Source organism: Aythya ferina (genome assembly GCF_964211825.1).
Source record: "Aythya ferina genome assembly, chromosome: 3".
In the NCBI taxonomy this organism is placed as follows: domain Eukaryota; kingdom Metazoa; phylum Chordata; class Aves; order Anseriformes; family Anatidae; genus Aythya; species Aythya ferina.
The window spans coordinates 104,379,104-104,521,070 of NC_140298.1; the positions used below are offsets into that span (position 1 = coordinate 104,379,104).

At 47.9% G+C, this 141,967-nt stretch overlaps 2 protein-coding genes and 1 long non-coding RNA gene across 15 annotated transcripts; 1 reads left to right on the top strand and 2 right to left on the bottom strand.

The window, feature by feature from the left end:
- The first annotated feature begins 26,067 nt into the window (after nucleotides 1-26,067).
- Nucleotides 26,068-84,053, top strand: HPCAL1 (hippocalcin like 1). 12 transcript variants are annotated; one of them, XM_084513897.1, is made up of 5 exons: nucleotides 26,068-26,190; nucleotides 51,290-51,336; nucleotides 80,022-80,490; nucleotides 81,645-81,750; nucleotides 82,828-84,053. In XM_084513897.1, the coding sequence occupies exons 3-5, from the start codon at nucleotides 80,113-80,115 to the stop codon at nucleotides 82,923-82,925; spliced, it is 582 nt and encodes a 193-aa protein (XP_084370023.1). In that variant the 5' UTR covers nucleotides 26,068-26,190; nucleotides 51,290-51,336; nucleotides 80,022-80,112; the 3' UTR covers nucleotides 82,926-84,053. The 12 variants fall into 12 exon arrangements, with proteins under 12 accessions (XP_084370023.1, XP_084370027.1, XP_084370029.1 ...); XM_084513901.1 differs by having other exon boundaries at nucleotides 26,124-26,190; nucleotides 80,088-80,490; XM_084513903.1 differs by lacking the exon at nucleotides 26,068-26,190 and adding an exon at nucleotides 39,903-40,111 and having other exon boundaries at nucleotides 80,091-80,490.
- LOC311434054 lies at nucleotides 65,143-80,013 on the bottom strand. Its single transcript, XR_014691239.1, has 3 exons — nucleotides 76,250-80,013; nucleotides 66,294-66,585; nucleotides 65,143-65,636 (listed from the first exon to the last, which is right to left on the bottom strand). It is a non-coding gene; the product is annotated as an uncharacterized lncRNA (long non-coding RNA).
- Nucleotides 84,054-95,406: 11,353 nt separating the features above from the next.
- ODC1 (ornithine decarboxylase 1) lies at nucleotides 95,407-103,623 on the bottom strand. Of its 2 annotated transcripts, none has more exons than XM_084513890.1 (11): nucleotides 103,441-103,623; nucleotides 101,207-101,355; nucleotides 100,927-101,100; nucleotides 100,581-100,753; nucleotides 100,162-100,296; nucleotides 99,906-99,987; nucleotides 99,519-99,602; nucleotides 98,116-98,278; nucleotides 97,917-98,029; nucleotides 97,423-97,637; nucleotides 95,407-95,887 (listed from the first exon to the last, which is right to left on the bottom strand). In XM_084513890.1, exons 2-11 carry the CDS (start codon nucleotides 101,306-101,308, stop codon nucleotides 95,746-95,748), a joined length of 1,383 nt encoding a protein of 460 aa, XP_084370016.1. In that variant the 5' UTR covers nucleotides 101,309-101,355; nucleotides 103,441-103,623; the 3' UTR covers nucleotides 95,407-95,745. The 2 variants fall into 2 exon arrangements, with proteins under 2 accessions (XP_084370016.1, XP_084370017.1); XM_084513891.1 differs by lacking the exon at nucleotides 103,441-103,623 and adding an exon at nucleotides 102,251-102,318.
- Between the last annotated feature and the right edge of the window lie 38,344 nt (nucleotides 103,624-141,967).

Here is a 141,967-nt window from a genome sequence, read left to right on the forward strand (position 1 = left end):
GCAGGGGTGGGTTTGTTGCCAGCTCCTGGGAGTAGGTCCTGTGGTGTGTGGACATTGTGGCTACAGAAGTGGACAAGTAGGATGTTTCCCAAGTCCCGATGCCGAAATCTCTTCAGACACGATTTGGAACAACTCCGTGAGGGTGCATTGCAGCAGAGAATTGCCAGCAGGTGCAGATCTGGCATGCCTGTGCCAAAATACACAGCTTCACTGTGAAACAGGCAGCTGAGAGCCATATCTGATCCTCTTGCCAGGGACAAGATCTGGAGGAGCTGGCACAGCTGGTGCAGTTCAAAAATCAACTTTTCCCTATTACAGCACAGAATTGCCTGCTCTTGGATCCTCTCTTCAGTGAGAGTCAGCACTGGGGAGAAAACCCCATGGCCTACAATTACTGTGATCAATTAAAAACTGATATCCCAAGTCCTGGGGTTCCTGGTGCACTGTAACTGAGTTCTGGACATGAAAAGTCTCCCACTGATGTGACTGACATTTTTGCTTCGTAAATCCTGAAATCCTTCACAACTGAGAAATATTACACCTCCATGTGTTGGTGTTTGTGTTATGTTGGCACCTGTAAGACCCGATTCTAGGTGATGAAGCCACAGAGATGGGTGTTGTACAATTAAAGACCAGCTGGCTGATCTTGGGAAATAATGGACTACAGTTCCTTAAACACTCAATATTTCTGCTTCCCCACAGGATACAAATGCACAAGTGCCCCTGTGACAGGAGAAGGCTTGTGCCAGCTGTCTGAACAGCGTTTGCATCCTAACCCATCACTGTTCCTTTCTCAGCAGGGTCCAGGGTGAGCTGTTCCTCTCTCCTCTTTGCCTTTCCTCACCCCGGATTCTGGTTTTCTCTCTGTGTGCAGCTGCAGGGATGGCTCAGGCCCAAATCTGTGCCAGCTCACTGAGATTTTGTATTTGCCTGAGGTTCCCAATCTTGGCAATAGTTTTCCACCTTTCAAACAATGGGTGGACCCTCAGCAGTAAATCCTAGCTGCCTGGCAATAACCTTGTTTTACTTCGTTACCTTGTTCAGTTTAGGCAAAGCAAACCTTGGTTTTGGCTTATTAACTGTTTATGAATGTTTGCACTGTGCATAGTGTGCAAAAACCTCCGCAAATTTTGCTGCTGGTTGTGTTTTTAAAATAAAATCCTTTAAAGTGTGATTGCTAAAAAGGCCGTGTTGTTTTGTGTCACTGACTGCTTGAGCAATGTTGCTTGCAATGTCTTATTTCTGCATTGGGGTAAATTGGTTGTTTCGCTGCTTTACTCAATCAAACTTCAACTAAAATGGCTTTATATTTATTTCATATGCCGCAGTATTAATGATGTACTGATAATATGGCTCATCAGGGATGAAAGCTGAATGAGGGAAAGATTCAGGTTCTACCAGACTCTTGTTCATAGCTGTGTAACACTTTGTTTTGTTTTTCCAGGGGAAGAAAAAGGTACAGCTGTCAAGGGTGAAACATTTGGGCAGAAAGGAGTTGAAGGGAAGGATGAAAGTGTAATCAAGTGAAGCCTAATGAAAAGGTGTTCCTGGAGGGTAAACAGAACAATTGCTTTAACAGTAGGTCATGAAAGTCTGGGAAGGATGGCCAACCCATCAAAACACTTTCCTGTAACAGGATGGTTGTTTCTGTATTACAGTTATTTCGTAGAATCACAGAACAGGTTGGAAGGGGCCTTAAGGATCACCTGGTTCCAACCCCGTGCCATGGGCAGGGACACCTCCCACCAGCCCAGGTTGCCCAAAGCCCCATCCAGCCTGGCCTCGAGCACCTCCAGGGATGGGGCATCCACAGCTTCTCTGGGCAGCCTGTGCCAGTGCCTCACCACCCTCTGAGTGAAGAATTTCTTCCTAACATTTAATCTAAATCTACTCTCTTCTAGTATAAAGCCATTAGTCATTGTCCTATCACTATATGCCATTTAAAAAGTCCCTCCCTAGCTTTTCTGTAGCCCCCTTTAGGTGCTGGCAGGCCTCTATAAGGTCTCCTTAGATCCTTCTCTTCTCTAGGCTGAAACCCAACTTCCTCAGCCTGGCTTCATAGGAGAGGTGCTCTAGCCCCTTGATCATCTTCATGGCCCTCCTCTGGACTCATTCTAATACATCCATGTCCTTCTTGTGCTGGAGGCCCCAGACCTGAATGCAGTCTCCAGGTGGGGTCTGACAAGAGCAGAGCAGAGGGACACAATCCCCTCCCGCACCCTGCTGGCCACACTTCTTTTGATGCAGCCCAGGATGTGGTTGGCTTACTGGGCTGCAAGGGCACGTGGCAGGCTCATGTTGAGCTTCTCATCAACCAACACCCCCAGGTCCTTCTCCTCAGGGCTGCTCTCAAATTTAAATGCTCTCATCCATTATCCAAGTAAAAATAATGTAAAAACTCATATTATTGTCAAAATGTGCTGTTACATTTTTCCTTCAATGAAGACATTGTGAAAAGTTATGAAGCAGAAAACATTGCTTTGTTGCTTCAGGAGAAGCAACTTCCTCTCCTCCTAATGGCAATTTTACACTCTAATATGCCTGTTTTTCTGTATCAGTTCCTCTTTCCTTGCAACACAGGGCAGTATACGGATTGCGTATTTCAATGAGTTTATTATCTATGGAGATAACAAGACCCAAAGTAGCTGAAAGCAAACTGCAAACTACTCAACCTCTTTATAAAAGGAAAACTCACAAAGTGAGTGAGTATGTTGCAAGAAAAGGTGGTTGTACAGTCTCAGAAAGTAGGTTAGGATACCCAAGAGACAATTTAAATGAGCTAGTAAGGAAAAGCAGATCTGGGACTATTGTAAGACACTCCTCTCTGTTAATATTGTAGGAATGAGTAAATCCAAGGGAGTAAAAAAAGTCACACCTCATATATACTGTTTCACATTGTGCTGATTTTTTAACACCCCAATGAATCATCTATAGCTAAACTCTGCGGGAGGAGATGATTCCAGGAGGAGACTAACATTTGTGATCCAGTGTAATAGCATTATGGTTAAATTTATGAGGGAAGACTGGATTTTGTTTTCCATGAGTAAATGTAGGGTAATATTTGGGGCGGGGGGAGGGGGGAGCTTTGTTTTTGTCATGCATGGTATGTATCCATGCTAAGCTGTTATTTTTGCTGTCAACAAGCAAGAAAAAACGTCTAACCTGACTGGGATGCCACTGTTTAGCAATATATACAACAGGAGTTAACGTGATTAATTGGGATGTTGACAGACAGGAGTGAGTCATGATGGCACAAGTGATACGAGGACCGTGAACAGCAGCTCTTGGGCCGGGAAAGGCCAGGAACCTGCCCTGAGCACCGTACCTGGGGCTTCTGCAGTGGTGCCTGATGCAGAAGCTCACACAGAGCAACCAGCAAGTGGTGCACTGCAAAAGGTAAGCTGCCAGTTTGGGCTCTTGCTAGTCAACGCCAAATCTTATGCCCAAGGCTGCTGATAGAAGGGGCTGCAGCTAGCTCCTGCCGTGGTTAAAGTGGCTCTGAGCACATTGGAAGGGTCTAGCTTCCTGGATGCTCTCATTTTGCCATCCCATAAAGAGTGCGCAACAGGGTCAAGCCTCAAATCTCTTCAGTCAGCAAGGTGGTAACTTTCTTTCCTAATGTAGAAGGGATTCTCCATTTTAAGCACACTAAATTACTGAGAGGCACAATATCCATTGGACTTAGCGGAGCTTTTATGCCTTTGTTCAGTTACGCTCCAGTTGTTCCTTCAGCTGAGAACTTGCCATAGGGGAAAATACCACTTATGCCCTGTCCTTATACCTTCCTAGCACCCCCAGGTGAACAATGCAGTTAAAATATATTTCCTATTACCTTCTACCTTCTTTATGACATGGGTCACTCACCTGAAAATAAAACCTTATTCTTTGGTAAAATTAGAAACCTCTGTGTGAAGTCAAAGTTATTTTGATAGCAGTTTGTAGCAATACTTTACTTAGTTCATTTGGGATTCAATTCTGCAATTTCCAAAGCCGTAACTGTGAACGCTAGTGAACCTTACACAGCAGAACTGCAATTCTAACCCCATTACAGCCTATAGTGAAACCACCAGGGGCTTGGCTGGAATCAGGATTACAACACTGGAATAGCAACAATATACAGATTTTCCCCCAGATGTTTCCAGTTTTAACTGTCTTGTAACGTCACCATGGCAAAAGAAAGGGTGTATCCATGCAAGTTTGTTTGACAATGTTTGTACAGATACGGAAAATAGTACTCCAAAATCCAAATAAAAATCTTGAGAGAAAAAAAAAAAAAAAAAAAGGATTAAAGACTAGAAGAGAAGCCCTGTTCAACAGCAATTGAAGAAAATCAGCCTAACCTTTCATCCCTCAGGATTTACAGAATCAAGTGCTGTTCATATTTCTACCTATAAGAAGAGAAACAAATGAACAAACAAGCAACCAACCAAAAAAAAAAAAAAAACCACCAAAAAAAACACAAATAAAAATGCTGGTGGAGGGTAGAGCCTGGTTTCCTGGGGATTTGTCTGCTAGTCAACAGTTGACACCAATAGCTGCCTTCCTCCTAGGGAAGAGAGGGACCTCATAACGTAGTTGGTGCTGAATGTGTGAGCTTGGGCTACTGCTTTTTCAGCCATCAAGGCATTTAAAATACACTTTCTCTCCACGCTACTCTCTCGGTTCCCTGTGCTCATGAAGTTTGAGGAACGTCTGAGTCTTGCTCTTCTTCTGCCAACTTATGGTTGGGATGAACCAAAGGCTTTGGAAGTTATTAGGAGGAGATGAGAAGAGGCAGTGTGACTCCTTTAAGCCTTGTTCCCATAGAAACATGTCTAAAAAATGTATTAATCTTCAAATGGCAGGAGCAGAGAGCTGCAGGGGATGGCTCCCTGTTCCTGAGAGCTTGGCTGTGGGCAGAGTGGGATGTGGTTGACTTTTGGTTTCTAACTTCTTGTGTTTGTTCCTGTCCTTTGTCAGAAGTTCATAGCTGGGCTACAGGGAGGAAGACTCCTTGGTTGCCTTGTTCTGGCTGCTGATCGTGGGTGAGGTGCGAAGACTTTTTGGGAAAAGGCATGTGGTAGCAGGGCACATCATGATTCTATGATTCTGTGTGCACCCATAGAAGGGATATGGGGCCTCCCAGGGGGCCAGGAAGAGAGTCAAAGTCACTGAGAAACTCCTGAGAAAAGCATGATCCTAGCTGGACTTCAGAAAAGAACGAAAGTTGGGGTTTCTCTAGGGCTCAGAAAGACTGTACAGGGCTGGCTGCAAACTAGAAGCCCTACTGAATTGACCAAAAGTCAACCCAGGAGCTGGGTTCTGCCCTGCAAGGGTAAGGATGGCAAGGAAGAGATCTGTTTCCATCCATTTCATTCTATTTCATCTGACATCGTTAAGATTCTCTACATAAAAGCTTATTTTTTTCAAGTAAAGCATAGCCTTAGAGAGATGAGGCTCTCTTGGTGTTTTCAAGTGTTCATATTAGATCCCCCTCTTAGTTTTCACCATTTCGTGGTGAACCATCTGTCACATCATCAGTGGCTTTCTACCATGTGGTTTCACTGCAGCACAGAGGTTTGCTATAGAAAAAGCTGCGTAGCAGCAGAGAACAGCTGCTCTGAGCTGAGAGGGGATGGTTTCACTGCGTCTCAGGGACAAGGATCAAGCAGGATGCCACAGCACGGGAGTGCAACTTTTGAAGCCAAGGTCCTCCCAGGTTAGTTCTCCGAGCCACACACAACACGTCCTGAAGCACCTTGACTTGTTTTGCATGCTAAGGGTGTTCAAACTCCTGACCTGCTGCATGTGCTGGGTCACCGGGCAGAGTAACAGTGTGATGGTGAGCTCTTGAGGATGTGGGTTGTCAATTCAGTGGGCAAGACCCTACTGGGCTTGCAGAAAAAGTACCTTCTGGAAAATCGGTGCAGCATCTTCCCTGAGCATGGGTCTTGGGGTTGAGGAAGAAAGAGAAGCAAAAAACAGACCAAATCCCCATAAGAAACACCCCATTTGGGGCTAAATCCATTGCTTTTGCTGAATAGCTCTTCCAAGTAGTTACTAAACCATTCTGGGACCACATCCTGCTCAGTAAAACTCCTTTTTTTGACATTTTTTTTTTTTTTTCCTCACTGTGACTGCGTTGCAGCCTGGTGATGATCCAATCTGGCAGGGTTGAAATGCCAGCCATTTCTAACCTTCTTATTGCAATGCCGCACCCAAAATGATGAAAAGGTCTTCTGTATATGTGTGTGGAGTTGTGGCTGAGGGGTGAGGAGTCAGCGTTCTGGTAAAGGCCTGATAATGCTGAGCCAATTAAAGATAATTCAGGATACTTGGATTGTGATTCAGTAACTGCAGGCTAAGAACAGCCTTTTCAGAAAATGAATACATTCTCCTCCTCAGCTGTTCGGTTTTCAGAGAGTTTTGTTTTATATTTTAGGCATCTTTCTTAAGCATTGATCTTTTTTTCCTTTCATGTCACTTGAATCTGGTAGCTGCACACTTATTTGGGTAACACAAGCTAAGGGCAATTATTTCTTCTTTACATTGAAGTACCTGTGTCATAACTTATATTCTCTTGGCCACCTTGAAATTGAGTTTGTTTGTTTGTTTGCTTGTTTTTGTAACAAACCTGAATTTGAGGATCTGGTGAAGACGAGCAATTTAAATGTGTTTGGAGGAGGACGGGGTCAAAATTTTGGCCTAAAATGTGCAGCTGCTTTTTTTAAGCTTATTTCCCTTTGTTATGTCTTCTGAAAGACTGGAATGGAAATCTTCAGGCTTTCAGAACGGCATTTTATATGCACAATGCTTTTTTAAACGTCAACAGTTGTTTGTGGGTGTAGCTCGCAGTTTTTGGAAAACTAGCTCCCTGTCTTCCATCAGAAAATGTCTTTATTATTACATATGTTGAATTCAGTAAAGTGCACCTTCCATGATAACGTAGGCCGATGTGAGATCTTCCCTAGACTATACCCAATCACCTTTCTACACAAGGCTTGGTTGTTTCACTTTTGACACATGTGCTTTCTCCCCTTCTCTCCTGTGCTTCCAAAATTACGTATACACACATGTAGACGTTTTACAGAGTTCACAATTCTTTTTTTCTTTTCTCTCCATATTAATACTTTGGGTTCACCATAATGCTCTTCACCAAATGAATGCTCTTAGTTACCTGAACAAGTTGCTTTGCAACTGGACATCCTTTCTAAATAAATCAATTTAGGAAAGCTTTGCCTACACTGACTTTCTGAATAGTGTCAGTTCCTAACCAGCCCTTCAGGAATCAGTGGTTTGCCTCTCTCTTGCTCTGGTTGGTTTTTATTTCTACCCATCAGAAATAAGCAGGTTCTGTGGGTGCCCAGAGCCGTGGCATTGCTGTTGCTTGCACTCCAAAAGCAGGTCAAAGGCAGTCGTTGAAGGGGACAGGGTCAGAGGCAAAACCAGGCACGAGGTCACCTTTGGTGCAGAAACCCTGGGACTCCTGCTGTTGCCCAGCATTTCTGTAGAGGCTGAATTTTATACTGCAGAAAGTTTGGACCTCAAGGTCCCCCTAACTGTACCAGTAGACCTGCCACTTTATTAGAAAATCCCTTTATGTAACCCTCCTCTGCTTTGGACTTGTACCCAATTTAATAAACACTCAATAGAAAGGAGGGGCTTGGACTGTATAAGACTTCCTTGCCATTTACATGCACTCATTGGAATTACCTCTGAATGATAACTCAGTAAAGTGCAAACCTGGATGAACGACAATTCCTGCATTTACGAGGACCACCTCATGCTGACAATCTGTTGTCCGTGCTAAAACAGGGCAGGAACAAGATGTTCTCTGCTCCACAAAACAAATGTTTTGGAGAAACCACATGGCCTCCACTTTTTGGAGAACTAAGCCAAAGGTCAGTAAGTGAAATTTTGGGCTATAGGAAACCAGCACTGTAAATTTGAAAATGCTGCTGAAATGATTTCTCTAGAAAATAGAAAATACTTAAAATATTGATTTTAAAATCCAGGACAGTGGAAAGAAGCTCTGGATACTTCTGTATCCATAAAACAAAACAAAACAAAACAAATCAAAAACAAAAACAAACAAACAAACAATGAAGAATAAATCCCTGAAATCCCTGCTCTTCACAAACAGCTGTCTCAATTTTAAAGGAAAATGACAATTCTCTAACATTTTAACAATGGAAAGATTCAAGGTACCATTGCAGAAGCTTTAAACTCTCTTAACCCCCAAATTTTGCTTCTGTGAAGATGAGAACAGGATGTAAAAGGTATAAATACTTTTTGTTGTTTTTAGAAGAAATTGTAGCTTGCTGTAGTGGGGAGTTTTCTTGTTCCTTTCCATTTCCATTTCATTTTCTCCCTTCATAACAAATGAAGCATTTCTAGAGGTACAGAATAAGCCTAGAAAATGAAGGCTGATTTAATTAGCTCCTGTATTTGTTAGATTGTAGGTGCTTGACCAGCATATCTCAGGGTCTGCTTACCTCACTGCAATTGTTCCGTTTCTCACTTTCTTATACGAAGTGGAATGAGGAGAAAGCATTTTCTTCCATTGCTGCCACAGTGAATAATTTTTGAGGGAAAGAGCAATAAAAGCTTCAAAGAAATAGATGGCAGAAATATCTTAGTTCTGCAAATGTATACAACATTGTGTTATTCTTATTCCTGAAACAAATTCAGGCACTAAATTTGTGAGGTCCAGGGATGGTGTTCCCTGACTTCGAGCAGTAAAAATTTGAAAGCATCATAAATTATCTGATGGGAATGAGGGAAGAAAAGCATCTTAGAGGTGGGTTAGCGAGGAAATAGCAGAAAGCTATAGAAAGCTGGGGCCTGAGGGGGGAAGATAGGCTTGCAATTAGGCAGCATGTTGAGACTCCAATCTCAAATCAGTGCTCGGCTCTGTCACAGTCTTTTTTTAAGCTTGGAAAAATTAATTGGTTTCCATCCCTCAATTTCCAGTCCATAAAATGTCCCCAGAATATTTGGCAGGAACTCAGGCACTATTGTTACAGGCTCTCTATAAAAACCGAGGTATTTGAGGTTTAGGCTGAGTTTTTGACAATGCAGGAATCTTACCCAATCCATGTTTCTTACAGTACTGTTACTTCAAAAGGTGCCAGAAAACAGCCTCATCTTTTCCTGTATACTTCAGGAATTTAATTTGGATGCCCCTTTGCCAAAGAGAACTAACAAAGGCCAGAATTTACAGTTCTAATTCTAGTTCATCCCTACTACAAAGTCAAGATTTTCTGGTTTTGTTTTCTTTTTTCATTTTTTTCTTTATTTTGTTTTTAATGGAAATTCTTCCCAAGATAAGTCGGTGATGAAGGGAGTCGGATGCAATGCACAGCGTGGAGGATGCGATAGCGGCTGCTCTCAGCCCAGGCAGAAACGCTCACTTCCCCCAGTAGCTGGTTGCTGCAGAGCGATTAATAAACCCCGAGAGCAACTGGCTGGGCTGAGGGAGAGCAGGATGCGGTGGTAACACAACCATGTCACATCAAAAAAAAAAAAAAATCATAAAAATAAAATAAATAAAAACCCAGCAGCTTTCTTGTTTTCCTCCAGGCACAATCCCACGGCAGTTTGTGCTTGGGGTGTCTGTCTTTCTTCTGCGTGTAATTTGGATTAAGAGAGATGCTGCAAAACATAATTTGTACAGTTTGCAATGGATTGGGATGCAAAGAGAGGGGAAAAAATGCAAAGACCAAACTGATGGACTGCTGAAATGATGTGGTTTAGTTCTGTCCATGATATAGGAGATTAGCATGTTATAGATTTTACTTCAAATATGCATGATAAAAATTTATCATTGAGCATTCACTGAGCAATAAACTCCCCCACACCCCAGATAACCCAGGATTTGAGCTTTTCCATCCTTTCTCTGGAGTTCTTCGTGTGAGTCATCTGTTAGGAACAGGTATCTGAATCCCAGATAATTAATCTCTTGTGATTATGGTGGTCTCATTGCATCCTCATCTGTCTCTCATGTGAAAAAATCATTGCTTATTAAAGGAGCCAACAGAAGAGATGAGGCTGGGGGCAATGGGACCAAGAACCAGAGGAGTGAATTAAAGTTTTGTGTATATATAAAAACCACATACATATGTGTATATACGGAGATACACTGTTAGTTATCAAGCAATCGCAGTGCCTTTGAATACAGAAAAAGCCTAGATTAGACTTTGGCATCGTGTTAGTGATCAGCCACAGCAGAGCTAGGAGGGATGCAAGGGAGGCTATGTGAGCAGGGTTCAGATTGCAATGACTAACAAGGATTTCAGTTTCTTTCAAAAAAAAAAAAAAAAGAGAGTTAGGCTGTTATGAAAAAGCACGGTCTGCCGTGCACTTTTTTTTTTTTTTTTTTTTCTGCACTTTTCCCTAATGAGTTTGCTGTTATTCTGAGATGTCAGGCACAGGCACTGAACTTTCCTTTTTCCTTCCTTTTTTTTCTATTTTCAGTGGCTTTTTGCCTTTTGTACCTGAAGTTCTCTTTTTTAATCATAGGTAAAGCTTTTTTGGCCTGTGGTGTGAGCAGCTGGCAGGGAGCTATGGGGTAAGAGGAATACGTGTCCCAGTGATGGGTCAAGGCCAAGCACTAAAGGCATGTCCCGGCTGCTCATGATTCCAGAGCTGGGCGTGATGAGAGCCAGCCATCACTTCTGCTCAGCGCTCCTCAGAGTGGCAACAAGTTACAAAAGCCAGAAAGTCACGTCCTCCTCCTCTCCCTAAAGTCACAACGAAAGCAGAGCGAATGTAGAGGTGCTTTGAAGAAGCAGGAGCCATGGATTGCAGGTGATGCTATCAAGTGAAGACAGCTGGCTTGGGTGTAACGTGGAGCCTGCGTAACCGCTGACGTTTTGGAGTACTGTCAGGCTCTGTCATCCCCTATCACCTGGAAAACCTCCTCGTGCAATTTGGCTGTAGCTTGTGCCAAGCACTTCATAATCATTACCAAAATTATGATCTGTTGGCTTCGGTTTCCTCATGTAATGAAATGCAAGGAAAATACTGGGGAGGAAACTCTTGTACAGCACAGTGGGGTCACCCGTGGTTGTGCTATCAGTCAGCTGCAGATCTGGGACCAGTCCTTGGGTCTAGAAGGTCCAACCAAGGCAGCTCAGTCCCTTCCCTAGCTTGAAATGGCTGCTTTCAACCCGTTTCCATCTGGAAAAAAAATGCTGTTTGTATCCTGGTGTGCTTCTTGGGATGGTGGCAGCCTTGCAGGGCTGAGGACAATGACCCGTGACTGCAAAGTTTGGGTGTGTCATTTACTACCAGTTAAGTATTTTCTTGTTAAGGGGTTTGCTGTGTGATCCATGCATTTCTGACTGAATATAGCCCGGGACACAGAGTATAAGCATTTCTACCCACAAACATCTTCAGTCTCTGCTTAGAAATGGGAACTATTTAAAAACAGGCTGTGAATACAGATTCAGTGATGTTGTTGTAATTACTGTACTAGACGAGATGGCTCATTTTAGGATGGGGAAAGTAGTAGTTACTAATAGAGCATCTCGCAAAAGAGATTTTAATTAAGTCAAGAGGCAAAATACAACAACAGTCTGCTTATAGTAGGCATGCTGTATCAAAGATCCCCAGACTGAGGGGAGGATTAAGCTGGTTTTGGTTCCCCCATCAGCCTAATTCTTGATTTAAGCACTTGCCAAAATAACACCTGCATCATAAAATAGGTGAATTCCCATACAACAATCTGTGGAAAGTTTTTGGCCTTTTTTTTTTTTTTTTAAATTGAGATGAAAATTGCATTTGGAGTGAACGGGTTAATTCCATGTGCATTTGTATAATGAGAGATAGATCCTTAAAATAATGGAAGTGACCCAGATTCTACCTCAGTTCTCCCTAATATAATTAAGTGCTGGGCACTTTTATTCATATATAGAGTGCTATCCATCTACACAGTGCTGTTCATATCTGTTGTTCCTAGCAGCAGTTTCAGTGGCTTTTCCCCTGTCCCTTTGAGTCCCTCAGTGGTGGCCCTGTGAGGCTGCTCCCCAGTAAAACCCTCCGATGACCTTCCCCAAGCTCCCCAGCCCCTGTGCCTCCCTGGGGCTGGCCCTGCTCCCTACCCCAGCTTGTCCATGTTTGCAGACTTCTCCTGCAAGGAGCGAAGGGGTGACCTTCAAAGTCATCCCAGGGTGACCCTTCGACCTATTCTCCATCCCTGCAAGGCACCAGCCCATTTTTTCAGGCTGGGCTTCAGCTCTGGGATGCAGCATGTCAAATACTTTTCATGACCTTCTTCTCCGAGTAAACAGCAGCTTCCCTGTGCAGGCAATGCAGCTCTTCTCAGGCTCACTGAAATCACGTATCAAACCAAAATTGGCAGGGACACTAATAACGAAATGGCAAAGCAGAGGGTGGGTAGTAATAGCTGAAATGTAATGGGTCTGAAGATATGCATTCAAAGGATTCTTTTTGTTCTTTTGAATAATGCAAACATATTGGCTTTTGGATTAGAGAAGTGCTCAAATAGATTAACTTGCAGTCCAATTAGTCGTCATGTATATTAATTTAAACTAGCATTTCTGAGTATATCGATTTCAGTCTCTAACTCCCTTGAGCATTTTTCACTTTAGGAAAAGGATGTTTTTTATTGCTGGCTGTTGTTCTGCTGTAAAACCAAGCTGTGAGCATTTTTTTACAGTTTGGGGGGAAGGGTTAGTGGCTGTGTATGCACAACAAGGGGATTCCCCAGAAGCATGGGAACTTTCAGGTTTATGCTTTGCAGTGAGTAAGGGCCCAATACCAGCTGCTGAGATTTCCTTGTTCGTGATGTAGAAGAGACACGATCACTTCAAAAGCTGTGGTTAATGGTAATGGTTTTATGGCATTTTGGCCCTACTGTGTGCTCTCCTCACTGCGTTTCATCCACTGACTGTCTCTGCTACTGGAAACCATCACAGTTCTGTTTGCACATCCATGCAAGGTGCAACCAATCTGTGCCCAATTTGGAAAGCCAGAGTGTGCTGGCTTGATCACTAGTGCTGCCTTTGGAGCTGATGGTCCATCTGGGCTTGTTCATGGACATCCCCTCTGCTTCCATGCCATGATCAAAGCCCCTGGTTTATCCTGCATCAGGTGGGAACATCAGGGGCTAATGCTTAAACTTATACCATGGGCTCTGAAGGAAAGGGTGGGCTTTTCTGGTCACATAAACATCAGGTACCTCTGTGGGCCTGTGCTGCTGAGTACGTAAGACCTCAGACTGAAATCAAAGAGGCATCAGTTCATCTGCCATAGATTTTCATTTCCAGCTCAGGTAGGTCCATGCCAGTAAGTATAATTTTAGGAGCTTGACTCCACTTGGAATGTTATTTACTTCTGTTTTACTTCAGTGTGACTTAAGCCCTTGGATTTAGATCTCTGTTTCTGGAATGTGGGTCCTTTGTCCCTTATTTGCTGTGCCTGGTAAGTCTGCTCCCCAAAGAGGTAACTCTGTGTACGTTAAATACGTAGTGTAATGGGACAAGGTTATGAGCTGTCATAAAACTATTAATTTTCAGTAAAACTGGGGCACAGAAGTAGTAAACAAGAGTTGAGGATCCCCATCTGCTTATACAGCTTCATTGGGATTTTAAAGTGGGGAGCAGAGCAAGAATAGGGTGGCGTAGACTAGAGTGTAACTCCTGATAATTTTGTTTATAATGGTCCTTTTGAATGAAAGATATTTTGTGAATGTTATTTGTAATCACTCGATACTTCAGAGCTACCCTGCTATTCCTGACTGTCATTAATGGGAAGAAAGCAGACCTTTTGGAATTTAAATGAGATGCAGAGAGCATCATTCAGTGGGCTGACTCCACTTTTGTTGGCAATCTATCAAATACGCTGCCAGTGGGAGTCCGATTCTGCAAGATGAAGAAGAGTCAAATCCCCTGGCCCTGCTGCAGCCCATGCTGGTTTTCAGCCAGGTTTGGAGACCAGTTACTAAACATCCATTCTCAGCCACAGCTGGTGGTGGGGCTGATCGTGGCTGCTTGAAATTCTCTGCAAGGTGAGAATGTTTCACTGGTGACAGGAGAACCACTGAAGGCTCCTGGACCAGTGTCTGCAACATCATCAGCATTTTAATCAAAAAGATCCTCGGAAAAACATTGCTTCTACCTGTAACATTTTTGTAGCCTTGCAGCCTGCATGTTTATTTTTTTCTTATACATTTTTTTTTTCTTTCTTTTTTTAAACCCCTCAGGCTTCTTACCAGTTTTTAATAATGACCCAGATGCCATCTGTTTTCACTCATAATATGCGCATGACATTCTTGGGGTCAAGTAACCCTGTTTGGTTTGCTGGTTTCTTCCATCCTCTTTAGCTTTCACCTAATTAGGAAATTGCAGGGTATTGGCTTGTTTTTGGGTCAGAAAGCAGTTTCCCAGGGCCAGAGTTATCTGTCCATGTGTTCAGGTCTACTGCCTGGGCACGTCCCACAGGTAGGGATGTTCTGTAGGGTCATCCAGACACAGCTGCTAGAGCTGTTATGGTTCTGCCATTTAATGCCAAGGCTGCTCAGAACCACTCCATCCTGGGCTGCCCGAGAGATCCCTCCTCATTTTGACTGCTCTACATCTTTCAGAGGCATCCCTCAGCTGCTTGGCTTCAGTTCTGGTACTGGGCACACCAGCAGCATCAGCCTCCTGCCCTCCTCGGGAGCCCACAGGCTCCAGCTTTGTACTTCAGTGCTGTCCCAGGGCCCTCTGCCTTCCTGCTCGTGCTTTCATTGTGAGCATAATTCCTATCCCCAGCTGAGGGTTTCAACACAGAAAAGGAAAAGAACAGGATAGAGGCTAGTTCCTGGAGCTAAGAGTTCATTCTTCTACCACCTTTGAAGATAAAGCAATGAGAGGACCAGGAGGGATGGATGAGGAAGCCCAGGGGCCTGCAGACCTACCAAAGTGAAAGTGAAGGAAATGGCTTACAGATGAGTCAGCTGAAGGTACCTTCCCCCCACCCAAGTGCCAGGGGAACAACAGACTGCTGGAAAGCACCTGGAAGGGCTGCAGGAGGCAGGTAGCAGCAGATACATTCTGTTCTTAAAAACTCTCATGTACTTTCTTTTATGGTCAGGTAAAAGCCAATGCACCCACGGGGAAAAAAAATAGGCATCAGAAATAGTGTCCCCAAGTTTTTGAGTGCTGTGTCTGACCAGGAAGGGCTGAACCTACTATGAGGTTAATAGATAGCAGTGTAAGGGGAACAGTAAGGGTTCACTTCAAAACGAAATGAAGTTTTTTCTTGGGCATTACTGCACCCATTCTGGACAAGGTTTTGCTGTGTGTTCAGTGACCGCCTGGATGACAGGAGCAAGGCGGTCTGAGCTTGTTAATTTGCAGACAAGACACAAGCAGTATTAGCTGAAAGTACTTCAGGGGAAAAGGTGAGAGTTCAGAATAACCTTAAAGAAAAGAAAAAATAAAACACACACAACAACATACTAAATCCATAGGAGGTGAGTCAAGGACAGCAAGGATGGGGGAAGTTGAGGACCCTGAGTGTGGGTGGCAGCCTTGCATCAGGGGAGGGCTGGCAGAGGCACAGGCTGAGGGAGACCCCTGGCATGAGGCTGCTGGGGGAGGTGGAAAAGAAAGGAGGAATCAGTTCTTGGTGGATGGGATGAGGAGCTTAAATTTGTAGGAAAAAAATAGAGGTTACACTTTAGAAAGAAACTCCCAAACCACCAGGAAAGCAAGGTTGTGGCAAGGCAGGAGGAGGAAATGTTTTCATTTCTTATGTCTCCATTCTGTCAACCACCAAATTATTAACAGCTGAACTATTTCCGATGGTGGACAGTCTTGTTCATCCGAATTGGTTTCAGGCGAGCGTCTCTTGTTTTTCAGAACAAAGGGCAGAGATCAGTGCTGTCTGTCTCCATGACAGCAAAACACTTATTTTGTGGGGAGGGGAACAGTCGGGGAGATCTAATTCAGGAACCTTTTGGCTCTTGGAGCCTTGTGGATAAACACTGTTTGTGCTCCTGGCAGATGTCCTTAGCACTGCCCTTAAAGAAAACGAGATGCATGTTGGGCTGTGAGTGAGTGCAGGGGTGGTGCAGGGCAATGCACTGGGCAATGCAGTCCCAAAAAGGGCTGGAGGAGAGGTGACTGCCTCTCCTTGCAAAATGCTTGAGAGCTAATGAAAACAAGGGCTAAATAGGAACCTGGTGCTGCTGTTAGTGTTATAAATGCTCCTGGTGTGCATTGAAAGGAGTGTGGCCAGCAGGTCAAGGGAGGCGATCCTCCCCCTCTACTCTGCCCTGGCCAGGCCTCACCTGGAGTACTGTGTCCAGTTCTGGGAACCCTGGTACAAAAAGGACAGGGATCTCCTGCAAAGAGTCCAGCGGAGGGCCACAAAGATGATACGGGGCCTGAAGCATCTTCCCTGTGAGGAAAGACTGAGAGACCTGGGTCTGTTCAGCCTGGAGAAAAGAAGACTGAGAGGGGTTCTCCTCAATGTGTATAAATACCAGAGGTGTGGGAGACAGAGGGACTTGGCCAACCTCTTCTCAGTGGTTTGTGGGGACAGGACAAGGGGCAATGGCCACAAAATGGAGCCCAGGCAGTTCCGCACCAACATGCGGAAGAACTTCTTCACGGTGAGGGTGACGGAGCACTGGGACAGGCTGCCCAGGGAGGCTGTAGGGTCTCCTTCTCTGGAGATATTCAAGGCCCATCTGGATGCCTGCCTGGGCAGCCTGCTCTAGGGAACCTGCTTTGGCATGGGGTTTGGACCCGATGGTCTCTAGAGGTCCCTTCCAACACCTACAATTCTGTCATTCTGTGTGATTCTGCAATAAATGAGATGTTAAGCCAGAAAAATTGAGAGACCTAGTCATTCCTTGTCCCTTACCCTCTACTTGCCATCCTGAGCTTGCTCTGCTCATCATGGCCCTCCCTCACACCCAGCCACATCCTGTAACAAGTGTCTGCTGGGGGTGCGTCATTCCCAAGGGGCTCTTCAGGTACAGTGAATGCCTGGCGAGATGAAAGGCAGTGTTGTGTTGCTGTTGTTGTATATTCTTTCGAAGTTTCTGTGAAACTGGAGATTTAAATAAGGTATGTGGGTGTATTTCCAGTCGAGCTGTAGAGGTGCCATCTGAATGCTAAGTGTCAGGGTTGAAGTCTGGGCCTCAGAACTGCTGAAATGTGTTTTGTGAGATGGAGTCAGCCAGTGGTCAAGCACACTTGAATCTTTTATGACTTATTTGATAAATGAGTCTTCCATTGCTATTCTCGTAATCAGGCTAATAGATTGAGTTTTTGGATTGCTTTCCAATATCAGTTGGCAATTCCAAATGTCCAAGCTCAGGTTGTGTTACTCACAACACCAGAATTAAATATCTCAAACAAAAATGTAAATCTTGCTTGCTTCTCCATGAGAAACATTTCCTATTTAATTTCTGAGATGTTACCAGTATCTATGTGATTGTTTGGGTGCATATCCCTGCCTTTATGATGATACAGCCTTTCCCAGAAACACAGTGATTTGAGGAGCTGTAGAAGAGCGAGGGAACAGCGAGCATGGGGCAACACGTTCCCACCTTCCTTGCGCTGTAACCTGTGGCAAGGAGCTCCAGAGATGTTTCATAGTCAGATATTTTCTGCGTGCTCACCTTTTCATCCAGTACAACAGCTGGAGAGCATTAAACTTGCTAGGAACCAGCTTCAACAATCACCTCTTTTTCTTTCCCCATCCCACTTAGTCTTTGTGGCTCCCTGCTTCATTGTCCTCCTCTGCATCTCTCCCAGCTCCAATCTAGGCTGCTGGAGATGGAGGACACTTGACCTGTGTGCCAGGAGACATTTCCTGCATGGCTCCAGTCCTGCCCAGACAATTCTTTTTGTGTTCCTTTCTTCTCTCCTTAATTTTATGTTTCTATTTGTAACAGCTGTTGTGTCGATTGTTTCTCAAAAACTCCCATCTATTAAACATATGGAAAATGATCATTTAAAATTCATTGTTTTGTAGGATTTGGATTTTTTTCCACGTGTGTCATTTCAAATTTATCCATAAATTAACTACCAACTTGCTGCTCAGGTGCTGCTGTGAGGTCCTCCCCAAACTCCTCTGTTGTCTTCCAGTTTTTCTGTTCTAAATAACTCCATATCATCAGCAACATTTTTCACACCATTAATCAAACTCCTTACAGCTCATTACATTTATTATATTTTCAGGATTTTTTTTTCCTCAGTGGTAATGGTTTGTTCAGAAACCACTATAACAGAAGTAAAGCAAGAACGGTTCTTCTCATGTTTATTTATTCACAGTGAATTTAATTTTTCATTATAGAAAATCATGTTGCTTTAAAAACAGAAGATATTTAAAGCAGATGTTGTTCAGAAACAACCTTAAAATTAAACTACAATAATGAAACTGATGATCTGTTTTAAGACATGAAATGATGACAAGTGTATTGAGACCATAATATCTGAAAAATTAAGTAGACATAAATAAAACATAATATTTAAAAATGACATTGCATATTTCCAAAGTTTGAAAAAGAAAGAGCATTAAGCTCATAAGAGTCATCACACAAACATCTAAAACAAGTTTTTTGTCACAATAATAAGACAGTTTTACAGCTATTTCGTCTCAGCAGGATTTCAGTGGAGTTTTTGTTTCAGCACGTTCATCTAGTTTCACTCAATGACGAGTTAATTGAAAGCTGAAAATCTGTTTGGAAATAGGAGAAGCAAAGTGTGATTTTCTGCACTAACACAGAAGTAAAAGTGAGATATTAGGAGACTACCTCGACTGGCTTTAATGTCTTAAACAATCTTGTGGCCAGGCCAGTTTGTGGAATTGTAGAAAGGCTTCTATTCAGTCCAATGGTTTCTATTCAGCTCAATTCTCTCACCTTAGAAACATACGTATGTTAATAGGTGAGTCACTTTTTAACAGCAATTGCTATTTAAGATTTAAATCTTTTCATATTTAAATAATATACAAATCACTTTTTACATGTTGCTTTGTGCTTTGTAGCTATTTTTAGCCAAATACTGCTTGACCCAATTTACCGAGAAAAAAAAAGTCATAAGTGAATAGAAAATCTTTAATTTACGCTTTATGATAGGAAATTATGAACTATAGAAAAAAACGGACAATCTGGATGTCCAAATGCAGTCTATCCTCCAATCCTCAGAAAGTACCATGTGTATCTACACCTTTTATTAAGTTGCAAAATGTTGTATCATCATGGGTGAGAGATAATAGTATTATTATTATTTTTTTAAGTTTAAGTAAAATATGCAAAGTATGATTGAAATTTATTTGTTTCTATCTGCAGTTGGCAGAACTAGTTGAAATTGTGAAAACTGCAAGTGGTCAGTCAGCTCTTTAGGAGAATTTTTGCTGTATGCGTACTTCAGTCTTGGCCAGGTCAGTTTGATCAGAGTCTTGGCCAGGGCAAATTTGTGTAGTCCAGTGGCTTCAAAGGAGCAGCCATGGCCTTGGTCTTGTTTATGCACACACATGTCTTTTAACTCTGATATAAAGGAAATGTAGTAACTGATCCTGTTGATAATGGCCTCCCTCCTTCACCTGCCCCCTCCGAGGCATGAATTAGCTGCCTTCCTTCTTCTCTGATGAGCTAAACAGGGTGGCCCTCTCAAAGGACGATTCAATTAACATGCAAATATCAGATTGTGCAGAGAATAGCTGACACCTCTGTCTAGCCCTTGGTGAACTTGATTCACAAAGCATTGTAAGCAAAATAATTGCTTCTTTTCGGAGACAGTAATAGCTGAGCACATTACGCTCCGTGTTCAGGAAGAAATTATCACTGCGCTATCAGACAAAAAATCAGAAATTAATAAGAAACACACAATTTTATGTCAAGGAAATACAAAACAAGGTCATGTAATTTCTGCACATAATTGTAATAATGTAAGGCCTAATTCTGCAGGACCATGAAATTCACTCACTGAAAAGGAGTCCTGATCATGAGGGTAATTCAGGAGTGGGCTCCTCTTAAAATAACAGTGGTGAATAACACTCCTCACTAGGTTTAAGCTGGGGTAACAAACCACTGCAGTAAGCATTTAGATAACACACACACATTAGATTCAATCTTAAAATGCACATGTGGATAATGACATTTAAAAGTTTTTGGGAGCCAGCTGACTGGCTTTTATCATGTGTAGCTTTTTAAAGCTAACTGCAAAAGTCATCCTGATCGGGGGAAGAGCATCTCAGATGCTGATTTGAGGCAGAGTTTTAGAGTAGGCACTCTCACTCCAAATCAGTGGTCTGCTACAATCAGGCAGATTTCTTTTGACTGCAGTATTTTTGTGGATGGACAAGATCAAGGAGACAGAGCTAGTCTAAAAGCAGACCAAAAAAATGTAGCAAATAAATAAATAAATAAATAAATGAATTGCTTTTTTGCAAAGAAGAAATGTTGGAAAGGGAGGATGTCAGATGCTAAAATACATACTAAACTTGTCTGAACCAAGTGCCTGCAATAGGGTTATTAGTGCCAAAACAAATCTTATATTGGTAGCACGGCACTATAAGCTAGTGCTGTGCTCCTGGGGCAGTATAAACAGACTGCTAACAAAATTGGTCCTTCAAAACATGAGGAGAGGAGGAGAAAAAGCAGTGCTCCATTCCCAGGATCCACTTACTGCCGTGCTCTTCCCTGTCCTCCACTCATTGCTGGTGTCCAGGGCGAGCAGCCCCAACCTTTGCCAGCTAAATCTGCAGCTTCTCACACCATGGGACCCCAGGTGAGGGCATCTGGGTGCTACCATAGGGTAAACAACAACACACAGGTTCGTTACATCAGCTACGGGAGAAAGAGATGTCAATATGATTATGTGACGTTGACCATTACAGTCCTGAATTTCAGAAATGAACATCTTCATAGGCACGCCACTCTGTACCTGGGATTATTGGCAGAATTTTAATTTATATGTTAAGTACAATGCATTCAGAGTGATAGTGTGATATTGCAGCAATCTTCTTATCTTTCCTTATCAACATCAGAAACAAAGAATACATTATGCCGGCATCTTCATTATTTATAAGATGTTTTCCTTATTCATCACAATAATTTAATTTCTTCTCCCCTTCCATGTGCATATGCAACATATCAGCAGGGTTTCACTATTTTCTCTCTTATTGTCCAAGATTAAATTTCTTAGAATTCTATTTTCTCTACCAAATAAGACTGACCATGCAGTCTGATATTGCTTCTTTTCTGAGAGTATTAGATTTCTCAACAGATAAAATATGGATGCTATTAGATGGCATTGACTTTTTTAAAGCTGTAAGTAGTAACTGATACAATCAGTAACACAGACCATTTTAAGCAACCTTTCATCTTGTTCTGATATTCCTAATAATTCTTTAGCTCAGTCTGATACGGAAATTAATTTTACATAATGGGCAAAGACATATTTATGGAGTCTTGAAAGAGCATAGCTTCTTCTGAGTTATTGAGGAGAGTTGCTCTATTTTCTTTTTGAAGTTTGTGTCATTCTTTCTGGTAAATGACTAATGATGCTATTTGGCTCCATGTGTTAACATTTTGTGCAGTGGAAGATCTGGACAATATGAAGAATAGTTATTACAGTCACTCTGTGCAAGGTTTCTATCTCCGTGAAGGTCTGGAAGAGGAAATAGCCAGTCCTCCACTGAGCCTGTGACAGTAACTGTAGAAAGGGCGTGTGGCTGGGGATGAGGATGGTGGGATGAAGAAGTCTTGCCTGGCAGCTGGCTTGTCTAGATAGGTTCAGAGTCCACTTGATCATGTCCATTTGGGGTTGATCTGGACCTTGATATCTGCAAGGAGAAAGGTTCACGTGAAGATGTAAAACACCCCCAAACCAGAGGTACCATTTTTTCCTCTCTTACCATAGGGAGAGCAGATCCCCAAGGCCAGATTAACTAGTGCCAGAGGCTCCTCCAAAAAGGATCCGCAGATGCTCCCCTTGTTTAGTGGTGAATATCTATGTCTGCATGTGGGAAAGAGGAGGTGTGGAGGTAGAAGAATGGCTGGTGGGAAAGCTGTGCTGGTAATAGAGATGTAGAGCTGTTGCTTCGTAATGCTGTTACACTCAAAGGGCAAAGCTTGGGGCTCTGCTGTGTTGAGTGCTAGGTAAACACATAATTGCCAGGAGCAAATGAGAGCAAATGTCAGCTTTGTTTTGAGGTGAGAACCCCTTTCTAATTAAGGGTAAACTAAAACCTTTGACAGGCCCAAATTGCTTGGAAATGTCACGTACTGAAGCCTGGTTCAGGGTAACATAGAGACCTACTTTTAGGGTAATTGAGAAAGGGATTCATGAGTTATAATGTACAGTCATGAAAGGTCTTCTTTCATCTTGTAACTCAATCTTGCATTTTTTTTGTCTTTTAGAAGTTTGAACTGAGAATTTAGGAGGCACTCAAAACGTTCACTGGTAACAAAACTTGACATTTTTCTAGCACTTAATATAGATAAAGCTTGTATAGTCTTTAATTTTATGTTACCAAATATGTAAACTATTAGAGATAACCTGTATTTCATCAAGGTTTGTATTTTCTCTGTGCCTCCAGATTCTTAAAGGAGAAGGGCATTTAAAGTACCGCAGCCGTGTAGACTTGGAGTTACTCAATAATTTCCATTCTCAAGTTTGGCTTTCAGCTGCTTGTGCCTTGTCAAAGGAGATTGGATCCAAGTGGATTACGTATTACATTGCCTGTTCTCAGAGCTGGTTGATTTGCAAGCTTCAGCAAATCTGATCTAGCAAATTTGGAAAAAGTCTGACACAAACAAGTTTAATTTCCTTAAGTCAGAATTCTTGGAGCTCTTGCGCCCAGACTGCAGTGCCTCATTTTTGAGCAGGATTTGAAGTTCAGGAGGAGGATTTGATTCAAGACTGGATCAGTTAGCAGTTTTCCCTCTCACCTAAGTCTGGCAAAGATACAAACCTCTGAAAAACACGCTGCTTCATGTACCCTTTAGATGTCTGGTGGAGTGGGTAAGTTCTTGGATGACTTCGTCTCCAAACCCAAAGCTCCAGCCCAGCTTAATCTTGGGAGTTCTTCCTCTGTGACTGAGCAGTGAAGCCAAGAGCAAAGAAATTCTATGCTTGCAGCAGAAGCATATGGATGCATGAGGAAGAGCTGTGAAGAGCAGACAAAGACGAGGCAGACTAGTGAGTGGGGAACAGATGTAAAGATAGACAGGGGTGGTCTGGCTGGTAGGAACAGGGGCAGAGAAAAAGCATAGGAAAGACCTGGGACTTGGGCCACGAGAAGGTGGTGGGCAGGCAGGTGGGTCTGTAACCATTGGGACATAATTCCAAGATCCATTTCAGGGGGAATGGGTTTCTTTAGCATCCTCCTGAACAAATGGACTGGAAATAACAAGCAAAGCATGGATATCTTTCCGCATGGAAGGTAAGAGTCTGCCGTCACTGCTCCACCAGGTTAATTTGAAGGGATCCACAAATCAAAAGAGTCCACTTTGTGTAACTACTAATGAAATGCACCTGCGGTACCCCACAAACACACATGATGACAGGCCAGCACCTCAGAGGGAAGCAGAAAAGCTTTGAGACATTTCAGAGGAAAGCCTCCTTGGCCACTGCTGGTGGACAAGGCCACCTCGGAGGAACGTGGCTGCGGCATTAGGCAGACAAGTCTCCAGTGACAGTGTTTAAGCAACACTATCAAATTGCTGGCAGGCTTGTTTAAGAGCACTCTAATATCTTATATAATAGCAGCCGAGGACTGAATGGCTTTGCCAAGCTTCACCATCACAACTGGGACAGACTGGCAGAGCACATCACACCGCAGCATGCATGATACTTCACGAGAGAAAGGTGTGGGAGGGAAGAGATACTGAGCTCAATAACTTCTGCATCAACACCAGATGCAGAAAACGGTGAGCTTCAAAGACTTCTGCTTCAAAGACCAGCCTGAAGGGTTCACCATCACAAGGTGAACCCTTCCACTTACTTGCTAAGTTAAGGTCTTATGTTTCCAATGTGAGGTTAGTGGTCTTGGGAGGTCTTGCCTTACAGAGAGCCCAAGGGTGCACCCTTATGGGGCGTGGGGTTGTGAGAGCACCCGGCAGCCTGGGCAGAGCCCCTGAGGAGCAGCACGAGGGGCTCTGGCTCTCAGAGCTGTCTGAGTGCTGCCGTGACACCAATACCCATGGGGGACCTGCCTCTGTGCCCAGAGTTCAGCCACCGTGATGGGCTGCCATGCCAATGGTCCCACAGCTGTCACATTTGTAGAGCTGCTGGAAAATAGTAACAGACTGGCAAGAGTAAACTCAAATAATTGAATTCACTCATTTGGAAAATTTTTCTGAAGCCTTTTTTGACTTCTGCACACTTTTAACATATGCATATACTGTAAGTGCTAGGAGAAACTCTCTATGCAGGTCATGAAACAGACCTTTGGACAGCCTCTCGGGGAAATGTGGGGATATTTAAAACAAGACTGAAAAACTACTTCTCTGGGGCATTGCTTTTCAGGCAGAGAGATGGCTTAAATGGCTATTTTGACCAGCATATCAACATGATAAAATGTTTCAGAGTCTTACTTTTAAAGCAAAGTAGACTTAAAAACTCTCAAATATTGAATTTAGTAGAAGAATATCATTTAACAATATAATGTAAGTAATATATTAGCATACATTTCATTTTGAGGGCTGCTTCATCCACACTTTGAGTCCAAAATGAGGGACAGGTCTGTGGTCCAGTCACCTGCAGCCTTGATTCACCAAAGGGAAGAGTTGGCCCCTACCCTGATCCATGGACCTGAATAGTGCTTGGGTTCCTCTACATCAAACAGAGCTCATCAGGCATCGCATGCATCACAGCAGGCTTTTTCTTGCTTTGCAAAAGTCCACATAATAGAAGTTAGCCTTGAGACACTTGCAGCAGAGAAAGGATGTGCTTAGAACACATGGGGATCTTCAGCTGCATGTGTAAAATCTCCTGGAAACACATTTTTAATGGGACAGCCTTTTCAGTCAGTGCTAATGATTTACCTTGGAAATATGACTCTATAACTCTACTCAAGTTCTTTGTGTATGTAACAAAAGACAAATTACGAGCTTCAGAGTGAGTCAGTGCCGGCTGGTGGTGTCTGAGAGGGTCTGCAAACCCGTTCCAGTGGTGGCTGCACCACATTTCTATGAAGGCTGGTTCGATTGCTGATGCTGCCAACATCATATACTCCCATCACAGCAACACTCTGTATCCACAATTAAAAACAAAAGCAGGAGCTTGGAGCTGAATTTGGTTTTCCTCTTCTTTTAGGCTCATTATTTTTTTATCTCATTTAATTCTCAGGTCACCACTCAGGAGCTCCCGTGGGATGTTTTGTCTCCCCCTCCTCCTGGGAGGATGGTTATACCAGGAGTTTCCAGCTGTGCTCAAATGCTGTGCAAATATGAACTTTAAAAAAAAAAATCCATCTTTTTAAAAGGTGAGAGCCAGGCATCTGTGCAAAGAGCTGCAGGACGTGATGGATGAAGTTGGGAAGCTTGCTGCAAACACAAATGCTTCTGCAACTCGATCTATTTGTTTTGCGCTTAATTGTGGCTTAGCTTTGAGTGAAGCTGAATGCCAGCACTGCCAGTCTAGCACAGAAACATGCAAAACGTGGCAATCTGGCTGTGAAATTCACATTGCTCGAGGCAACCTGCATTTGTAGTCGGAGGGAAAGGCATCCCATCTCGCTGCCCCTGCGACACGCGCAGCCAGCTGTTGGGGTGATGTATATGCTGCTGTCTGCTGTGAGTGCTGGGGATACTTCCCATGTAGCAAATTCCATCAGTGTGACAGATCTCCTCTGCCAACACATCGAAATGGAAAGCCTGCTGCAATCCTAATAGAAATATCCTGGGAGACTCGCAGCTCTGTTGAATTAAGGAAGGAAGAATAGATCAAATGTTTTTTTCTAAGCCCGGTTAACTCCCCCAGAACAGGACACAGCTGTGAATCCCTTGAAGGCAGCACACATTCCCTGCCAAGTTAGAAGGCAATTATTCTTCATAAATCTGTCTTTTTAAATTCAAGTGGATCGATTGCCTCGTCTATCCTTTCCCTGTGCCAGCACCGGGAAAGGCTGTTTGGGCACCACCTCCGACAAAGCACCCCGCTTATCAGAGAGCCACACCACGGAGGCAATGACAGCCCCGTCAGCCCCGTGTATCCCTTTATAACCATGGATATTAAGGTACGTTCGGGTTTTAAATGTTTTGACCAAGAGATTTCCATGCTGTTTTTAAACATTATCTGGGCTCTGGTTATCTGACCTCCGTGAAAATAAATAGGATGCTCCTACTAATTTATTTTCTAGCTAATAGGCAGAAAAGTGTTGTAAGGAGACAGGACAGTCTCCTTGCACATGCTGTCATGGTTGCATCAGCACAGGGCTCCCGGAGTTGTGCTAACTTGGCTCGGTTACAAGACACTCATCATCTAATAGCCCTGTTTTGCCACGTCACCCTGGCTCTGGGTGTCAAAATGGTTTCTGCCCTGCCACTGCTGGGCATTCAGCAGGCAGAGAGAAGGAAAAATGGCCTGGTGCAGATGCGAGCAAAGCCTGCATTAAAACACAGGGAAGGCTTGATGGGCTGGGTGGTGTTCAGGGCTTTAAGGAGCTCGCTGTGATTTGAGTAAGATGCTGGTCTTCATGTTTTCCCCCTTTTATTCAAGTAGGGATGATGTCTTGCAGTCTTTGTAAGATGTCTTTTAGGGCTGTGCTGATGACACCCACTACTGCAGTGGTGTGTCTTCTCTGGCTGCCACTCAGTGGATTTACTAAGGCCCTGAGAAATCAATAAACACTATGAGAATGGGAAAGGAATTAGCATAAATTGTCCTCTCCCACGCTGCAGAGGGACAGCAATGAAAGAAAGGATGTTCATTTATCTTTTTTTTTTTTTTTTTCCTATGACCACATCAGTATATGTACCCTATTTGCATTCCACTGTAATGAACCAAGGCAGGTAAATGAGCTGTTTGTCCTTATCGAGCAGCCTGGAGCTCAGCAGCAGAGATGAGCCAGGGATGTGGTGTGGGATAGACTCAGCAGCAAGCCCTGGGCTGGCTGCTTGGGGGCACTGGGTAGGACTGGGGCATCCTGGGGATAAATGCCAGCTGTTGCACATTTTTCCGAGGGAAACTGTGTTTTTTAGGCATTAAGAAATATGGGAAATTCTGCTGTTGCTGGGAAACTCCTGTTTTACCTCTGTTTGCATTGTAGAAGGGTCCTCTGGGGTCTTAGAGCCACCCCAATCCCAGCACAACTGACCTCAAAGCTAGGTGAGGTCGCCCAGGGTCAGTGCCAGTAAGGTTTGAAACTCCAGGATGGAGATACTGCAGCTTCTCTTGGCAACATTTTCTAGTGCTTGACCCTTGTGATGGAGATATTTCCCTAGTTTCTATTCAGAATTTCCTTTGCTGCATCTGTGACCTCTGTCCCTCATCCCCTTCTTGCACACCTGTGTGAAAAGAAAACCCAGATGAAGAAACCGAGATGCACAACAACAAAGCCGAACTGAAATACTACTCTGATTTTGACCTGTCCGTAATTTTTTGCTGATATTTTATGTGTGTTGCCTTCTCAGCTCCCGAGGAGACTGGAGCACAGCGTGCTGGGGACTTGGTGTGGGTTTTGCTCCCCCTGGGTGTCCCCTGGCAGGAGTTGTCTTCGTTTTCTCCCAGCATCTCCACTGCGGGGCTGGCTGACTGAGCTGCGTTTTAAACCCTGAATGTGGGAAACTCTAGCTGTGAACCCTCTGATAAATCATAGAAAAAACAAAGCTGGAAAGATTCGCAGGGGCTCATTTAATCTTTTCTCCAGCCTCGAGGCAGGTTGTGCCGCTTTATCATCTCTAACCACCACTTGTCTGACCTGTTGGTAGCGAGATGGAAATTTCAGTCCCCCTCCAGCCACCCAGTCTGGCTGTTTGCTGCCCTTACCTGTCAATATTTTTTTCCCACACACCACAGGCATCCCGCTCTGCTTAAGACAACCCATTACACAGCTGGAGGATGATGTTTCCCTCCAGGTTTTGCATCCTGAGGCTGCCAGCCCCTGCTCCAACCCTGCAGCCAGGCTCAGTGCAAGTGCCACTCCACGAGCTCCAGTTTAACCCTCTGGCTGGTGTGGAAGGGTAATTTCACGTTTGATAGGCTCTTGCTCCTCCTTTATCTGCCCTGAAACATCTGGCATTTCCACAGCAACAGTGACACTGTTGATTCATGCTCCGTGTGCGATCCATAGCCGCCCTCTCAGACCTTTTTTTTTTTTTTGGCAGAGCTGCTGCAGCTGAACCTGGTCTGTGTTTGCACAGCTGCTCGTCCCTGTCTGCCTCGCACGCATCCTCACGGAGCTTCTCCCTTCTCTCCAGGCCTTTTCCCCAACTTGGAGGTCTTGCTTTTGGTTGTCATTGAGCCCTCCCTTGTGCTCCCACTTGCTTTGTGCCGCCTGTCACGTAGTAAGGATAGGCTCCATCTCCATCATCTGTACCCATCTGTACCCTGACCCCATGCTCTTCTTTTTGACCCTAATGGGGCAGAGCAGGATGGGTGTCTGGCTGGCACCCCAATCCTTGCTTCTTCCTTGCTTCCTCCCTTCAGTTGCTGCGTGTCGTGACAAACAGCAGCCGTGCTTGGAAGTGATGGAGACAATAGCTGCTCACACCACGTGCCTTCACTTCAGCACTTTTTCAGTTCAAGGAGTGACATGATCTTACAGGAGAGCCCTTTACCTTGAAAGATGCCTGTGCTTTTAATAAACAAAATGTATAGGAAGTTATTGCTCACCACTATGGAAACAGCACTTGCTGAGCACTTGCTGTGACTGAGCCCAATAATACGGGGATGAATAATGCTGTAACAGAGAGGTCATGGAAATGTGAGCTAACACAGGACGGGAAGGTTAATGAACACCGACCATCATAAGACTGTTGTGGGATCTTTAATTAACACAGGTGATTCCCATTTGCCTCAACAGCTTCTCACCTTGTCAATCCATGCAACCTAAAATCAACCTGCAGATCAGCCAGGCAGGAAGGTAATGGTCTTTTTATGGATGTAACTCATAAAATCCCAGAACCATACGGCAGCCCAAGTTGGGAGGGACCTGGAAAGGTCATCGGGTCTAAGCTTTCATGGGAAAACGGAGCCTGGGTGAGATTGCCTCGCACCCATCTTAAAAACCTCCAGTGATTGGGATTTAACCATGTCCCTGGGGAGGTTGTTCTGGTGAGTGAGTGCTCTCACTGTCAAAAATTTCTTTCTTCTATCAAGATGAAACCTCTCCTGATGCAGGTTGTACCCGTTGTCCCTTCTCCCCTTGAGAAGAGAGAGCCTCCATCCTTTTTGTAGCTGCCCTGTAAGCACTGGAATATGTGATGAGGTCTCCCTTGAGCCTTCTCTTCTCCTGGGTGAAAATATCCAATTCCTTCAATTTTTATTCATGGTTCTCCAGCCCTCTGGTCATCTTCATGGCCCTCTTTGGACCTCTCTGATCTATCCATGCCCTTTTGAATTACGGGGACCAGAACTGGGCGCAGCACTCCAGGTGCAGCCTGACAAGTGCAGCAGGATGATCACATCTCCGTCTCTGCCAGAAGTGCCCAGTTACCTGTGTTTGTTGTGCAGCACGAGCTATGTACTCAGGAACTGCTTTGGAGAGCATGAACTGGCACATCAAGTCCTTCCTCAACGTGCTGGATTTATTACACGAGGCTACTAACACACCAGTGCTCCCCTGTAATGGGTTTTCTGCACCATCTGGGTGCTCTTTGGGGTCAGGCAGGGCCCTCTGCCACTCTGCACGTTCCTTTGACCGAGAGGTAAAGGACCCAGCACCTCGAATTGGACACCACAAAGCAATGACTTGCTCAAAAACTGGAAATCTGGAAGAAAAGCCGTGCATTTGCTTGCTGGTGACTCAGTGCTCAGTGTTTTCAAACTTCCCAGGCGAAATACGGACCAGAGACATAACTGCTATGAAAAGTGAAGGTCTGCTTTCTCCAGCAGCATGTGAGTCCCAGCACCTGCAGTCCAGACAGCCCTGAAGTGACAAGGTCTGCAAACAAACTGAGATTTTATAGGGCCGGTTGTAACACGGTAGGTGTGGTAATACGGGCTGGGGTGCTTAAAGCAGTGTCATAACAAAATATTTTGGAAAATATCGCTCCACATTTACACCCGGGGCATGAATGCTAACCTGAAATAATTTCCCTTGTTTCAATGTTTTCTATATTAAGAAGTATTTTAGATTTCTACTCGCTTTGTCTACCCAAGCACAGGGGCTGCTTCGGCTCCCCAGGCTGAGTCTGTCTCGGAGGAGCTCTGCAGAAGGCTCTGCAGTGCTGCTGAGCATGAATTTGACCCACTGCGCTCAGCTGTCCTACTAATACATCTGTCTTGGGTCCAAGTGTTCTCCCGATTTGTGCTATAATTATCCTAAAACTAGATTTTTCTAAATTCCATTCCCCTGTAGCTTTTTATAGCCCTGGGAGTTAATTATTCAGAGCCATGGAAGTTCTCGGCGCGCTTTGCCCAGGCATTTTTGGACACATGAGGCTGGGACGAGGGAATGGCTTTGGCCAAACGTCCAACCCACTGCATTTGGTGTTTTCTCCTCTGACGGCGTCTCCTTAGATCTTTGGGAGGCACTGATGGTCTCTGAGCCTGCTGTGGGCTGTATTCACATGCTCTAACATCCCAGGGATGGGAATAAAGCAGGGCAGGGATGCAGAGGGGAGGCTGCAGGAGCTGGGGAGAAGTCAGCGGTGCCATTTGGGTGGCTGGGGGCTCTGAGCAGCACCCCGCTGCCCTCGCAGAGGCAATCCAGCAGCGGCAAATGAGGCTGAGCCTCTCCTGCCTCCCACATCCTCGCTCGGGTAAGTGCAGGGAGTGTGTACTTTAATTAGCGATGATACATGAGGGAGACAGGAGATGAAGCAACGTTCAAATTAAGTATCTGCAGAGCTGGTGAGAAGGCAAATATGAGCTCCCAGACTTGAGGGATTATTATTTTTTTCTTTCAGTCCCTTCTTCTGCAGCGATGGTTTGGGTTTTAATTCAAAAAGCAAAGGAGCTGTTGCAGGGGGAGGGCGATGGATGCCCACACGTCCCCGCTGTCAGCAAGTTGCAAGGCAATCCCGGTAGGTTTGGGGTCTTTCCTCGGGGGTGGAGACTTCAACAGAGCCCCAGTCCTCTCCCCCATGCCTTGGTGAACCTTCCAATCAACGGGTTAACCTTCCATTACAAACCTGTTGTTTAATGTCCTGTGCTCCCAAATGACAGAATTTCAATTTGCTGTTGTAAATAAATAATACTTAAATATTGGGTAAAGGGTGCTGCACGCTGCAATATGGCTATGGTGTGTTTTAGATGGGTAAATACCAACCATTCACAGCCCCTTTTGCTATGATTTCACTTTAATAATGACTTCGGTGTTTCACTATGAGTCAGGCAACAACAGAGGAATCGCTGAAGAAATTTCCCTGAAAACCTCTCTGAAAAACCAGTTATGAGTCAGAGGAAGCAGCAGCATGTCACTGGTTCAGGCCCTGCCTGTTTGGCTCCGTGCAATTTCAGAAACCAGATCCCCCACCTCAGTCCAGTGTTTTGCTCGGGTTTGTCCCCTCCCAGCCGGCGCGGCTTGGTTACTCTTTACCTTCGACCGAAAACCGAGCCTTGCACGCCGTTAGGGGCTGGCAGTTCCCGACAGGAGCCCAGAGCAAAGCGGCGTTTGTTTGTGTTGCTGGTGAGAGGTCACAGCTGCAAGGGCAGATGCGGGCTGAGGCCAAACCGAGTTAATTAGGCAGCGCTGCGATGCCACTGCTCGATGCAAAAGGTGTCCCTGTCCAGCGCTTCTTAGGATCTCATCTGGTAAAAAGGGTTTTATTTCTTAATCTGCCAGCATGAAGGAGCAGAAAAGATGTCTCCAGAAGTCTACCAGAGCTAACGTGGTTCGGATACCCCGGCGTGGGACCAGCAACCAGACTTTTCCAACCTGCCTGGATATCACTGAATATGAACAGGGCGCCTGCTAATTGTGATCCTACGAAAAATGGAGCAGCATCTGCATGGGCAGGTGGCGAGGGCACGGACCCTACGTTGCTCCCCATCACAGCCAACCCCAGAGGCTTCCCCAGGGCCCACAGGGATGTTTCTCAAGCTGAGGCCAGCGAGTGAAATGTGGCTGAAACATGCTTGAAATGAAGCGTGTCTTTCACTGCTTTAAATCAAGGCTCGAGACTGCAGAATTGGGACGTCCATGCAATAGCATGGGGGAACTGATGATTATCTAAATGTGCAGTCAATACCCCCCCCCTCATTTAATTATTAGTGTGCTTTTGTCAAATGCCCAACAATGTGATTACCCTATTAAAGTATTTTCTCCAGGCATAAACCTCCTTTTTAAGAAAAATTACTTTCTTCTTATTTAAAAAGTTGTTAATTAATACTTTTATTGTCCTCCCCTGTGATTTGCTTTCTCTTAATTACCAACAGGAGCAATACAAGAGCACTCCATTGCCTATGCCAAAATTAACCTGGCTTCCTCTACATTGCTCTGAATGATCCACATGGTTTTGCCTTTGAATACGGAGACCCTGACCCCATGAGAAATGATGCCAGGACCCTCTGATTTCAGGGTGGGTTTGTGCAGCTGGCAGGAAGGTTTCCAAATCCAGCAGCTCGCTGTGAGCGCTGGTCGAGGGCTGCAGCCCCAGCATCCTGACGCCGCCGTGCTGGCTCTGGACAGCATCCCGGAGCACGCAGCGTGGCACAGCACTAAAATAGCATCTTGTTGGCTCAAACATCCCAGAAAGCGCTGCCGGGTTTCCTTCTTCTCTCCTTGTTCAGCCACAGGAAAAAACGCGGTCTCAGGAAAACTGAAAAGTTGCAGCGGGGAAACATCGGTTTTGTTATATTATTATTTATTGCCCTGATTGAACCAAAGCTCTTTGTTCTGTTTTGCTTTTTAAAGCTTTTGTAATGCCAGGCTAAAACATTGATTTTCATTTAGACACACCGGTAGTTTTCATGCTTAATTTCTGGTTTTGTTCATTTCCCTTTTGTGGTTCAGAATAGAAACGAGTAAGATATTTTCTGCAGTGTGGAAACACTCGACTTTGCTTAATCCATCCCACCTCTCTCAGCAAAGTTTCTGATGTTTTGGACCACAAACACTGAGTTGATTCTGTTACATCTCGTGGGTTACATCTCATGGACATGTAGGATTTGGTGCTCTGTTCTGATATGGGAACACTTGTGCATGGGCCAGTGCTCTGGACAGCTGCAGCTGGAAATAAGCACATGCAGGTGATGGAGGAGAGGAAATTATGATTTTTTTTTCAGTAGTTATAGTTAAAACACCACCACCCCCATACACACACACCCACCTCCCACCTCCCCATGCTTTGTTTGCTGGCACATCCCACTGTGGCCAAGCACTGCAGCACAAAACTACAGTGAAGCACCATGGAGAGAAACGAGGCTTTTTAATTTTCCCTATTTAGCAGGGCTTTTCCCTTTCGGTGCAAGAAGATTTAATATTAAAATCTTATCTAAAACATCTAACTTTAGTGTCTAGCATAGCAACTGCAGCCTTGGAGGCAAAATCAAGTCCCTTTTAGATTCCCGTGTAATAAACTGGTAGACAACAGTAAATGAAATGAAAATGTGCTGGTTTTAATTCATAAATTTTTCACCTCTGCCAGTCCTATTTTTTTTTCTGTATTTCCTCGCTCAGTCATTCTATTATTTGAGAGTAAAGCCAGGCAGCCAAATTTCCTTCATGTCGTTTAATCATTGTTCTCTCTGACTTTGAAAAGGACACCAAGTGTTCCTATATATGTAAATGTACCCGATGTTTTCGCCGTTCATATGCTAAGTCACACGTAGGCACTGTGGTATCCCTGGGGCAACCTTAATACAAAGGTAGGTAGCAAAGTGCATTTTTGTCTTTGTCCAGCTGTGCAGGCTCACATCTGCTGTTCCCAGCCTTGCTGCCAATCATCACAGCTCTCACTATTCATTTTTCCTCAGAGGGGAAGAAAGCACCCAAGAAAATCTCCTGCTAAGAGAAAGAAGAGCAATCACGCAACGATGGAGTATTGCCACTATTTTTGTTACCTCTTTCTATTTTTTTTAAAACATCTATCTGATGTTACTGGCACAGCAGGCATAGCAAGCAGGTTGCAGAGGAAAAAGCATGCGAAAATGGCATTAAATATTGTGTTGTAACGACGTTCTCTGAATTTCCGCTAGCTCCACGTTACATTATTCAAACCAGACACAAGCTCTCTAGGGTACGGGCAGATTCCACCTTCCCAGCTCTCCCCACCCTCCAAGGTCATTTAAAACAGGGCAGGAAAACACAGTAGAAGACAGTGCAGGGAACAAGCCTGCTTCAGCAGGCAAACACGCCATAAAAACCTACTCGCTCTTTTCCACCCCCGGTTTCTGGGATCCGAAGGACTGGTGAACCCCCTTCTATTTGCTTTGGTAGTACATCAAATACAGGCTCAGGAGCGATGCTCCTGCCCGTGCTGCGGGTGAGAGCAAGGTGTGCAGCTGGCATTTCCCAAGCACATTTGTTTGCACGAGGAGTCCTAGCTGGCAGTGCAAAGGAGGGTTAGGCTGATGCAGGCACGGATTTGAGCCCCAGCAGCTGGTAGCAAAAATCGTGAGGCCTTATAGAAAGGCGTCAAGGCTTTCAGTACTGGAAGACTTGACTTAGCACAGAAAATAAGGCAGCACAGGGGGGAGGACCAGGCTCTCCCAGGGTGAATGTGGCCCCAGTTCAGAGCCCAAAGGCTTGCTTTTGCTCTCAGTGTCTGCAGCAGAGGCAAATCCAGGCTCTGGGATCTCCAATCTGGCCTGAAAGCAGCTGGAACAATCGGCTGTCTTCAAGGAGGGAGCCTTGGATCCCCACAACCATCACAAGTGTTAGGAGATCAAGAGGGAAGGAACAGTGTGAGCTTTTAATCCTTGCCAGCAGTTTCCTCTGGTGCTTTTTTGGTAGAGGTAACAGGAACTGGAATCCCCGGCAGCACACAGTGCTCCAGGTCAGGCTGATGAACTGCTGAAAAAAGGTAAATATTGCTCTAACGTCTCCCCAGAGTCAATCACACCAAGCCCCAGGAAGGCAGGTAATAATTCAAGATTAGCAATAGGCCTCGTACTGCCACTAAAGCTCACGTTATAATGGCAGATATTTAAGGAATAGCTGTGTGCCACACATCTCAACTACTTTTGTTTCCATCTAATCCCTTGGTGATTAAGCCCCAGCCAGCAGAAGGAATTTCACGTGGTATTTTCAGATTCAGCAGAGCTGGAGTGATCCAGATGAATCTAATTTAATCCCTCTTTGTTCCTCTTTGCCGACTGTGGAAACGAAATGAGAAGCAGAAAGAAAATCAGACGAGAGGTGGGATGCCAAAGCAGCTGTGGCAATGCAGTTGGTGAAGGGCCACACCAGATCAGCAAAGGATCATTAGATAGGCTTAATGGGCATAGGACATTAAAAGAAGAACCTCACATAATCCAGATTCATGCAATGGGCCCCATCTTGCAAACAAACCAACTTCTGGCCATTAAGTTCTTGCATTAAGGGGTGCTCCTCATCCCACGGGCAGTTTGGGAGCATCCCACAGCTTTGGAAGGGTCTCCTGCTTTCCGAGTTGTTCTCCAGGAGATTGCTCTAAGTCAGGGATTGCTCCTTCCAGCCTCCTCGCTGGCAGGGCAGTGTGAGAAGCAGAAAAGTCCTTGACTCAGTGTAAGCACTGCTCTGCAACAACTAAAACAAGTAGGAGACATTTCTTTTCAGAAAGAGCTGTCAGGTATTGGAACGGGTTGCCCAGGGAGGTGGTGGTGTCACTGTCCCTGAAGATGTTCAAGGAAAGGTTGGACGTGGTGCTTAGGGATATGGTTTAGTGGGTGACACTGATAGCAGGGTGATGGTTGGACCAGATGATCTTGGAGGTCTTTTCCAACCTTGATGATTCTTTGTTACACTGATGAGAGGCTAGAGCCTGAGCTGGAACACGTCATGTGGAATGTGTGGAACAAGGTAGATGAGGCTGCGATTTGCTAGGCTGCATTTTTGCCACCTGACCTTAGCCATAAAAGTGGCCTAGAAGAAAGCTGGAGAGGGACTCTATCGGGGAGTGTAGCAGTGGAACCAGGAATAATGGCTTTGTACAAATGGAGGGGAAATTTAGTTCAGATGTGACGTGAGGAAGAAATTGTTCACTTGGAGCACAAAGCGCACGTGGGAATTAGGGCTGAAGATGCACCTTGCTTCTGTTCTTTTCCATAAAGGATAGAATAAAATTACCTAAAAACCCATGTTAAAAATAAACCCAGGGCACAGGATGGGAGGTGCAGGGCAGTCCCCATGCTCGAGGGACAGCCTTTCTCTCTGGCAAGCCAAACAGCCTGGGACAGCCAGCCCCATAAAAGGGTCCCTCAGCCCTCCCAACCCTCCTCCTTGTCCACATGAGGGCATCTCCCAGACCACTCCCAACACAGCTGCTGTTGGCCACACATGGGCCGCTCCATCACAGAGCCTTTTTGAGGTCACAGTGGCCACCACTGCCCCAGGCCCTATAAAACAGGGCCCCTGCGGCTGGCCCACCACTCGCTGAGCATCTCGGCCCTCTGACTGCCAGCTCGTGTGGCAGGAAGGAGACCAGGAGAGCAAGGCGAGCGGCAGGCCTCTTGGTGTGTGAGGACAGCCATGCAGTGCGGTGAAGAACCAAGAAGGAATGAACCTGAGCAGAAGTCCCCCTGTACTCGGCTCTGGTGAGGCCGCACCTCGAGTACTGTGTTCAGTTTTGGGCCCCTCGCTACAAGAAGGATATCGAGGTGCTCAAGAGAGTCCAGAGAAGGGCGACAAAGCTGGTGAGGGGTCTGGAGAACAAGTCCTATGAGGAGCGGCTGAGGGAGCTGGGCTTGTTCAGCCTGGAGAAGAGGAGGCTCAGGGGCGACCTTATCGCTCTCGACCTTAAAGGAGGCTGTAGCGAGGTGGGGGTTGGTCTGTTCTCCCACGTGCCTGGTGACAGGACGAGGGGTAATGGGCTTAAGTTGCACCAGGGGAGGTTTAGGTTGGATGTTAAGAAGAACTGAGAGGGTTGTGAGGCATTGGAATGGGCTGCCCAGGGAAGTGGTGGAGTCACCATCCCTGGAGGTCTTTAAAAGACGTTTAGATGTAGAGTTTACTGATATGGTTTAGTGAAGAACTTGTTAGTGTTAGGTCAGAGGTTGGATTCGGTGATCTTGGAGGTCTCTTCCAACCTAGGTGATTCCGTGATTCTGTGAAAATCACCTGAAATCTTGGTGGCAGTGATTTGACTGGCATCTTGTTTCAGGTCACAACTGGCAGGGTGCACTTCTTGAAAGCAGAAGCTGGGTGTAATGTCTTGTTTGGTTCTTGTTGCGTGGAATAGCTGAATCCAAAATTATTTAAAATATTTCTGTGACTAATGACAGGATAGGATGCTGAATGCTGGACAGCTTGAAGAGATGAGTTTTGTATTGGGCTGAGCAGCCTGGGTATTTCTCGAAGTAATTACCCACTGACTATAAAATGTCCCCAATTCTCCCAGCACAGGCACGAGGCCCTGAGAGCTGTAAATCCCTCAAGCAGGTACTTGCTTGGTTGCCACCGAGGGCTGGGCAGAGGCTGCTGCTGTCACCTGTGTCACCCATGGGCTGGCGGGGAAATCGAGAGGGTCGCTCACCCCAAATCATCTCCCGCCAGGAGAAGAGGGCTTCGAGCACGTGAGGTTGGCAGCAGCAGTGCTTGTGTACAGTTTTCCACTCTGCCTTCCCATTCTGGTTTAACCATGCACATTCTTCAGTTTCCGAGCTTGTTTTTTTGCCTTGGGCTGACTTTTATTGCTCTTATTTATTTATTTATTTTAATCTGGCAAAACGGTTGAACTATTCTTAAAGGGGGTGGAGAAAACAGTCATTGTTTAGTAACATTTTCAGCTTTGCATCAATAATTTCAATGTATCCCAGCTTTGCAGTACGTGTGAAAGGTGTTTTCATTTTTTCCTGTCCTTAAAAAAGTATCTGCTGGATTTCGTGCAGAGATAAGCTTTGAAAACCTGCTGGTTTGGTGGTGGTGGGCTTTTTCTCTTTGTTCCCCCACTTGCCTCACAAGGATTGTTGCTAAAATCTCTAAATATCTTTTTTTTTTTTTTTTCTTTTCCTGGTGTGGCCTTGATTTCAGCTCTGTTTGGTTCTTATCTTGCGACTGCACCGAACGTGCTCACTTAGTCTCCCGTACAGGGAGGCAGAGTGAGAGCTACTGATAAGGCACACTGGCAACTGCGTTACATTCTCCATACATTTCTGACTTGAAAATGCGCTGGGCAGGAGCTGGGGAGAAAATAAAAAAATCCAAAAAGGAGGATTCATTCCTTTGTCTGCTCGGCAGGCCTTATTTCTGAGCAGTCACCTCTCTTGGGAAACAGATTAGCATCAGTCCCTAAATCCTCTCCATTTTGCCATGGGGTCTGCTGAGAGCTCAGCACCTTCCTCTGGCCGGGTGGCAGAGTCCCCATTCACTGCCTCTGCTGGCACCTGTACTGAATTCACCTGCAGGGCCACCAGCCTTTTGTGGGCACGGCTGGGACACTGGGGACACTTTGAGGGGTATGGGTGCTTGGCAGCATCGCCTGCTTGGTGGTGAGGTGTGTGGTGTGGGGCTGCAGCCCTCGCCTTCCTCCGCTCCAGAAAATTTGGTGGTGGGGAGTGTAGGGCCTAGTGAGAGATGGTGCCATGGCGGGGTGGCTGTTTGTTTGTTTGGGGGTTGAAAATAGGGGATGGGATGGGAAGGGAAGGGAAGGAAAAAGGGAAAGGGAAGAGGAAGGGGAAGGGAAGGGAAGGGAAGGGAAGGGAAGGGAAGGGAAGGGAAGGGAAGGGAAGGGAAGGGAAGGGAAGGGAAGGGAAGGGAAGGGAAGGGAAGGGAAGGGAAGGGAAGGGAAGGGAAGGGAAGGGAAGGGAAGGGAAGGGAAGGGAAGGGAAGGGAAGGGAAGGGAAGGGAAGGGAAGGGAAGGGAAGGGAAGGGAAGGGAAGGGAAGGGAAGGGAAGGGAAGGGAAGGGAAGGGAAGGGAAGGGAAGGGAAGGGAAGGGAAGGGAAGGGAAGGGAAGGGAAGGGAAGGAAAGGGAAGGAAAGGGAAGGAAAGGAAAGGAAAGGAAAGGAAAGGAAAGGAAAGGAAAGGAAAGGAAAGGAAAGGAAAGGAAAGGAAAGGAAAGGAAAGGAAAGGAAAGGAAAGGAAAGGAAAGGGGAGGAAAGGGGAGGAAAGGAAAGGGGAGGAAAGGAAAGGGGAGGAAAGGAAAGGGGAGGAAAGGAAAGGGGAGGAAAGGAAAGGGGAGGAAAGGAAAGGGGAGGAAAGGAAAGGGGAGGAAAGGGGAGGAAAGGGAGGGGAAAAGGTGAAAAGAGAAAAGAAAGGAAAAGAAAGAAAAAGAAAAAGAAAAAGAAAAAGAAAAAGAAAAAGAAAAAGAAAAAGAAAAAGAAAAAGAAAAAGAAAAAGAAAAAGAAAAAGAAAAAGGGAGGGGAAAAGAAAAAGGGAGAGGAAAAGAAAAAGGGAGAGGAAAAGGAAGGGGAAAAAAGGAAAGAAAACGAAAGAAAAAAAAAAAAGGAAAAAAAAAAAAAAAAAACCGAAAGAAGAAGGACAGAAGAGGTACAGAAAAGGGAAAAAAAATGATGAAGGCGAGAAGCAGCACGGAGCAAGAAGGGGTCGAGCCCCCCAAACTTTCTCCCGGCCGTGCCCCCCGCACCCCCCGCGCTTCCTGCCCGGGGCTGGGGCTGGGGGGGGGGGCGGGCGGCGGCCAGGCCCAGCCCCAAATGGCGGCGGCCGCGGGCGGGCGGCCCCGAGGGGCCCCTCGCGCCCCGCCCCGGCGCTGAGGAGCCGCTGCCCCGGCGGGGAAGCGGAGCCCCGCGGCTGGCTCCCCGCGGCCCCTCGGCGGCTCCTTCCTCCCCGTCCCTCCTCCTCCTCCTCCTCCTCCTCCTCCTCCTCCTCCGCCGTCCCTCCCCGCCGAGCGCCTCCCGCTCATTTCCTCTTTCGCCCGGGAGGAGCCGGCCGGCAGCCGCCGAGGGGGACCCCCGGGTAAGGCAGTGGGGTGGGTTTGGGTTTTTTTTATTTTATTTTTTTGGGGTGGGGGTGGATTTGGGGTTTGGGTCCCGCTTTGCTCTCGCCCCTTTGGAGCCAGCTCTCCGAAAGCCGCCCTTCCTATGTGCCTCCTCCTTGGGCGGCCCCTCCGGAAAATAAAAGCTCGGCAGCCCTTGGGAAGAGGCTGCGGTGCTCCCTGCCTGCTCCCCTGGGTGCTGGAGGGAGGCTGGGGGCACCCCGGGGCCCCCCCTTGCCCTGGACGGGCTCTGCACCCCAAGGATTTGCGAGCGACTTGGCGCCCGGAGAACTTTCTGTAGGGTTTTTGGGGGAAAAGGAGGCGAAACGCAGCACCCCAAAGTGAAAGGGCTGCTGGGGGGAGCAGCTGGCTGCTCCGTGTCTCCTGCTGGCAGCTGGATAATCTGCTCCTTTACGGCAAAATCCTTTTTTTTTTTATGATTATTTTTCTGCAGCAATACGTAGAGGTGAGCGCTGGAGCCGAGCGCGATGCCATAGTCCCATTCACAAATGCAAGCGCGGTAGGGACGTGGAGTGCTCTCTGCGGGGAAAACGGAGGAGGAAGCGGTTGTTCCTTCCCCAAAATATTCTGCAGTTTTCCCACTCGGAGCCGTTTGCTGGGTTCCTGAGCTCCTCTCGCCTTGGGGACGTGTTGGTTGCCCCGAAAGCCCTGCGCTGGGTGGGGAGCCCAGCACGGTGCTGTGCATCCCGCAGTGGGGTCGGGGATGGCATCGCACCTCGCTCCTCCTCGGGACCCCATCAGAGGATTGGGTCCGACAGCAGCTGCCTGCCTTTCATCCCCCCCTGTGCTGTGAGGCTCGGAAAAAAGGGAGGTGATCCGTCCACTGCTCCGCTGAGGTTAGATGGAGAGAGAGCGGCCAGCCCGCTGCCTCTTTGCACCACCTGTTTTCTTCTCCTCTTTGTTTTTGCCCTAAATGCAACGTTGGGCTCTGCGTAGAACTGTAGGAAACCTGGGGGGGGTGTGCCACGACAGGACGGGTGTCGCAATGCTGGCAGCAGCCCTGCTCTGGTGTCAGCTGTGCCAGCCAAAAAAGTGCTTTTTGTTGGCACGGCGTGGTCTGCTCGGGGAGGCGATGGAGGCAGCGCTGGGAAGAGTTCGCCCAGCTGCAGCGGGGGGATGCTCCTAACTTGTCAGCCTAGAGGAACATCTCTGCTCGGGCTGGCAGGGCAGGCAGCTGCTGCTGCCCAAATTCAGGGGCAAAAAGGGAAAAAAAAAAAAAAAGCATGCGATCTGTGCTTAGAAATGGTTGCGATGAGAAGTGTTCACGCTGCATGATCATGATTTATCGTGTTTCCCAAGCGAGACAATACTCTTTTCAGTGCTGATTGCCCTGCCTCGAGTGAGACGGGAATGCTGGTAGACCAAGTGGGCGATCTGATTTAAAATCCTATATGATAGGCTGCTTCTCTTGCCTGTAGTGACACGAGGCTGTAAGGAATGAGGTTGTGCTGTCTGTGCGTGCGAGATGCTCTGATACTCACGGGAGGAGGATCGCTCACACCTGGGCTTCCCTTCAGACATGACTCTTAGGTCAGAACCAGTAACAAATGCAATGTGTTTTCCAGTGAATTTAAGAAAAACAGACTTTTTTTTTTTTTTTCTTAATATGCTTTTTTTTCTCTTGTTCCTACTATGCTTCCTGTAGCGTTTGTGTGTGGGACCCGTTTCTTTGTTCATTGCCCGTGTTAGAAAATACTTGCGGTGCCCAACTTGAGTATCTTTGTGGGGCTTAACTCAACCCAAAGTTAATTTCTGTTGGCAAGAGGTGATTTATCGCAGCTCATGTTGACTGTGTTGGGTGGGATCCTACGCCATGCGTTTCTTGCGAAATTGTTGGGTTTTAGCTTTAATGAGCAGAAAATGTTTTAAATCAATGTCTGAAATTTCCGTCGTTCCAATAACCCTCTGCCAACCCTGAGAGTACAACGAATGCAAACAATTATCTTCACCTTATCAGCTTTTTGGTGAATAAAAGCCTTTATGGGTCGGTTGTGTTGTGCTAACTTCCTAATTAACTCATTGATTTCTGCATTTCTTGACTTTCCCAGATAAATATCTGCCCGTTGTCACGCTCCAGTGGCAAAGCCACCCTGAATCTTTAAACAATGGGGCCAAACACTCCACCAAGGAGCTCCTGCTTCTTTTAGCAGTGAGGAGGCTAAATTCTTCAGCTGAATCTCCCAGAAACATTAGCTTTCTGGAAGTTCAGTGTCAGTGACTTGGAGACCTGTAGGATCCACCGCGCGATGAATTATGCATTCCCTTGCCTTGTCCGCGCTGGAATTAGAAGGCAGGAGCCGAGAGGCCGGATCCAGCTTGTAATCTGAGAAATATTGCACTTCTCCTGGACTGCATGGCATGAAATAAGCTGTTATCAGTAAGAAATGGTGCTCGTAACTAGCGTGGTGGGTTTGTAGGTATGCGGGATAACCGCGGTGGAAGAGATGGCAAATGGTGCTTTGGGGCTATTCAATCCACACGCCTGGCAGGGGTGTTTCTTTTTAAAGTCAAAAAAAAAAAAAAAGAAGCAAGGAATTCAATCAATGCAGTCAGTGCACCATCTTTTGAGAGCTTTGATTTTTTGGGGGGTGATTTCTACAACCACAGTTTTAGGAGGCCCTCTTTTCTGCCCAGTCTTTCCACCGGAGATGAGGCTGGCCGAATGGGAAGCGGCGCAGCCAGATCAATGGACTCCTGCCTGTATTTTGGTTGCTGTAGCCTTAACCTCTTGAGAAAGGTGTTTGAGGCTGATGGCAACGATTCAAAACTCTGTCCGGGTTGGAGAACACTGGTTTTGGTGACAGGGACATCTGGAGACTTAGAGGGTGGGAGGCTGAGTATCAGCAGCGTGGTTTGCACCTTCAGAGATGTGTGCTGGAAATGAGGCGTAGCGAGATCCTGGCGGCTGTGCCAGGAGCCACGGCCGAACACGGGCAGCTGCTTTTGCAATTTGAGGGTGTTTTTGTTTCAGACAACGTGTTTATCTGACCTGTGTGCTAGTCGGAGTGGCAAAGGTGTTTGTTTTTGAGTCCCCAGCCATGCCAGCAGCGGGAACATAATTCCACAAGTGGAAGTGCAGGAAACATTTCGTCGTGAACGCCGGGGGAGAGGGAGCGAGTCCGTGTGCGCCCTTGTGCAAACGCCAAACCCTCGTGGTCTGCAGGAATTAGGAGCGGTGCTGCTGACTGTGATGGATGGTGTAGCTCGGGCATGGGCTGAGGAAATACGTCTCGCCGATGCTTGGAAGTCAGCACGTGGCTCCTGCAGAGGCATTTGAGCCTAGGCGGGGGTGGCAGAGGTGGGAGGAGGGTGAGGAAAAAAAAGCTGGGGGCCAGGAGCGGGCGGCACAGGGGTGCTGCAAGCCGTGCCTCTCATTCACCTCTGCTCCACGCAGCCCGGCGTGTCTGCGCAGAATGGATGCTTCTCATTGCTCCGAGGTAGCAGGCTTTTTTTTTTTTCCCTATTTTTTTTTTTCCTAAAGGGCATTGTGAGCAGGATTCTCTCTTCTTGGCAGCGCTCCCGTTGTGCGAAGGGAGAGAGCTTGCTGCTGCTGCTGGTGGCGCTGCGGCTAGCTGCCGTCGGAGCGCTTCTCGCTGGCAGGGCATCCTTTGCTTTTTCCCTTTATCCAGGCTTTTTTTTTTTAATCAGCAGGTAAATGGCATTTCTCGAAAGGTCTCATTTTGTGTGTCGCAGAAGAAAGCGTATCCTGGGGGAGCGAAGCAAACTCCGGCTTGGAGGCCGGGGAGCAGTTTGGGGCTGATTGCAGGAGCTGCGTGTGTGCGAGAGGGGAGTGGGAGTCAGCGGGGAGGACGCTGTGCACGCACAGCCAGCTGCACGGAGCTCAGTTATTAAATGCGAGCTCGAAGAAGCTCACAAGAAGGCAAGCAGGGAGTCAGCACGCTTCACGGTGCTTTGGAAAGGGCCTGCAAGCAACATCTGCTAAATATATTAGAAGACACTGGAAAAGGCTTTATCCCAGTTTGAGCGTCTTCTGAAATGGTTTGTGCCACCGCCTGGTTTGAGTTTCCTCTCCCTGGCACCTGCCCTTGTAATGCTCTTGTGGAGAGGTGGCTGCGGTTGCTGCACGGAGGAGAGGGATGAAGAAAGTGGAATCAGCATAAAAGGCTCTCTCTTGGTGATTAGCCGCTGCTTTGATTTCTGCTGGGCTGAGTTTTGTCGCTCTCGAGCTAATAGATGTCAGGTTTGCTTCTGAGGGATGCTGAGGAGCTTTCTGGAAAGCCAGTGATCCTCCGTGTAGGAGTTTATCTTTAAAAAAGCACTCAGACAAAATAAAAAAAGGGGTTGGAAATGGTGACTTCAGGCCTTTGGTGGCCCTGGGGAGCTGGGCACAGGCAAGGGCTTTGGTGGCCCATGGGGAAGAAAGGCCACGCTCCTCGGCACCAGGCTGGGGCACTCCGTGGTTGTCAGGAGGTGGCTCAGAGGGGTTTTACTTACTTATTTTGAAATGGAAATTGGGTTTCATTCCAGCTGTTTCCAGTTTCAAGAGTTTCCAAGAGGAGGAGCAGAGGAGACTTTGCAGGAGGACACTGCCCATCGCCAAAGGCTGCTGTTGGGCCCTCAAGAATTGATGGGGTGGGGACTCTCCTGACAAAAGGGTAGGGAGGCACGTTTCTGGCAAAAGTGCTCCCTGTTACCTGCTCAAGGGGTTCATGAAACATTACAAAAAGTTCTGTTCTTGTTCTCCTGCAGCTTGAGCTGTATGCATGTAGGCTGGGCTATTTGCTAGGGCTGCTCAGGGGGTTTTGAGTAGAGCGTGGGCTGGTGTAACAGCTGTGAGATGGAAATACAAAGCATCAGCTGAGGTGGTCTCCAGTTGCACCAGGGGGTGTTTAGTTTGGATATCAGGAAGAATTTCTTCATGGAGAGGGTGGTGAAGCCTTGGAACGGGCTGCGTGAGGAAGTGGTGGAGTCCCCATGCCTGGAGGTATTCAAGAGACGTGTGGATGTGGCACCATGGGACAGTGATGGGACTCAGTAGGGCAGGTTGCTGGTTGGACTTGATGAAATTAAAGGTCTTTTCTAACACGGATAGTTCTGTGACTCTATGATGCAGGATGTGAAGGGCTGAGGCACCCATCTGCCACCACTTCGTGCTATTTATCCCACACCAGCTGCCTGGAGCCCCAGTGCCCTTTGTGGAGGAGCTGCTGCCGTAGCTGCTGGAGAAGGAGCAAGTCCTCCCATCGCCCTGTGCCCTGCCAGTGCTCTCCTCCACTGTCACTTCCAGTGCTGTCACCTGCGTGTCCCCGTGGCTCCTGGGAAGGTGTCACCCCGCTGGGTGAGCCCCATCTCCACGTCCCCAAACAAGGCACCTGGAGGTGGGACAAACTGTGCCGAGGTGTGCCGTGGGGCGAGGGCAGCAGGCAAGCAGGGAAACCCTTTGTCCTCATCCTCCCGCTGGTATTTTACAGGCTGTAAGGTGATGATGGAGGCGTACAGGGAGTTTTGTTCTTAATGCTGCTTTGCATCCTCTCTGGAGGGTTAGCAAGCCACCAGTGCATCTGCTTTTTGCTTTGCTTTCAAGGCGGTTTTCCCTTGTAATTATAAAGGCAAGAATGAGTAATTTTTAAAACGAACACATGATCTGTCCAGGAGCACTAGCTTGTGATGAACTCAATTTAAACTCAGCGGCGTATCCCACAACTGGAGAGCAGGGAATCTGCATTTTTATGTAGCATAAAACAGCCCGAGGATGCAGAGGCCATTAGGGTTATATGCAGCATCACACCTGTACCATAACGGCATCGATCACTCTAATTTGTTTTTTTGAATAAATTCATGCTTCGTTCAGTCCTTGGAAACTTCGTTACTCTTTCAACCACTGCTGGGTTGCATCTCCTCACACAATATCTTAGCTGATGCAAATTTGCCATCTCCTTTAATAAAACTCAGTTGACACCATGCCCCATGCGTCTGCTAAAATCAGATTTGCTCAGCAGCTACCTCCCTTCCCGTGGCCTCCCCTATGTGCTCCGTTCCTCCCGAGCCTGTGTAGTGTAACTCGCATGTAATGTTTAGTTTAGAGCATCCTGTGAAGAAGGGAAATGCAAATGAAAAGCAAGACTGGAAGGGGAAGACAGAGATAAACTTCCTGGGCAATGAATGCGCGGTGACATAATTCTGTTAACTGCATGGGGAAAAAGTTGAGAAGAGGAAATAGGGTCAATAATTGGGTAATTGGCACTGTTCTGTCCCCAGCTGCCCGTATCCTTTGTAGTTATCGGCTGGGGTCTTGTGTCCAAGCACGACCAGGCAGTACGTGGCATCTGTCAGTGGTGTTTTTTTGGGGGAAAAAAAAACATAAAGGAAAGAAACTCTGCAGTTCAGAAAGAGAAAAATATTTAATTGCAAACAATTCATCTTGTTCTGACACTTCAAATTAGATTTAATAAAGTTTCATGTGTTCAGTCGCAGTGGAGTATTAGCATTTCCTTACCTGCCTTCCCTCCTTTTACGTCCACGCAGCTTCTCTGGGAATTGAGTGCAGATTGTGAACTCACCCAGCTTACTTTGGGGATCCAGTACAGGGTAACATCAACGTACCCAGCCTGGCTGCCAGTCTCAGCACTGCTGCTGCCCTGAAAAAGCCTTCCTTGCCTCTGAATTTGGAAAGCTTCTGTATGCCCCTGGGCTTTTTCGGGACGTGTTTAATGAGCTGAGTAGTTTTTCTGGCGTGAAACCGGGCTGAGGGCTGCAAATACCGATTGCTCGATGACTTGGAGAGGTGGCTGTGTAGCATCCTCGCTCTGTGGAGTGCGTGCAGTCATCCTTGGTGGCCAGCGTTGTGAGTGTTGCCTTGGCAGGACGTAAGCGAGCCAAATACGATGTGTAACATTAAATGCAGTCTTCACCTTCTGGTTAAAGTGAGCAAAACTCCTCCGAGACAGGGGAATCACAGCCACCTGCAGTGAGATGAGTGCAGTCTGGTTGTCAGCAGGGCAGGTTTTCCCTTTGCACGGGCTTTCTGTTCTCCTGGGTTCCCCCGTCGTCCTCCCGAGCCTGGCACAGACACGTGTTTGTGTTGCGATAGCATCGGCCCGAGATAAGGTAGCGCACGCTTCAGGCTGTTCCTCACTCCGTGCTTGAACCACTCCAGTGCAGCTGTGTTCAATAAATAAACCTTGGGGATGCTCAGAGCATGGCTTTTTGGAGGTGGGACAGCAGTAACTCACTCCGGACCTCATTTTCTACCAATTTAGGTGCAAGCTTTTTGTGCCCGCGCTGTGAAGAGTGCTCCAGCACAGCAGGCGTGCAGTGGAGCGTGGTGGGGTGGCTCGGGCTGTTAAAACTTCACACTAAAAGTGAAGGAGATGGATGGGGTTGCCTCACAGGACTTCTGTGGCTGCTGTGCTCCCAGCTGCAGCGTTTTGCAGTGGGGTTGGAGCACGAGCTGCAGGCAAGGTCTTCCAGACAGAGAGGTGGGTCTCGGCCTCACCTGGAGAGCTGGCATCTAAGCAGGCAGGTGGATTCTGCCCCGCTCTCAGGGCTTGTTGGCTTGCCCAATGTGCATGAAATTCCACCTCCAACTTAACCACACGCTCCTGCAGCGTGCCAGGGGATGCTGCTGGGTCTCCATACATCAGTTATCCCATTGCAAGGCTCGTGTGGGCCCATTGCAAGCACACGGTGGTGGTGGGAGAGGTGCCAGCAGCAGCATCCAAAGCAGAGCAAGGAGGGACAGCACTCCAGGCTGCTGCAACACGACGGAAATTCCTCTGAGCAGCGCCAGCCCTCTGGGGACATGCAGACTGAGGTATATCCGTGCCACAGTCAGGGCAGGATATTGAGGAGAACTCTTGAATTAGCTTCCAAATGAGCCTAAAGCTGTAGCCGTAGCAGCCTGGAGCTTGCTACAGCCTGCAAAACCTGCCCAGGAGCCAAGGAGAGCCAGCCTGCAGCAGGCCAGCTGTGAGTACTACGAGCAGTGTGGGTGATCCCCGGGATTGAGGTGGGTTGGAAATGAGCCTGGGGAGTGAAAATCCTCCGACAGACAGGGGGAAGCGACAGGCTCCTCTTTATTTGATCTACAGGCGTCAAAGAAAACAAAGCAACCTGGAGGAGAGAGCCCTCCGAGAGTTTCCTCACGCTGTAAAAAGAGGAAAAAAAACACAACGCGTTTTAATAAAACAGCAGATTCTGGTTGAAAAAAGAAATCGTAAGTCCGGGAGCACAGCACGGTGCTGGGGGTTATTTCCATGCCTGCTTGCAGGCAGGTGACACCGCTCACAAACGCAGCAACGTTGCTGTCAGTGTTGATTTTGATTAATGCAGTTACGAAAGCTGAACTTTGGAGGTGTGGGCGGGCATCGCCAGCGATCGGCACTGAGGTTAAGCAAGAACAGCATCGGGCAGGGGGAAATGAAGGGGAATTCGAACCCAGCAGGGTGAGAGGGTGGCGGGGTGAGAGGAGGAGAAGGACCCGCAACACTTGAGGCTTCTCCCTTGTGTGGAAAGAAACCTGCTCCGGATATAATGCCTGAGAAGTGAAGGAATGGAAAAAGGTTACATTCAGCTTGGAAAACGAGGCCAAAAGGAAAAAAAAAAGATGTGTACAGCCATGTTGGTGCAGGCTGAGGCAGGTCCAAGCACGCTGCAGGGCTGGATGGGGCTTTGGGCAACCTGGGCTGGTGGGAGGTGTCCCTGCCCATGGCAGGGGTTGGAGTTAGGTGGCCTTTAAGGCCCCTTCCAACCCAAACCGCTCTGATTCTGCGTCTCCTCCTCCTTAAGCTTTCTCCTGACAGCTCTGAAAATAGTAGATGGATGCACTCGCCTCTTCCTGCCCAGCCTCCAAAAGTTACTGACATCTCTTCCTTTAATTCTGCTTCGTAATTGAATTTCTGCCATAAGTTGCTTCTGCTAATTCAATTATACCTTACTTTTAATTGGCAGTGGGTTTAAAGACTTGTTGTGCTGTTAACACAGAGATTAACGTGTGGTGGGCACTTAGCCTCTACTCCACCCGGCAGGAACAAAGGTTTGGGGTGATTATATGCAGACTATTTTTTATTATTATTTTTCCCCAAAGTCTTTAGGACTGCAAAAATGTAGGTAAGGACTGGGGAATGGTATTTTTTTTGAACATATAAATGCAGACAAATAATCTTGGTGCACTATTCCATGAGGCCTGTTGTGGGTTTCATAGGGTCAGCAGCTTGTGGTGATTTTAACATCAATTCCTGTAAAAAATGAGGATAATAGGTTTTCTTCCTGAGACGCTGAAGCTAAAACTCTTGGTTTAAATGCTCTGTGAGTGCCTGCTGGCCATCTCAAGAGCAATGGACACTTTTGTGAAGTCCTGCTCTTCCTTCCTGTGAGCAGAAGACTGATGGAGTTAGCATCTGCACGGAAAGGAGGAAGATACGGACATAAAATAGGAAAAGAACCATTTAAGGAGCACTCTCATAAGGTTTATTATTATATTTTTTTTTCCTTCCAGCTTTTCTGGCCCTTAGGGAAGGATTTTTATAATAGGATCCTCCAGCTGCTGCGAGGACGTGTGGGAGGGTTGGGATCTTCAGCAGAAGCTGGGCAACCAGCACCAGCAGTGGTAGGGCCCAAGGGCGCGTCCAAAAGGTGGCTGGTGGCCCCCGGTCCTGCAGGATGCTCCGACCTCGTGGCCGTGCCAGTTGTCTCTTTCTCATGGTTTGTGGAAGCAGCCTGATTTCAGCTGGCTTCGGTGCATTTCAGTTTCTTCGTGGTGACTATTTCTGAAGACCTGAAAAGAATTTGTGAGGTTCCCATAAGTACGAGACAGCAAAAACACAGAGCTACAATGTCTAAAAAGGCAGAGATGGAATTACAGTACAGCCCGATTTTTATTACAGGATTTTCCTGGAAGTTAATAAATTATTTCCTACCTAAGCATCTTCTGGGTGCTTCTGAGTAACAGTCAGCATGGATTAGTCTGGAACAAATCATGTCAGACATGCTAATTGCCTTCTCCAGCAGGGTAACCGCTCGTGTGGAGAGCAGGAGAGCAGATGATGTGATGTGCTTTGATCCTAGCTGGGTTTTTGCCACTGCTCTGATATTCTCAGGAGGAAGCTACGGGAGGGAAATTTTGGTGAACCTTTTGCCTTGTGGTTGGTGCAAAGAAGTGCCCCATGGCTGTAGTGGTACCACAAAAGGAAGGAATTCCTACTTGTAGGGATGGCACATTGTTGAAGAAGGAGGCTTGGTTGATTTTTCGGGTCTCTGTGGCTGGGGTTTTGCGTTGGGAAGACCGAATGTGTTGCTTAGGGGTGGAGGGAGCAGCCAGAAGTAGGGTCCCAAGCCCAGTGGGGTTTTTTGGCAGAAGTTGTGGGGCTGCTGGGTCAGACAAGGGTCTCACAGGAAACACCAGAGGTGGTGGGGCTGGAGGCATCAGGCCGGAGGAGTAGTGGGGGAAATCGTGGATGTCTCTATGGGATTTGAAGCGGTTTTTGGTTGCCTGATCCACAGACTTGGGGAGATTACAAATCGCAGGAGGGGGTGAGCTCACTCGTAGTGCTCTTCTCTGTGACTTGCTAAGTGCTGATGAACCGCAGCATTCGTAGCTGGCAGATGCTGAAGGGACGCAAATGATACTACTCTGCTTTTGGGAGAAGCATACTCAACTGATAGAGAATTGATTCCTGCCCTTTTAGAGCAGTGCTTAATGGCTCTGGAAATCCTGAACCGGGCCTCCTTGTGTTTCAGTTCTTTTTCTCCTGTTCTCACATCTTGGCACGATAGTATTTTGAGGTACAAGCCAAGCAAACCTTTCCACTGCGGCATTTTGATATCATCTGGAGGTGATTCTTGCCTATTTTGAAGGAGGAGTTTTACAAAAAAGTGTTAGGCAGGCAGGATGGTTTTGGCAGATTTTTGAATGCCAGAAGAATTTGCTGTCCAAATTTGAGTGAAATCTATGCATTTTTGAGGACGAATATTAAAATGCAAATGCAGGTGGTAAAGTTGCAGTTGCTGCTCGGTTTAGAGCAAGAATTGAACCAGAACTTTTGCATGTAGACAAATTCTGATTTATTTTTCAGCAGGGAAAATTGGTCTGTAGAGAATAGGGTAAGAGATGGGAAGGCTGTAATTTAGAAGAAAACTAATGTAATGTATAACGTTTGCTTTGTGTTTTCTCCTTTCAGGCACTTGAGCCCTGTGGACTTTCCCTGAAGAGGTTCCAAGATAGGTGGTGAGTACTTTCCAGACCCTGCTTCTTTCAAGGCACGCATTGAATGGGAATGACAGAAAATATGAAGTGTTGTCCTGTGCTGGGCAGCTGGTGCAGGGGTTTGCATTATCTGAGCCTGTGCTGCCCGTTAGAGCTGGCAGGCTGATCCCCGAGTGTGTGGGGTCGCCATACACATGTGAAGCTTCACCTTTGTGCCAGAATGGACTTCCTGAGAGTTGATTAGTCAAATGCTTAAAAAAAATATAAAATGTAGTTGACTTCAGGAGGGAAAACCCGTAGTAATGACGCTGTATTTTGTACTGAAAGCCCACACGGCCCAGTGGGGCAGTGTTTTCCATCCGAGAGAACAACCTGCTTAGGTTTTTTTTCTCCTTTTGTTCTGACCATCTGTGTTAATCCAGAGGAATGTGGTTCCCAGAGGTTCAGCTGAGCTGCGTAACTCGGGCTCGGCCCTGCTGCGTGTGGCGGGTTCTGCGCTGGCCTGTACCCAAGGCTTGCGTTTGTGTGCACTTCATTACTTTCTTATTTGTAAGGAAATGAAACATTCAATCAGGCAGGGGCTGCAGGAGCATAGGATTGCTCAGAAACACTGGTGTTGTGGCACTGCAGCCAGCGACCCGCCTTGATCAGCTCGGGCTCTGCGCCTCACAGGGCCAGCCTCTTCTGGGCGCTGCCCGCCAGGCCGCAGCACCCTTCACAGGCTGTTGTTGCTTCTGGAGAAATACACACTCTGTTTCCTCTTTCGATCCTAGATTTCTTTCCAATGAGATTAACAAAATTATATCATTAGACATTAATTGCTCAGGAAGTTTATTCTTTAGTTGCATTTCCCTGGTGCGCAGGATACAAGCTATTAGAGCTCTTGTGCCTTCAGACTGACTAATGAACCACAGCTGAGTGCCCAAAGCCTTTAATGGACTCCTCCATCTTTTAAATAAATCTATTTCCCATGGATAAGGTGCCTTTCAGAACAGATGATCCCAGGTTAATTTGAAGTGTCCATAGAGCTTATGGCTGAAATGTGGCAGGGGAGGGTGCTGGGGAGTGGTACACTGTCCTGAGTGTGTGTCCAACCTAAGTATGTCTTCATTTTGGCCAGAAAATGCTTACTTTAGTTAAATTCTCCCTCCAGTGTATTCGCTATCAATTATATCTTTCGTCAACGAACATATTCCTTACCTAATAAATGGTGTTATCCACGTTTTCTATATAATGAGAGCTCCGTTAACCCCCAGACAGTCCTACTAAGGCGTGTATCCATACAGCAGGAGTCTGTGAGGGCCAAGTTGTGAATCCCATGCGCCTTTTGCAAATGTTCATGTGAGTAATAGCTCATGAACCTCTCCTCTTCCCCCACCGCTGCAGCTGCCGTGAATCTTTATTAGAAACCTGCACGCTATTTGTACTAATAATTGCTATATTGGGACCTGAATCATCAGCTGATCTTTCTGAGATGTTGAGAGATGAATCAAACTCTCTTCCTGAGGGCAGAGGGGAGCATGGGGCTGGTGGCTGTAACCCTGTGCGTTTAAAGGCCAGGTAATTTCCAGCTGTCGGTTTAAATTGCACTTGCAATTGGATTTTCTTTTGTTGTCGTTCCAGGTAGCACTTAAATAGGTTGTAAGTAAAAAAAAAAAAAAAACTTGCTAATACTCTGAAACAGACTTACCAGAGTGAATGGTTTTTCTCCTGTGTAGTCCCTTTGGCAGTGCTCTCAAAGGCATGAAGGCCCCAAGGTCTTGTGGTGAAACGTGGAGTTGTGCAAACAGGGCGTGGAGGTGTCGGGTGTTCGTGCATCGTGGTTTTGCTGCTTTGGTGGTCTTTGTCCTTGCCTTTTCAAGTTCAGGGAGGTCCTCATCTTCAGCTGGGTGCTTGAATCTGGTGGCCTCATCCAGGATGGGGACAACACATGCTTCGGTGCTCTCCTGATGGAGCAAGCTACTTAGCTGTAGTGCTGCCTGTAAGCAGATAAGCAGCTCCGGGCACAGGCACGCTGGTGGAGACCTCATGTGATGGGACATTGTGCCCGAATTGGGGCCACCGTGGGCAGGACGGCAGAATTGGCACCCTCATGGCCCTGGTGGCTGTGGCGGGAGGCTGAAGGTGTGGTGATGCAGTGAGAGCAGCTCTGGTCCTGGGTGGGAGTGTGGTGGTGCCACTGGGTGGCCTCTGTGTGGGTGTCTCCTTCCATGGACAGGGCATGGACTTGGTGGCTAAAGCCACATGCTTTTCTATGGGGTGGCTGCAAAAGGGGAGCAGGGATGTGTGTGGGATGGGGTGAGGAGCAGACAAAGCTGCCTGTTGCTTGCACGGGCACGGGGCCAAATCGAGGTTCCTTGCTCTTGTCCAACATCAGCACATACTGCTGGGACGTCAGGACTTGGATCCTAGAGTAGGGAATGGAAAGCTGTTGCAGCCAAAGATCTGTGCTGTGGAGCTGGCTTTGAGAAATATTGTATTTTAAACTGGAAACTTGAGCTGAAGCCTGTGCAAGGTTTGTTTCCGAGGGAAGGTGGCTCCCATCAAGCGGGATGTCGCATGGAGCATTGAGGGCCTGTGATTACCTGTGGCTGGTCATGGAAATCAGTGAGTACTCTCGTGGTTGGTGCCTGGGTGGTTTTGGGAATACTCCTGCACATACAGGAGAGCAGGACCATGGGTACCTCCCCACGTCCTGGCTGGGCTGACACTTCTCCTGTTGGCATGTGAGATCTCCCTCACCGGGACCTCCTCCATCACCAGGACCTCCTCCATCACCTGGATGTCCGCATGCTGGAGCACCAGGGCAGGTGAGGAGGAAATCATGGCTGTTTTCCACTTCTTCTGGGCATCCTCTGTGTTACAGCCTTGAAAAGCTCCCCAGTCTGAGGACTCAAATCCCATTGGGGAAAGGGAGATCTTTCAGTGGTGTTACCTTGTTTTTTTACCTTTCCCCACAGTCTGATAAAACCCTCTGGGGGAGGCTGCAAGGTGTCTATTGTACACACCAATATGCTGCAGCAGGGGAAGGAAAAAAAAAGTGCAATGAACTGGAAAACCTGCCTTAAAAAAGCACAAATGGGGAGCACAATAGCAAGTGAAGTGCCTTGTCTGCGTCGCTTATGTAACAAAGCAATTGAGAAGAATTTATTATGGTTTAAAACATGTCACTAATCAAAGCTTACATTTCTCTCCTTTTCCCGTAACCAGCTTTAAAAACTGGTATTTGAGGCTTTTTTGTCTTATACATTTTTATTACAGAGTGGTTTTATGGGCATTTTCACTGCTGAGGCATTTCAGCGCTGTGTTGCCTGTTTGCATACCATATATGCTGTTTGCTCATTCAGGGATATTAAAAAAAAAACACAACACAAAACAACAGAATGAATGTGCAGCACTGCTGTTCGTCTGCCTTCGCTTTTATGAATGAATCTGCTGTCTGCGTGCACGCAGGCTTCCTGGCTGCCCGGTCTGCGAGAAGTGCTGAAAAGGAAACTTTTGAGGCAATTCTTTGCAGCGATGGGGGAAATGGAAAAGCAGGCCTGCTTTTAAGAACGTGAGTCACCAGCTGGGATTTCAGAACGGGAAGATAGCGGGGTGCAGGGCTTGGGTTATCCTATAATAGCGCTGCTTTCCCCGCCGTGTGCTGCGCCTCCTACGACCACCACCTGCCTTCTGCACTTGGTAGAAGTGGTGCTGTGCAGCCAGGGAGAGCGAGCGTCTCCTGATGCAAGTATCTCGTGTTGATTCACTACTATACAAATGTTCATCCTCTAACAGCGCGGGATTACGAAGCATTATCATCCTCAGATTGACTCAGGTGGTGCTATTTTTATTTAATCTGCATTAAGGTATCATTGCGAATCTTTGGTCTTGCAGCAGGGGGGTAATACGATTTACTATTTTTATAAAAAATCAACATGGCCGGACAAATCCTGCCCGTACCAAGAGCTGCAAAGATTAGGCATGAGCTCAGCATATCTTGCTTTTTATTATTATGGTTATTTCTTCCTTTATGGTGCGTCGTTACATTTTTAATTTTCCTGTGGCCTCCACCAAGCTGAATAAAACACGAGGCTCTCCTGGCTCATGGCCCTTGCTGGGAAAGGCATCGATTGCCAGGATGCCAGGCTGGAGAAGACCTTCAGGGTCATCACTTCTGACCATCAGCCTGACCTCCTGAGCCCCATCACTAAACCTTGTCCCTTCGTGCCACGTTCTCCAAGCGTTTCTGTCTCCTGCAAGCCTTCACCTGGGTTTGAGAAGAGCGAAGCTGGAAGGTGGGGAGAAGTTTCTTAGCACTCATTGAAAGGTTTTTTTGAAGCCAAGGCTGAAAACCCCGTCCTATATTGAGAGGTTTTGATCTATCTGATGTATTTATCTCTTCAAAACGAACAACGCCCGCCCTGTTCCTTACACCCCTTTCACCTTTAATATATATTTCAGCTGTATTTAAGGCTTTCAGTAGCAAAGTGAACCAGTTAGCTGGCTAACCACACTCAGACCCACGGGGCTCAGCGTTTTGCTGCAGCCTCATTGCTGCATTCCCGCTGCAGCCAGGGGCTTGGCCTCCGTCGCTTTACAAAATGCATGCTCTGGGCTTTTTTTTCTCCCTCTCTAAAAACAAAACTGATGGCTGTGGGGTCGGGACATCTCTGCTGCCCTGCATGATGCCCTGGGGAAGCTCCAGCTCCAGTCGGGTGCCACGCTGCAGTCCGTATGACTTTGCACGAGCGAAGTGGGATGGTGTTTCCTCCTCCCTCTAATTGTCTCTGAGCAATCAAAATACTGACCTATTTTTGCAAGTTTCCTGGCCGTGGGTATTTCAGCTGGAGGATTGCCGTGCCCTTTCCAAGGTGGGGCTCCAGGCAGGGTGCGAGTGCCAGGGAAAACAACGGCCCCTTGGCGGGATGTGTTGTGGTCTGGGATGAAGCATCGGGGCAGAGAGCTGGAAGGGGACTGGCCTGTGGGTCCCGGATGGTGCCTCCAATCCTGCAAAAGGGCTGGGACATTCTCATTTCACACACACACACACACACACACACAAAAAAAATAATTTGGTCATTCTTGAATTCGCAGGGGGAGGAATATGACTTGGCATTTTCTTGTGAAAGGCCAGAAGATTCATTTAGGGAAAAAAATAATCATTTTTTTTTGTCATTTGTCGGGGAAATTTCACATTAGGGATTTGCCATCATCAGGTTATTTCATGCCATGTCAGTATTGAGGCACGTGTTAAGTGGTGTGCATCACGGTTCATTGTTTGTTATGTACCAGTACTGCCCATGCACCACAACAGGTAATTAGCTAGTCCTGATCACTGATACTTGAATCACTAAGGCAGTTTGTTCTGAAGCCTCCTTCAAGGTTAAAATCCCTTCTCTCTGTATTACAGTGAAGTATTTTAACTCCCTATCAAGGAGCACAATAGATACAGGAATACAGGAGTATGAAAATGGAAACTTCAGAATTCAAAGCCTTGAGCAGAAGACGCTAGGAGACCTTCACCGAGTGTTTCCTAAGGATGTTGAATCCGAGGAACAGAGCTTTTTCCTTTTTGTTCTGCGTGGGTTTGGGTTTGGGTTGGTTTTGTTTGAAGTTTGGCCAGCTGTGTTTGACAGCCTCTGCTCCTCGCTCCGCCAGCCAGGTAAGAGGATTGAGCGCTCCCCGTGCTCCACTCCAGAGGCAGCGGGAGATGAATTCACCTGCAGAATGACAGCTACACAAAGGATCGAGGGATGACAGCGTGTACAGGAGACGTTTTGAGGCAGGCACTAAACGCTGAATTTCGCAGAGTACCTCCAAAATGACTGCAGATTGTCCTCTTGAGTCAGCGGGCTTTTAAAGATCACAGGCAGGCTCTCTAAGGGGAAGGGTTTGATTTTCCAGGCTGGCTGGCTCTTCGCTTCTTTCCAGGCAGCTCCAAACCCTGTGGTTGCATTCCCCTCCAGCCAAATGCTTTCTCTGCACCCTGACCGAACAGGACAGAGGGCTTGGTCGTGTTCTCCATCCTTCCCAAACTCCCTCCCTAGCGAGGGAGCCGTTCTGTTTCTGGCTAAACAAAGGTAAATTTTGCTTTTATTTCTCACTGCCTCTCCAGCACCCTTCTCCCTGCAGCCTCCCGTGCTCTGCGAGGTGCTCGGGGTGGGGATGGCTCTGCCTGGAGCCCCGGCCCCCCATGGTGTGGTGGGAGCAGGGGGGCATCCTCCTCCGTGGCAGGATCCCGGGTTTGTTACGCCTAAATGCAAGTGAAAACCTGCAAGAAGCGGTTTAATAATGGGGATGTCAGCAGGCTCCTGAGTACAATGATGCCGCTAGATGCTTTCATAAATCCACAGTTTAGGGACAGCAGTTATGATGCATGGCAGTGGGAGCATGTGAAACTGCAGTCATTAAACAAAAATGGGCTTTTAAACTAATGGCAGCTGCCTAAACAGTTTTGCAGTGAAACCAATTCCCCTCGGCTACCATTCTTCAAATTATACAGGTCCTGTTGACTTTCAGAACCAGGGAAATATTTTGTTTTGGCGCTGTAGCAGTGCTTTTACATTCATCCCAAAGGTCAGGCCGCCGAGCTTTCGCTAGGTTTTAAGCTGGAGGTGTTAGGAGATGATGGATGTCGATATTTCTAGGTAGTTCATTCATCATCCTTCCCCCACGTGAAGCCACCTGCAGAACCAAATATTCCCACGTGTTCTTGGCTGGGTTTTCAAGCCCGTGTGGGGGCAATTTTCTCCATCCGAACTCGGCTGCGTTTAGGATGCACGGATTGCCTCCTCCCTGGTGCCGGACAGGACCTGCTGGGTGGCGCTCCCCATACTCTGAAGCATTTTGGCTAATTCCTTCAGGAGGCATCTCAGGAGCATTTGGTGGTTGCAGGAGGCCAACCCCTTATCAGCCATCTGCTTTCACCACCTTCTCCTACCCAGGCTTGGTCCCTTCCTGAAAATAACGTGTCTTGGCTCTGTCTCCCCGTCCCTTTGTTCTTCAGTTTGATCAAAAATCATCTTTTATATATATATCTATATTCTATTACAAGGAGTAGAGGAGAAGACACAATAATACGGGCTGTGAAGGGATGACAACAGCAGAAGTTGGTTGTTTTGTGTCAGCTCTCTTCATATCCTGCACAGCTCAAGCCCAGCTGTCTCCATGTAAGCCTTGGGTTGGCCATGCTTCTTGAGCAACTCCAGATATTTTTACTTTGAAAGACATAAATACATGTATTTATTTATATATTTATATATATCTTTAAGCAAACCATTTGATTAGAAACACATGTGAGTGAGACCAGCTGTGTTCCATGTGGAAGCTCTCCGTGCTGGGAGATGACCTTTTGGAGTGGGACATCGTAACAGCCCCTAGTTTTTCCAGGAGCCCTGCAGGACCAAGCAGAGGTCGAGAAGGACGAGCAGGAAGCATGCTGGAGGTCCTCTGGAGGACACTGGGTGCAGCTTCCAGCCCCTGATGGGTTTGTTCCCAGATGTCACCTGCAGTCCCAGCTCCCCGTGGGTTTTGGCTGGGTGACATACTGCTTCTTCCCACCACCTCGTCTTTTTTGGCTTCTGTAGCCTGCCCTAGCCAAAAAGGTGTCTTCTGGGGGGGTAGCTCCTCGTGGAAGAGGAGAGCCAGCTGCTGTGGCTTGGGCGATCCTTTCCACGTCCCATGAAATAAGTTCAAGGCAGGAGAGGAAGAAGAAAGGTTAAATTAACCGTAGCATGAGCATTTGAGCAGCTGGCTGACCTTTACAGCACCGAGCTCCGTTCCGTTTTAGCAATCTGCAGGCTGCTTAAAGTTTGACAGGCTCTTTGCAGCCGACAGAGTGCGATACGATTTATTAGCCCACCGCCAGGCTTTGTCGCCTCATTTCCCTGCTGGTTGAACTTTGTGGGGAATGAGCAAAAGGGAGAAGTGGCTTTTTTTTTTTTTTTTTTTTGGTGTGCATTGCAGGAGCATCGATGGCACCAAAGCCCTGGGTGCTGCGGGAGGAGGGATGCTCCCGCTCGGATGCTCCTGAGAGCTCAGCCCCGGCCCAGGCGAGGGGCAGGGAATGGTTAATTGTGGCCAGGGAGGAGACGGCTGATCATCCTGCCCCAAATCACTTAACCGTCTTAAGGGTCTACCCTTGTCTGCCTGAGCCAGCCAACTAATCTTGCAGCGAGCTGCACAAGCGGGCCCTCAGTGCCCGGAGAGAAGTGCCACAAAGCGGCGTCTTCTCCGTCCCACCGCTCCCCAAAAAGCTGCAAATCAGCGGTCAGAGCAGATTATTTCAGGCTGTGGGAGGTTTTCTGTGCTCTGGGGAGGGGTTTAGGTCAGGGCCGCATGTCTGCTGAAAAATAGAAATGAATAGAAAACCAGAAATGGTTTGTAAGGCGTGCGTAGCACCAGCCCATCAAAAAGCAAAAGGGAAAAAAGGATCCCCCAAGTGGTTAAGCTTTCAGCACCCTTGGCACGGCACAGTTGTGTTGAAGAGAGCCTAAAGGAAGGGTAAGATGTGCAGGGGGCAGTTTGAGCACTGTGCAAAGCTGTTCAAATCACAGGGGGAGAAGGAAGCATCCCTCCTTTGCAAGGTTTTTCCAGAGCTGCTAAACTTTAGGCTGCCCTGGGTACAGCCAGCTGAGTAACCATGTGCAAAGCTGAAGTGTTTTGCACGTAGTTACTGCCATGCAGCCAGAATTGGCTACCACAGCCTCGCCGTGGGTGTTTGTGGAAGAAGGTGGAGTGCAGGGACCGCAGTTATAAAGGGAAACACAATTACACAAGCAAAAGGGCAAGCAGTTGTTTGTAATCCATAAAAATTGATGCTCGCTGCCCTCAGGTTTGCCTTTCTTGCCTTAAGGTTTCCTCATTAGAAGCCGTTCCTGTGAATTCCATCCCGTGGAGAGATCCGAAGTGGCTGGGCTGGAGCTGTTGTCTGGGTAATCAATAAACTTTCAGCTGCGTGACATTTTTTTTCCTTGAAGTTGGTTCTTCCTGCAGCAGAGATAACAAGGCTAAAACAGATGTAAAACGAAGAGCCAGATTCGACTGGAGTCACCGTGCGCTCTCCTAATTTTGCAATATTCCAAAACAATTACATTTATGTTAAGCGGGCAGTGAATGATTAATCTGCTAGCAGGCAGCCAGTGCAGTAGTGCCTTGGAAATAATTTTTGAGCCTCTTCCCTGCTGCTCTTTCCCTGCAAGAATGGTTTAAAGATAAGATGCTGACAACGACATAAATTGTGATTTGTAGCCTGGTGCTCTTCCAGTCTACTCCGCTTTTTGTGGTGTTATGGTTCTGTGTTGCCCTGGAAAGCACATAATGAAAGGGGTTTAAAGTATGCCCTGAGCCAGAAGAACGTTCAATCCTGTGTTTCATTTTAGACGTATGCTTAAATGATCGCGGGGTTGGCTGGATTTATTCATGCCGTGCTTCATCTGAGTCAAAAAAAAAAAGATGCTCTGAGAGCTTTTGTTGATCTGAGGTCACAAGTGCCCTTCGTTGTTAGCTGGTGGCATCATGCAGAGCATGTGAAAATACTCACTGATCGTCGTTTTAGGGCCTGGAATCGCCCTCATAAGGGGAATACCTGCTTATGGCCTGCTTTTCCTTTCTGAAGTGTGCCTGCGTGGTGCAGGGGGAGAACTTCCCAGCGCGTAGTTAAGAGCGGTCCGATCCGCAGCCGAATTTAGGAAGATGACTAAACGCACTAAAATGCAACGATCTGTGAGAGAAAAGGCAAGGCAGGACCGAAAGGCTGCAGAGGAGGCTTTGGGCTGGTTTGGGAAGCTGGAAACTTGGCCATTTCTCACATTTTTGCAGCTGCAAGTCACCGCGCTACGTACGGCGTTGCCTCGGGACGCCTGGCACGGAAAAACCAGCCGCGCCGGGGACGTGCGTGTGGGATGGTTCTGCTTTGAATCCTCGTCTCGTTCGGGGAGATGTCCCCTGAGGATTTCTGCAGGTTGGAGGCCAAGCCGTGGCTCGGTCCTTCGGGCAGCAGTGATGTTGGGCTGTGCGCCCGGTTGGAGGTGGCGGGGCTGGGCATGACACACGGAGTTACTCATCGCTTTTACCCTTTCCTTAAGTTATTCTGGTTGCAATTGTTCCAGCAACACCCGTCTCTGTTTTATTTTTTTCCTGGTAAGCTGGACAATCATAGGGTTGCCGTGCTGACTTGTGGGGTGGGAATTTTGCTGCTCAGGCTTTAACTCTCCCTGGGCTGCAGACACGGAGCCAGCGACTGCGTGCGTGGCTCTGCGTCTCCTTGCTGGGAATATCTTCTCTGGCCCTAAAAGCAGCCCCGTGCTCTGATGGTGACACGTGTGCTGGAGAGAGAGGCGGTTTAAAAACCATTTCATCCTTCACTTTTTGTGTTAATCCCGAGAAGAAAGAGCTCTCAGGTAAACGAATCACCTTTTTTCTTAATTTCATGCGGAGAAGAGCCCTGACAGTGCTTATAAATGATGCATTTTGCTGCTGCTGGGGACGCAGCAGCTCGGGGATGAACAGCTGTGTGACATTAGGGCTGTTGCAGCCTTGCCATATTTGCTGCCAAAGTTTGGTAAGTAACCACAAGCCTGACTGCCCCCACCCAGCAACAGCCGGGATTGTTGTGGTCCTGCTTGCAAGCCCGTCCCAAAAGGGATGGGATTATCGCTGGTCCTAAATAAACACCCTGCCCTGCTCCAGCCCTCCCGCTGTGGAGCCCCCGTGCGCTGCCAGCAGGCTCGACTGGGGGTGCGGAGCGATGGAGCCACAGGTGGCAATCAGCCTCAGTTCATCTTATAAATAAGATGCTTTTCTCCACGCCCCGTGAGGCTTTTTCACCACCCTTCACCTCCCTCCCTGATCAGAAACTGCCCCACTTTCAGTGTAACTTACAGGCAATTCTAATAAGTTTGGTTTTTTTTTTTTGGTCAGCACTGTGTTGTGTTTTTTTTTTTTTCCAGCCCAAACTCCTCTCCCTTCTTCTGCTTCCATTTTAAGAGGCACCGGCCTCGTTCTGCTGCACTGCCACTTTCCTTACTTGCTCTCTTTTATTTTTTTCATGTGTGTCGCTGAGGAACATTTTGGACTTTGCTCTTTATTTTTATTTGGGTGATCTAATTCAGCTCGACTTTGGCCATTTCTCTTTACCCCTTTGCTTCCTGACCTCCGCGACGCAGCTGCCTCTGCTGAGCAGCCCTTTCATTCCACTCCTTGTAGGCACTCTGCTGAGTCCCACTAGCCCTTTTTGGGTGATTTTTTTTTTCCAGCCAGTCAGATTGGGAATCAGTCCCAGCCAGTCACCCCCACTTTGCTTGGGGCTGGAAGTACCAGCTGTTTTCTTTTTTTTTGAACATCTTTGCCAAAAAGAGACACTCCGCTTCCTACAAGTTTGTCCTTGAGCCCTTCCTGCCCAGTTGACTTCCATACCGAGTTCCTTTGATTCCTCAAAGCTTATGGAAAACTGAAAATGCCAACTTCTGTGGTACATTTCAGAGTATTCTTCTGCTTAAACCATCACTCCGTGCTTGTGATCATCTCCAGGGTTTCTTTCTGTGAGCACTCACAGTGTCTTAAGTTCGCATCACCCTTTTCTGCTTCAGCAGCTGGAGGATTAAATCCACTCCCTGCTGCTTGCAAGAATATCCACGGCCAGTTCTTACTCTTAGGTTCTCTGGTTTAATATTTTGGGCAGTTCCAGTCCCAATAAGAGGACCCCTGCCAGCATCTTTGCCCCTCTGTGAACCTTCAGCTCTGTGGTGCTGCCCCGAAGCTGCCACCCCGCACCGGTGCCCCCCCTGCTCCCCTCTCCAGGCTTTCTTCTCCTTCCACCATCTCCTCCTGCCTCCTGGCTTCTCCATTTCTGGCTCTTCCGCTGTGTTGCCCTGGCTCCCAGGATCCATGTGTTAACACTTGCTCTCCTTTCTTACTCATCATCTGCGAATTTCTGGCCGATTATCCGCCACCCTGTCTGCCTGTCGCTGCCCATGTTAATACGTCCTTTGTTCTCCGACGTTCAGATGACACTGTGTGCCTTTTTTTGTCTGTCCACATTTACCAATCCTCCTGATTATTAAAACCAGATGTGGAAATTAACTGATTTTCCTGATTATCCTCTCTCTGGAGGCTTTTTTTTTTTCCCCTTCAGTTTAAAACTCTCAGCTGTGCCTGCTGTGATCACAGACGGCCGTATCTCCTCCGCTGCAAGACGTCCTTTTTTCCATGAATGCCTTCTGGGCATTACGAACATCCTAAAACTTCCTTTGCAGTATCAGTTCTTGAACCATATGGATGACATTAGCTTATAATGGCTCTTCCTTCCTTTGGCACGGGCGAGAGAAGGCCCCTGGGGATGCTGCTCGGAGGCCAAGCCCGGTCTCCCCGGGCATCCCCTGCAGCCTGGAGGGAGGTGGGCACCTCTGGGGAGCTTCTCAACTGGGTTCCTGCTCCAGATTGCCCTCCTGGTCTGCTCCTCCCCGCTGGCACAGAGGGTGTCCTCATTTTTAAGCCCATGGCTGAGCTCTCCATCTGCACGCTGAGGGCAGGAGCACTTCATATTCTGCCAGAGGGCCAAAAGTGATCCTCTAGGAGAAGGAGGAGATTGAATACTCCAATAACAAGGACCAGATAAAGTGGTGAAAATAAACAGAGAGCTGAGAACGGTGCCGTGGAGGAGCCAGGGGCACGAGATGGAAAAGGAGATGGAGGAGCAGGGTACAAGGGAAGAAAGTCAGCCCCAGCACGTGAGCTCTGCAATCCAGAGCAGCTGAAGGACTTCCTTGGTGCAAACCCATCCTGCAGCTTGTCGCCGAGCAGGAAGAGTGGGGCCAGATTGCTGTGTCTACAGAGAGCGCTTGTTTTATTTCCCATTAAGAGGGTAGACACAAAATCAGATTTCCACTCCGCGTTGTCTCGTATTTTTAGCCTGTGATTGGATTGCAAATGCACGCTGGATATTTACGTTTCTGGAAGCGGGCTCTGGTGCTGTTTTCTTAACCAGGATCCAAGTTAATTTGCTGAGCTTCCAGATGGAAGCCATTTGTTCCTCTATTACAAATTCGCAGGAATGCTTAATTTAATCTAGATTTTCTGGCCGAGTACTTTGCCTAATCTAACGTTCAAGCATTTTCCTTACCTCCCAATCTGCTTTGTTTTCCCCTCCCCCTGCGCTGAATTGCCACTTGTGCATAAATAAATAAATAATAATAAAGAATAAATAATAAAGAATAAAGGAAAGGGGTTTTGCAGAAGGAGCCACCTGTCTGTCATCCATCCGGACTGGAGCTCTTGGGGAGCAGATTGCCCGTCCATCTCCTCCAGAAAGTTTCCTGAGAAGAGGACCAGGCACGAGGTGTAGCTGTGGGAGCCCGTTAGCACTGTTTCACTTGCTTTATTGAGGCTTCTTGAATGTTGCCAGGCTCTTTGTTTTAAGCTGTTCAGCGATCACCTTATTCTGGCCTAGTGCATGTGCTGAATAAAGATGTCCAGCTGCTGCTGCGGGTAGGTAAGGAGATTTTCAGGGGGAGGCTCATAATTTTCCTTGGCAACACTCAGCCTCCAGTGAATTGAGTGACTTGTGATTTTATTATAGTCATTTCTTTAATGAAATTTTAAACTACATGTCTCTTTGACAATCACTTCTGCCTGGGGTTTCTAAATATCCATGCAAACACTGGATACACGATTTGAGTGCCGTGCAGTGCATGCTGAAGCAGCAGGGCAGACAGGTGAGGTTAGCTCATGAGCCGGCCCCTTTCTTCACTAATGCATTTTCCATAACTGTTGAGGCTGTGGTAGGAAAAAATGATGCGTCACGTCTTTGCTGCTTCAGTTTCAGAATGAATGTACCCAACCGGCTTGAGGTCAGCTTTATTATTGCTTCTTCTGTGTTACAAATTCCCAGTGCTCCCCGTAGCCAAACCTCATCCCAGAAAAGCACGGAGGAGCTGCATGGAGGGGCAGCATCCCTAAGCCTGGGAGGCACAGCACGCTCGGAGCAACAGGCTTGCTGGAGAGCTCGTCCTGAGCCAGTGGCACATGTCTGGATGGATATTTGCGATTGACAGCGTGATGAGGTACCAGAAAACATCTTCGTGGTCTGCCTGTGTCCAGTATTGCTGCGGTCCTGTGCAGGAAGGCACGCAGCTCAGCGTCGGGCCCAGGGATGGTGGGTACATCTTGTAGGTGCTCCAAGGGTCAAGGCAAGACCTGGGCATGGTTCTCAGCACCCCCAGCAGCTGTGAAACACCTCAGGCTCAAAGGCGGTGTGCTAGGCGTGATACGGAGTAAAAGATGATTTGTTTGGTTACCGGTACTCAGGTTAGCAGGTGGGAACCCAAACGGGAGGATTTCTGTATCGGGAGTACAAGGAATGTAAGAGAGGTTTGAATTCTTATCTTACACAGTTGTTTGGACAACATAATGACTCATTAGGGGGAGAATTGGTTTTGTTTGCTTAACAGGCAGCGAGATGACATAATCAACTAGAGCAGGGAAGCAATCTAGTATTTTAAGTTACTTGAAATGATATAAAGGGTTCTATAATGCATATTTTTTTGTTTTCCTTCTTGTTCTGCCATTATAGAAAAGGGTAACTAGAAAGCAGAAACAAACAGGATTTGTGTTAGAAATGGACCAATCTGTCACTTACCCATGAGGTAAGCTTCTTACTTTGAAAGTTTTCTCCACCTGCAAGGTCCCAAAGACCCTTTCAGGAGTTTCTCACAGCATTCTCCTGCTTTAATGTGAATGGGACACTAAAAATGTGCGATTGTGCCCACGTGCATGAGTTGCGAAGATGCTGCTGCAGTGCTCCACAAGGCTGCTCTGCACAGGCAGAACTGGTTCAGGCTACCCAGCAAATCCTATTAAGGCAGTAGTGTCAATGCAGCGTATAAAACTTTGGTTCAGAGGGGTGTATTTATAGCTGCATTAAGAGTATTGTGTACACAGGGCTTTTCTTTCACTCCTAATCTGGGACCTTGGCAGAAATCTGCCATCCCCTTTACCTGTGCAGCAGTTCAGGTGTCAGACCTCCAGGAACACTGGTGTTTTAGCTGGAAGTCCTGGTCATCCTTTAAAGCCACCCGAGGGCCATCATGGAGCAGGGACTCATGATTTTCTACCTGCCTGTTTGTCCAGCATCTCCTCCTCTCCTGGCTCACTTACTCACTGGGCTCAGCAGTTTGGCTCTTGGAGTGTGCAGTGTCCACAGCCACCACAAGTGCTCCAGAGAGAAGATGAAAAGATGGGGTATATGGAAGTGATCTCATTAAACTTCTTAAGTGATGAATGGTCTTTCTGAAACACAGAACACAGAACAGCCCATGTTGGAAGGGACCTTGAAAGATCATCAGGTCCAACCTTTCGTGAGAAAAGGGAACCTGGATGAAATTATCGAGCACCTTGTCCAATTGCATCCTGAGGACCTCTGGTGATAGGGCTTCTACCACATCCCTAGGAAGGTTGTTTAGGAGTAAGGTGTATGATTGTGTGTGTAGGATCTGGAGTTCAAAGGGACGAAATGTAGCAGAGCTGCAAAGACCTCCTTTGCAAGCATCTTCACACTGTTTTTAGTTCAGGCTTTGGCACTGTGTGAGTGAGCTAATGGTATGTCAAAGAACTGTCACTAATGCTGTTTTAAAATATCACACTGTTGCTGGAGCACAGAGAGCAGTGACCAGCAAGAATATGGACAGACATCTTGTGCTCAAATTGGGGTCCCCCCAGCACCACCAGCCCCCAGGATGCTACCGCAAAGTGCAAACAAATGCGTTAATAAAGCGTGAGAGCTTTCTGCACACTTACTGCATTACCCTGAGCTACTTGATTACAGGGATTGTTTATTTTATGGCTTTTTTTTTATATTCTTATTGGGAGCCATTTGTCAGTCTGCACAGAAGTCTGATTAGCTTAGAATTGCTAGCTCTCTGGTATATGTTGACCTATAAAGTGAAGGATGCAGCAATAAACACAGTCCATTAGGCTGCTGCTGGAGAAGGCTGTAGGCTTTGTTGGAAGTGGGAAAGGACAGGGCTTGATGCTTGAATGCCAGAGCACTTGAACGCATGGGCATTCAAGGGGCAGGGAGCACGGGGGCACAGCATGAGGCTTCCCCTTTGGCCAGCAAATATGCCACCCATTGCCCTAAATCAAATAACATTATTTTTTTGAGGCAAGGTGATATATAACTTCTTGACTGACCTTGGTACGGGATGCCTTGTTGCATTTCCAGGGGGTGTTGAATGGGCTGTGTGCAGAAGCTGATAAAATACTGGCAAGGTGACTAAGTGACACCTTCAGCCTTGTTGTGATATTTGTGTGAAATGTCTTCAGTACAGCAAAAGCCCAGGGCCATTCTAGACACTATCCTCTTTTTTTTTTTTTTCTTAATTACAATAAAATAACACTTTTAAATTAATAAATCAAAATAAATATTAAATGAATAAAATAAAATAAAATGCTGGGTATCACCATGTATTTGTTGGACTGGGCTGCGAAAAGATACTCGTGAGTCAGCTCTGCTGCTTCAAATGCACAGAAATATTTGCCAGCTTTAACAGAAGATTCTCTATGATTCCTGAACTATTAAAGTTATATACATGTAAATGGCTTCAGTGAGTCTACGTTTTGTCCTAGTGTGGGGGACCATTGAATGGCTGGAGTGGCCCAACTGTCTTAGATTCCACCCTTTTAAATAGGAATATAAATTCATACACTTATATTACTAAGTAAAGGCATCCATTAACTTTATATTCATTGATATTCATAATTCAACAAGTTACTATTAAGGTTCTGGAAGCAATGCCTATGTGTCTGGCAGCCTCTTGGTATACCTGAAGGTGCCCTGTCCTTCCCAGAGCACTGGTACAGTGACAGCTACTGAACTTCTCTTGTCTTGGAGGTAAAATAACCAACACAATAGTGAGATATTAAAACCAAGGCAGACATCTTCTTGCAATTTTAAGTGACTCAGTTTTATGTTTCAAGTTCATTGTCATCCAAATGCTGTCTGACAAGTGCTGTCCAAGCAGCACATGCCCACCAAGCAGAGGTTGTGTTGCTGGTGCTGCACGTCAGGGTAAACTGTAGAGGAACCAGTACAGCATTTGTTAATCATTGGTCTTAGAAACAGTGCCTTGATTTACTGGGGCTTTCAGAGCTATGAAACAGTCATTCCTCTTTTATAATGTCCCTGTCTAAGCGGCCTGCTTCTGGCATGGGGCTTCTCTTTGAGGTGAAGCTGAAGCTGTCTGTAAAATGGGTGATTTTGCGGTTACAGCCTGGTAGTGTAGCCACGTCAGTCCATGGGCACAAATTGAGTAAGTATATTTTTCCTTGAGGGTTTTGCTCTCTTTAATGCGGACATCTTGCTGATGTAGGTAGCAGCTGAGCTCCCTGGGTTTGTTCAGCCCAGAGCAGGGCAGGCTGAGGGGAGGCCTCATGGCGGCTTGCAGCTCCCTCAGAGGGGAGCGGAGGGGCAGGCGCTGAGCTCTGCTCTCTGGGGACAGCGACAGGACCTGAGGGGATGGCATGGAGCTGGGACAGGGGAGGGTCAGGATGGTGTTAGGGAAAGGTTCTGCACTGAAAGGGTGGTTGGGCACTGGGACAGGCTCCCCAGGGCAGTGGGCACAGCACTGAGACCGGCAGTGTTCAAGAAGTGTTTGTACAACGCTCTCAGACACATGGTCTGATCGTGGGGTGGTCCTGTGAGGAGCCAAGAGTTGGATTCAGTGATCCTTGTGGGTCCCTTCCAACTCAGCATATTGCAGCAGCCAGCAGCAAAGTCCTCAATCACCTCAGGAATCTTCATCCTGCACCTCGGAAATAAACGTTTGGGGTTCCTCCTTGGGCCTTGCTTTGTGTCTTGTCCTAGGTGGGAGCCAGGAGGTAGGTTTCCACAGCACCACAGCATGCAGTATTCTCTACATTTCCTCACGGAAGACTTATCTTGGTCTTTAGAGGCTCCTCTTTTGCCTGGGTGGCAATGGGGCTTCTAAAGGTGCTGATGTAGGTATATGGGATCTTACGGTTCCTTCCAAATTCTGACTAGTGTAAGAAAGGAAAATGTGAAACCCGTCGCTGGGCGGAGTGAGAACGAACAAGTGGCTTTGTACATTAGAAAAAAAAAAAAAAAAAAAAGAAGAAGAAGCTAAAAATAGGCTCCCCACAAGCCTGCACTTCCTGGTGAGCGCAGGGCTGTGGCGGCTGGGGCAGCCGGAGCCATGGGCCGCCTGCGTCCGCCTCGAGAAGCCCCCTCCTGACCCGGGGACACCGAGGGGACAGGCGAGGGGCCAGCAGAGCAGGTCAGTAACACAGCAACGGCGCTGTGATCGGAAATCCACCGAAATGAACCCAAAATCAAAGAGCCGGCAGCCTGCGGTGCTACCGTGGCCTTGTGGCAGGGGATCCCATGCAGCTGGGTGTGCTGACCCCAAGAGCTCGGAGGCTTTGAAACCGCTGCCGGAGGGAAGTGAGAGGTGATGCAGTGGGGAATGCCAGGAGCTTCGCTTTCAGTTGTGACACCGCACCGGCCCCTAACGTGTTGCTTCATTTATTTATCTATTTCTTCATTTTTTTTTAAGGAAATAATATCACAGTGGACACACGCGCTTGAAAACGTTTGTAATAATCGAGTGCTTACGAATAGGCTGATGAATGCAATAGGAAGTTGCATCGTTTTGGCTGCCCCGTACGCGCAGGATCGAAACTTCCCTTGCTTAGTCAGTGCCTGTGGTCACTGAGATGTTACAGAGAAATGCAGGCAGCACAGGGCTCTGTCCAAGCTGCCAGCAGGGACTCTTTCTTTCTTATCCGTGGGAGATAAATGAATTTTACTCTGCGCATTGCTCTGCCTTGCTTCCCTCAAATCCAGAAGCCAATGATTTGGAAAGATTGCTCGGAACCCCCTTCTAAGTTTTATCAACGATTTCTCAGCATAACTCGGTTCCTGCTGGCATATATATCAGCTGTATATTTACATTGTGTGTTTCTACTTCACAGCTCGCCAGCTTCTGTCGTGTTTTCCCCCAAAAAAGCCTGAGAAGTGGCTGCGTGTGCTGCCGGGCCCTGTGCTTCGCAGGGGTGCATCCACCAGCACTGGGTGCCAGCGTGCTGGGGGGAGATGCTCCCTCGGTGGCTTGGGGGGGGACATTTGGGACAGACCCCAGAGAGGGGGAATGCTCTTAGGTCCATCCAGTGGTTTTAACTCGTGCTGAACCTCTGTGACTAATTGCAATCCAATTTGGCATGCAAAGCCAGCGCCGCAGTCACACTTACAGGATGGCAGGGGGATAAGGTCATTTTTCCATTTGGCTTCTCTGGAGGCTTCTCATCTGTCTGGTTGGGCCAGTTTCGTTGGTGTTTTTTTGATATTTTGGGGTGTGTTGTGTGTTTTTGTTATTAAAGGAAAGTCTACGCAATCGCTTCGCACCTCTTTCATGCACTGTAATTAGATGTGGAGCAGGCTATTGAGCAGTTGTGGCTGAAACTGAAAAAGAAAAATGTTAACTGCTGGTACATGAAGAAATCTTTTTTATGCTCTGATGATGACTGCCCATTTGTGTTTTAGCATCTGTTCTGTCCACGAATGTAGAAGGAACTGAGCTGGCTCAGCAGAAGCTGAAACCCAGCCTAATCCCGTGCTATAATAAGAGCTTAATGGCATCATTGTCCGTCCGTGGGCACTTCGGCAGCAAACTAAGAAAACAAAAATACATCAGCACAAAAAAAACAGAGCGCAGGGAAAGCGTCGATGGCCGTTTTGGGGCCTGCTCCGGCGGGATGGCTGCTTCCTGCCAAAGCTCTTTATCAGCTTTCAGCCGGCCGGCCCGCAGCGTCCTCCTGTCCTTTCACCCCGCGCCTCCCCGCTTACATAACTGACTTAGGCATTACCTCCCCTGCTCTCCTTGCTGTGTCTTTAGCACCTCGGCATCACTCGGGCCCTGCGTTTCTTCGGGTAACAACTTTCCCTGCAGTTCTGCTCCTTAGGTGAGGCTGGGAGCGGGTAGAAGCAGAGATAGTAGCTCTAAATTGTTGCACGTTGAATTTTTCAATCTATTTAATTGCCTAAACCCAGTGGAATTATTTACCAAAAATAGATGGAGAGTAACATTTCTAATTAAAAAAGTCCCCGTAGCTTTTGAACTCTTGAAACTTTCTCCAGCCAGAAACTGAAAGTGGAATGGATTTATTTTTATTTTTTTTACATTATTATCAGACCGAGAGAAATGCAGTGATTAGCAGAGCATAAACAGAAGGATGTGAAGTTGGCCTCAAGTGCACTAATGATCCGAGCAGCCAATTTGGTTCGCGGGAGAGTTGTGACTGAGCCTGAAGATCGACACTTAGGGTTTCAATTTGTCAAATAAAAATAAAGCAGGGAAGGTGATTTTCTAGAAATCAGGCGTCGGCCTCGCCATGCCTGCGTACAGCCTGCTGCGGTCCTTGAAGCACGGGAGGTCACCAGCTTCTCCTCGTGGGTTGCTGTGCTGTGCTTCAGCTCGTTCCTGGGAGGCCCGGTGCCAAAAATCTGCATTTGCTTGTTGCCAAAGGCTGTGATGTTTCTTAGCTGCTCTTTGTGGTGCACTCGAACAACTTCTGGCGCTGCTGCGTGATGAAGGTAAGCAGAATTCCTGTGTCCACAGGGGGAAAAGCGTTCGTCAAGTTACAGACATAAGGCATCTAGTGTGTTCAGTCTGGACAGACTGGGTGGTGTTTTATGGGCTGGGAGGCGATTTTCTGCAACCTTTTGAGGCAGAGCAAGCAGGCACGGTGTTGTTTAGCCTTACCACATGCTGCTCTTTCTCAGGCACCTCCTCTTTGTCCCTGGCTCCTCTCCTGGTACACCCGGGCTGGATTTGGAGGGGACCTGCAGCTTGCTGAGGGCTGCTGATGGCACCAGGCATCGAGCACCTCCCTGGGGTGCTCCCCAGCTGTCCTTGGCACCTCTTCTGGTGCTCGCTGCTCTAGCAAAGGGCCGTTTTCATGTCCCAAGCAAACTGCCTGATGGCCTCTCCGCTCATTACAGCTGTTCCTCCGGTAGGTCAGGCCCGAATCTCCCACTTAAGAAATAAAAAAAAACACAACCACAACAACAGCTGGATTATGTATAAAATAGAAATACGTGGGTGTGAGGAGCTGCACTTGCTGAGGATGTTTTCCAGTCCACAGATCCAAGCGAACAGCAAACAGAGAGCGATTGTGGTCTCCCGGAGTGAAAGCTGTGGTTAGATTTGTTTGTTTGTTTTCCTACAAGCCCGGGTGTTGGCTTTTTTTTTTTTTAATTTATTTTAAACAAATGCACCACTATTGCCTGCCCTCGCGGTGGCAAGTGGGGTCCTCCCTGGTCGCGGGACACTTGGAGCTGGAGAAGGGACTGGAAACTCCTTGTGCAACTCGTGCTGCACGTGGAGATGTTCCAGCAGCCAGCCGGGACGTTATTTCTTACGCTCTTTTTCCACTGAGCTCCCCATCTCTTCCCTTAGACCTTATCAGAGGATCAGTGTAGCTGCACTGTCTGCTGCCACGGAGTTGCCATCAAAACAAAAGGTTGGGATGTTTTGAGAGAGGTGGGTGACCCTGGGTCAGGGGATGCACAGAATTTGGGGGCAGTCTGTGCCATCTTGGTGGCCGGGGACACGTAGAGAGGAAAATACCATCCTGGGAAGGGGTGAGGAGCCTTCCACAAGCAGTGGGTGCCTTTGGGCTGGGTGTTAGGAGGTGATTTGGAGCTGTTAGAGGGATCAGACCCCGTGAAAGCCTGACTGGGGTGACTGTGTGTTAGCCCTTGGCGCTCAGGCCATGAATTTGGTGTTGCCCCGGGCTGTTCCTTGCTGCGCTTTGCCCAATTTCAGCACTACAAAGCTGCCTCCTCAGCCAAGTGCTCACACTAATACGAATTACCGGAGATAACCCGAGAGTTTTACAACTTCTGCACTTCTACAGAGCGCACTTTGCCGTCCCGTGAACCCAGATCCGGGCAGGTAACTGCTGTGACAAATAGCTCGGCTCCTTCTCTCCCTTGTAAAAGCAGGGAGGAACAGATAAGCCATCTCCCCCGGTTTTGGCACGAGCGCAGCTTCGATGGCTATCTCGGCAGGTTGAAACCACAGCCGTCTGTTCCACGCCGGTGGGTAATTGCTCTGTGCAAAGCCATTCACGAACTCATTTTTTCCTCCGGGAAGCTGCCGGCTGTTTGCTCAGTCCCGTTTCGGAGCAGCCTCGTTCTTTCCTTCCCAGGGAGCCAGGCAGGGCTGCGTGCGCAGCTCTGCTCCTTCTGACCCGCCTCTAGCTTTGTTTTTGTTTCTTGAATAGATTTTGGACTGGATTTTTCCCACATTGCTCCTCAATCTGTCTAGCCCGATGTTTTCCAAACCGTTGGTTTCCTTCCTCTTTCTCCCTCGTTTTCCATTATTACATCTTCCAGCCCACTCAAGGCACCAGCGAAGTTGATTTTAACAACTTGGGCACAGCTCAAGCCCTCCCCTATTGGGCTAACAGGCAGCAAGTGTGCTTTGGGACACTAAATGTGCTGGAAACCAGCAAACCAGGCTCCCTTCCTATAAGCTGATGCTCTGGATGGAGAATAGGGCATGCGAGCAGTGCTACAACCAAGCACATGCACTGAGAGCCCCGTGCCAGGGCTCCATCACCCACCCAGCTCCCAGATATTCAGAGGAAACCTCCTCTAGCTCCAGGTCAGCTCCGATACCCGGTGCCATAACATGCAGAGAAAAGACCTGGCTGGTCTGCAAATCCACGTTTCTGCGCTCTGTGATCCCGTTGTGCCCCCAAAAAGCAAATATTCCATGGATATTCATCAGGGAAGGGGTGGGTTTTTGCTCAGCACCAGTCCCTGTGTCTGCTGTGCCCCAGGCTGATGGATCCACGGGTGGTGAGGAGCTCCGAGAGGGACAGGTGGAGCAGGGGAATGCCTCCATGCCTTCGGATAAACGGGGCTGAGGAACAGTGTGATGCTGGGATGGCATCGCTGAGGGTAACTATAGGGCTTTTTCCAGCTTCTGCCCCAATTCCCTGGTTATCCTTGTCCTACAGAGGATGTTCTTGGGGCTCTGGACCTTTGGGTTGCCAGCCTGCCACCCGATGGGACTTTCTTTCGATGAGAGCCCTTCAGCAGCGCCCTGGAGGAGGGCTATTTAAAGCTCTCGCCCTCTCTGCGGGCTGCAGGACGGAGGAAGCGCTTCCTCCACGCAGATCTCTCTCCCAACCCCGCAGACGCTTTTGTCTGCTTCCGTGCAGTCCCCACCCTGCCTGGAGCCGCTCCAGAGCCCCGCGCGCCGGGGCAGCGCCCTATTGTTCGCCCCGGCCGTCCTGAGAGCTGTCTCCTTCCCTTTGTGGGAGCTCTGAATGTTTGAGGGGGGACAGGGAGGTCTCCGGATACACTCTGCAAGCCCTGATCTGTCTTCTCGGGGTCAAGAAGCTGAAAAATAGAAAATATTGACCACGAGGGAATGAGTACCCAAAATGCTCTCAAATTATTGCCTGTTCTTACACATCTCCAAATATTTCTATCAAACTGCAGCTGATTTTCCTGGCCCCAGAGGTTGGATATTCACTGGCCTTGCCTTTTTAGTGTGCATCCTACAAGCAAAGAGCTCTTCGCAGGCTTCAAGGCTGAGGGAAGGAGCCTCGCTCGCGTGTGCTGAAAGGAGATGTCTGCAGAGGCTGGGAGAGCGCACGGCTTCAGAAACTTCCAGTCAGTACCCGACCCTGCACCAGCTTTCCCCTCCTTTCAACCACCGCCACGTCCTTTAAACACTTTTTTCCTGTTTCTCCGAAGAGGAAAAAATAGATGAGAAACGATCGCGTTGATGTTGCGCAAACGGGGCGCTCGCGGAAGGGCCTGGTTGGCACGGCTCCTCACCCAGGAGAAAAGTTGCTGCAGATTTCCAGGGAAACACAAATGTCGCCCTTGGGAAAAGGGGGATTCCCAAAAAATGCCATCCCGCTGGCTAGGGTGGGCCTTGGGTTGTGGAAGGTAGTGGAGAAGTGGGTAAAAGGTTGGGTTTGGCGGGGTGAGAAGCGGAGCTGACATCAGGCACAGCCCAGGGGCTCGGCAGAGGCCAGAATAATAAAGGGAGGATCCCAAACCAGCAGGGGGCAGGCCCAGAAGAGCTTGGCCGTCCAGGGCCTGATGCAGTAAAACCTAACCACACACGTTAATTATCTATGGTACAACAAAGATAGTGCTATCTGAAAGGGAGATCTTAGAGGGTAACTCCTTTATGAGCCCCATTGAACTCTGCACAGAAATGCCAGAGAAGAGAGGGGATTTTCACCTGGGTGTTCTTTGTCCCCCTAAAAATGTCAGAAGGGGCCTGGACAAGGGGGTCTCCAGCCGATCCCTCTGGTTTGGAGCTCTCCCTGTCCTGCAGGCTGCCAGGATTTGTTCACCGTGGAGTGTATCCTTGCAAGCAAGTTAACCAGCGGCTTTTGTCCTCTATTCAAATGGGGATTAAAAACAAAACCCAAAAAAACCACCCCGCTAGCACCAAAAAATGGCAATGGAGAGCAAGTTTGTTTAGAAAGCCAGATGGATAAAAGAAACGGCTGCGGTGTTATTAGATCAGAGGTTTGGGGAAGCAAACACTAAGTAGTCGAAATTGTCAGCAATAACCGTGTTACTTGGTCAATGAAAACCTCAGTGACAAGCAGGATTTCTCTCTTTTTTTTTTTTCCCCCCAGTGGTTCGGTGTTTTTAATTAGGCATCTAAACAAATGTCAGCTGAATTGTTGTTCGAGGTAGCCGGTTGGCGTGCCTCCAAAACCACAGTTTTCATCGTCATCTTAGTAAGCAAAACTCTGATGTCAGATAAAGGAAGGATTAAAAAAATAATAATAATAAAAATAAGAGTTTCTTTCCAGTCTTTGAAAGAAGACAACCCCGATCAGCTACCCCAAGACCCCCCCGGGCTCCTCAGAGCCCCCTGTCTCAGCACGGTACCTGCGGCCAGGGAGAGGAAGGATGTCAGATCTCACTTTTATTTCCATTTAAGCATCATTAGCAGCGATGATGATCTCTGAGGGCTGATTATCGCCTGTCACCATCTCTTTTGCAAGTGTCACTGTCCCCAACCTCTTCATCTCCTCTCCGATGTGACGGGCTTTGCTCAGGTGCTCAGACACTTGGCGCGGCCACGTTTCAGCTCATTCAGGTGGTGCAGAAGGAGGAATTTGATCCTTGGTGGCCAGCACCGGAGCAGGATGTGCTTTAGCTTAATTAATTAAACAAACATCTCGCATGAAATGTCTAAAACCCAGTGACCAGCCTGCCCAACCATGCCAAGTCCATGGTTGGGATTTTATCTCTCCATCAGCCCTGCCCTCTGCAGGTTTTTGCCACTTTTCCTCCCTCCCTGACCTTTGGGAACATTGGGAACATTGCAATTGCAACATTGCCCTGGTTTCCTGGTTCGGGGCAGGCACCTCTCCTACAAGCCTGCTCCCCCAGAGGTTTCTTTCAGCTATCACAACTGTTCCCTGCCTTACCGTGACCTGGGTTTTTCCCCGTGCAGCCCAACCTGCTCAGAAGAAGCAGACCTTGTACGCTCAGGCGCTGTGCTGACACGTTTTCCTCGCCGTGTAATCCTGTGCAAACAAACTGTTCGTTTTTTTTTTAAGCCTTGCCAACTTCGCACAGCACCTAAAGACAGAAGGAGGCTGCCTGCTTCGCCCTTGGTGTCAGTAAAAAGAAAAAAAAAAAGAAGGGCAAAGGGAGGAGATGAGGAAAATCCACTCACGGTTTTCTTTTCCCGTCTCAAGTAACAAGCTGTGTCCCTGCCCGAACTGCTCCCACCCAAATTAACCTAATTTCCTCATTTGCTCGAAATATTTCTGGGCTTTTCTTCTTGCGTTGGGGAATAGTTGCCCTTTACAGTAATAAGCTCTCCTTTCTGAGCTGGAAAACGTTACAGAGAGCTCCCCGAGGAGCTGCCAGATTCGCTGGTCCTAGCGCAGGTCTCCCTTCCTGCCCAGAGCCCGTTTTTAATTCATTTTGCAGCAATTTGGGGTTTTTGCTGGCGTACCCTCGGTGGGGTGCTGGGACTGTTTATTAACACCAAGTCCATTCCCGAGGAGGTTTGGACCAGGCAGGGCATCTCTGGGGAGTTGTTCCTCCTCTTGCAGCCGTCACTGATGCTCTGAGAGCATCCCCTCAGGAGCACTGCTCACAGGGGGGTGCCTTCAGCAGGTTTGCAGTGAAAAATCTGGGTTGCTTTCTGCTTTTTTTGGGTGGTGTGTGCCAGGAACATCACTTCTGGCCGTAACTGGTGGTAGGTATAGGGCTTGTGGCAAAGAGGCAGCACCGAGCTCTCTGGCTTGGCCTCGGTGACCTGCTCATTGCTGGGATTTTGCTGTGAGCCCAGAAAGAAGAAGATATTCATGCTCAGGTAGGACTCAGGGGCATTTCTCTACTTCTTTTTGCTCCTCTGGGCAATCCAGCCAGCACAACAGCGCTGGAAGCCCCGAACACCTCCTGCTCCTGGCAGGAACAAGAACCCAGCACCACGCCGACACGCAGCCCTCATCACGGCGCTGAGCTGAACGTCCCGAGCCCGCTGCCTGCCGTTTCCATCAGCAGCCCTCCTCCGAGTGGTCTCGCGGCTAAAGCAGCCGCCGAGCCTCTGGGAAGTGATTTGATGAAAGCATTTCACAGCAATCGAGTGAAATGCCAGCTGGGGGCCAGCGGCTGTCATCATTAATGGGCTGTTTCGCTTTGTAGCAGCTACCTGAAGCTCGATCCACGTCGAAGGTGGTTTTTTTAGGCGTGCTTTAATAAATTAACGTTAACGCTGGTTGTTTAATTATTCCTAGCAAATTGCTGGCAGCAATGGCGGGGTTGGAGTTGGGTTGAGCGCATTATCGAGCCTTTCAGAAAACTCGTATGCAAAAAAAAAAAGGTGTTTAGGTCGTTGCACATCACTTTTCTGATATAACGTTACCCAAAAGAGGAGGGAGGGTGGAAATAAAGCGTCAGTTGTTGAATGCAAAGACTGCTGGGGTATAAAGCTTTCGAGGCTGATATTAAATAAGCATCCATCCAAATATCGGGATGCATCTTCCTGTGATTAAGAGTATTGAATCCTGATAAATGAGGTTAACTTCTTGCCTCTCTTTTTAAGGGAATGGAATAATAAAAGTATTTTAGGAAAAAGGGGAACGGCCCCGGGCATTCCTGCAGGGGATGCTGGCAGAGACCAGGAGCCGCAGCTTCCCCGCACGCAGAGGTATGGGACCTGCAGAAAACTGCCCTGAAAGGAGCAGAAATCAAGCTTGGGAGCTGAAATAGCTGCAGCTTTCTAGAAAGCAGCAGCACTGATGATAACAGAGGTTTCTGCGACGCCCGACGCGTTGCACTAATGAGCAGCTGGCTGGTTTTTGTCTCCGAGCATCAAGCCACGGGGCAGGACAGGGATTTTCCCCATTGCCGAGGCAACAGAGAGCACAAGTGGGATGCAGATAAAATGAGGTTAAACGCAGCTGGTGACAAGCCCTCCGCTGCACTGCGACTTATTTTGTGCTGACCTTTAACATTTTTTTAGGTTCTTACGCATGCCTGGGATGTTTTGCTCTTTGGGAAGCGCTCAGCCCCGTTATGTTTTTCCCTGGTGCTGGTTTCTGCGTGTTTTGCTGCTCCAGTGGGGCTCTCCCAGGCTGCGGTCCCGTCGTGCTGGGCGTTTTGGGATCAGGGTGGGAGATGCTCCTCAACCTCTCTGTGGATCTGTGGAGAGGCGGCAGCACTGCTCAGCCTGGGAGGCCACAAAAAGGGCCTCCCAGGCCTTATCCTTCCAGGCCTTATGCTGGAAGGGATAAGATCCAAAAATCCATCGGGATATCCATTTTATTTCCTCTCCTAAGTCCCCCCTGACTGTCTTTTGCTGTGTCGAAGGCTCTTGCTTGTCGCTAGGCCTGTGCAGGCCACCCGCACGTCACAGGCACTGTCACAGCAGGGGACAATCCTCCCCGCTCCTAAAAACCCTAATAAAAGTGTGATGTTCTTCTTTTGCCCGTGCTGTGGACTACTGAACTTACCGAACAAACTTACAGAGGTGCAGCAGCCCCAGTAAAGGTGGAAGGAGCTGCTGTGCCAACCCAGTCTCACTGGGGTCCTGTGACACTGCTTCAGGGAGGAACGGGGAGGGAGGAGATGGTCCCAGATCGCATTAACTGAGGGGGTTAAATAAAATAGGGTGCTTTCCTAGTGGGACAGGCAAATCCAGCATCTGGAAAGAGTCCAGCGGAGGGCCACAGAGATGATACGGGGCCTGGAGCATCTTCCCTGTGAGGAGAGGCAGAGAGACCTGGGGCTGTTCAGCCTGGAGAAGAGAAGACTGAGAGGGGATCTCCTCAATGTGTATAAATACCTGAGGTGTGGGAGACAGAGGGATTTGGCCAACCTCTTCTCAGTGGTTTGTGGGGACAGGACAAGGGGCAATGGCCACAAAATGGAGCCCAGGCAGTTCCGCACCAACATGCGGAAAAACTTCTTCACGGTGAGGGTGACGGAGCACTGGGACAGGCTGCCCAGGGAGGCTGTGGGGTCTCCTTCTCTGGAGATATTCAAGGCCCGTCTGGATGCCTGCCTGGGCAGCCTGCTCTAGGGAACTGCTTTGGCAGGGGGGTTGGGCCCAATGATGCCTGGCGGTCCCTTCCACCCTCCAATCCTGTCCTTCTGTGCTCTCATGCTCCTTCTGCCCTTGTCCCCTTGCCCCGTACAGGCTGTGCAGCAGGCAGGCAGGCTCGCGCGGGGCTGGAGCTGACACGGGTGCTCTCTCGCTTGGCAGCAGCTGAGCCGGGCTCCGGGCGAGGATGGGGAAGCAGAACAGCAAGCTGCGCCCCGAGGTGCTGCAGGACCTGCGGGAGAACACCGAGTTCACGGACCACGAGCTGCAGGAGTGGTACAAGGGCTTCCTAAAAGATTGCCCGACGGGCCATTTGACTGTGGAGGAGTTCAAAAAAATCTACGCCAACTTCTTCCCCTACGGCGACGCCTCCAAGTTCGCCGAGCACGTGTTCCGCACCTTCGACACCAACGGCGACGGGACCATCGACTTCAGGGAATTCATCATCGCCCTGAGCGTCACCTCGCGGGGCAAGCTGGAGCAGAAGCTCAAGTGGGCCTTCAGCATGTACGACCTGGACGGCAACGGGTACATCAGCCGCGGGGAGATGCTGGAAATCGTGCAGGTGAGGAGGCTCCGTCTCCGATCTGATGGGCTTAGCTCGAGACCTTTGGGGCTGGCGGTGTTTGGTGTGTGGGGATGGGTCCCTGCCGTGTCCCCAAGGGGCACTTTGGGGCCACGGTGGGACCTAGGAGGTGCAAATGGTCCTGGGAGACAAGCGAGGCTCCTTGTGGCCACCCTGAGGCCTAACTCTTGTGGCTCTCCCTGAGGAGTCCTTGGTGGGGTTTTGGTGGGGCCATAAAGACCTAAATGCAGATTCTGCTCACCTGGTTAACCTCAAAATCGATACTACAGGCTCTGAAACATCAAATCGGAGTCAACGTGAGCTCAAAATTGAGGACTGTATCATGCCCTCATCCCCTGAAGGCTGGGAGCATGGCCCTACGGCTGGCTCTGGGGCTGGTGGCATCCATCCTGGCAGCGGGATGCTCTCCATCCTGATACACAGGAGTACCTCTGAACACCAGGGGCCACTTCTGTGCAGGTGGCCGAGCACTGGAGCAGGTTCCCAGAGACGTGTTGGGGTCTCCCTCCTCGGGAGATACTCAGAAGCTTCGTGGGCATGGAATCATAGAATCGTCTAGGTTGGAAAAGATCTTCAGGGTCATCAGATCCAACCACCAACCTGACCTGCCGAGTCCCAACACTAAAGCATGGTCCTGGGCAACCTGCTGCAGGTGTCCCTGCTTGGGCAGAGGTAGGACCAGATGCCTCCAGAGGTCCCTTCCCACCACAGCCACCATCACCCTGTGGTCCAGCCCCTAGCTGAGGTGGGTCCAAACCAGCTTGGAGTCCCCAGTGCATTCCAGGAGGATAAAAGAGGTCTTATCTCCAAGAGCAGAGCTGTGCACTGGTGCTTTGCTCCCGTATTTTGGCTCAGACCCACTTGCACGTTAGCCCGAACCCTGACTTTCTCTTAAACTGACCCGGCAGCGTGGGTGCTTCTTTGAAGTGCGACTGAACACAGGAAAGAAAAATAAAAAACCCCGCAGTCAGAAATTCGTATTTGTTTTGGTTTATAAAGTCCCGCAGCTGCCTGCTGGGTCAGCTGCCCTTTTTTTATTGCTGCAAGCTTAAATTATTTTTCTCAGTCCTGATGCTTTGTAGTTCGGGTCATGTTTTTCCTATGTCCTTTTTTTTTCTTTTTTTAATACTCAGGCAATCTACAAAATGGTTTCATCGGTAATGAAAATGCCAGAAGACGAATCCACTCCAGAGAAGCGGACAGACAAGATCTTCAGACAGATGGACACAAACAATGACGGTACGGCCTCAGCCTCGTCCTGCTCGAGGGGGGAGATGCTCAGCGGGGCGAGGATGTGGTTCTCGTGCTGACACAGAGACCTGTAGCGATACGGCTTTATATCTAGAAAGGCTGTGTCTGATTTTAGAGCATTTCATGACAAAATGTACAGCGAAAGCTGCTCTATGCATCCTCCATCTGCTGCACCTTGTCGCTGAGATAAAGGCAGCTTGTTCCTGGTAAAATATCGCCCCGTGAGCCACGCGCTGCCAAACAACAAAATCTGCAGGGGGGAAAGGTAACGGAGAGAGGCTGGTGCAGGCTCCCACGTTAGCAATGCTCGCTCCCTGCCGGGGAGCCAGGGATGGATCTGCTGCACCTCTCGGTGGCTTGAAATGTTCCTTCTGCCCCACTCGGCCGTGGGACACGGCTAAAAGCTTCTTTGTGTGCTGCTTTTCAGCACTGCAAGGAAAGGGAAATGCTAATAAGCTGCCTGATCGTTAGGAGCGCTCTTTTTCAGACTACAAAAAGTGAAGAAAACAATTTTTTTGGAGACATTAGCCAGAAACTAGGATTGAACCTTGAACTCTTGGAGCAGGAGGGAGGCAGCGAGGGGCTTGGAGGGGCAGCAGAGGCTGCCACTGCTCACACCGAGCGGTGAAAGCAGAGAGATTTGGCACAGTTAGGTTGAACACAGCACAGCACTGGGAGCATTGCGTGCAAAGCGCACACACAGGCAGGTACCACACCTCCTGTTCTTGTTTTGTGCCATTTGTACGGCCCAGTTCTGGGACAGAAAGCTGCTGATACTACAACAGTTGTATTTTTTATTTCATTTTTAATTCGGCGCTGTCTTTTTAAATGAGAAATGACAGGTTTTTACGCTAGATTGTTTTGCAGAAGAAAAATGCATCCAGGCTTAAGGGCTTGAGCAGGATTTGGCTGCCGTGCATTGCACTAAATTCCCCGAGATGCATTTGCAATAGATTAAATATACGTGCATTGCTTCTGTGCAGGGTTTTTTTTAATCTACAGTGAGTGGCAGCAACGAATGACTTTTTTTTTCCTCTCTTCTGTTTTGCCTGTCCTCCTTTGAAGGTAAACTGTCCCTGGAGGAGTTCATCAAAGGTGCCAAGAGCGATCCCTCCATCGTGCGGTTGTTACAGTGCGACCCCAGCAGCGCGAGTCAATTCTGATACAAAGCGGACAGTTTGCAACCAGAATCTCGGCTTGTCCTTCAAGCTTTGCTCGCAAATGGATGCCTTCTCAATCATTCCTCAACAGTTAGCGGATAAGATACCATTGCCAGATTGTGTGTGTCTGAGTGAAAACAGCCCTCGCGCCCCTCACTAACACCAGTGCAGCTCTCCTTCGGCAGCTCCATTTCTGCTTTCCCGTAATGTTTTGGTTCACTCTGCACGTGTTAAGGGTAAATTGAAGGTATGTTTACATGCAGATCCAAAGGGTTCCGATCTCCCGTCAGATACCACTTCGCTTAGCCTGCTGGAAGGAAGATGGTTGTTCCCCTCGTCCCAGGAAGACGCTAGGTAGGACTTTGACCCGACGTAGCAGATGGCAGGTAATTTATTTTGCTTCGGAAATGACTATGTTGAAAAAAAAAAAAAGAAAAAAGAAAAAAAAAAAAAAGGTGGACTGAACGGAGTAGAAAGTTTAAAAAAAAAAAAAAAAGGAAAAAAAAAATAAAACAACAAAAACGCAGCTTTCCTGGGCATGGTTCCAATTTTCTTTTTGAGGAAAATTGCTTGCACTTATCTAATGGTCTTTACTTTCTTTTAATATATATATAAATTATATATATATGGTGAAGTAAAATTTTAAATATTTAGGTCATCTATTTAAGGCATACAATAGACTTCAAGCTTTGTTTCTTCTAGTTGTCTGTGATTTATTCCGCTCTTGGAGATGATTGTTTTCTCGTGGTATTTATGCATTAGCCCGCCGCCGTTCTAGAAGAGATGCATGACTCGCAGTTCGTGGATATCTCACTCTGTTTAATTACTGAATGCCAATCTTCGTTCGTTCTCGCTGTCGGTTGTTCCGGCCTTGCTGTCCTAGCGGCAGCCCCGAAAGGAGCAATCCTCGTTTTGTATTTCTCAGTGGAGTCCTACTTTATGGTGGTCGCTGCGTGAAATGGCTTCTGAGTGACATGAGGTGACGTGACTCGCACCGCTCTTCCCGACCTCGCTGCACCTCCTCCTCCCTCTCGCTGTCGATACGTTACTAGTCTCGTGCATTCCAGTGTTATTTAATATCTGCCTAATGCCAAGAAATATCAATTGAAATAAAAGACTACTTTTCTTGTCCATAGCTGTCTTCTTTTCACCCCCACAGCAAATCTGTGTCGTCACCTATTTGGTGGAAGGTGGCTCCCCGTCCCTGCCCTGTCCGGGACACGTTTTGGCTGCTTTGACTTTCACTATTAAATAAATACAAAAGTTGTGTTTGTACTAAATCCAAATAGAAATGCACCGTTAGGTCAGTACAGCACAAAATACAGCCTCATGTCAGTGCTGAGGAGCGCCTTCATCACTTTGTTTCCGCAGAAATTCCGAGCTGAGCCGTGAAACCAACCTGCCTTCCACCTGCAACGCCCTGCGGATGGACGCAGCCCTGAAACCGAAGCTATTTGGGAATCTGCAAGCCAAGGAAAAATTAAAAAAAAGGTATTGGGGGAAAAAAAAAACAACACAAGAAGTCTGGTGGTTGCTTGCAGCCCGTTGGCAGCCTCGCTGCTCATGCAGGGAAGTGCTAAAGCACTGAATTCACCACAGATGAGCTTCCACGAGAGGCTCTTCTCGCAGGGGACGGGTGGCTGGGGGATGGAGGTCCCGAGGGGACCCCAGGGTGCTGCGGCAGAGGTGCAGCGGCCACCCCGGGCTCAGCCATGCGGAACTGTCCCTGTGCCTGCTGCGGGACCGTGCCCCCGAGGGGACCGCAGCATTTGAATCGCGGCAGGTCTGCGGGATCCTAAAATGAGTCAGGCGTGTTTTTGTTCGGGTGCTGCACCATGTCCCCTTGTTCTGGGTAGCGAGGATGTTAAAATTTGTCTCGATGTAGCATTCAGAAATGCATCAAGTCTTTTTTCTCGTCGTTTGTCTGAGTCTGGGAGGTCCTTTTTTCAGGTTTTTCTGACATCTGTCCTGGTTTCCGCCTCTGTCTTTGGTGAATAGCAAGATTGAGTAACTGACAAAACCCAAACTGTTCTCATTCAAAAAAAAAAAATAATCTTACAAAAAGCCCGTTTTATGTGTTTGGGGGGAAACAAACGAAAGCTGACTTCTAGTGGTGAGAAAAAAAAATCCTATTTCTTTGGCTTTGCAATTTTTGTATTAAAATGTGCTGAGATGTCCAGGAGGGAAGGCTTGTTGACGGCCACCACGTGCAGATGGGACCGTGCCCTACAGCTGGGTCCATCTGCCTGCACATCTCTCCACAGCATACATGGTGATGCTCCCCAACATCTCCCCCAGCCCAACTCCTTCTGCCTCTCACAGAACCACAGGATCACAGCAGGGCTGAGGTCGGAAGGGACATCTGGAGGTGTCTGATCAGCCAAAGCAGGTTCTGGTCCCATGTTTCTTTTTTTATTAGGTTGTTTCTTGCTTTTTCCACCGCATTCCCAGCCTTTAACCAGACCTGCTCCAGATGCTGGAGCTGGGCACCCACGGCTGCTAGCTGACTTCGAACATCTCGGCTCTGCTGGGACGAGCCCCTCCGAGGCCGTGAGTTTAACTTAGCAAAAGTGGAATTTGGCTCAAAATAAATAAATAAAACCCCATCAACAGGTCCATTTTTACCTCACTTTAATAAGCTGCGTAATTATTCTCTCACCATGGAGATACCCAGCACTGCCTCCGAAAGCTCTGGCTAATTACCACATCAATTCAGGCTCGTCTGTAGGAATCACAGGCCCCAGGCCCCGTTAGGCTAATCCTAAATCATGCCATCGCCTCCCGAATGAAGTTAGCACCCACAGAGGCTCTCCTGGAGGTCCCAGCCTGGGGGTCCCTGGGTTCCTGCCAAGTGTGGGGACAAGGCAGGAGCCACCAGCCCCAAGGAGGAGGCGAGGAGCTGTCCCAGAGGCTGGAAAGGGTAAGTCCACAGCCAGCATGGGGTGTTTGGACAGACGGACAGCAGTCGGGCTCATCCTGATGGAGAAGTGGTTTATCCTAAATGAAGTCTTTGTTGGTTGGGATGTAGCTGGAGGGAGCAGTCTCTTCTCTGAAGATGAGAAGTGAATACCTCCGGGCATGGGGACTCCACCACTTCCCTGCACAGCCCCTTTTAATGCTTCACCACCCTCTCCATGAATAAATTCATCCTGATGTCCGAGCTAAACCTCCCCTGCTCTTTTCTTTCAAAGTGCAAACATGTCACCTCGGCAGGACCCCGTGCTGGGAACTTCTCCCCGCAGGATGCCTTCCTCCCACCTGGCCCCGCTCAGCCACGAGCCAGGTTGCTGCCAAACCTTTAGGTTTCCTTCCTTCTCTTTATTCCTTTTTTTTCACTACTTCCCTGGACCCGTTTTGGGGTAAATCACCGATTCCACATCCAAGTGGCTGTGGCTGGCAGCAGGCACAGCGCTGGCAGCTCGCTCCTTGGGGAAAGGTGAGCGCAATGCAGCTGCATTAATCTGCCATTAATAACCAGGAACAAAACACAAACACTGCACACTCTTTCCTTGGAGAAAATAAAATAAACTCGGATAATTCAGATGTTAGTGTTGCGCAGCCATGGGTATTCCTGTGCTGCTTGCTGCCCTTCTGAATTATTGATATTTGCCAGCAAGCAGGGCTGGTGCCTGCTGGGGGACCTGGGGAAGGAGATTTCAGAGCCATCCCTCCCTGAGGTTCGGGTGATACCAGCTGGCCAGCAGTCACACTGCCATGAGCCCAGTGTCCCCCCACAACCTGAGCAGGTCACCCACTCCCCTGCCGAAATCCCAGTATCACTTGGGGCCGGGGCATCACAGGCTGCACCACTGAAAGCTGCAGGAGTGATGGAAAAAAAAGTGAAAAAGAAAAGCAGAAAGAAAAGCAGAAAAAGTGTGGTTTTGTAATTGATTTCATCGGAGTGAGGTGCCTTCCCGTGATACCTGTAAGGGAGCTGCTGCCCACTCTGTGCCTCTGCACGGCCCCTCCTGCGCCCACCGCCTGGTACCCAGGTGATGCTCTCCAGGCAGCACAGGCTGGGGCAGCCTCAGTTGCCATGGCAACACCCAAAAAGGACCAAAGGGTATTCTTTCTTCTCCACTCTCTTGCAGAAAAACCTTACTTTCCGTTTTGGATGACTTTGTAGCCCCCCGCCTCCAGCAGGGACCAAATCCTGCTGCAGTGCACGTGAGGAGCCACCTCAGGAAGTCAGCGTAGAAGTGAGAAGCCAAGTTGCAAAAACTCATTATTTCTTTAACCAGGCGTCCAGGTGGAAACAACGATTTCCCCCAACTGTGGATGTCAGAGCAGCGGTGCCAACCTGAAATGCCACAGGAAAGGTTTTACAGCAGCCCGTTAAAAGGAACTGCAGCAAATTGCTGGGATCAGGTGGTATCCACCTGAGTGCACTACAAGTGCAGGAAGATAAGTGTAACCTCTCATTTTTATCAGCTTTTGGCAAATACGATACCAGATTATTACATATATTTTTTAAAATTACTCCAGGGACAGTCACAGAAACTCCAGAGCATTAAGCTTGATGTCTGAACCAGAAAAAGCTGGTGGAAACTGCAGCCAAGTGCAGACATTGCAGATCGTGGGATAAATTTGATTTATTAGGGAAGAGACAAAATGGGCTTTTACAAATGAAGGTCTTGCCTCATTAATCTGTTAGCGGTCTTTACAGTAAGGCATCGTTAAATGATCTGGAAAGGGATGGAGAGAGGCAGTGGGATAAAGTTTTCCAGCGATACAGAATTGTCTGGGATAAAACCAGAGCTGGTGGAAAGCTTGGTGCTTCTCGGTGCTGCTGACTGGACAGTGAAAATATAACTTATATTGCCTAGTATTGACTAGAAAAAAAAAAAAAAAAAAAAAAAAAGTAGTCAGAAACAAAGGAAAGTCCTAACTGTTCAGAAACAATAAAGAAGGCCAAATAAGCGTGATGTTGGGATCACTTTGGGTAGATCTGAAAGTATCAGCTAAATTCTCAGTCACAGAACCACAGGCCATCCAGCCTGGCCTTGAACACCTCCAGGGATGATGGGGGCATCCACAGCTTCTCTGGGCAGCCTGTGCCAGTGCCTCACCACCCTCTGAGTGAAGAATTTCTTCCTAGTACCGAATCTAAACCTACCCTCTTGTAGTTTAAAGCCAATAGTCCTTGTCCTATCACTACACCCCATGACAAAGAGTCAATCCCCAGCTTTCCTGTAGGCCCCCTACAATCTATACCATGCTTTGGGCTTTTGGGGTGCCTTTGGGTTTGGGATGTTACTCAATTGTGAACCAAACATCACACAGGGCTGCAGTGGCCTCCAAAACCTCCTTCAGCTGCTGGGGCAGAGCCAGGGCTGCTGGACCTGCCCCCATGGCAGTGTCCTGGGCCCGGAGCCTCCAGGCCTCGGCAGCTGGTACCATGGCCATGTCGTGTCAGACCCATGCCAAAGAGCTTCCCATCTGCTTCACGCTGGCAGGGGACATTTTGGTCAGCCCATCTGCCCCTTCAGATGGCACCAGTTGGGGAATTTGTGCACCTTTGGCCTGAGGGCGCCAGACACCCGCTGGTGGTGTGTGAGGGCTCCTTTCTCTTCAGCCCACACCGCCTTGGCTGCTCCACCTCTCCCACAGATAAACACGCCGCCATTTCTCAGCACAAAACATCTCCCTAGGCACTAGCAATGTACCACTTTAAACTCTAGGTCAGAAATAGCAGGGTCAAGGAAGATTTTTATCCCTTCCCGCTTCCTGCTGGCACTTGCTGCTCAGGCACAGGAGCCCCAGCGTCAGGAGGCTCATGGAGGGGTTTGGGGAGTGTAGGGGGTGGCAAAGGGTACTTCTGTGCCCCTGGGCATTTTTGGGGATGGTGCTGGAGAGCCAGGTTGGTGGAGATGTGCTCAGCCTTGCTGCAGGCCTTCTGGCATCACCCCCTCAGACAGCAATGGGGAAGCGCCCAGCCTCTCCCAGGCCACTTTTTGGGTACCAGCTCTCCTGGTGCTCCCTGCCTTCCTCCTCCCTCCCCACCACCACCAAAGCTGGAGAGGTAAGGACCAGAGGAGATCAGTGCTGATAGCACCAAACTCCCTCCCTGTGCTGGGGCTGCCCGGGATTTGGTGAGCAGGGAGGCGAGGCAGGCGGTCCCATGAGCTGCTGCTGCCACCTAGCCCTCGCACCCACACCTGCTGCTGCTTTTCCTCTTCATATTGCCAGTTTTCTGCAACTTTCCTCTTCCCAGCCACCGAAAGAAAATAATTAAGGTCTAATTTTTTTTCTCTTCACCTCCTTTTCTGAGGATGCTGCCTTGCTTGCTGCAGTACTTAGGGCCAGGACGTGGTCATCTTAAATGCTCATTAAGAGAAGCTCCCATGGATGCTACCTTGCAGGAGAAGAGGGATGAGGTAGTGACGTGCCTGGATCCAGCTCTCCATTACAAGCTAAACTTGTGAGCTTGAGTTTCCCTAGCTTAGCTCCTCAAAGGGGGTGTCCTGAAGATGCTGCTCATGGGCTGCTTCCTAAATCTTCAAGTGCCTCTGGGCATCCCCCTTCCAGTTCTGTTTCATGGTGAACGTACCAGGGTGCTCAGCCAGCAAACCAGAGCAGGAGAATTCACTTCTTCCCCCATTCCCCATGGCCATGGGCTCAGATCTAGCCAGAATTTTGGGGCTGTGCTTGCTGAGCTGCATCCCTCCACCCAGCACCTCACTCTCACGAGCATCCTAAACCTGAGGCTCAGGTTGGGTCTCTGCTTTTGAAGCCTTTTGCTCCCTGAAGCATCTGTAGCCACTGTCTGGCCCAGGAGGGAGTGGGAATGGTGCTCCCACATCTCACGAGTGGCACATTCAGCTGGGGACAGGGGAGAGCCCCATGGAAAGTGCTTCAGGGGGGCTCATCTCCACCTTGTGAGGGTCGAGGCTCCTGGGTGAGGAACTGTCTTGAGCCTTGTGTCCTCGTGGTGGAGACTTCTGCCACCCAGCCTAACCACCATGGTCCCAGCTTGTGTCTTCTGCCTCTTGGTTAAATCAGCTGTTTCCCCAAAGCTGCATTAAGGAAGATGGCATGAGTCAGTACTTACCCCAGCAAAAAACCCTGACAGCAGAGAGCCTAAATTAAGCCCAGGAGCAATAGAGGCAAATTAAAACATCGCTGAAATAACTACTGGGAGAGCCAAGCCTTGGGCTGGACTCCAAGCAGAAAGCTGGAAAATGAGGGGATATTTGAGGTAACAGCCTTAAACAAATAAAAGTCACCACTTCTGAAGTGTCCCGATAGTAAAAGTCCCCAAACCCTCTGTTTCCCATTTCTGTTAAAAGATGGGGAATTTTTGCGTGGGTTTTTGCTTTTTAGTCATGACTTTAGCTTAATGACTCCTTTGTGTGCACTTTTCCCTTGCACTTTCTCATTTGTGTTTGTTCCCTCTAATGCTTCTTGCTCGTGGTGCAGTCTTGCATTGGGAGTGTGGGAGTCGGCTGAAAGCTTTCCACATTCCCCTGCCTCTATCAGACAAACTTTCTGATGCCTTTGGAGCCGAGCTCCATCTTGCGGGCTTTTGCTTGGTAAATTCCTCAGCCCGGCCTTATCTCGGGGCGGATCTCCCAAATCTCAGGGAGAGATTCCTCTCCTTTGCTCTCTATTGGGCATCATTGCCCCGCGGGGGCACAAAACACCCGTGGCACAGGCACACGGGCCCCAGCCAGCCTGGGAGGCTGAGTGAGGAATTTCCCTCCCCAGAATCAGCAGGTCTCGGTGGCAACTTGGGTTTTTCTTCTGCTTTTCACTTTGGTCGGATGCTCGAATGGTTTAATGTGGGTTTCAGCTGGAAGGAAGAGTCATTGCTGAGAAATAGTTACTGGGATGGGACAGCGAAGTGCTTATGAACTATAATTAACAGTGAGGAAGAGGAGTTTCTAAGCAGGAATTTTTTTATTTAACCACATCATATATGTCTTTTTTTTTTTCCTTCTTGTCCTCAGAAAAGGCAGCAGCACCTCCACTACCTTATTGAAAACTGCATCCACACTATTGTGGCAAACCATTTACCCCATTTGCTGCAAGAGTGCCAGCATAGGGCCAATACCTTGTTGCCACCACAAAGCTGCTCCCCAGACTCCGAGCTTGGGAGCCAAAGAGACGGGTGATGCTGAAGCCCACCAAGTGCCCATATCCAGCTCTGTTCCTGAAGCTGGCCACCGTGTGGTAATAAAATGATACCCTTGAGTGTGAATTGAATGCTATAACCATGAAGGGAAGCATTTTTTTTAATTTTATTTTCTTGTGGAATACTGTGGGAACAGCTCCCTGAAATGAGGGAAAGGAAGAGGAGGGTTGGCTTCAGCACAGAGGACCACAAAGTCAGCTGAAAACCAGTAGCAAAACTTGCCCAAATATAAGTGCCAGCCCCAAATGTGCTCTCTGTTCTTAGTCTGTTTCCAGTATAGCCAAATGCTGTGTTTTAAATAGCTAAGGATGAATTTATACTGAAGGCATTTGTGATGTGGGTACTTCTGGGTTGGCCTCAGCAGGCGGCTCAGCGCCACCCAGCTTCTTGCTCATTCTCTCCAGGTGCCATGGGGAGAGAATCGGAGAGGTTAAAGTGGGAGAACTCATGGGTTGAGACACAGACAGCTTACTGGGGCAAGCAGAAGCTGCCTGTGCAAGCCAACAAACCAGGGAACCCGTTCGCTGCTTCCCCTCGGCAGGCAGGTGTCAGCCACTGCCTGGCCAGCGGGGCTCAGTGTGTGGAAAGGTTTCGGGGGAAGACAAAACCCCAGTTCTGTTGCTGAGCATCACACCCCGTGGTGTGGGACACCCCTTTGGCCAGCCTGGGCCACCTGTCCTGGCCATGTGCCCCCCCAGGTACTCGCTGGCAGGGCAGTGAGGAGCAGAACAGCCCCAGGCAGTGTGAGCACTGCTCTGCCACAGCTCAGCCACCCGTGTGCGGCATCATTCTTACCCTAAACCCAAAGCACAGCACCACGCAAGCCTCTATGGAGAAAATCAACTCTGTCCCAGCCAAAACCATGATGGTACTGAAACCACAGCAGAGCCAACAGGACACCAATTGCCTTCAATACCAGGTGAGGAGGCATGGCCAAAGCAGGGACACTTCTGTTAAGCAAATCACTCTTTCTTCTTCTGGCACCAGCCAGTGCTTATTTCAAGAGAAAATTAATAATTATTACCATTGCAATTACTGATGTCCTTTTCCTTTTTGACAGTCAAATAACGTATTAACCTAAGATCTTCACACAATACTTTTGAGTAATGATTTTATTTTATTGGGGATGGGGGAGAGGGTGGGCTTTGATCTGGTAGGGAAAATCTTTCCCTTTCAGTCTCACTGCAAATTGATGCTGTGTTTAGCCATGAAAGACCAGTTTAAATGGTAACATTCACTGGTGGGGAGGTCTGTGAGGTGAGCTGTGCCCCAGCTTTGTTCCTGGAGCCTGCAGGAGCTGTGCCCAGAGCAGCTCTGCAGGCCTAGGGTGACTTGCACTCACCCACTGCTTGTCCGTAAGGCCAGGGTTTTGATGTGCAGCCCACAAATGAGCAGCTTAATTGTGAGTTAAGTGCTTGTGCAATAGCATGAGGGAAGTCTGCTCAACAGCACACTACCTGCTTGTCTCTTACAGCCTGCTCCCTGTCTGCTCCCTCAGCTTCACCCTTGCTGACATGCTCCCACCGTTGCTTTTCCAGCTGCCAGGATGGAGGATGCGGTTTTAGAGGATCAGTGTTTGTCAACTATTTTTCTTTTTTTTTTATATGAAACCACTTTTGCACCGAAGGATGGTGGCTGACTCCAGTACAGGCCAGGCAGAGCCACAGGTGGGTTTATGGAAGGAGTCTCAGATTTGTTTCAGACCTCAGGCAGCTTCACCGCTCAGTGAGGAACGGGGAGCTGAGAAGCCACAGCCTGATCTCAGGGCGATGGGTTTGTATTTCATTGAGGTATTGCCCCCTTCTTTCAAAGAGTGACCCCAAATGTTACTACTGATGTTAATGAGAGCAGTGACCACCAGAAACGTTAGGAGCAGGAAAGCTGCGTTGACCAGAGCAAAGGCTCTGATGGCCCAGGACTTGGGGAAAGGAAAGAAAAATAAACCACAGCAGTTGGCTGCTGATTTGGTTACAGCTTTGCTGTACTACACAGTGCTTCAGTTTGCTGTAATAAACATATTCCCAGTGTGGATGGTACACAGGTAATCCCCACAGTCAGGACAGTCTGATTTAGCATGCAACAGATTGCTGTCACTTCAGGTATTCTGTCCATAAAATGTCCATAAAAAAAAGTGGAAATGGAGCACTAAGATCCTATGGAAGTCGGGCTATGGCTGCTGTGAGATCAGGTTTATACAGTCAACACCTGACGTTCTAGAACATCTGCTCAACACAATCCAAATTAAGATGACAAAGTTGTGTCCTGCTTAAAACCACACCACTGTTACTGTGAAGATTTATTATTCCTACAAGTACTAGCAATAATCTAGTAAAACCCATTGATTTTTACATACAAGATGCACAAGAAAACCAACATTCTTCTTAAGCACTCGATATTCTTCTCCTTACTCGCGTCTTACAGAGCTGCAGCTGAAGCTACAATGTACCTGTTGTAGAAGGTGGCGAGCTGAGGCCAGCTACATATCTCTTCTAGGGAACATCACCGAGCTCATCAAAATGCTTAGCGTGTTGCCACTGTTCCGGCCTCCAGCAGAGAGAAGCAGATGGAATTTTGAGACAAAAGACATTGAAACAGCTAAAACAACTAATCAAGTTAAGTGCAGATCAAGAAACTAATTGGCAGCCTGACAAATTCCTCTCAGGCAGCTTACTAATTAGCTTCCACACCCTATTGTGTTCAAACTACCTGCTGGGAACAGTCTCCACTGGCTGAGAGTGGAGGAAGCCAGATTGTGCTGGCTGCCCATCGGGGCAGGAGAATCGGTGCTGGCACTGGCTGATGGTGCAGATGTTATCACCTAGGGTCTCACAACAGCCCTACAGCTGGCTCTTCCGTCCCCATTCCCACAGGCAGGCTTACCAACAGTTCCCTCAGACACCTGCAGACCTTCCAGGAGTACTTTTACTATGTATGTGCTGTTTTTTCTCCCCAGTTCAAGCACACTTAGCTCTTACAGAGCAAGATTTAGATGTGAAATTGTTACAGTACCGACTTTTGGTTACCATTCATTACTTCTGCTTTCACACTAAGAATCATCAAGTTTCCGTGAATCTGTAGAAGCCAAAATGAAAACCCCTGGTTTGGTTGCAGGGAGTTTCGTTGGCATCAGACACAGGCTGTATGCATCTCCTGTACGTACATACTGCAGTTTGCAGAAGGGTATGTCAGTAGCCAAACAGCTGGCTCCTGTATGTGTGAGAATTCAGGCAAGTGCTATTCCAGTCACAAGTTTGAAGCTAGGAGTGAAGCAACTTCAAAAAACAAAGCATGACTTCAGCTCAGCTGCTTCCAGAGAAGCAGGAATGAGTAACTTGCTCCTGTTTACCCAGCTCATTCAGTGAGAGGAGAGCTGAGGCTCTGCTGAAAGCACAGGAGGAAGATTGAACATTAGCTTTCACAGCTTTGTATTTCTTATCTTGCTAGATCCCCTGTTTATCAGCAATGCAACCCCTCAGCTGACCTTTTAAATTTAAGTTAAAGTGTTAAGGATTTACATACTGATTTGGTTAAGGTTTTCCTTTACACTACAGGAAGCATTTGCTAAGGTATGCCAGCAGCCCAGGGCTTTATGGCCAACAGAACAGACTGGGGACCTGCAGAGCATATGCTGAAAATACTTTTACTATTTTAGCCAAAAAAAGTGGCAGTAAACTAGCATCAAGTTAGGTATAAATCAGAATACTCTATTCCAGTAAGCAGATATACCCTCTAATGGCTCTTACGGGTTACTACTTATCACATCTAACTCTAGGAACTGAAGCTTATATATTTCCATTAATAATAAATTAAGTACCTTTAATTGTATTGCTATTAAATAACTTCTAATTCTATTGCATGCACAAAGGATGTAGTCTCACCCCTTAACTATTTCATACTGAAACCCTGAACAAGCGTCAAACACAAGTAAGATTGTACTGTAGTCAGCCACACAGTGGGAAGAGAGGCTGAAACTGTGTATTTTGATCCTTCCATATGTAACAAGCAATTTGTCAATGGCAACCACGGAGCCTGTGCTGTATTCTCTCATTGCTTACTAGATATGATCTAGTCATTATGCCTGGCCAAAGCAGTTTATACCAATTGCAGAGCAATATGAATAAAACCTGCACGTTTTACTTGCTATACATACTGTTAACCCCATGCTCAATAGCTAAAGACAGGTGTGATCCCATGGGAACTTACACAGTATTATGCTGTTAGCCAAGCTTCTGAGGTCACATATAGGAAAAGAAACAAGTTCACTTCCCTACCCATCATGTTTTTTCTCTTCACTTACATGGCAAGAGCCACCTAAGAGAAATTTGCTGCAGATTAACCAATCATGGCCAGTTATTTCAATATACTTTATTTTAAAACAGGTAGGTCACAAAACACTAAGCTTAGCCCATTCTGCCATACACAAGCTACAAATACTTGTTTGACAGTTGAGGGTCAGTCTTTAGTAGCATACATGAAAAGTGAATAAAAATCCATATAAAACAATATTCAAATAGTTTCCATAGGAACACAGATAAATGTGACCCATCTCCTAGTCATTTTTGTTGCATTTATGCCAAACCTAAACTTTAAAAAAAAAAAAAAACACTTAAAAATTCTAGCAAGAATTAAGTTAATGGTCCCCCAAATGCCCTAAATTGACTAAACTTGCAGTTAGTTACTAAATATTATCTATACATTAATACTAGCTGAAGCACAAGTCGCTGGATATTCGATCCCGCTTTCCCAGGCACAAGAGAGTGGCAGACTAGCAACATCCTGCTCCTCCACTTCAGCTAGGAACCCTTGCTCCTTGATCTGCTGCATTAGTTGCCTGGAAAGAAAAAACAGAAGTCAAAAGGCTATTTCACTACAACATGTAATAAAACATTTTGGTTACTAACAACTACAGAACTTTGACTTTGTAATCTTACAGTACGTGCAAGGTGAAGCTGTGTTCACCATCCAGCTGCCCATGTGGTACACGCTCTGACCTTTTACTTCAACCCATGCAAACAGCTTGTCCTTTACACCTTCCAGTTAAAAGCCACGAACTTTGCTGTACACATATACATAAATGCATAGCAAAAAGCTTTTGTCTGTGCTAAAGAGGTCTGCAGCATAAATCTCACTAATACACTCCCTACAATTAAGGGGCAGTTTATACTAGTGGTCTTATTTGGCAAAAAATAAAACCTAAGAGGTCATATATGAGGGTAGAAATATGAGGGTAGAAAGAAGGCCACAGCCGTGGACAACAGTTATGTTGGCTTATTCAAGTTCAATATGCCCCAAGCACAAATATTACATCTTAACAGACACACAGTGCTACAGTGAACAAGCCAATTAATCTTCTGCAGAGCCAGCTGTAGTTCAGCCAGACAAGTATGGGCTCTTACAGGAAGCCTAAAGCTTTGTGTGGCTTAGGGAATGCTCCAGTTGACTGAAGGTATCATTAAAGCGGAAAAAAAAAAAAGACAATACAACTCTTGCTTATACAGAAGGCAAGGCTAACAGAAGAACGGAGGAAACTTCCTCTTACTTTTATCATCAGAACTCCTCCAGATTGAAGTTCTTTCAAAAAATCTGGGAAGAAGTTAATCATGCTTTTGGGTAATACTGCTGCCCAAATGCTTTCCATCACTTTAACAAGCAAACTTCAGTACAGAGGTAAGGACTTCCTCTTATGAAAAGACACTTTTATAGAAGACTCAATCCATTAACTTGTCTCACACCGAAGAGTATCCAGGTTGCTTTCAGCTACTCCCTATAAAAGTGCAATTTCACAGTGTGCTGGTACTCCAGAGGTAATCCTGCTTTCCTCACTTACCTGAGCAGTAACTTCCTGTTGAAATTTAACACACTGCATTGGGCAGTGAGCCAGAGCCCAACCTAAGTCAACAAACAGCTCTCAAACAGAACACACTGTGAGGCTACACAGATAAGAACTGGTTTTATATTCCTGTTCCTTACAGTCAGGATTTAGCAAGCTGTCAGTTTAGAAGACAGCGTAATAGCAGAGTGGTGACTGACTGCTGGGCAGAAAAACTGGCTACAGAATCTGTAATCACTGGGTTATACCAAACAAAGTGAAACTAGAAACCCAAGTTAATGAAAAAACTCCAAGCACTGTCCCTTTAAAAGGGCATCTAGACAAAAGTACATCAGAGAAAAAACAACTGGTAGCACTGATTGCTCTGCTAATGTAGCAAAAGCCTTCCAAGGCATAGCCCTCCACACCAAAATCAAGTTTTTCAAGGACTCCAGCACCACAGCTTTGTTAAGGAACTGCCAACTGACTCAAACTGTGGTTTCTGTACCAAAAGCACTTGATGGATCAAGTTATTCCCACACATTTCAGTTACTAACCATGCTGGCCTTGACATCACATAATGTATTGTTGGCCTCTGGAATCCATTGAAAGTAGAAGCTGCTGCAACAGTGTAGGCACCCATGTTTTCAAACAGGATCCAGTCACCAACTTGCAGCTCTGGCATGTTGAAGCGCTCAACAATACGATCGAGGCCGTCGCACGTTGGTCCCCATATGCTGCAGGAATAGCAGCTGTCATCTGGTTTAGGCCGCTAAAGGAAAGAGGATAATTAGTTTGACAGCCAAAACAGAGCTTCCAGAAGTAATATCGTAACTGATACATGCACAGCACTCCATTTCTCCTCTAAGAGGAGGAAGAGCTGATTGCAGTTCCTTCTACACCCTTGGCTCCAAATTACTTCCACTGCATGCTTCAGAAGTTTACTGCCAAATTCTGTCTGCGTGAAGGGAGCAGTGAACAGAAGCACCTCCAGCGAAGAGGATTTCCGACAGCCAAGCTACAAGCATGAGATACTTCTGGATTACCGTACCTTTTGCAGAACTGGCTTAACATGTGCGTGGTCATACAAGATGCAGTTGAACGACCCATAGACTCCGTCGTTCACATAGTACATAAGCGTTTTGTCGTTCACATCGTCTTCATCTGGAAGAAGCAGAGCCACCCGTAAGAGTGCTTGAAAAGACACATACAGTTGGACTGGAAGTAAGATTAAGTCTAAGTTTACATACCATCAGAACCTGTTTGCTCCTTTAATACAATTTTTTTGGCAATGATGTTGACTGCCAGTGTGAATGCTGATGCAACATAGTATCTTCCTGGCTCTGCAATAATCTTTATTCCGGAATCCAAAGGGAAGTATTTATCCAGTGCTGGGTTGATTACACTTGTGATCTAGGGAGTAACCAGTTGCACATATTACTGTTTCAGCAGCTACTCAGATACTGTTTTAAGTCTGGGATGAAGTCATTCTTTCTTGCTCAGGATAATATGCTAGTCAAACATGGATTAAAATACGCAAGTAGCTAACTATATTGATTGCCTTTGCTTTATTCCATTTTCAAAGTTTAAGAAAACAAAAGCATACACTTGCAGCTTAAAAAACCACACACACACTGTTTGGCTGCTTAAGTTTAAGTGAAGTCATCCCTTCTAGACTCATTAAACCAGCATCGGTGACCCGCAAGTAACTGCCCTTCAACTTTAACTTCCAGTCCACTTCTGGTTCTGCTAATCACACAACATCCACAGTTTACCACGTCCTCAAGAAGTCATCTCACGGGATTTTAAGACTATAGAAATCTTTGTCATCACCTTTGAAATCACATTGCCTTCATGAGCACTGTTACTGCCAAGATCTGAAGTTACCAGTGAAGTTACCAGTCTCCAACTGCTGCACAACTGCATTACACCATGGAGCCCAGTGACAACAGCACTTGCTCTTGTTGCTTTCCATAAGCCAACACTACACTAGAAGGCAACTTGCATTAAGAGGTGTAACAAGTGAGGTGACATTAGCCCACGTTATTAGCAGAAAATTCACTTTGTGGAATTTATTTGCTCTCTCCTGGTGTAAGTCATTTAACATCACTTCAGACTGGCAGGTGTTCTGACAATGCTGCTTTAAGTTAGTCCTGTTAATATCCAGCTACCTTGCCTCTCCTAACACCAGAAGTATTTGTGTGAAAGCAAACTACACAATTATAACCAGGATTTGGACGTGCTTTTTGATCAAAACAGATCAGACACTGACCTGTTGGCTGCAACAATGCTCATGCCACTCAGAACCATATGGGTTCAGGACTACCTTCCTAGATGGAAGTTTAACCGATCTAGAATGTCTGAAGATGATCTTCACTGGCATAAACTTCTTTCAGCTGACTGTCAAGTCCACAATTAAAGCTTGCTTTACAGGTTTGATGCCTCTGCTTGTTCATGTAGTCATTCAGCAATACCTTATGAGCCAATCTAACGTTCAGTTGTCAGATACATTCCCCTCTCTTCTAAAACTCTATTTCTGACCACACAAATTCTACTGCCATGAAAAAATGTAACAGAAGAACAGTATTTTGTTTAATGCAGAATGATATTCAATAAGATCCCACAACCCAAGAAGTTCTTAGCAAAGCTGTACCTCTTCAAACTTAAGCTTGACATCTTCAGAGCCAGGGAAGCCACCACCGATGTCAAGAAGATACATGTTGAAGCCAAGTTCAGCCTAAAATGAAATTAAGCAGAACAGTGTTAAGAAAAGTTTAGTTTTTCAGCTTCAAATCAATGTGAAGTCATTCTATTAAGATATAGCAACAGAACTAGCTCACTGGGTTCGAGTAACAGCCATTTGAGCTGATTTTACTGCACCTGTAGGTGAGTTTTTGCAGAACTGTCAGTCAGCCAAGACCTCAAGAACTCCAGCATGAAATTAGTTACTTAACAGGCTTTTAACCCTGTAATCAGTTTTACAATTGATTCAGTTCTGCCAAAACAGTCGTAGTTCCAGATGAAGTAGAATCAAACTTACTCCCATATCGAACACGCAGCGGGCATCAGAAATGGCTTGAACGAATGTCTCTGGGTCTGTACATCCACTGCCAACATGGAAACTACAATGAGAAAAATATTAGTTGCTGTTTTATAAGTTAGTCAATAAGTTTATAGAAAACTCAAATCACAACATGCAAAGGCATCTTTATTGTCAGGTAGATTAAAGAAATCTTAAAGGGATCACTTAAAGGAGTCTTATTGAATATGCCTGCATTTTGCAGTTATCAACGCACCTAACACCAACAATGGCAAGGTCCAGTTCCCTTGCACGCTCCAGAAGCAGCCTGCTTGTCTTCAGTGTAGCTCCAAATTTGACACTCAGACGACAAACGGCTTTGGAGTCATCAGTTGTGATGCGCAAGACTAATCTAGGAACAGGAAAAAAACAAATGCTTAAGTTCTAGTATACAATACATCATTATCAGGCACTTTCAACTTTAGAATAAGGCTGAGCTTAAGCATGCAAGCTTTCCTGTCTGTCTCCTCCTAGTGTCAGAAAGTTCTACAGACTTATAGACTTCAGTGGCTGAAATTAGACCTATTTTCTCATAATTTTGCATTACTTTTTAACTAAAGAAGAAGTTGCTGGTAACAGCCTAATTAGCCTAAGAATTCAATCAAGAATTATAAAACAACTACAGAATAAACTTACTTGGCTTTTGGATGGGCCCTTGCAACTTTCATTAGCTCTACTTCACTATCAAACGTCATCATCTGTACACCGCTGCTAGCAGCATGCTTGATCTGAGATATTTGTTTGCAGGGATTTGCATATATTATTCGCTCTGGAGAGACACCAATGCTCTGTACCAGCTGGATTTCCGTCTGAAGAAAGAACAGATTACACTCATAAAAGATTCTCTTTACTTCTAGATGAATAAGCAAATTAATCAATAAAACTAAAGTGAGGGTGCTTGGTTATGCTTTACTGGATACAAACCCACCCCGAGGCTGAACAGACACCACTACCACAGATCAGAACACGGTCCAGATCTTACCTTACTGGCACAATCAAATCCTGCACCAAGAGCAGCAAGAGTCTTCACTACAGCTTTGCTGTCATTACATTTGACAGCATAGAATGGGGTTACTCGAGGAAGGGCTTTGTGCCACCGTATGTGCTTCTTTATAATATCCCCGAGGTCAGCAACGTAGAAGGCATCTTTATCATCCTAGAGCAAATACACAAAGTTACAACCGATGGGTAACAGGATAAGCTTGGAGGTCAGCATTTGAGGAGAGCACCGTGAAATGCAGTCATTTTGCTATCATACTTACAGAAGATGACACTTCATTTATTTTTTGGTCAAGGATATCCTTGGCAGTAAAGCCTTCATCAAGGAAGGCGAATTCAAATTCTTCATTGCTGAAGTTATTCATGATTTCTGAGTTTTTGGGTTTATGCAGAAGGACTTGGGTACAAATTGCTGATACAGAAAGAAAAAAAAAACACAACACAAAAATAAGGCATTAATTCATTGAAATCATTCATTCAAGATTTCAAATCCACGGTTGCTATATGATCACTACTTATAATTGTCAATTACCTGATCACTGATTTCTATAGAGATCACTAACAGCATTAAACAGATGACATCAGATTTAATCAGAACCAAAGAGACACTCCACGAAACAGCCTTCTCAGATTGAAGACGAGTTATCTTCTATTCATAGACTGTATGATGTTCTGAACCCTATTAAAAATATCAAATGCTACTGAATATTTTTAGTCCGTCCCTGGAAGCTTCCAGCGTATTTTCCTTGACCTCCACACTGGAGTTTCTGCTCATGTTGTGGCTAGTGCCTGTGTCAACATACTCAGCACTTTTCTAATATCTCTTAAGCACTACAGTAGCTCACCAGTTTCTGGGGAAAGGGTTTACTACTTATTAGAGACAGAATTAGAGCATGTTACTGAACTGAGCAGTAACAAGTCTCACTAGGTCAATGCAAACTAAGCATCTGGACTCTCACTGCAGTTCTGACTGCACCTAGCAGAGCCTTGAAGTTGCTCTGTCAGTGCTTGGAGCTCCCCTGTTCTTCTATCCACAACCTCCACGCTACATTAAAAGAAAACTTCAGCTGTCAGGAGTGGCAGATACACCCGAGAACAGTGGTTCCTAATTGTGGTGCACAGGCATACATACATAAAGCCTGGACAGCAATTCCAAGTAACACTTTTTAACAAGATTTTACAGCAGGCTGTAGTAAATCCATATGGTTAACAAACCAAGCAGCAAGCCACCCCCCGAAACCCAGAACTAAAAAGCAAAAAGCACATTCTTCTGCCACCCAAAGCCTATCAAGTCCCCGGCAAGTTACCTCGGTCACTTTTCCCGAGCACTCCAAATATAGCACGGCATCCTGCTTCAACTGTTAGCTCAAGCAGAGTGTGTGCTGCTTTGTAAAGAGCTCAGCAGTGCAAGGCTGCCAGTGACTCATGGGGAAGATATGGTTTCATGTAACTGTGTCCAGCCCTCTGCCTCCTCTCAGCACTTTTTCTACATAATCTAGCCGTACAGATTAGGATTGAGGATTATGTCAGCTGTAAAGTATTCAGTAATCTTGAGTTACATCACTGCTTGCCCTCTTGTGAAAAAGGGCACTTATTACACATGCAAGATAACCTAAGTTACATTTGATAGATTTTTTTGATTAACAAGGTTCAAAGTCCACTAGAATCATTCATTTCATTCAGTGTGCACACTAAAACCCATTATACTTCAACCACGTAATGACTTGGGCAAGAGATTATAAAACTTCATCCCAGCCTTCAGAAACATATGGCACCTGAACTGCCACTGCCAAGGGTTACTTGTCAAGGACATTTCCAATTTTTTTTTTTTTTTAATATAATTTCTCACTTACCACGCAAACTAGATCTGAGATTCAAACTCGACTAAGCTCTAACGAAATGAAACCTAGCAATCCTCATCCTCCCCCCCGCATGCGGCGTTAATTCTCCCAGAAGCTGGATTAAAGTCAGCCCTTAAGGCTCTTCCCAAGCGGCTTTCAGAAGCCAGCAAGTTAAAGGCTTCTGGGGAAGCTGCTCGGGCACTTGTTCCTACAGACAGCCTGCACCTCGTCGCGGGGCGCCTTCAGCGCGATGCTGCAGCTCCGCGCCACGCAGCCCGGGGTTTTTAATCAATTAAACTCTTAATGAGGGCGTTCACAGCCCCCTCCCCGCGTGGGGCAGCACACGAGCCACGTTTCCCTTCACAGCCCGGCGCGGGCTGTGCCGCACAGCGGGCTGCAGGCTCCCGCACGGCCCCACCTCCCCGTTATTTCCCATTTACACCGTAATTACACCCAGCCGCTGCGCTCAAGGATCTCCTTGGCGCTTAATCCTCCACAGATCCCTCTCAGAGCCCCCCCTGAGGAGAAGCGCCCCGCTCCCTCCAGAACCTTCCCGTCCCCCCCGCGCGGCCTCTCCGTCCCCTCCCCGTTCCCCACAGCCCCTGCCCGCGCCCCGACCCATCCCCGGGGGCCCTGCGGCAGCCACGCGGCCTCACCTCAGGCAGGCCTGCGGCCGGGGCCCGGCTCCCCGGCGGCGCGGGGCGGCGCGGAGCGGCGGGAGGCGGAGGTGCGGCGGCGGCGCGGCCGCGTCTGACAAAGCGGTGCCGGCGGCGCGGCGCCCCTATTTATAGGCCGGCGGCGTTGCCATGGCAACGCACCAGCTCAAACCAGCCCCGAGCGGCTGCGGCCGGGCCGGGGCCGCGAGCGGCCGCTATTGTGACGTCGGCGGCGCGGAGCACGCGCCGGGGAGGGACACGCCCCTACACCGCTCTCAAACCGCACCCGCGGAGGGACACGCCCCGTGGAGGAACACACCGCTCCTCAGGCCACGCCCATTGGCTCAGGCCCCGCCCACCAACCCTAAGCCCCGCCCCCCGCGCTGAAGCCCGCCCGCCCCTCCCCTGAGGTGCGCTGAGCGGGTCGGGGCTCTGCCCTCACAGGGGGCCCCGGTGTGTGTGTCTCTTTGACTGTTTCCCCGATTTTTTCCTTCTTTTCTCGCAGTTTCTAAATAAAAGATGGCGTTTCGGTGCGCCAACAGCTGTACGTTGTCCCTGCCGTTGCACAAGCAGCCCTACACCACCCCTGTTCATACACAGTTCCTGCTACACATTGCCCCTGCCGTGCAAAAACAGTCCCAAGAGTACACAATTTGTACCCAAAACACATCCCGGACATCTTTCACCACATGTTTTCCAAGCACGCAGCTTCTTTGTGCTGCAAACACGGTATTACATGCTTTTAGCAGCAAACCGAAATAGCCCCTCGCCACAGCAAGGTTACAGAGCGTACAGCTCCTCGCAGCGGGCGGCCAAAAACCTCGTGAAGTTACCGTAAACCCTCACCACACGGCTCAGTTTCCTAACTCTGTTTCCTAATTTGCCTTCGCTGGGGGAAGCAACCCCCGTGTACCCAAAAGGAGCCGTCCACAGGCATGCGCCATGAGACAAAGCGCCCTGCTCTGACCCCACAGCTGGGGCGGCTCCAGTCCTTCACGTTTTGGGATCTGAGACCAAAAAGAAACCGAAAAAAAAGCCAGTGCTCTCAGGCACATCCCTAAATAGACCTGATACTGCGAGCTGTCGGCCTCTGCGTGAGCTCAGCCCTCATAGCTGAGGCAGGCTGTAAGGTTTTTATTCACTATATCTAATACAAGAGCTCTATATCCCTTCTATAGGCAACACGTAATGGTCAAACAGGCTTAGATAGAGTCATCTCGCCTTGCTGGCATTGAAGACAATGTCAAAATTCCCCAGGAGCTAGCTTGAAAAACAGAGGTCAGCCTGCACCATGGGGTCAGGGAGGGAAAAGCCCCCGTGTGCATCCCCCGGCCCCGCAGGGTGCTGTGTGTGCACATGGTGCCCACTGATGTTTGCTCACAAAGGCTTGGCTTCTGGTTAATGTGTCTGAACACAGAGCTCTCAGCACGTGTTTTGTGCTTTGTGGTACAGGTGAGGATGACTGGGAGTCACAGAATCACAGAATCACAGAATCACAGAATTTTCTAGGTTGGAAGAGACCTCAAGGTCATCGAGTCCAACCTCCAACCTAACGCTAACAGCCCTCCACTAAACCATATCCCTAAGCTCTACATCTAAACGTCTTTTGAAGACTTCCAAGGATGGTGACTCCACCACTTCCCTGGGCAGCCTGTTCCAGTGCCTCACAACCCTTTCAGTGAAGAAGTTCTTCCTAACATCTAGCCTAAAACTCCCCTGGCTCAACTTAAACCCATTCCCCCTCGTCCTGTCACCAGGCACGTGGGAGAACAGGCCAACCCCCACCTCGCTACAGCCTCCCTTGAGGTACCTATAGAGAGCGATAAGGTCGCCCCTGAGCCTCCTCTTCTCCAGGCTGAACAAGCCCAGCTCCCTCAGCCGCTCCTCGTAGGACTTGTTCTCCAGACGTAGGACTTGTTCTCCACCGAGTCATCCTCGGTGTCCCTGTTTTCACCACGGCCTTCTCCTCTGCTGGCTTTTGCTGTCTTCAGGTAGACAAGTGACAGGAATGCAAAGGACATCTTGTTCCTTACCATAATGCAAAACAAAAAAGCTTATCAGAAGTCTTCCCTGGGTTTATGACATTAGACTTGAGTGATCATCTCCACCAGGAGGAATCGATAGCGTGGAGGCTAGATGTGAATAGCCTGGATGATGCATCAAATCTGTATCAAACCCTTTGGAAGAAACGAGACACGAGGGTAAAATTTGGAAGATTGTAAAGTCTGGATGTGTTAAACATGAGAAATGTTCACTCTTGTCTGTGCTAATGCTAGGTGTATACATGTAGCCAAAGGCTTTCACAGACTAAGTGAGATCTTCCAAAGGTTTCCATATCAGGGGAAGGGAGTAGTGCAGCATTTGGAGCAGACATTTCACTTCTGGAAAGGATTTCATGCAACAGAAGTACTGTGAGACTACAGATCAAATGTTAAATGAATGTTAAGAGAAAGCGTGTTGGCTCCTTACTTTTCATTCATCTTCTGGGAGATGGAAGTGTTGCAGTTTCACCTACGCAATACCCACAGAGCCACTGCACATCTGGTCCGGTGTCATCAGCTGCAAACGGCCGTGAAGCAACACGTCACAGCTGGAAGCCCCACGTTTTGGATTATGATTGCACTTGAACTCAGGATTAGTTTAACCTAGGGAAGAGCAATTTCAGAGGTGGATAGCTTAGGGGTAGGTACAAAGATGGTGCAAAATGTTTCTGGGCATTGCCAGGCAGTATAGAGAGGAGCAATGGCTATAGGTTGTGACATTGGAAGATCAGGTTGGACATCAGGAGAAACTTCTCCTGGAGGGTAGCGCAGTCCTGAGGCAGGTACTGAGAGGGGTGGGATGTCCATACCCGGAGATTAAACCAAGTATGGTTTGATCCATTAAAGGTGCGAGTAGAGAAGTGCCTGTGTGTCGGGGCCAGGGCCAGGAGGGCACGGAGGGATGGAAGGTGCCTGTTGCAGAGCCCAGCAGCCCTTCTCCTGGCTCTCCTTCAGACAGACGTGGTGAGCAGGACAGACGGATGCCCTCACAGCCTGGGGACAGGCAGCGTGGTTCTCTGAGCCTGTGCTAGGGGGAAGGAAGAGCAGAGAGCTCTGTTTGGGAGGGGGGTGCACCCATCTGTCCTCGGGCAACTTGTGGAATAAGTGCCTGAGAGCCTGTGTTTCTCATTCTCCTGCAAAAGCACCCAGCAGAAGGACCAAGAGAGCAAATCTGGTGCATCACGAAGCATGTTTGGTGGTGCCAATGAAGTCCTATGTCCACTGCAGATGGCAACAGGTTGTGGCTGAGCTGGACGTAGCCTCCACCTCCTCTCCCAGGTTGAAGGAACCTGACAAACTCAGCTTTTGGAGAGTCAGACCTCGGATCTGAACTTGGTGATCTGCTCAGTCCTTTCATTAGCGAGATGGACGTAACTATTGGCAGCAGCTTCAGGGCGTGAGAATAGGAATTTGTCTCAATGTGGTGCCCGGAGGCACGCAGAGGGCTTTTTGTTTGGCAAACACCCTCGGTCCTGCAGTTGTCCCATGCACAGGACCTGCCTGAAGTCAAAAGGAGCTCTGTGCATGAAGCGTTGGAGCACAAGGAAGGATCAGGCCCTCAGAGGTATATTTTCATCATAATGTTTGAAGATTTACGTGTATAACTACGCAACTCAGGGTGAGACTGTGCCTCTAAGGCAAAACACATGAGCTCATATAAAGAATTTATCATTATAATAACAATTTGCATTTCTATAGAACCTTTGATCTTAGGATCTCAAAGTGCTTAACAAACACAAATTAATTAATCCTCACAACTCTCCTGCGAGGTAGACATGTATTATAGAGAGACGCTAGCAGCTAGCTTTCCATTATAAGTCTCATTTTAACTACCTCCTAACTTTGCCAAAACTAAACCAATACACACAAAAATTTCACAAGCACGATCTTGTCCGTGGGTAGGATCTTTTTAGAAATTCTGGGGCAAATGGGATAAGATAGTTTAAGATAAGTAGGTTAAATGGGGAGACCAGGAATATATCCCTGAATGAACTAATGCACATGCTCCAGTAGTCCAGAGGGGAAGGAAATGCAGAATTGGGGGTAGACACTTGCTTCTCCGTAACTTGCCAGCACGGAGATTCCAAGGTGGTAAGTGGTTATTCATCATCCGTGACACCAGTTATTAAATCAGGGAGCCAGAGGAGATCAGGAGGTGACCTGCTTTTCCAAACAGAAGGGTCCTTCTCCAGGAGCTGCGTTTAGCCCTGGCTCCGAAGAGGAAATCGCTGAGAGCCACATCTTGCCTCCTCCACGCAGCCCCTTCTTAAAAGGGGGCCGCCTTGGGAAGAGGCCAGCGTCTCGGGTGGAAGATCACCTTCAAGGAGAGGCTGCCAGAGAAAACCAGAGCCTGGCAGCGCTCCCGCGTCAGGGATGGAGAGCAAGAACGAATTCTTCCGCAAGAAAAATCCCTGTCAAAAAAAAAAAATAATAGAAAAGAAAACCAGCCCAGGAAAAACCACCTCTGACTCCTCAGAGCTACCCAGACCTGGGGCCCGGGTGTGGAGGAGCCAGCAGGTTTTTTTTTTTTTCCCTCTTCCCATCCTCCTGCCATAGGTGGGCAGGGTGTAGGTGGGCAGCGGGGCAGAGGCTTGTCCGCTGGCCGCACGGCAGGGCTAGGAGTCTGTTCCTGCAGGTCTATGCCAAGAGCAAATTGCTGCCACTCCCAGGAGGAAGGAGGAGGACAAGGGATTATGACTCAGGTGTCTTTAGGGTGGTACAGCCTCCAGGGACTCTTAGCGAGCTGGTGGAGCCCGTGCCCTGGGCTCAGCCCCGACCGGCGCACAACCCCCGCAGCAGAAATGGGGTGCACGGCACAGGCTGCGTGGGTCAGCCTTGCTCTGCTTGTCATCAGCGAGCTTTTGGGCAGCCTCTGGACTCCAGGAGATGACTCAGAGCCTGGACGAGGGTTGTTGTGATGACAAGCGGGGCAGCAGGCAGCTGTCTGTCAGCGATGCAGCACCAACCTTCGTCCCCCCATGCGCCGCTGCCTGGCTAGGCAGCACTGGGTTTGGGTCACTCGCTTAAAACCACGCTTAAAAAAATATAAATAAATAAGTAAAGCAAAGCCTGAAAATGACTCACGGAGGTTTTGTAATATATCCGTTTGTGAGCTGGTCATCGGAGAGGTTTTCAAGGGTGGTTGGGATGTGCAGCAGACAGCGCATGCTGTGTGGGCAGTGCTGTGTGCCATGGGTGCAGAGTCATCTGGGGGATCCAGCGGGAACCGACTGGTGAAGGGAAGGGATTTCATCCCCAGCAGAGGGCCAGGGGATCCTGCTCCCAGCACATATCCTTTGGATATAGGCAGTGGAGGTGATGGGCAGCCACCCCCCTGCCCCTTTGTCACCTCCCCGAGTGCTGCAATCAGCGTTGTTGCAGTGCTGTTATCACGGGAGAGCAGAAGACCAAAGTATTTTTCAGGCTCCTGAGGAATGACGACCTTGATTCCTCTGCTCTTGCCCATGTCAAATTGTACCTTACTCCAGCTGGTTACAGCAGGATGAGAAGATAATCAGGGAGAGCATCGCTAGTGGGTCTTTCTGAACTTCAAACATGTGCTTCAGCAGATGCTTGACATTTCACATGCATGGGTTCTTTCATACAAAAGTAGACCAAAAAAAAAAAAAAATCCACAATAAAAATCAAACACAAGGATTTTTCTCTACTAACACTCGTGGTCAGTGTAGGGATACTCTGCAGATGCTGCTTACATCTGGAAGGGACCTGCACCTACCACACTGGTCTTCCCTGCAGACTGTTCTCCAGGCGAGTGCTTTGAACACAGCCTCAACTTCAGGATGAAACAGCAGGAGAAATGCTTCGAGCTTTGGTCCGTGAGGACCAACCTACTGAAGCAAGCAGCAGAAGAGGATTACTCAGTGTAAGAAGCTTTGCTTGTGCTGTTAAACCACACCAGCAGTTATCTGCTTGCTGTTATTTCCCCAAGTCCTTCCATGTGTGACAGCGACACACCTCAGGTTGATTTCTGTGGCATGACAAAGCCTGGGATTTACCTTTGGCTACTCCTTCAGCCCCTGAGCCTGGTGGCTGCAGGGCACAGCTACCTTCTCTGGAGATATTCATGGCCCATCTGGACGCCTGCCTGGGCAGCCTGCTCTGGGGAACCTGCTTTGGCAGGGGGGTTGGACCCGATGGTCTCCTGAGTTTCAGGAGCAGGCATTATAGGACCGTAGGGTAACTCAGATTGGGAGTGATCTCAGGAGCTCACCCAGACCAAAATCCTGCTCCAGCCAGGGTCAGCTATGGGGTCAGACCCTTCTGCTGGGTGCTTCGGCTTCCCTGTCCCCAAGCTGGGAGATGAATGCCCTAATCACAAGGCCGGAGAAAGGCTTTCTCAGTCTTCCTTTCCCTGCTCTCGTGCCTGGTGGCACAGTGTGGTGGCCACACACCAGCAGGGAGCTCAGCCCCACCACGCTGCAGAAGTTCACGGGTTGAGATAAGGACAGGGAGATCACTCACCAATTACCATCATAAGCAAAATGTGCGGGAGATTAATATGATGTCCCACAGGGCATTTCAGTGGGTCGGAAGCCATTCACAGTGCATTAATGCAAAGCGGAGCCAGCGTCCTCTCTGCAGGTGGGTAGCGAGACTCCTTGCTCTGTTTCACACATGCCTACATTGACAGTTGTATTTACATTAAAGTTAGTATAATTGTATCTAGAATTAGGTGAATAACTTCATTATTTTCTCTACTTTAAGCATCAAATTCCTTAAACACCTCCTACTTGGCAGTCGCGGTATTTAGAAGATATTTGTGAAAACGTTTCCTAGGAGAACTGCCGTGTAAAGCACCTGCAGGAGGGAACGTCATACCAGAAGCACCTGGGGAAGGCCATCACTTCGGGTCAGCCCAAGCAGTGAATGAATCACTGCCAACAATGCTGCCACCGTGAAAGAGAAAGGGAGATTAGGGAATCACGGTGGTGATGGCATCATTTTTATGAGGACCTGGAAGACCAGGTTCCCCAGCAGAGGTAAAACATAGGGTTTGTGTATTTGGGAAAGCAGGGCTGTAGAGTGCACTCCATACACTCCTGTTTCTATGATTTACCTCTTATACCATCATGTACTGGCTGGCAAAAATCGTGGTGCCACAACCCAAGCATGAAGTCCTGTCTGTGCACGGAGCCACACGAGGCTGGCTCTGCTGGTAATGCTAGAAACACGGTGCCATCGCCCTGGGGGGACACCCCTGTGGGAGCCACAGGGAGCATGTGTCCCTTCCACAAAGCCATCCAGATCTCCTGGCAAATAACTGCGTCACTCTCTGTCTTCACCGATGCTAGAAGGATGCCTGAAGCTAGAGGTAACAGCTCGGCCTTTGTCTTTTTTCTTCTTTTTTTTTTTTTCACAGTCATAAAATAAGGATAATGATGCTGATTTTTTTTAAAGAGCTTCTGACATCCACAGATGCAAAAAAAATAAACTTGTAAGAGGCAATTATTACTGTTATATACCTTTGGTTAAAGAGGGCGATGACGTTTCTACGACGTTTTGCAATCCACATGAAATGCGGCCGTAATAAAAATAATGACAAGCACGATCAGCGGAGAATGCTTGGTTGTGGTATTTGGCAAAGCGACAGCTTGGCCTGCATCTTTTCCTCTGTATTTCCTACAGGAAAAAATAATAAATAATAATAATAATAATAAATCAGCAGATGCCTCTTGCTAGTAAAAGCAAAGCTCTACCAAATTCAATATATACAGAACTTTTGCAGGCTGTAGAGAAAATGCACGGGTTGAGTTATCTGCTCTCCAGTTCCCTGTGGAAGCAGGAGAGCAGAGTCACAACATTTTGGTCCGTGGCCACTCACAGATTGGTTCTTCCATTTTTTTGGTCCTTTTCAAACAGTTTTTTATTAGCTATCTTCATGCCTTCCTTTCTGAAAGCAAGTTTAGCTGGGCTGGATTAGGTTATACAGAGAGCCTTGGCATAACCAAATCTACTCCACTGATGAGGCTCAGTGTTGTGCGTCGCCACCAATTTTGTGGTTGAAGGGAAGGCGTGACAAAATGCAGATGCTACAGGGAAGGATGTAATCCTCCATGACCATTTGGCAGAAACTTGTTCTTGGGAAATAGGAGACCGAGGCAGACCACGGGATGAACTAAATGTGAGGCTTAAAATACATATAACGGGCTCGCTGCTACTTGGCGATCAGTTATCTCGCTGCCAGAAAGTAGCAGAGAGGGTTTTGAGGTTAAATTTTGCAAGAAAAGCTCTCATGAAAATCCGTGCCTTCAAATCCCAAACCAACACTTTGATTTATGCCCTGGCCTCATTGTGGAATCCTAGCCTAAACCTAACCTAGGTTCGAATTTATATGCAGGGGCCCATCTCCAGCCACAGGGAGGCTTTGAAAGAGGCGGCAGAGATTTTGGGATGAAACTTTCTGAAGGTTTGCCAGACAGACACTTCACCACCAGACTTTCTGAGGATGTCACACTGTCACCCTCTCCACTCCCTGAACTGGAGACAAGTGGAAATGCAGCACGGAGGAGCACGGAGGAAGGAATTTCTCCTCTGCAGGTGCTTCTGCCTGCGGCACAGCACCTCCGGCTGCGCTGGGGAACTCGGCCCTTCTCCAGGACCTTTCTTTGAGCAGAAACAGGTAAGTGGATGAAGCAACTCCCAGTGGAAGTATGGTGGAAGTATGAGCCTGGAGAGGTTGCTGGTGCCAGTAGAGGTGAAGGCTCGTGTTGCTGGCCATGTTCAGCTTGGTGTCCACCAGGAGCCCCGTGTCCATCCCTTCAGACTGGGTGCCCCAGCACGTCCTGGTGCCTGGCGTTGTTCCTCCCCAGGTGCAGGACTTTGCAATTCTCCTTGCTGAACCTCACAAGATCTTTGTTCCCCCCCTCTCCAGCCCATCGAGGTCCCCCGGGACGGTGGCACGGCCCTCTGGTGACTCAGCCATGTCTCCCGGTTTCGTGTCATCTGCAAATTTACTGAGGGAAGTGCCATGCTAGGAGGATTGTGAGCTGGGGGTGGCTGTGAAAAAAGAAAGGCATGATCCAGAGATGACTCAGGCTAGGTATTTCCTGAGTAAGCTTTAAAATCACAAAACCTTGCAGAATAACACCGAACTGCACTCATTCTCTCATTTTCCCTCAAACTCAATTATCCTCTGCCAATGTGCAGGCAAAATATATATACCACAGTTATGTTAAAATGTGTTAAAATCACCTGTGGTCTGCCATCCTGACTGCTCCTGCTTCATTTTCTCTAACTATTTCTCCTTCTCTTATCTCTTGCTTTACAATGTTTTTTTCAAGAAACCTTTCTCCTCTGTTTCTGTCTCCATAGTCAGATGAGCTCATGGTTGATGACTACATCTCCTGGACCCTACAATCGGAGTAGTGAGTGCTCAGAGCTAACAAGGATAACAGCATCAGGGGAGAAATGAGGAGCTTCACACCCAGCCTGAGCAGCAGGGGCACCAGGTAGCAGCAAGGGGATTTATCCAAACCAGGGTTTGTCCACATCGCGTGGTTATACACCAGGAGGCAGGGGGAATCTTTAACGACCCTGGGTCCCAGATCTCAGGTCTTTGCTATATCTGGAGGTTTCCCTCCAAGGGTTTCAGTGCTGGAGGGCTGTGGAGCGCTGTTTACGGTGCCCTCCATCTTCCTGCCTCTCCCAGTGGCAGAGGAGCTCCAACACCACCACTTCCCACAGACAGAAGGAACAAAGCGATGTGCTCAGCTGGAGCCGATGTGTGATGATGGGCTACTGATTGGCCTTTGCCATTAACTTACTGGCCTAATTCAGATGGGTTCAGAGATGTCCAGGGTCATAAGCAGAAGTGAAGATGCTGCTTTCCAGAAAGGAATAAAATTAACTGCACAGCGCCTCAAAATAAATAAATAAATAAATAAATAAATAAATGAATGAATGAATGAATGAATGAATGAATGAATAAATAATAAAAGTCCCTTCTGTTGTCTACATTTGCTTCAAAGAAAGTTGATTTGAAACAAGAAGAGACAGAAAATTTCTACCATAGGCAATGAGCATGGTCAGAAACCCATCAGTGCCAGTACCTACGTGACTGCAGACCTCCCTGCATGGGACTGGAGGGATAACTGTGTCCCCTGATGCCGATCTATTGCCCCATTTACCAGCCATGCAGGCACAATCATTGAGAGCTTCACCGTGAATATTAAGACCTAGACTTCATTCAAAGAGGAGTTTCTTCAGTCCTTAATTTGGACAGCCACCTATGAAGCCATAGTCTTGGTGCAGAAGAGCACTCGGCACATGTTGACGTTGACCTCGAGCTCAAGCCCTGTAAGCTGCATTGCTTCTGCAGGCTTCCACATGCTGGTCTGAACTGGGGCCTTTGGATCTGAGCACTGGAGACTGCTACCTTCATGACCATCACCTTGAGTTTTGAAGCCTTCAGTCCCCTGCAGGAAAGGACCAAATCCACCGGAGCTGATCATACAGGGGAGCCACATGCAGGTGGGGTTCCCAAAGTGGATGTCTGGAAACATCAACACCGCCTTCTTTCCACCTCTTCCCTGTTGCCACCCAAGACCTTTCCTTTGCGTCAGACGTAGAATTCCCCTCGGTCTTGCAGCAGAGGTGCAGGGGAGGTCTCTGCACGCCCCATCGCACGTCTGGGAAGCTGCTGGAGCACGACTGCACACACAGGTTGGGGACGTAGCCGGCAACCCCTGTGGTGCAGGGACCTCATCATCGGGGAGTTCTGTTCCCGACTCGCACATCAGCAGGATTGGGGCCCTTGCAGTGCAGGGGAGATTAGGATCAGGTTCTGTGTGGTATCGCTTGGAGGCCCATGCCCTGCTCCCACCGCACGGCTGAGAGCGATGCACTCACCAGGAGGAAATGATTGCCTTGGAATGAGCTCATGCGGCAGCGCTCGTGTTCTGCGCGTGTCAGCACTTCTGTGGACGCTCACGTTTGCAGATGTATGAATTACCCCTTGGCAGGCGTAGGTCTCACCCTCCTCTATGTACGCATGGATTTAAGGCGAGTGTAAAGGCGTATTTATTGTAGTAAGCTTTGCACTCGCGTTCTTGTTAATTTAGGTGGATAAGAAAATAGATTATTTTTTTTGTATGTGCATGTTGTCAGCCCCAACAAATCATTCTGCCGGGCAGAAGCAATGAAAGGGGAATGGACTGGGTGATCTTCTGAGGTTCCTCCAGCCCTATAATTCTCTGAAAAGACCAGGGGCAAAGCTGATCTCATAAGACATTAAATAATCACAGCGTGTCTATTATGTAAACCCCTTATTGTGTAAATCTGACAACTGTGGATATTTTTTTTCATATTCCTTATAAAGGAAGCATACATCTGGTCTATCATCGTACACGGATGGCTGTAGGTAAAGGCAAATGAAGTCACCGGGTTGAAGTCCTACTGCTTATTGCTAATTCTGCTATTCTATACAACTCGACCAAGGACAGTTCACTTGTTTTCCTTGCCATGGGCTATAAATAAGTCTTTTTGAATCTATACTTATTTATTCATTAGCCCATACAAGCCAGGGACGTTTCAGGAGCCAGGGTTTGTCACACAGCTCCTGAAGCTCCCGACGGGTCTTCTCTGACTCTGAGCACCCCCAGGTCCCACCATGACCCCGGTGGGGATGTGTGGGACCAAGAGGTGTCCCGGGGGCCCCCCAGGCACCCGCTGGGTGCGTGCAGGGTGCCCGGCCGCACCCCGGCCGCGCGCACGCAGAGGGCAGAGCACACACCCACGGGTGCCTGCTGAGCCCATTAAGCTGTTTAACAGGGGAAAAGAAAAGCCTTTAAAACATGATGCACTAATGACAGATTAATCCACCCGGGAGAACAGTCATAAAGGCAAACGGCACACAAGAAAACGGCAACACATCGTTAAGTGCAAATGAAGTATTAAGTAATAAGGATGGAAATTTGGGGTGCCGTGCACGGGACCAATGAGTGCCCACTCACCCCGTGCCGCAGGAGGATGTTTTGCCCTCATCTTTGAAGGTTTTACCCCCTGAGAGTTCCCTGGGACAGATGTGAGCACCTTCTTGTAACCGTGTGGATTACGTGGTGGGGGTGTTTGGGCAGAGCAGCACAGACAGTGCCAGGATCCAGCCCGTGGTTCCTGTGATCCTCTAACTGAGAAGCTCCTGAATGCATTTTCTCCCCAAGCTTTCTGTCAGTGGAGGGATCTGGAAAGGGTGACACCTCCCCTGAGCAGCGTGGCACCTCAAACCCCTCATCTGCCCTGGTTTCAAGGGTAAGGGATCCCCCACACTCAGTGCCATGTAGGCATTGGGACGGGTTTCCCAGGGAGGTGGTGGAGTCACCATTCTTGGGGTGTTCAAGGAGAGGCTGGACGTGGTGCTTAGGGACATGGTTGAGAGGTGACATTGGTGGTAGGGGGATGGTTGGACCAGGTGATCTTGGAGGTCTTCTCCAACCTTCTGTGATATGAACACAAGAGAAGGAGTCACACCCGGTGCTGGAAGAGCACCAAATGGTCATGGGGAGGGAAGGGGAGCACAAGGCAATGGTGCTTATAGCGAGACATGCTGCTGGTAGCCAGGTCCCCTGCAAGAAATGTAAACTGCAACTTCACCTACATCCCTTCCCACCAGCACCAGCTTGCGGGGTCTTCTCCTGGCCCATCCCTGTGACTGCAGCACTACAAATGCTTCATATTTTAAAAATAAGCAGGTGAAAGACCCTTCCTCTTTTTTTATTATTATTATTTTTTTCTTGGCCAGGGAAAGAGGGAAGTGTTTGAGGGTGGCTGCTCCCAGCCCAGAAATATCTTGAAATCACAGCTTGAGAAGAGAGGAAAGTGGGAGACCCACAGGGACAACGGAGAGCACAGCTTACGAATGCAGCAATCTGAGGGCGTTAGCAGCGTGTTATCATGTAAGTATACATGAATGAGTGCATAGTGCGTGTAAATACACCTGCTAAAAACACCCACAGACCTTTGTATTCATACGAGGCTGTAGCTTACAGTTCTGGGACATGGAGAGGCTCTGGGCTCCTCGTGGTTTAGGAGTCACACAGCTGAAAGCCTCTTCAGAGGAAAAGCCTCCTTTGGCTTTTCCTTCCTTGTCCTGCTCAACCAAACAGTGAGAAGAGGCTGAAAACATTCAGGACTCCATCATTAAATCTCAGTCAGTGAAAGTTTAATTGCTGACTTCATCCCAGCTCCAGGAACAGCTCCTTTCCTCCCCGACACAGGAGGAGCCCCCCAGCTGCAGGAGCCCCCCAGCACTGAGTCAGGTCCCGGATGGCAGAATCTGCCCCACGGATCTTGTGCTGCTGGTGACGATGCCTTTGGCAGGGAGAACCCCGTCGAGTTTTGGGGAGCTAAGCCAAGCGTGCTGGAAAGGTGCTAGCAGATGACACCACTCGTAAATGTAAACCCAAGCAAGCAGACCGGTGAAGTCACTGAGACCTTTTGAGCCTGAACACTCCTGAAACCCTACAGCGCTATTTTTAGAGCTGTATCCTAGATAAGAGCTGTGAGTTTGACTGGCTCTCATTATAGACATGTATTTACCCTTCCCTAAGACAATTCCAATTCACTTTTTTTTTTTTTTTTTTTTTTTTTCTTTTCCTGACAGTCTTCAGGCAAGTAGGCAAAGGATCAAAAAGGCTACGCCTTGCAAAATAAAATACATTTGATTCATTTTTTTTTTCCCTTTTGATCTTAGGAGATGTCTGTCCTGGGTTCTAGGTGCCCTGGAAAATATTAGAAATGCAGGGTGGGATTTTCAGAGGCTCTCCATACTGTCTGTTAACTTGCAGATGATGACATCCACTTGTAGGGACAAACTTTTTGTCCCCTGCTCGTGATTCCTCATGTCCCCCCTGTTTTGGAAGCCAACAGATGCTCATCCAGCTCCTTCTCAAAGCCATGCTTGTTCTTCTTTCCCTTCCACTGCATTTCTACCAGAGGAATTGCAATGCAGCCCTTCCCTTGAGCCTGTGCCAGGCTCTGGGCAAAACAGCCGTCAATGGTAGAGGCTCCCCTGGCTTCCCCGTCCTCCAGTCTCCAACCCTCCCCACCCTGGCATCTCCTGGCTTCCCCACTACGTCCCTCTGGCAGCGATTTGGCATTTTGCCTACCATTTGGCAAGCAGATTTTGGCCAACCACAGTAGATGAGGACCTCTCTGAAGAGCTTCCACAAATGCCAGCCCTCTGTGCCACCAGCAGACACCGGGGGACTTCTCGGGACAGTGCCAGAGGGGACAGCAGGACGCCCCTGGCGGGGGGCTGTGCCGTGAGCAGACAGAGTGGGAGTGCCAGGGCTGCCAGATGAGGCTGTGAGGGCACCATTGGGGACAGCAGCAGCTTCAGTGACAACTGTTAGCCCAAAGATAAACCCTGCTGAAAACCTCCTTTGGGTGCCAGGAGAATGGCAATGACAGGGAACACAGCAGATCTCACCTGATGAGAAACAGGCACTCAGTAGGACACGTCCATCTCTCCATCCCTTGGTTTTCACCAAGTACCCTACGTGGTGGCTCTCCATCACCTCCTTTCCCCAAAATGATGGGCCCTACACGATGGGCAGAAAAAGGGGCTGAGCAGGTGGGGATGGAAAAAGGGCTGTATGCCTTACACACAACCTCCCTCCTTCAGGAGGAAATTCTAATTGATCGACCCCTATTTGATTGATCACCTTGACAGGGAGGAGAAAACAAGGCAGAATGAAAAATATGAATCAGCTGGCAGGTGTGTGAATGCAGAAAGGGTGGGATGTGGTGAGTCACTATCGCTGCCTATTTCTCAGCTCTTCCGTAATCAATCTTTTTGTCTCTCGCGGCTTGACGGTGATTCATCCTTTGACATGCCCTGGTAGTGCTGCCTGCCAGCCGCTCAGCTTGGAGTGCCAGCAAGAGCTTAAGGAACTGCACCTGATCGCCATGGGAAGGCGACCAGACGTGGAACAAATGGCTCCAGCAGGAAGGCAGGTAAATAACACGGGTTTGGGAAGTGCTTGGTGCAGTTCTGAAGATGTTTATCAAGCATCCTCCCCTTGAGCACAGCAGAAGGGATGCCAGCCCGTAAGCACTGCATCCCCAGAGCACCGTGGTCCGAGAGGCTCCTGCTCCACCAGCCCCAGCTGCCTGCCTGCAGCACCTGCCGCTGGTGAATCCCACCAGCTGCGGGGCTCAGCACTGGTATCTGTAGGCAGCTTGTGCCTACAGCAGCTGCTGAGCTTTCTGGACCATGCAGGCTGGTGCTTTGGGCAGTGCCTTGTGTTGATTTAGCCTGTTCTGCCATGTGCTGCTGCTGGCTCCTCCGATCCATCCTTCATCAAGCCTGCTCAGCGTTGGCAGCGGCACTAAGCAGGCCCGAGTCTGGTGGCAGTCCCATAACTTGGCATAACAGCACGTTCACCTCAGATTTCTCCAGACTGGAGCTAATTCAAGGCTCTTTGTGAGCAGAGGCAAAGCTGAACTCCATGTGCCCATGGATGAAGTCTCGGGACTTGGCTGCTCCTGCCACCGCAATGATCCAGGCCAAGGAGAGCCACAGAGCTCAGGCATCCCTCCTGGCTGGCTGGCTCCTGAGGACGCCCACGGGGACACAAGCCAAGGGGAACCACAACTGTTCAGATGCAACTTCCCTGCAGCCTACTGCCCAATTCTGCCAGCCCCAGAGCAGCCTGGCCTTAAACACTTCCATCCACCCCACTGCGTGACTATTCCTATGACAGAGGAAACCTCCATGGACTCCAGACTGCAAGTTTCTCCTTCGTTTCTTCTTGCTTTCCTTCGTTTCCACCATCTCACGCAGAGAGCGGCAGACCTACCCAAGAGCTGTTTATGTAACTCTTACCTTTATGCCCAGGCTGAGATCAGAAAACTGAGCGTGACATCATTGTGCTCATCAGATCTGCCCTGCAAGTGCCACGCACAGGCCAAAATAAATGTTTACTTTGCTGTTCCTCAGGGTAATGTGGCAAAGCCAACCTAGCCAAGCCACAGTAAGCTGAATTACCTCCTGACATATACCTCCTGCAGAATAACTTATCCCTTTGTCAGTGGAGATGAAGACAGAAACATTAAAAATGGGAGCGTGATCCAATTTCCCAGTGCTCTAACAAGTCTGCATAAATGGCTAAAGGAAAAAAGCTGCCTTATCATACTTGCAAACAGGCAAAATTTACTTGGTATTCGAGTGTCCTTGTCTACACCGATGATGGACATCATCGCATTTCACTAACGCACTCCGTTCTTTTGTCATTCCTGCCACAGTCATTTATAATGTTATCGAGTATTTCCCAGATGGATTCTCACCCTCTATGGAGGGATTTCTGCCTCCAGCCCATCAGCTCCCTGTGTGAAGTACCTGGCTGCCATCCCCTTTTTCACAAGGTCTTTTCACACTGTTACAGTCCATGCTATCTTATCTGGTCCAATAACAAAGACCTTAGTGAAATCCAAGTAGGGTAGATCCGTTGCATTTCCCTAAGGTATCATTTTTCTAAAAGCTCAGCATGTTATTTCTACACTGTCCATCTTTAGATAGATCCCCATAGCACTTTTTCATTTGCATTTACCCACATGTCTTTAATTAGTCTTACTGTCACACTTTTTTTTCCTACAGCCTATGTACTTCTGTGGTCAGACTGACTCAAGCTTCCCAGATGGCTTTTGGGCCACCCTTCAAAATAAGCATGATGATTGCAACTCTCCAGCCAGAGCATACCAAGCTGGATTTGGTAGCATGCCTCCTTCTCGTTGGAACTGCAATTTCATGTAGCAGCTCTTTAATATTGCCAGTTCCCTTTGGTTTGTACACAGCAAACCCTTTAGATTTTGCTTATACCATGACTCCACCGAGACAGAGACCCTCTCATTAAACAAGTTGTGCTTGCCCACGGGTTCTATGCCAGTGTCCTACTAAGAAACTCAAGCAAGGTACTCATTTAGTTTTGGAGCCAAAATGATATTATCTTTTATCTCTACCGCTTTTCACTGCGAAGCAGAACCACTTCCTCTTCCTTGTTCTCTTTTTATTTATAGAGTGAAGTTGTCTGCTGCTGGTTTCAATCCTATTTACAACGCTGAAATCAGTTTGATTTTGGTAGTTCTCCAGACACCAGTTTCCTTGCATTCTGCCATGCTTTGTAGGCTTACTGCTGATTTCTAACGCCATGCATCTCATCTAGGCTGGCATTACACTTGACAGGTGTGTGATTTACTCTGGCCACCTGTTAAAACTGGCTGTCAAAAATGAGGCCCAGAACAGTGTATGTGGCAGGCCAGTGTGCTTTGCTGTTCTCTGAAAACATGAGGACAAAGAGAATAGCATTTCTTCTTGATTAGCAATGCCCAGTTGGATAGACCTCGGTTTTGCCTAAGGCATAGTTTTTGGGTATCTTCTTGTCTCCTTGTTCTTCCTCCTGCCAGCAGGCCACTCACTATCTCCACAATTTCTTTCTCTCTGTTGTGATGTTGTTACCTGGTTTTCCTCAGCTCTCACTCTTTTACTGCTTTTACTGTCTTTCCCTTCCTTGCCTTTACAAGTACATGCCAAACAGATGGACCTGGACAAGGAGAGATGCAACACCACCACATGGAAAGAGCTGTCTTGAGATTTGGTTGAGTACGAGTGACAACTGTTGAAGTAGATTTAGAAAGGGACCAAGGAGACAAGACAATGAAGATGAAAATCACATCTTCAGATTGTTGTCCCAGTCCTGTCCTTGTCTCCAAGATCTAAAATATCCTTGGGCCTTCTCTTCCATTATCTTTATCAGGCAGCACTAGTGGCTAAACAGTTTTTGCCCATTTAAGCATAATATACCAATAGCATGTTCTCTACTTCACAATTTTCATCATTTTCTGTCATTCTAGGATTACTTTTAAGACTCTCTGTGGTGGCCATCAGTTCTTCCCAATAATAAAGGGTCCAACAGAAAAAAAGAGAACAAGAATATGAATGGGAACCTCTAAAAATTCTGGCAAATAATTGCCTTTCCTTACAGACTGTTGGCTATACTGATTTAGCATCATGTCTTTATGAGTGCGAGGCCATTACAGATCCACCTAAGACAAAATTTGGTAGTATAAGCATCAGCCCTGCTGACCTCCTCATGACTTGAGAGCACAGATAATATATCAGCTTATTACTGAGACAGACACCACCTTGCTAAGGCAACAGGCACACCTCAAGACACTGAGGGAAGACTGGAGCAAAGGTGTTTCATCTGTGATAAAGGCATTTTTGATGGAAGAGGGGTGGGCACTTGACAGGCTTAAGTGGGAGGCTGTTCTAGGAAAAAAAGGCGAGTGTGGGTGATGGTGCCAAGTCAGCAGCGAGACACAAAGCCAAGGGAGTGGTTACAGGGAACAGGTGAGTGTGAGGAAACAGGATCAGGCAAGATCATGTGCCAGTGCCAATCCCATTGACAAGGATTGATAGTTGCCCCTGAATTTGGTATTTGACTGACAGCTTAAATTCAGCCTTGAAATAAAACAGAACAAAGACTCAGTTCTGAAACAGCTGGTTTCATACTTTCTCAGTGGACCCTGGGTATGTTGATGAAATCAATTGCTCCCAGCACCAAGGATGCATAAAAAGATCTTAAAAAAGCTATAGGACCATGGTTTTTGTGGTCTGTCTGCTTCAACTTAACCCATGGTCCTTGGGAATTCTGGGCTGGCTTTGCACGTATATTTTAGTGCTGAAAGGTGTAAGTGGACAATTAATAGGAGTTTTAAATGCAGTAACTTGTCTTCAGTATGCTGTTAGAAAATGACAGTACTCAACAACCTTTTTTTTTTTTTTTTTTTCATTACCTAAATACTAGGAAATGGCTTCATGGTTCACTTTAGGCACTGACAATTAGAAAAAAAAATGCTTCAGATTTCTTTAGCTTACAACTAAGAAGTTGTCTGGATTTGAAATAAAATCCCAAGAAAGTCTGCTAAAAAGCTTCTGAGAGGTCCCATTCCCAAACAATAAAACAAAATTAAACATTTTTGCTTAGCTGCTTCTGGAGACAAGTACCCAGACTGTGCACTTTTCTTGTGGAAAGAGGCTATTTACTTTTAAATGTCACAATCTACCTTGATCCAGATGAACTCCCCTCTGTAACATGGCCTTTAGGACAGACCCACATTTACTTCCAAGTGGCAAAGACCTTATTGTTTTTAATGAGGACAAGACTGTGCCATCAGCCATCACTTTCACCAGAATGGACATGCCCCCATGGGACAGGGGAGAACGGGAGAAGGGGGTATGGGAAAGGCCAGTGAATAGCCAAGCAATTAATGCAAACTTTGACTACACGAGCTCTTTGGGGTGGGTTCAGGAGGCATGTGTGTTCATATACTTGAAGAAAACATCCCATCAGTTTCAGCAAATTTAATGATAGACTTCGGAACACTAATGCTTCTCAATAAATAATGACTAACTTTTATAAATGGTCTTGGCAGTACACTGTATCCAGCAGCTCAAAGGCAAGGAAAAAGGATGAATGAGCTCTCTGTTTGGTGTCACGGTCAAGGGATAAGAAATCAGCACTGTGTGCCTGAATGACACACGGGTAAGCACCAGTTACCCGTTGTACCTTAAGAGCTGTAGCAGATGGATTACATCTGTGCTTGCCTATAGCACATCTCTGAGGATTTTCCAGACTGATCTGCCAAACACTGACAGGAAACCTGCAGTAGAGCCGCAGTTGAACCAACGTCCTATCCACTCTCCCTGTCTGCCCCGTGGAGCCATCTCTGCATGTGGAGGTACCTACTGCTGTGATTCCCAGAGAGGTTAAACGGCATAGCCTGTGGAGATGCTGTGGATCTAAAAGCAGTTTTAATCTATGCATCTTCCTTCTGTAATCACAGGCCCTGAAGCAACATAATGCCCACAAAAAGTGCTTTATTTGCATCTCTATATGAATACAACCTATGGCAGATATTCAATTCCTGTAATCTGCCAGAAACATCAACACCTTGAAGGCAAGCTCAGATAGGAAATGGGTCATTGACTCACCCTTCTGGCTTGATAATAATAATACTTAGTACTTCTTTAATTCTTTACACACATTAAACAATAAATCAATCCTCACTACGTGACTGTAAAACAGACAGACATCCCAGTCCCACAGATGGAGAAACTGAAGAAAAGTAGTTCAGTGCTTTGCCCAGCTGAGCTGCTGGTGGCTCAACAATTAGCATTCCTGTCCCCTAGTCCCGTGTGAATTGGGGGATTTAGAGAAGTCTCCAAAACATTAGTTACTCGGAGCTGGTGTCCACGCTGGGAGAAAGACAGTTCCACAACACTGACATTGCGTTTATGGTCTGTATAAATTATCTACACTCTAAATAAAGCTGCCTGGCATCAAGAATTCACTGTCTCTATTTTCCACAGGGGGGTAGCAGGGGCAGAGCAGTTAAATGAATCATACTGTATCTTAGAGAGGCTCAATAATTAAACCAGAAGGGCTCGCAGCCTCTTCCTTTCTTCTGGTGACCGAATTCTGAAAGAAACCACCACCCACTCCAAGCTCGTCTTTGAACAACCTCATCTTTTGAAACATTTTGCTGGAACAGCAGCTTACATAAGGGATGACCTCTGTTAGTGGCCAATGTGCCACGCAGAAGGCTCATCCGGACAGGAGAGGGCAGAGCGTGTGTGCATGCGTAGCTTGGACGTACACTGAGCTCTTGTTTAGGGTGTCTCCAGTGAGACATCAGCACCAGCGTTACAAAGCACCAGAAGGCCACTGGTTCTGGCTGTGCCATGCCCTGGGGCTCAGCTGTCCCAGCCTGCTGTGGCTGGTGCTCGTCTGAGGTTTTCTTGGGCAAAGCAGCCAGCTTAGGGCTCTCTGTTCTGGGTTTGGAGGAGATGCTGCCTATTTCCCATGCGTCCTTTGGGATAACCTCACCCATCCAAGGACCCCCACAGCTGCTTGTGGCAATTGTTTTGTACCACCCGAAAATGCAGCATCTTTCCCACAGAGAAGCAGCAGTCGCACGGACCCCAGCTCTCCTGAAGCTTCTTTTGTCTTGGCTCTGTGTGCAGTGGCCCTGCTCTGGGCTTCTGGCAAGCCAGGCACTCTTGTTCCCAGTTTCAGTTGTGCAAAACATGTAGATGACTACTGAAAGAAGGTCCTCCGTTTGGAGCAACAGATTTTTAATTATTTTTTTTTTTTTATCAGGAAGGTAAAACACTCATTGCTACTCATAGCAACTGCTCACGAGTGAGAAATAAGTGTTCAGAGAGCAGCTTCTTACACTTGTCCCTCTGGGATGTAACTACTCGTGATTTGAATTCCCAGACCTAGATTGGACTTCTCAATGTATTTTTCTCTAAAATATATCATCTATTCCCTCACAAAATAAATTTCTATAAAATCCTAGTAGTTCTCCAACCCTTTCACCACATGATCAAGTCTGTTTCAGACTCATGTTTTATTCTAAAATGACAACGTCCATTTCCTACTTTTTGAGCTTTTTGCCATTTATCCTCCATTTGACTGCCTTCCAATCACTCCTCCTCATCTTGCTCCAGCTGCTTCCCCTGAGTTTGATAGGTTTTCCACCAGCTCGTTGGGTTGGGGATAATTGTGCTTACCAGGTTCGTGTCAAAGCCTGCATTTCACAGCAATGTGCTTAAACAGCAGATACTAGTTTGTAAAAATAGATTTGATATGCAGGATTACCTGGTTAAGTGCCTCTTTAATCAAAGGACAGAAGTCTCTGTATCTACCTCGTTTTGGGGAGTCTCTCATCTTGCATCTCTAACGTGGGCCCTGTCACTCCACTGGGCTGTGTGTTTGACACTGGGAACTTCCCTCAGCACTTCCATTTACTGTTCTTTCAGGGTTAGGATAAAACATCTGAGGCCTTTTCTACCCTTACATGACTTTTATTTTTTATTATTATTTATTTAGTTAGTTTTTAGCTCAAAGCCATTCACAATGATGCAAGAAACCTCCATCTTGGGCACCTTTACATAAAATGTCACCTAGTTTGGAGAACCTCCACTTTAAATTCAGAATAGAGGCACAGAACTACAAGCAAGAATCATCTCAGTAGCACTCAGGGCCCCACGTGTCAGCACAGTCTGTACTCCATGGTCTTCCATCTGGGTATGACGGTGCCCACTGCTTAGCAGACTCCACTTCCTTCATTAGGGGTTCATGTGGCAAGGGCCAGGAGGAGACCTTGTCCATCTCACTCCTGTCACATTATTTTTAGGGGGATTTGGTTCCTCTGACCCAGCCCAGTGTCAGTGCACCAGGTGGGCTGCGGGCTGGGGGTGTCTCCATGGGTCTGTGAGGGCAGGGCCTGTCCCCAGGGCCTGTCCCAGTGCCCCAGCCAGGAGCAGGGCCTGGCACCAGGGCCTGTCCCATCCCTGGGCATCGGACACCTCCCTGGGGACAGGGCGAGCGTGGCAATATCTCTGCCAACCACTCAGTAGCCATGAGCTCAGGTCAACTACAAACTCTCAGGTGTCGTCCTCTTGCTCTGTTTAATGCCCTGTTGCTCATGAGCTCCATTTCTATGTGTTGTCCTGCACCTCTCTCAGCAGTCCTCTGCCAGATGAGAATCACCGATAGCGTGCTCCCATCCGTCACAAGGAAAACTACAATCCAGTGCTGCCGCAGCAGTTGTTGCCAGAAATGTGGGTGCTTCTTGACTGCTTTCCTTCTGCTGGCACCTACAGCTTGACTACACACAACCAAGCATGGGTTAACTTTTCTCTGTTTCTAGAGATGTGTTTTAGATTTCCTATTTTTCTGTCTTGGTTCCTTCTTTCCAGAAATAACCCAGAGCCAAGAATTCTGCAGAATTTACATTTTGGGCCAAATTCAGGCTAAGAAGCAGAGCAGGACCTGCTCATGGTTGCATCTGACTCTCCTCACACATGTTGCATTCCCATGACCTTTTCATGGGATTGTTGTCATCCAGCCATTGTACCACGACTGGTTTCATCACAGACCTGGTCCTTGCTGTGTCCATCCATTTCCATCATGAACACTCTTGTCCAAGAGTGTTGTGACTCTGCCTCCGAGGCACAGGTGAGTCACCTGCAGGAAGGAAATCTCCTTTCTCCCAGCCTGACATTCACTGCCTCGTTTGTAGATGAAATAGGTATAGCCTAGGAAGGATTTAGCTTTTTTTTTCCAGACCAGAGGTGGTCCTATAACACCCCAGAGTGGAGAACTGCCTGCCACCCTGAGAGCTCAAGGGGTAGAAATGACTGAACTGTGGGTTAGTCTCCCGGGGAAGCTTGTACAGAGCCATGGGAGGGGTGGGACACACACCCCCAGCGCAGCCTCATGGCTCCTTCATGCTGCCCAGCACCCTCCCTTATCTGCACACCGCCAGGGCAGCATCCCACCCTGTGGCAGCTCCATGATACGCCTCTCCCCACAAAAATGCAGGGCTTCTGCCCAGGGTGGCAGACGAGGCTTGGCACAGCTCTTTGGTCCTGTACTTTGAGCAAGAGGTTGTCCAAGATAACCACTATCTCTCCATGTCCAAGGTTGCCAGACGGGTAATGAGCAAGTCCTGCACACGAGGAGGTAAAAGGGAGGGGAGAATGGGAAGGACAGATAGGACAACACAGAGGACACGTGGATTCACCACGTTGCATCACAGACATTTAAAACAAAGTTCTTTTTCTACCTGTCCTATTACAAGCCACAGGACTCCTTTGCTTTGCTGAGGAGGGAATCTCCATTGCTGTTTCAATATGCTGCAGCGAGCTACATTAACGTGCAATTAATTACAGTGATTAATCATCAGGCAGTGTTATCAGATGAACAGCATGACATACACGAGCATATGCTAACCCCGGCTTCATGCTTTGGCAGGCTGAGGAAATGACTCCTGCGTGGCTGAGCCAAGCTCTCAGGCTGGGTGGCCCACATCTCTGGGTGACCTCGCTTTTTGTGCGAACTGCACCCAAATGGGTTCACACACACCAGGGATCTCAGCACCCATAAAGGCGATGTCACTTCATGCAGTGCCCCTTTCCAAAGAAAAGCCCAATGTGGAAAAGGTGCTGTTGCATCCCGCATCACTGAACGCACGCTCTGTTGCTGTACCTCCCAGATACACACATTTGGAAAGACAAATTGAAGTAGAAGGCTGTGATTTGACTGCTGGCGCTAGGTGACACGTGGTGGTTTGTTAGGCTGAATGATCTCACGCAGCTAGACCAGCCCAAACGCTGAGCAGAGGACACCAGCATCCACGACCATCCAACACGTCCAGCTACCTTAGGCAAACTCTACCAGTTTTTCTGGCTGCAGGGCACTCTTTCCCTCAAACAGAAGAGTTACTCCTCTTTGCTGGACCTGGATGACACACGGGCAAGTCAGAAGCCATTTTGGGCCAAGATCTGCAGAGGGGAGATGCCATTTGTGCACTGGTATCCTAAGCACTCATCTTAACCTTAACCTCGTTTCACTGGCTAGGTAAGATCAGTGGGATCAAATTGTCCAAAGTGCCAAAAGAGATGTCTTTTACCTTCACATGGAGAACACACCTGCATTCCTAAGAAAGCCCAAGTGTGCCAGATCAAGGATCCATCTATCTCAGGATCTTTTCCCTTCCTGGCAAAAAGGAGATGCCAGGGAAGAGTATAAGAGGACAGACCAGTAATACTGCTGCTCCGGGACGTTCTTCCTGACTCCGTGGATATCCTGGAGGAGAGGTTGCGGTTTTGCATTTAATAACTATCAATAGATATTTCTTCTGTGAATTTGAGCTCATGTAAATATTCAGCACCTACCACCTTCACCTCCTCCCTGGGAGCACAACCGTCTCCTTTCCTCTGAGCTGACCTTGCTGATTGGGAGTTTCATCTGGTGGTGCCCAGCTCTCTTACTGGAGATCACACTGATCTCCTACGTGCGTTCTCCCTGCCGTTCATGATTGTGTGGACTCATACCATGTTCTCTTCCACTCGTTTCTCTTCCCAGTCCATTCAGCCATCCCTTGGCCAGGAGCCTTTCCTTACTTTGGTTCAGCCCCATGGCCCTTTCTGCACTTTCCCAGCACTGCTACCTGCACACAGACTTTGGAAAAGCCTTGCAGATGGGAAGGAAAGCCTGGCTGTGGGCAACCTCAGCACACCAGCCAGCAGGAGACAGCACCTAGAGCCAGAGGAGCAAACAGACCTGCCACACTCATGGCTGAGAGCCACCACACAACCAGCTCCTCCTCCCCTGCTCACCCAGGCCCATATTTTGCTCTTCCAAAGAGTGGTACCGTGGCCTCCTCTGCTCTGTGTCCTCACCTGTTAGGTGCACGTCATCAGCTTCACCCCGCCCTTCCAGGCAGCTGTGCCAGGCACGCCGAGAGATTTGGTGAAAAATCATCCAACCCCAAGTGACTTGTACGGGGAGTTGTGGAATCCATTGCCACATGCTACTGGGGAGCCCAAAGGTTCAAAGCAGGGATTTAAAATTTGCAGTTCCTAAGTGGCTGAGACAAATTCATGGGGGATGGATCCACCTATTCTACTGGGTGAATCTTCTCAGTCTCCAGAGCAGTCCCTAAGCCACTGACGAGTAACTGAGATGTCCCATATACGTGCTCCTGACCCTAAACTCCTTACCTGAGCAGTCACATGTGGCTCTCAGGCCTGAAAGCCAAAGGCAGTTTGTACTTTCCTATGAGGTGCTTTGCTCTCCACAAAGCACCGTTTTAATGAATGCTAGCTCCAGTAAAAAGCCCTGCAAAGAAAAATTCCTCTAGAGCTTTGCTCCTTCTTGTCTTGCAGCAGGGATCTTCAGGTGAGCTGCTCCACGCTCAGCTCAGCCCCACTGGTATGACTTTGTTCGCAAGCAAATAAATGCACACAGCTTTTCTCCGAAGCCAGCAGGAGCCGTGTTTGCCAGCACTGGCTTCTTTGTTGTCTTTTCGCGAGCGTACACAAACAAATGAGTGATTGCATATACACAGACACGCTCGTGGCCAGGTAAGCCACACTCATAATCAGACAGCCCAGGGGAAGGCAGGGTGGGGTGGAGCAGAAGCCTACACGCCGCAGGGAGACAGCAGGAGCCGTGAGCTCCCGTCTCAAGAACTGCTCGGGGGAGCAGCCACGGAGGTTTTAACACCGTCTGCCTTTGCTCCCGGAGAAGAGAGGAGACGTGAGCGGGGAGACGCGTGCCAAAACACTGCGGCAGGCTGCCTGCTCTCACCTAACCCAGCCCTTGCTGCTGCCCTCCCGCGCCACCCTCAGCAGCCTCTTTCCCGCAGCAGCCCCACACCTTCGCCTTGGAAAAGCCACAGCTGGGGAAACTGAGGTCTGATGGAGGGAGGAAGGAGGCATGAGGGTTTGGGCACCTGCAGCTTCTGCTGGTTGTAAGCACTGAGGGCTGGGGAATCCGCTTCATGCTCTCCTGGCTGGCTCCTCAGTGGATTCGCCCTCCTGGTTTACAAACCACACAACCACACCGGGCAATAAGGAAAATTTCATGAGTTATGTAGGAGAGCAGCAGTTCTGGTGATGCCTCCAATGATGCTTCAGACAGAAAGGCTACACCAGATTCCCGTGTCCCCTGTGTCTAGATTAAGAACCAGTCAGAGCCATCCACGAAATCCCTGGTGTGTTTTGACCCAGGCCAGACAGCGTTTTCCCAAGCTCTTCTTGGGCATGGTCTAGGAGTTTGCATTGAGATCCTTCCCGACAGGTGGTTAGGATGTGGCCACTGTGGTTTGGAAGCTAAAGGGAACCTAGCAGGGAGGCTGTGGTAGGGCCATGCCAGCCCAGCCAGATCCACTGGTAGAGGCCAGGCCTTGGCCTTTTTAGTGTTTTTTGAGGAGATTTGGCTTAGGAGCTCCATCCTCCCTTGGCCCTGGAGCTAATTCATCACCCATCACTCTGCTTCTGCCGGCCATCCATCCATCACACAGGGGCCAACGCTGCCAGTCATGCCTGCTGAGATCTGTTTGCTTGTTGCTGCGCTGCACCCACCGATCTGTGTCATGGAAAGGCCTTGACCTTCCTTATTTAGCTTTCCTAAATGCTTCATTTACACTCGTGTGCGCTGTTTTTTCCTGCTCGACGCTAAGGCTCCTTGTTTCCACATTGAGCCTCTTTGTGCTAAGATTTCCTGCCTTTTTGCTGAGTAGTTTTGACCTTCGTTCAATAAATCAATAATCTTCCCAGAACTTAATCACCACAGCCCCCCTTACTGCCTCTGCCTTTTGTTCCAGCGCTTGCCTGGAGCGTTGATGGGATGTGTAGTGGCTGCATTGCTCTCGGACCCTTTGTAGGGTGCTGCTGCTCAGCCCCTACCCCAGCATTTCACATTTAAAGCCCACTTGCATTGCAGTCAGCTCGTCTCTGTTTGCAAGGCCAGAGCTGTAACCAGGTGGATGATGTGCTCCGATGTCCAGCTCCGAGGGTGAAATCATAGAGCATAGGTTTCGAAGCATGCCCAAGATAACTTTGTCCTTTGTCTTTCCCATTTTCCTCTAATTTATGGAGAATGTGTTGACAGCTGCTGCTTCTCTGATGCAGCAAACTTGTAAGGGGGTCCACATCCATGGGGTGCTTGGTTTCCCTGGATGGCCAAATCCTCTGGGTTTAGCAGCTGTTCCTCTTGGCCCAAGGTGACACACTCAGGAATAAATCAGTAGGGCAAAGCTAATCTCATTTCAGGGAGATCCTGAGAGTGAGGGGTTCCTGGGACCAAAGGTTTGGAGCTGATACCTCATTAAAGCACCAGTCCTATACTGGTTCTGTAGAAGGGAACCTGGCTAGTTACCTTGACTGGATCTTGAAAGCCCACAAAGCGAGCAGGCAAAAAAAAACCTTGGGCAGGTTCCTGGGCTAGAGTCTGTTTCATCAGTCCTTCACCAAAGCTAACACATTTCCACAGGTCAGTCTTTTCTGACCATGCAGTCAACACCAAGAACGGACTTCTCAATTGAAAAGGAAAACATAAAACTATGAACATTTCTAAGGGTGTTTCTATCCCTCCAGAACAGGTCTCTTCACCCCACACCAAGTCCAGATGGATGTATTTTTTTCAGAGCTCATCCATGGTATCCCGGTAGCAAATTCTCTTCCTTTAGCAGACTGCTTCCCACTTTGACTTAAAATGGGAAACAGGCCCTCAGCCAGAGGTTAGATCTAAATTCAGATCTACAGAGTGGTGCTCTTTCCATCTTTGTTTGTATTTGGGCCTGTCTGGCTTCCTAGGGTGAAACTCCTCTTCCAGATCTGCACAGCAAATACCAGCTCTGCTATTGTGCTCTCCGCTCCCCCCTTTGGCATACAACTTGCTGGAAATCAGCACATCTAGGGAGATCGGTCCAAACTGCCATGGGAAACTGGCTATTTTTCTAAAATACATGATACAGATCAACCACAGGTTACTGCCTAGATTACTAGCTCGTGGTACTCATGAGATCAGACTAGGTGATCATAAAGGTGCCTCCTGGCTTTCAGACCTATCAGCCCCAAATAATGCAGTAATGAAGTAACATGGAACAAAGCCACATTTGTTCATGTGCAAGGCATGTTAATGATGTTCCTTTTAAAGATGGGTAGATGGAGCGGCGGATTGATGCACTGAATTTCACCTCTAGGGACTCGGAGTTTGGTTACGAGACAAACGAGTTTGATAGCATCAAGTAAATACTCAATGGATATTCGTCTCCATCCCCAAAACCGCCATGCAATTTGGCAGGAGCAGCAGTCTGTGCTCACGAGACGTCTAGAGGTGCTCAGGGCATTGGCAGTCCTTTGGGAGGAAGCATCTGACGGCGCTGTGCCTGGCCGTAGCCAGCACCCTCACCCTCTCGCTTCCCCACGCACTGGCAGCACGCTACTCCCCAGAACCTCTGCAAAGAAAGCACAAAATTAAAACTGAAAGAAGGGAGAAAGAGACGTATTTGGGTTCACAAAGTGAGCTAATGCTGGAGACTAGCTGGACTGCATACGGTATCGGCTTTGATGCGTTATTAGAACTGTGAAAACTTGCAGTGTTTCAAGGAAAAGATTTTTTCCAGGCGTGAGATCAAAGCAAAAGCTAAATAATATTGGGTTAGAGAAGAGGGAACTTTCAAATGGCTGGTCTTGACTGTTTATGTATCTAGAAATGTTGTGATAGGAGCAGCCCTTTTCTATAGGGCCCAGTAACAACAGTGTAAATCAAGCATTAACCAGAAGTAGACAGCAAATTATCTGTTTTTTTTAAAGAGACTTCTAATGGAGCTGCTTTTTAGGGAAGGAGAAAGGGGGTCTGTTTTTCATAGCAGAAAAAGACTCATCCAGGAGGCATCACAGTATCTTTGTCCCAAAGCATAACAACGTTAGATATAAAATAACAGCTCTGAAACAGCTGATAAAACTGCATATGGGCATGGTTTGACACAGAGACATGAGGACACAGCTCAAAGTGATCTTCTCACTTGTTTGATGTCTTTTTAGACTCCTTGCATAAAGAATTCTTATTGCTTTTTAAAAAGAGAGAGAGAGACACACGTCTGTGCAGTCTAGGAGGTGAGGAAGTTTTGCCTGAAAAGTGTGTCCCTGTTAGTTTAGACATTTCATTTTAGCAGCCTTTTGGAAACCAGAAAGTCTGAATTTTTACATGGAACAGCAGCGTTCACAGGACAGCAGGGACACAGCACCGAGGCACGACAGTGGAAATTCGGAGACTCGCTGGCCAGCTGTGAGAAGAAAGAAAGAAAAGACAAATAAAGAGTAGATGCATGAGGCTAAGACTAGGAATAGAGGGATGGCTTCACTCTTCTCAGTGCCAAACGTGATCTGATCTAATTGCACATGTTTCCTCAACAGGTATGGCAGAGACAAACACCTCTGGGGAGCCAGCCATCCCGTCCCAAGACAGGTGCTGAAGGCAGGGGCTGAACTGCCCACAAAGGTGCCTCTTTCCCCTCCACCAGCTCCCGGAGCCAAGGTGCCTCGCGGAGCCAAGACGCCTAATTGCCAGGTGGCTAAGACAAAGCGAGATGCATCACCCCCACAGCTAACTTACCTAATCATCATGACTCTTGTTATGTTTCCAGACGGGAAGAACAGCCAAATACTTTCAGTCTTGGATATGTTTATACGAAGGAACACAACAAGAAAGAACAAAAGTAAGGTCTCCCTCCAGGACACGGCCACGGTCTCTTTTCTGAAAGGCTTTTGGTGAACAGAGTAAAATAGCTGCTTCTCCAGACTGGTTAAAAATCAGCCTTTTGTGTAGTGTTCACCTTGCCTGGATGGTATCGCTGTCTGAGCGACACTGTTCAGGCCCATTCATAAAGCCAAGAAAAAGAAACCTGACGATCTGCTTCCTCCATTAATTGCAGACTACCGTACTTCCAGGCCAAATTCAATTGTTGTTGCAGAGAAGAGAATCCAAAAGTAGCACAGGCTCTTTCCTTAGCCCATTAAGGAAACATGGGCTGTTCTGAGAGTGACTTTTTGAATGACAAAGACCAAAACCGCAGATGAGGATGAGGAATTTTAAAAAGACCTTTAAAAACATCTCTTTCATTCCGATGTCTCTATAAAAAGATGGTGCAATTTGCATCCCTCTACATACAGCCAGACTGGTGGGTTTTGAGTAGCAAACATACCAGGCTTGGCCATCAGCCGACAATTCCCAGCTGTGGCACAAGTGACACCCAGCCACCAAAACTCAATAAACCCACTTGGTAGCTCTGGTCACCTTGGATTACTGATGGTGCATAGTCATTGAGCTCACGGTCAGACCTTTCCTTCTGCACGATGCTCCATCATGCTGAATGTCCCAGACCTGCCCTTCTCCCTGGGGAAGGAAGTGCTGAGCCCCTCTGAACTCTGCTGAACAGAAGGCCAACAGCAGAGATTGTGTCTACAGATGAAGGTGCCTTCAGGGTGAGAACAGGTGGATCCTCATGAGCATGTTTAGAGGATCGTTGCAAGGCTGCATTCAGTTCATTCACACTGAGATGGTGTTTACTTGTTTCTTGACTGAAGTCTTGAAATGCAAGTCAAGCAATGCCAACACACGTCAGAGATCCAGTTTCCATGGCCAGAATGGTGTTGTGAAAATATTTACGTATACATTTATATGAATAGACATATATTTATAAAAGTATACACATGCATACGTTTGTCTAGAATGAGATTTGTTCATGAGAGGCCAGAAAGAGTGTACTTCCATGTGTGCACATACGTATGTATGCACAAACACGCTTATCTGTATAAATAAACAAAATAAAAGAAGGAAAACAACACAGGGAAAATCAAGAAAGAGGCAAAACAAAGAACACTATGAGACAGACAGCAAAGCCATGCAGTAGTTGAAGTTGTAAACCTGTCTTGGATCATACATCCCGTGTGACCAGGATGCTCCCTCGTCGGAGGAGGGAGCAGCACTGTACACTGCAGGGCCCTGACGTAGGTGTAAATCTGCAAGGTGTTACAGCAGCACCCAGACGTGGTCCTGGAGAGCAGAGACTTGACTGCTGTTGCTCTCTCTTGCTCAGCCCTAGATCTGGAACAACTTTGTTGGAGCCAGTGGAGTTACTCCAGAATTGTACCTGTGGCAGAGATAAAATCTGCTGCGCGATGGATTAGGATTTGTGTTTCCAAGAAGAGGAATCTGTCAAAGGAAGCAAGGAAGAAACAAAGGAGGAATGTGAGCACTCTGCCTCACACCCTTTGAAGTGCTGTGTCTTTTACAAGGGAGTAACCTAACCCACATTTATTCCCGTGTTTTTCTTCCACAATTTACTCCAGAGATTTTCTTTAAACAATAAATAGGAAATACCCTCACATACAGCTGTGCAGGATATCTACTTTACAAGCCTTTTTTTTCCAGGGTGGGAGCTCACTTGTTAGGCATCAGAGTCATGGAAAGAAACTACTGAACGTGATGCAGGAAGCAACAATGCTGGCTTTCTAATTTAATGTCCATTCCACACCAAAGTTCACTGGAGCAGATATCCCTAGGTGACTACCTGCATGAAAACTAGATGAGCTCCAGCTACAACCATCCAGTGAAAATGCTATCAACCTCCCTGCAGGGGTCTCCTTAATGTTCATAACAAACTAATCAGGGTAAAATGCAGAACCTTCTGAAGCTGCTCTGCAGTGGCACACAGTCCTGCAGACCATTCACTAGGAATGTAAGTGATAACTTGGAAATTCCTAAGAGGATGCTCTAAATGTCCTGGTCTGGACACAGATGTGGAAAAGACTGAAATGGTCTCAGATTTAGGCACTAGAATCCCCTAAAATGTATTATGGGTCTGAGTTGGCAGGTGTGCTCGAGAAAATCCTACTCAGAGCAAGGCTATGTGCAGCCTGGACTGCAAGATTTATCATGTCAGAAGGTGACCAGGTGAGAAGCAGCCTTGTCATCAGGGGACTGAGACAGACCGAGCTGTGTCCAGAGACTGATCACACTGACTTGGAAACACATTTTATAGAAAGCTGGATGTGCTTCTGAGCTGTGTCCAGGCTTACAGGATGGAGCTGAATATGAACCAGCTGGGTTCCTCTGTCCTGTCTGCAGGTAGCACAGCTTTGCATTTCAGGTACCTGCATGGGCTGAGTGTTAGGCAGAGTTTCAAAGTGTGATGCTGTTCTGAAAAGCGAGGAGGTGAAAGTGGGACGGTAGGTCTCTAAGCTGATTCCCTCTGTGACTCAGATCAGATATGCCCAGCTTGCAAAGGAAGATGAGGAAGAGATTCTCCCTCACCTTAATCTGGGAGCCAGGTTGGTTGTTTTACACTGTAGTCATTAATTCTGCCTGATTTTGCCCAGGGAAAACAGACAGCCATTTATCAAAGAATTACTCAGATGATGCAGTAAAGAGCTAAAATACAGCTTTCTACCCATGAAAACACGGGCAATCCTCCTTGGTGAACATTAACAGAGAGTGAGTAAGTGTGTATTTATATGCTGCAGCGATCAGCGGATAGCAGCCTCAGCACACATGGGGTCTGATTTTAAGAAATGACTATATTCCTCAGCCACTTTTGCAGTCACACTGGGATTGCCTGGTCATTTCAGAAAATCTGCTTCAGCTCCAGCTGTGGGCTTTCTCCGCAAGGTTTTCATTTGTAGCTGTGCAGCATTTCAAGCTCTGTGTGTACCTGTGGCCCCGTGCACCAGGCAGGGGGAGGACTGAGCCCAGATTTAAAGTCCTGAGCCTGGGAACTTGGTAGGAGGCAGAGGAGCTACATTTGAGACACATCATTTTTGAAGTGTTCCCAAACACACTCACAGTAATACCATTAGCTGTCCCTGCTTGGCTGAAGCACCCTTAATACATCCCTTTAAATTCAGGCAAATTAGTGCTGTTAGCTCACTCACCAAGCCATCCCTGCTTTTCCTTGCAGGAGGCAAGCCAGGCGAGGTGGCTGGCGCCCTGCCACACTGTCCAAATGGCATTGCCACCGCCAGAGTGACGGGGTCGGCACAAGCCACCGTTTGCCAGGTCCAAGTCTGGTTTTGCTCCATGACTACAAAAGGAGAGAAGCTAATTCGGGCAGGAAGAATATCCTGGCAGCGGTTCCTGGCAAGCGCCAGGGCCTTATTTATTATTTCATGCATTTTCTTTCTTCTGCTCATACAGTCAGTTCAGATCACATTTTGTCTTCCAGAGATAAATTAGAACCCGCAATGGGCTTCAGACCAACCTAGATGGAAGCTGCTTAAACAGAGCATGAATTTGCCCCTCTACCTTTGCTCTGATTTAAGGAAACATGCATGCCCAGATTATTTCACCTGAGGTAGCCAAGCATTAATTAATTACATAAAAGCATTTGTGAACCTGTTAAAACTATCTATTAGATGAGCAGCACTGCTATCTCCACCATCGCTCTAAACGTTTTAATTAATTTGGGGGAATTTACACATGCACACTGTCTGCCAAATTCAACAAAAAACTTGCTTTATAAACTAATAATAGCATTTGCTTTCACTGTGAAGGAGTTATGCAAGCTCTGTATGTGCATGTAAGGGGAGAGGGTGCTGGGTTCTGCACAGAGCCAACTGCTGCTTGGTGATTTAGCAGCAAAGCTTGGTGATTTACCAACAAAACACCTTTCTCACCAATATCACATACGCGTTAATGTCAGCAGAGGTGCAGACAAACGTGTGCTTGGTGTCTGACAGGATCAAGCCCATCAAAAATAGTAAAAATAAATAAATAAATAAATAAATAAATAAATAACATACTGAGAAAAATCGCTATTTGCTTTCGCAGAGCTGTCATGAGGCAGCAGTGGCTGGTGCTACCCTCTTTTTCTGCAGCAGATTTCACATTGCATGTAGATAATATAACTGCACATCTGGACTCGACTGCTGGGAATTTATGGCCAGTGCATGATTTTCAGAAGGAAAAATTACTTCTCCGTTTGACAGAATTTAAGAGGATAACCCATTCGTTAGGTAGCCTGGAAAACAAAATAAAATCCTAATCATCTTTGGTGGATTAGCCACACAGGGCAAGAAGCAAGGCCTGCACAGATGTGAAGAAGCTTTGCTGAGCAGGGCAATCTCAGCTCGAGGAAGGTGCAGAGCCTGTTCTGGTGGCTTTTTCCTCCATGGCCACAGAAGGAGGACACGGCCTGGCAGCCAGCCTGGGTGGCATGGGAGCACTTGCTGTGGTATTCCCCCATGTCCCAGCACTGCTGCCCACACTGGCCGTGCTTCTCCACGTGCCCCAACATCCTCCAGCTGGAGGTGGATGTCCTGCAAACACCCCAAAGATCCCCCTGTCCCCACATGTCCCCACACCAGGGTAGGCCTGGAGCCACCAGACCAGGTTGCACCGCTGCCTGTCCTCACACCACCTCTGACCGCCGCTGTCCCGCTCCGCAGCACGGAGGCGAAGGTATTTTCGGGAGCACTTAGACGTCGAGATAGGCATCTGGCCCCAGCCCTTCAAAGGTGCCGAGGCGGTGCCGTGCTGCAGCTTGGGTTAAACCCACTGCAGCGGGAGCTGGAGTGCCCCTGCGCTTGAGGTTTCTCTCCAGTTTAACTACATCACTCCAAATCCACCTAGATAAAGCGATACAACCCTTCTTGTATAGACAAGACCATAATCTCTGCGTTTCATCTCTCCTCGCTATTGTTCCTCCTGGCCCGGGCCTCCTGGCAGCCCTGAGCACTAATCACAGTCAGGTACAAGGATTCCTAGGGACGAGCAGAAAACTACCCTGCAAATTCATTTCCACTTGTGCTTGGCACAGGACTGGCGCTCCAGACCCCTGAGGCTACCTCTGTTTCGACATTTCCAGCCTGCAAGACTCAAATTTAACATTCAAAACGCATCTCCTTAATTTATCTTCTTCCCTTGATATTATCTCCCCCGTGCTGCTCAGTGATTTGTTTGTCGTTATACCTACGGTGGTTTTGACGAAGATCCCCCTTCTCCAGCATCCCAGCACTCAGTACACCACATCACACCGCCGCTCTGTCAGATTGTATCTCCTCTATTTGAGGGGCCCTGAAAGTACAATTTTAAGAGAAATGTGGGGAATCCCACTCACCATCGGGCCTGTTACGGTCACCGATGCTGTGCTGCCCAGCAAGGCCTGCTGGTGTGAAGGTGGCCCCAGGGTGGTCCTGCCGCCTTGGGCAGCTCTGTCCTTTGCGGTCATCCACTTCAACTGCTTGTGCACGTCATATTGTGCACAAATGAGAAGGTCCCAGCCATGCCATGCAAGGACTGTGTTAGTGTCCCCACAGATGTTCACTCTGGCCAGATCCTCTTCATCCTCTGCGTACCAGGAGCTCACACCCCTGAGCCAGCCTTCACCTGAGAGCTGAGCCTTCACAGCTCTATCCCTTTAATCTTTTGATTAGGCAGATGGCTCTGGATGTATAAAAATGAGGTTGGGGTGTTGCTCGAGGTGAGCGCGGAGCTCTCCCCTGCTCTGACCTCAACCTGGGTAAAGCAGAGGAGACAATTGGGAGTCACATCTGACTTGGGTCAGACTCTGGCCTGGTGGAGGTAGAAGTTGTGTTTTGTAGAAGCTGCCATAATAGAAGCTCACAACAACATCTCTGGGGCCTAGGTTATTACAAAAAAGTAATCATCAAAACCTTTAAACCAGTCAATATTTATGCAACGCCTGAGCCCTCCTAGCCTCACTTCCCGTGCAATGTTTCCCAACAGTACCTGCAACTCAACATGAAGCTGGTACCCTTGGAAAGACCAACAAAAAGAGCGATTTCTGTTTAAACAAGATTTGGAAATCAACTCGGAAATCTTCTGCAGGCTGGTCCCCGTGTCTCAGCAGGCTCCGTTCTAACATCAGGCACAAATGTGAGGAGCTGTCAGGAGACATGCAGCAGCTCTCGGGGCTGCGTGAATACCATTTCTCCCTTGCAAAAGCTCTGGGCTCGCAGCAGGGAACCATTTGCAGTTGCTTAGAAAGCGAGGAACAACACATGGCATGCGGTCTGCGGCGTACGTGGGCGCACGGAGTCACATCCCCTTCCTCACGCTGTTCCACGGCCAATAGTTATTTCACTTACCATGAGCTGCACTCGCTCTTCATCCAGGTAAATGTGTGCCTGCGCTTGACGTACCATGTCAGCGGGAAATACCAGAAGGGAAATTTGAGCAGACACATCTGCAGGATGTGCAAATCAGCACAGAAATGAAGAATTTGGCAAGTCTCTCGGAAATGATGATAGCGGTGTTTTCTTTTTTTACATCCCATGCCTTTTACTCATTCAGCTGGGACACTATTTCCTATTTCACGACATTTCCACATTGCATATCTACTGGGAATGTAAACACGTTCCAGGATTCGACTGCAGCTTTTTTTTGGGAGAGAAGTCACAAACATCTGCTTTCTAGTGTCACGGCCGGGGAGGCGCAGCCCGCATGGTGAAGTGCTCAGCGGAGGAGTGACGCAGACCGAGACAGCCCCGATGGTGAGTCCCGCACCATGGGACCGGGCAGGATGAGCTCCACAAGCCATCCAGGGATCTGCAGCTCCTCTCAAGGAGATGAGCTGCTCTGGGACCAGCAATGGCAAAGCCACGGCCTACAAATGGAAACAGCAGGGGTGTTTGTCGACAGCACGGAGGGGGAAAATGAGTGTCACTGCCTAGGATGCTGGAAGAGGTGATGGGTAGAGGCTCAATGGACAGAGATGCATTTTTTTCTTTCCTATAGAAATTAATATAACAGAAGAGGAATGAATGCTTGCAGGGGTTTGCAAAATGCACATTGTTTCAGTGCCCAGGGGCAACATCGAGGGTGCAGAGGATGTGGACATGGGGACAGGACCATCATCACTGAGGGTTTTCAGAGGCTGTTTCTGGGGGACACAGAGATGTGGATGTCCCTAGGCCCTCGTGGCTGTATTCCAGGGAGCAGAAGCACTGCTGGAACCACCACCCCTCCCCACTGACTCCTTTCAAGATCCTTTGAGCCAGCCAAGGAGAGCGGGACAACCCCTGTGCCCTCACAGGACAGCACAATTGTTCCCTGCAAGGCATGCTGCCTACCGAGGACCACAGCCTGTATGGTGTAACACACACAGAGTCATGCACAGGCTTTGGTTTACAGCTTTCCCCATTTATACGATCTCATTTTAGTCTCTCCTGCACTCTCCCCAGTTTGGTATGATGATACCAGAGCACTTTGCTGTCCCCTCCATAGTTGATCTTGCACTTTACACTTACAATCCCTTCCCCGATATTAAATTTCTGCTCCATTTTCTGCTTCTACAGAGACACACTCTCTTCAAGGCAGTGCAATGCCATCATGTAGAAATTTTTTGGAGGTTTGGCCCTAAAAATCCAGCCAAAAGGGCTCCAGACTTGGTGAGGAATCCAGGATTGCTGTTCCAGCTGACTGCTCTGTCCCCCTGCTCTGCCTGCTGCCTGGGCACCTCCTCCCCTCGCGCTGCCCTCACTGATGGAGGAGGTCATTGCTTCTCCTGTTTTGGGCTAGAGGTAATGCAGGCTCACTAGATTCTGGCATGGAGATGGCTTATAGAAAACATAGAAGAAATGAGGGTGGGTGCTCCCACAAATCACAAAATATCCCAAGTTTGTAGGGACCCACAAGGATCATTGAGTCCAACTCCTTGGTCCCTAAAGGACCACCCAAAAAAATCACACCATGTGTCTGAGAGCATTATCCAAATGTTTCTTGAGCTCTGATGGGCTAATAAAGGAAATTCATGCCATCTGCTATTTCCTACCAGACGTTACTGTTCCTTGCTACTCCAGCCAAAGCACATTGAGTCTTCAACCAACAGAGCTTGCAGCCAGGTACCTTAGATTTAAGCTGGCATCAATCCCTGCTCCATAAAATGTGGCTGGGGATGGTGACCTGCGGCCAACGGAGGGCAGCAGCCTCCCGAAGCACCCCACAAATCATGCCACTCACCAGCTCAGCCACCACCAAACCTCAAACCAGGCAGTCACGGTCACTGTCACAGGACCTTCTATACGCAGTCTTAAATTAGCTCTGAGGTTAATGACAAGCACAGCATCTCACACAGAGAACCCTGAT

Excerpts from the sequence above, each read along its gene's own strand:
- HPCAL1 (XM_084513897.1), top strand. The coding sequence starts at position 80,113 with ATGGGGAAGCAGAACAGCAAGCTGCGCCCCGAGGTGCTGCAGGACCTG. Across the intron at positions 80,491-81,644 it reads AGATGCTGGAAATCGTGCAG|GCAATCTACAAAATGGTTTC; the intron begins GTGAGGAGGCTC and ends TTTAATACTCAG. Across the intron at positions 81,751-82,827 it reads GATGGACACAAACAATGACG|GTAAACTGTCCCTGGAGGAG; the intron begins GTACGGCCTCAG and ends CCTCCTTTGAAG.
- ODC1 (XM_084513890.1), bottom strand. The coding sequence starts at position 101,308 with ATGAATAACTTCAGCAATGAAGAATTTGAATTCGCCTTCCTTGATGAA. Across the intron at positions 100,754-100,926 it reads GATTTGATTGTGCCAGTAAG|ACGGAAATCCAGCTGGTACA; the intron begins GTAAGATCTGGA and ends TTCTTTCTTCAG. Across the intron at positions 100,297-100,580 it reads AGGGCCCATCCAAAAGCCAA|ATTAGTCTTGCGCATCACAA; the intron begins GTAAGTTTATTC and ends TCCTGTTCCTAG.